General features: G+C 40.8%; 4 protein-coding genes across 4 annotated transcripts; all 4 read right to left on the minus strand.

Annotated features, from left to right (window-relative positions):
* Positions 1 to 48,029: 48,029 nt before the first annotated feature.
* SPTSSA (serine palmitoyltransferase small subunit A) lies at positions 48,030 to 53,516 on the minus strand. The gene is made up of 2 exons (XM_066188412.1): positions 53,354 to 53,516; positions 48,030 to 50,469 (listed from the first exon to the last, which is right to left on the minus strand). The coding sequence occupies exons 1-2, from the start codon at positions 53,454 to 53,456 to the stop codon at positions 50,366 to 50,368; spliced, it is 207 nt and encodes a 68-aa protein (XP_066044509.1). The 5' UTR covers positions 53,457 to 53,516; the 3' UTR covers positions 48,030 to 50,365.
* A 4,904-nt stretch (positions 53,517 to 58,420) lies between these two features.
* EAPP (E2F associated phosphoprotein) lies at positions 58,421 to 63,418 on the minus strand. The gene is made up of 6 exons (XM_066188413.1): positions 63,303 to 63,418; positions 62,642 to 62,823; positions 62,007 to 62,105; positions 61,553 to 61,676; positions 60,603 to 60,722; positions 58,421 to 59,042 (listed from the first exon to the last, which is right to left on the minus strand). Exons 1-6 carry the CDS (start codon positions 63,374 to 63,376, stop codon positions 58,778 to 58,780), a joined length of 864 nt encoding a protein of 287 aa, XP_066044510.1. The 5' UTR covers positions 63,377 to 63,418; the 3' UTR covers positions 58,421 to 58,777.
* A 965-nt stretch (positions 63,419 to 64,383) lies between these two features.
* Positions 64,384 to 92,842, minus strand: SNX6 (sorting nexin 6). Its single transcript, XM_066188414.1, has 14 exons — positions 92,798 to 92,842; positions 92,589 to 92,636; positions 87,650 to 87,754; positions 85,822 to 85,932; positions 84,152 to 84,273; positions 82,072 to 82,195; positions 80,751 to 80,846; positions 79,291 to 79,396; positions 76,778 to 76,853; positions 75,450 to 75,489; positions 74,221 to 74,307; positions 73,176 to 73,335; positions 72,046 to 72,131; positions 64,384 to 65,533 (listed from the first exon to the last, which is right to left on the minus strand). Exons 1-14 carry the CDS (start codon positions 92,801 to 92,803, stop codon positions 65,480 to 65,482), a joined length of 1,221 nt encoding a protein of 406 aa, XP_066044511.1. The 5' UTR covers positions 92,804 to 92,842; the 3' UTR covers positions 64,384 to 65,479.
* Positions 92,843 to 114,414: 21,572 nt separating this feature from the next.
* CFL2 (cofilin 2) lies at positions 114,415 to 120,121 on the minus strand. Its single transcript, XM_066188416.1, has 4 exons — positions 120,014 to 120,121; positions 118,274 to 118,581; positions 118,101 to 118,177; positions 114,415 to 118,009 (listed from the first exon to the last, which is right to left on the minus strand). The coding sequence occupies exons 1-4, from the start codon at positions 120,014 to 120,016 to the stop codon at positions 117,897 to 117,899; spliced, it is 501 nt and encodes a 166-aa protein (XP_066044513.1). The 5' UTR covers positions 120,017 to 120,121; the 3' UTR covers positions 114,415 to 117,896.
* Positions 120,122 to 126,878: the final 6,757 nt, after the last annotated feature.

Consider the following 126,878-nt stretch of genomic DNA (forward strand, 5'->3'; position numbering starts at 1 on the left):
TAAAAACACATTGCCCTTCTTTCTAGCCTTGTTAATTTCCAGATGCTAATTAAATTTAAACTCATAAGTGTATCTGTTTAGAATGCATGACTAGATCATCCCTCAATATCCATTATCCATTGTACATTCCAACATGTTTACCTACTGCTTTTGTTTTGGTTTGTTTTGTTTGGATCCATTTCCATCAGTTTAAAGGAGGGAGCTTATGAATTTAAGTTTCCTATTTTGATGCTGGGTGGCTGGATTCTCAGGCTCAGTGCCTTTGTAAACACCTTTGTCTCAACCTACTGTGAGGCAGAGGTATTTTCAGGTTATAGCACCAGAATATGGAAGAGCAGAATGGAAAAAGAAATCCCTCTGCAAAGCAGCATATGGAGCATTTCAGCAAGGACAGAAATTCTTTTTTTCCCCAATCCTGCCCCACCCAAAGTCTGGCTAAATACATATTCTGTATTCACTGCTCCTCTCAGTGCAAGCAGCAAAGCCCAAACTCATGAGGAAGGGACTGGGACTGTCACAACGGAAAACAGCACCTGAGTTCCAGCCTGACTCCTCTTGCAGGTTTGCAGGATCTGGTCAGGAGGATGACCTGGCAGAACAGTTGAGCACTTCCCTGGTGACCTGACAGGCAGGTAGGTGACTACCTTCAACTTCTCGACCTGACCAAGCACAGAGCCTCAGAGAGAAGTCTCAAATGGAGGCAACCTGAAAGGTCTCTAGAGCCCTGTCCCTGCTCTTGCCCCACACGCTGCTGCTGCATCTGCCCAGACTTGCAGCACTGGGCAGCAGCACCCTGGCCTTCACTGGCTGTCCCTGCAACTGGTTCACAGACTTCCCCAGCCACCATCTGGCTCTTAGGGGAGGGACAACAAAAGACAGCTATTTCTTCTTCTTTGTTTCCGAGCCTGCACCAACTCCCTGGTCTCAAAGCCACACTCTCCATTTTTTTATGTTTTGCACTTTTTTGGCATCAACTAATGCCATCAACTTTGGTCTGCAACTTAGTGACTGAGATTTGTTGTCATGAAGAACACTTGCTCTATAAAAAATCCAAAGATTTCAACAAAAGTTTCTATTTCAAAATAGGATTAAAAATCTGCTTTTTGAGGGCATTTTGGAAAAAAAATCTGCAAGTTTTGTTCTTCTCTCTCCCTTACTAATATTTCCTTACTGAAATCTGATTTTTTTATACTGCATTACATCAGCCAGGGAGGAGTTCAACCCAGTTTGACATTTCACAGTGCAGACTGCATATCAACATAGCATTCCCTGCCCTTCACTGAAATTAAACCTCAGATCTGCCTTAGACTCTAAACATCTCATTCCAAGCTGGTCCTTCTCCCTCACCATGCTCTGACTCCCACCATGACCACAAAAACCATGACTTCCATCATGGCTCCTTCAGTCAGAAAGTTCTGTATAGATGGAAAATGCACCTGTCCAGGAAGTCTAGGGTCAGAGCAGCAGTGGGGCTCAATGTCCACAAACTTCCACTAGCAGAGGCCATTGCAGTACTTTTTAGGACACAGATGAATGTTGATTCAATCCAAAAGCTACCCAGCTTGATTGAAATCAAGTACATGCTGAATTATACCAGCTCAAGCCAAAAGAGAACCTACCCTCCATTTTCTCTGTGAAAAACATGACTGTGCAAAGCCTACTTTTTTCTGTTAAGAAAATCTAAGTGAAACATTCCCAGTGCAGAACTGGTACATGTGAAACTTGTACATGTGATGCTTACTTAGGGAAAACTCAAAAACTTGCTTTTAGCATGCCCCTAATGCATGTCCTCAAAACTACCAAAAAACATCACTGCTCACCAATTTAATGGAAAGGATTCTTCAAAAAAATTGGAAAATATTCCAGGAAGGATGGTTTGACTGATGCATTTGGCTTTGAAGATTACAGAAATGGCCTAGTAGGAAGAGAAGAGAAAATACAGTTCTTGGCACGTGGGCTGGTTTTACTGCCGGTAAAGCGAGGAGATCCCGCTGTAAGGAACACCTGAGACTCAGTTTGCTGCAAAAGCAGAGGCAAACAATGGAGGCTACTGGTCCACTTACACGCCACCAATTCAGTGATTCGCTTCGGCACAGGATCTGCAGTGATATTTCATTCACTCTGACACAGACAATCATTATCTGCATGTGGGTGCTGAGAGGACAAGGCGCGAGCGTGGAAATCAAGGTCAAGGAAGCAAGAAGAACTCCCTAGTTTATCCCAGGGAACAGTTATTCCATTCTGCAATAACGCAGGTTAACAAATAATGTAATAAAGATTGGCGTGCTGCCAGGATGACTGAATTGATTCCTACACAGCACAGCACAAATCTTTTGATCTCCCCATAAAGAATGGGAAATTATAGCCACAGTGTGTACCTTGCAGGGAAAGCAAATAAAAATGAAATGAACATTTCTAGCAGTTTTGACCTTGCTTTGGGGAATACTGCTTTAAATTTGATTGCCCTGCCCACTTATTATTTCACAAGAAGACACAAGCAAGTCCCAAACACAGTTTTTAGTATTCCCTTTGATGAGGTAAAAAACTGGATTGTCTTCTCCCACCCACTTTTTTTTTTTTCCCCTTCATTCTTACACTCAACAGAAAAGATTTTATCCAGGCTTTGATTTGATTTTCAGGATTTCTAGTGGGAAATTCTTACAGCAGATATTTTGCTTCCATTGGGGTTTATGGTGCTATTCTGTCTAATTATTTCTGGCATTTTGCCCATCAAATTGTGAGTTTCTTCAAAGGAACGAAATGACAGGAGGCCTCCTTTAGAGCAATCATGGATTGGGTTTGAATTTTGTTGTCTTGGAAACAAGCTAGTTCTTGTCATTGAATATATTCATAAAATAATAGTTGAAACATCACTGATAATAATGGGCTCTTTCCTTGTCAAAATTCGTGTTCTGGGGACTTTGCTGCAAGAGGCTCTGTCAAAGAGTTTTTGCAGCTGTTGAAGATAATTTCAACACTTCCGTTTAAAATCTCCGGCTCAGGACTCCCATCTCTCTGCACCTGCAGCCAGCCCTGCTCATGGGAGGGGTCAGCAGAGGTTAGGAAATCCCCAGCATCCCTTCACAGCCCCAGGAGGACCAAGTAACTGCATCCCTACAGCTGAGACACCAAGGCATGCACCCTCCTGTCCCCATTTGTCAGCAACAGATCCAAATTGGGGAGTAAGCACCCAGCATGGATAACTCAGTCTGCATTGTGCTGATCAGGTAGAAAAACGGTTTTTTCCCTTGCTTGTTGATATAAGTCCCAAGGTTCAGGGTATTTCATGCTCTCTGCCAGGGGTCTTACCAGCTTTCCAGCAGGTTCTTCACTTTTCAAACAGATGGATATTGACTGATGAATAAAACCCAGAGACCCAGAGAGGTGTTGTTTTTCAGGAAGACTATTCAAATCCGGAACCCCCTGACTCTGAGCTTCTGTATCAGTTTATCTGCCTTTGGTTTCAGTTTTTCATATTTCCCTTGGTTTTAAAACCAAGGGAAAAAGAGCCCCTGCATCAAGATGCTGATGGTTTCTGAACAGTGTGAATTAAGTTGAGAACTGTGCAGGACATGACAAACCCCTGAGTGTTCTCTTTTGAGACTTCTTTTGTGTGTGTCTATGTGGATGTGCATGCATGCGTGCATGAGTGTGGCACACAAATATGGAGGAAGAGGGGGTGAAGCTTTAAAAGCCACCAGTGGGCACAGGTCATAAAGAGCTTCCATTTTGCCAACTTGTCCGTGAAGCATTTGGCTGGATATAGTAAACCTGTGGGACACTTGAGAAAATTAAAACTCTAAATTATTACGAGTGAGACTAGCTATAATAGATCTGCTGTGAGAATCTTACTAGCAGTTTTATGATTTTTTTTTCTGTCCTTCTCAAATCACTACATAATGACACTCAATACTCAAATGTCTAACAAGGCCATTTAATGCAGCCTGCAGAAGAGGATTCTCCTGTGAAATTTTACTACAGCCTCTTTAGCACAAAGCTTTCTCAGATTATTAGCAATTTGCATTAGGTCTATTTAATTTTGAGGAGTGCCAGTTCAGTGACCACATGCATATTAGAGCTTAGCAAGTGCATGTGTCTAAAAAGTTACCAAAAGGTCATAGGAATTCTACAAGGCATTTGGGATTTTCAAATTTTCTCTTCATTACAGCAAGGGAAACCAGCACGAATCTTTTCATGAGGCCAGAGCCTCTCATCTGAGACATGATGAGTTGCAATGCTATGCAATGCTCATGTCCCTGCAGTAGAACCCTTTTCCACTATATATAATGGTCTTTTAGAAAAATTTTCCCATTTCACTGTGGAAGATTAGCCTGATGATGGGGAAAATTCCTTCCAAGAACTCTGAAGGAAAAGCACAGCTTTCCTCGCAAGAACTGGTAAGAGTCCCCTCTTTCCAAGCAAGAACCACATGAGCTGCTGATGTGACACATATGCTGTCATGGAGCTAGGGGTCACTGGAGAAACTCCATTGCACTTGAAGACAGGGCTGACAGAACAACCAAATAACAAAGGATAACAGCAAATAAAAGCAATATAAAGAAAAGTCAGTTTTCTTTCACAAAGACATTCCTACTTTCACCTTTCAAAATATCCAACTTCATGCTTTAAGTTACTCGCAAAGCCTATGAGAAGTGCAACACTCAAATGAACAGGCATGATAAACCTCTTTTGAGAACCCAGTCGCTTGGTAGCTGTATTGCAGCAGGACGGCCACATCCTGCACCTAACTATAAGGTTACACCTCAGCGGATGTAACAATTGGTCTCAGAGCCATGTAGTCTCCTGACACAAACACCAGATGATATCTGCTTCTTCACCTTGGTGAGATGGAAAAAAGCCCTCAGAGTGCCTGCTGTCCTGTGCACCAAGGGCACATTAGCTGTACACAGCCTCACCCCTTTGTGAGGATATTTTTCTGTCTTGACTACTTTACACACATGCAATATTTCAGGCTCCTATCACAGCCACCAAACACCAGAAAAAATATGATTATACTGGCTCAAGAAAGCAGGAACTTGCCAACAAAATTAGCTTGTCCTTGTGAGTCAGACAGTCCAATCAAGATTATAGAGTCTCCTACAGTAGGTCTGAGAGAAACACAGCTTCACAAGGACAGAGCATTTCAGGCTGTCCCACATCAGGATTCAGGAGGGATTGGTGTTATGTGTTGTACCATCGCATTAGTCTGAATGCACACTGAAGCCCAGGAAGGTGAGGAGCAGACAGAAAGGAGAAAACTCTGCAATCTGTTCTTCGTAAGTCAATGATTATGAATCAGTTATCTAATGAAGCAGTAATAGGAATGATGACTAAGTAAAGTAGCTAATAAAGCTAATTTATGTGAAGTTGAAATTTTTAGTACTGTGCATTAAAATAAGCATGATGTCTCAGCATAGTAGGGACAATATTAGTGCTATATATACCAAGTCCTTGCAATGCGTCAAGATGGCAATACAACTACATTTGCTGAGCCTCTGCATTTCTGATTAAAAGCTTGGTTCTTCAGCACAGACCAACCTACTGGCCTTTCCATGCCACCCACATGCTTGCTGCGAAACACACCCCACTCAGAAGTCCTGGGTGCCAGCATATCTTCTCAGCCCCACTGGGAAAGAGAGTAAACAAATGAAGGGCCTGATAAGGCAGATTTTTTTTTCTTATTACCAGTGTCTCCATTTACTTTGATTTAAAAAAAAAAAAAAAAAAAAAAAAAAAAAAAAAAAAAAAAAAAAAAAAGCCTGAAACCAAACACCAGGACCTTACTAACCTTGACTAGAATGAACCTGATATTCTGCAACACATATAGTGGGCAATAAACTATGGCACACAGAGCATCCTAATACTGCATTTCCATTTTAACTGCTCAGCTATGAGAGTATTTCACTCATACAGTAACTCAAATGATTACAGATTACTTTAATACAATTTTCTCTGTTTTTTTGCTTTCATGGACTTTGGAAAATTAATAGACATAAGCAAGCTTGCCAGGAAGTTTGAAGGCAGAAACAAATTGAGGTCTTGGGAGCCCAAAACAGAAGCTACTTAGCTACTCAAACTATACCCTTCTGAGAGAGGAAATGTGTAGTGTGATATATTTGTTTGATGTCACCGGCAGGAAGGCCTGCCAGGATAGCCTCACTGTTCTGGCACATGGTCAATTCTCTTCCCACACACAAAGTCAGACCGAAGCCAGGGACACAAGGACACCCCCAGGGCTCTCGCTACCTTTTGCTGAGAAAACTTTTCCTCGAGAAAAGATAGCTGAGATGAGTCAAAAATTACTATTTGGGATAAGACTTCACAGTTCAAGTTCCCAAGCAAAGAATTTGAATGCACCCATCAAGCCATCAGTTCATCCCAGCACAGAGGTGAAAGGCTCAGCAGTGGGTGCACAGAGAGATTGCATTCCTGGGACCTCAAAGAGGTACAGCAGCTAGCAGATCCCAGCATCAAGACACGGAGGAGCATGTCCAAGAGCCCTGGCCAGACAAAATAGCCCATGTCATCACTAGAGCACACTTTGCATCTTCTGCCCCAGAGGGACCAGTGCTTGCCATATAGGATTGCCATGATGTGGGACATACCGAGGTGCTCATGCACAGCTGCCTGCAACCCAATGTCCTTGCCACCCTGAAATCACAGCAGGAACTTTAAAAGCTGATTTTTTGTACTGCTATCAAAAGACAGACGATACTTTATTAAGATATAATTTGGGGGCAAGAACGATCTACCAAAGGCAGTAGCCAAAGGGCCAATATTTCTGAACACAGGCGTTTTATTGCTTATCATTTCTCCTAACCATTCTCTCTCCCTCTCTGAGCCTCCGCCCATGAAATTGAAAGATTTCTAGGAGAAATGCCTTTGTTGTATCAGCTTTGGAAATATGGATTACACTATTCTGTGAAAAACATTTATTACTCTGAACTGTGACTTGGACATTGTTGCATTTCTAGGGTTATAGATTTTCTTTCAGCTAAACTAAGGCTGTAAGTCACAGTGACAGTTGTAATGTGTGTAATACCACAGTACCAGATTCTATTACATACATATTTTTGCTAGAGGTTTATGATGTTAAAAATATTTCTTTTTTTCCCCCAATACCTTTCCCTACCTGTTGTGTAAATATATTGGAACCTGTAACACTGAAGTCAATTTCCAGATGAAATGTGCATGGGAACAAGTAGTTTTTCCTTTTTCAAGAAAAAAAAAAACAAAACACAAGGATGGGGGAAGGCTACACTGCATAAAACCTAATTATATTCAAGCACAATATTGAATTGTAATAAAAGATGAATGAGAGAAAGTGCGTGTCATTGTGAGGAATAAGGAAGGTTACAGAAAACTGAGACTAGGGAAGGATTTATCATGTGTGATGCTTCAGGCATTGTGTTGAAAGATCTGCAGACTTATTTGCAAGAGTGTTTTACGGGAAAAATAGAGCAGTCTACATAGGAAAGGATTACTATAGATTTTCATCCTTTATAGAAGACAAAGATACAAAGATAAAACACTGTTTCTGTTAAAAAAAAGAGAGAATCTATGGAAGAAGTCCCAGTTGCAATACAGAGGGGGAAACCTTTCAAACTGAGTTCTGAGGCCATCAACTGCATAAATTCAGGGAACAGACAGTTGTTAAAATACAGCTGATCCATAATTTTTAACTTAAGCACAAAAGTGTGCTGGGTTTAAAAAAAAAAAAAAAACCAACACAACTGCAACAACTAGAAAGCTTTCCAGTTTTGCTTGCAAAATCTCAGTGCACATATATACGCAAACAAACCTTTTGGCTGGTTGTTAGAATTCAGCTCTAGTACAGTCATAACACAGCTGTGGAAGCTGGAAAAATAATGGCATTCGGGTTGTATTAGTATGCAAACGGGCATGCCAGCACTTCCACTTCGCTTCCAGAATTCATCCACTCTGCACATGTCATGTTTCAAACCAAATAGGGCTGGAAACCAGGAGGGTCAAGTACACCTGACACTCCTCTTCAGCCATTTCTCCTTAACCTAGCACCCAGCTGGGGCAGTGCAAGGCTGCTCCACTGCCTCTCCAAGCAGAGGTGGGATTAGGATGCTCCAACACCATTCCTAGCAAGCATGAACCTCCTGTTGGCATTATGTTAAATTGCTACAGAAAGGCTCTGGTTGGGCTGGCCTGTGCACCAGACCCACAGAGTGCATTGGGAGATTAAACTCCCTATGGAGAAGCATGTTCTGCTCTTCCATTGTGCTTCCAACCACAGAGTTCAAAGGCCTCTAAAACAGGCATATCTAAATTAAGCTTTGGGAGGTGTTTACCCAGGTCACAAGGGTATTCTGTTCTCTATTTTACAAATGGAAAAACTGGGTCACTGAGAGGTTAAGTAACTTGCCCAAGGTCATTGTGCTGAATCAATTTCAAAACTTGGATTAGACGGAAATTCATTCTGAGCATCTGATCACAGAAACACAGACAGCATGAACTTTTTTTTTTCCAAAAGAAGCTACTTATATGCTAAGCTATTTAGAGTTGAAAGGCAAAAGTAAAGAGCTTATTTGAGAAGTGAAGGGATATTTTTTTAAGGAGTTTAAATTTGGGGAAGAAAGAAACATGAAGACACTGTACAACATCCTCTTCAGAGCTGAAGCCTCCCCTTGGGTACCCACCAGCCAGCTAATGCAGTCCTTAACCCCAAGGGCTACACAGCCTGTCCACATGTCAAAGTCCAAACCATAGCACCCCAAAAAGAGACATTGTAGCAGGAAGGACAGGTTTCAACCCCCAGGGATCTGCATCCCCATATGTCCCAGTGAAGTGAAGAATGGGACCATAACCTCTAGCCTGCACTCCCAGCTCTCACACAGCAGCTTCCCTGATGGCACTGAGCAGCTTGGAGCAATGCCTGCAGCCTCCCAGCCCATGACAGCTAAGAGCCAGGATGGGGGATCTGCCCTCACTCCCTCTGCCCACCCCATCAAAGCTCTTTGAATGGCATGGGGGCATTGACATTTCAGTCCCCTTCTGTAAACTTCACTGCATTCTGATTTTTCTGTGTGGAATTAAAAATAACATTAGGAAAGAAGGCTTACCAACCACAGAAACTCAATTAATGGGGCTGTCAAAACTCTGGCAGACTTCAGTGTCACCAGGATTTCAGACGCAATCCCCATGACAACTTTAGCTTGACCCTTCTGTACATATGAGCTATGATAATGGCTACAAAGCTTTAAAAATACTTCCTTTTTTTAACCACAGGCAAGTGCATCTGGGCCGATTCCCACAATGGATCACATTAAAGGGGATATAGCACACCCTTCTGAGCTGCTACACAGCCTTTTATCTTGTCTGCAGTCTCAGAGAATCCAAAGCTTCAGCTGGAATAGAATGAGTTGCATGAGCTATTAGGGGAAGAGAAGACAAGGGTCACTAGAACAACAAATGCCCACTGTGTTCTGCTGCTAGTAAATTCATGTCTATTAATTGCAATGAAGTATCAGGTTATACGAGCAAAGTGACACACACGAAGTTTTCAGAAAAATAGGTAATGACAGGAAAAACAATCAGGCTACAGGTTTTGTTTGCCACTCCCCCGGAGACTATGTAAATTGAAGCATTTTTTCTTATGCAAAGAGTGGCACCATGAATTTTCAAAACTACTGAGAGTCATATGGAGTATGAATATGCATTACAATTACAGAACCAACCTCTAACTGCCAGCAACAGGAGTGACTCCAACAGCAACAGCAGCAAATGCAGTGATGCCTTGAGGCCTGGCTGGGACCAGTGTCCCATCATATCCATTCGTGTATGACCACAGAAAGACATTCTTTACCTAAACAACATCTCAGCCAAAGACACATTCAGAGATCTACCCTGTTTCTGCTGGAGGACTTTGAGAAATATTAGTGTTAGCAAACACCTAACAGACAAGAGCTGGCTTTATGTATTCTGGAAAACGTGGGAACTTTTTGAAAACTGCAGTCCCTAAAATGAAATTTCCCATGTATTTAATTTGTTCTTAGAAAAACTTTATGTTTTGCAAAACTCTTTAGGAACTACAGAAAAGCAAAGTACCTTACCATTTTTCTGTCCAAGTAGTGTTTCAGATACTGGCCTATGTGCAGTTCAAAAAGAGGCTGTGAGATTACAGGCTGAGCTCCACAGGTTAACTAACAGGTTTAATAGCCCAGCTGTAATGTTACATTAACATTGATTTTTGTACTTAACAGCCTACTGATGTCTGGAGCACTGGCACAAATTCATTCAATTTTCCTTTTGTCACAGAAAACCTCCCAGTTTCACCCCCTTCCACTGACTTTGCCTGTGTGGCCAACACCACCACTCTGCTTGTTCCAAAAGATCCATGCACATCATGTTTCAGCTGTGCTGCTTACCAGCACTGTCCAGGCTGGTACAATGGAGGTGTTTGCCCAGTGACAGCAGCACAAATGCTGCCTGAAAGCACAATTTAGAGTTGTGTTACATCCTTTGTGGAGCTCTTGACCATGGCACATAAGAACAGACCAAATGACTTGCTCAAAGTCACACTAGGAAACAGTGAGTGACCCTAATACAGAGCTTCAGGGGTTCCCCCAAAGCCTAGACCACCTGCATGCTGCCCTTCAAGGTACCCATATGGGCCAAGCTCCTCCTTCACCCATTCATTTGGGGAACAAATGCCAGTTCTAAACCAGTGCCTTGAAAAGAGCTTTCTTCTGGATCCTAAGAGCCAGCCCCAGGAGTCAATTCAGATCGATAAGCCTAACAAGCTTCTGGAAGCCTTTTCTTCCAACAAACAGCTTTCGGGGAAGGGAGGAGACAAGACACACACAGAAGTAATATGTGCTCAAGAGAAAAGAGCAGAAAGAAATTGCATAGCACTTAACAAGAGAGACCAACTGTTCAGAGATCAGAGTGTGCCATGGTGCTCCCCAGCAGTCATGGGTAGCAGGACTGGTTAAATTCACTTTCCGTAACGGTGTTATTTGTGAGAGCTTTCAGCAGGGAGTGATCTACAGACACCTTATTATAAATTTCTGCAGAGGTGAAGTCAGTGTTGAAAAGCACTTCTTGTTCTGTCTTCTTCCTGCCTGCCTTGTTCCTCACATATCATTTTCTTTTATCAAAATGGATGGCAGTATCAAAATTGAAAGGAAGTAGAAGCTGTGAAAATAACAGACCCAGGAAAAGAATTTTTAATTTTGCCTCAATTTCTTTGATGATGAAACCAGTGCTGAATATTAAACAAGTCCTGAGAGTTGAACATCAAGAATAGCTGAAAGTTTTGCTTCTGTCAGAAATGTGAGCAGAATTCCTCTATGGCCCACTTCAGCTTGTTATTCAGATACAGTAAAACTCTCCTCAACTTCCTTGGACAGATCCTGCTGTGCTGTGTCCACTCCATCCTTGGACTTCCCTGTGGCATCAGAGTTTGTCTGTGTTTTAACCAAAAAGGATAGAGGGGCTTTCCTCCATTTAAAACCAAGGTAGACTTTTATTCCAACATTTAAAAATAATATTGAGAAATTTATTCAGAAAATGAAAAAAAAAAACTTTTTAAAAATACTATAATAATGATTATTCTATCATTCTGTTTGGTTTATAAGAACTTAAATTACAGTTTAAGACCTAAGGGCAAAAGAAAACAAATAACATTTTTCTTTTTGACAAAACCCAAAACCACAGTGGAAGACGCTTTCCAAACTAGATTACAGTAATGGTCTCTTCTAGCCCTAAAAACCTCTGAGCCTCCCTTGATGTGATTAATAATAAAATTATATCTAGGGCAAACAAAAAAGAAAGCTACACTTTGCCAGCTCTGTGCAGGGACGGTAGCAATTTATAAAACCTGAAGCGGAAACACTACCAGAGGTAAAGTGACTGCTTCTCAGGAGGAGCACTGCAGAATCCTGCCAGAGGGAGGGCAAGCTGCTTCTCCCAGCATGGAGCAGGGGAGACAGGGACATCACTTGGTCCTGGGATGGGTACAGAGCCACTCACTGATGGTGGGTGAGGAGAGGACTTAGTTGGACAAGATGTCCCACATGCTTCCCAAAACAAGGGGTGTGAAGTTACAGAACCTTTCAAAAAGTCTTTTTTTTTTTTCTTTCTTTTTTCTTTTTTTTTTTATTATTATTAAGTTGGGAGGTTTAAAGTAATATCAATGTCTCATGTCTCATTACTGAATCTAACTTTGGTGATTTAATCCTTTCTCCTTTATAGGCACTTCCAAAGACTTGAGAAAAGTTTAGATGAGAACAGTGGGCTCCACATAGATTGTGTCTGTGCAGCCTGGCTTGCCTATGGATGATAGACTAGTTTATTCTAGTTCTAATGGTTCTTCTTTTTTTCTTTTATCTTTCCACACACAAGCAGCAGACAAAACTATTTTCTCCTATTTAAAAATACAATAGTGTTTCCTTGCTATTCAATAGACAAGCTCTTTGTCATAACAAAACTGCACAAATCTTTTCTGCATTGCTTGATTATTGCAAATAACCAGAGAAAAACCTACTGGCCTCCTATCACCTTGAACATTAGGTTTCATCTTTGCCAATACTTTGGGTTGCATAGCACAGTAAAGGTCTTTATAAAAACATCACTTATTCATTTTTAATCCAACTTCCTAAAGCGATGCAGTTGATATGACTGCACTGCCTGAATTTCCAAGTTCTACTTCTTTCCAGTAATGTCAAATCTGTTGCCCAGTTTTAAGCAAATCTGACAGGAGCGTAACACCTTTGCTAAAACAAATATCATATGATGCCAGAAAATGTACTCTGGAGATATTTTATACATGGTGTAACCACAGGACAAGTTTTGATCAATCTCTGCACTCTGTTGGGTAAGAGAGAGCCTCACCATGAGATGCAAATGAAGTGCAATAAATACACTCACTGACCTCACAGCACAAGGGCTACTTTGGGGAGTTCCCCTCTACTCCCCCCATGCAGGTGGGAAGTACCCAGGAGGCACCCAGTCCTCCTTTCACCATCCAACTTGTTCAGATTCAGAAGACCCTTCTTACCAACATTCTCTCCATTGGTCATCAGAAAGGCTCTTTAGTCTCATGCGAAGCTTTTCTCATGTCACTGTTAGGAAAAATGAAGACTGTACAGGACTTCCATGGACAATTCAGAACTGACCACTTTTGCTTGTGTCCACCAGCAGGAGTGATGGTGAGCTGTGTGCATTCAGCTTTCACCAGAAACACAAGCAGCACTCAGGAGCTGTAAGTGAAACAAATGACCCAAGGACCATGCTGCCAAGTTTCTTTCAGGAGAAAGTGCCTGCAGCCCCCATGCATACGCAGACACTGAACAAGGGAGAAGGCTCTCAACAAGCCTACACAGGGGAATTAGAGTAGGAGGATCTCAACAAGTCTCCTGCCCAATTACATTTCAGTCTCTGGAGATGGTGTCATGGTTTAACCCCAGCCAGCAACTAAGCCCTGTGCAGCCACTTGCTCACTCCCCGACCTGCAAGAACAGGGAGAGAATTGGAAGGGTAAAAGCTAGGAAACTTGTGGATTAAGAGAGTTTAACAGGAAGAGCAAAAGCCACACAGAAAAGCAAAGGAAAACAAGGAATTTATTCACTACTTCCCACAGGCGTGGGCAGGCAGATGTTCAGCCTTCTCCAGGACAGCAGGGCCCCATCACACATAACAGTGACTTGGGAAGCCAAATCGCATCACTGCAAATGTCTCTCCCTTCTATGCTGAGCATGATGTTTTATGCTTTGGAATATCCCTTTGGTCAGTTTGTGTCACCTGTCCCAGCCGTGTCTCCTCCCAGCCTGCCATGTACACCCAGCCCCTCACCAGCATGGCAGAAAAGGCCTTGGCTCTCTGAAGCCCAGCTCAGCAATAAAACAAACATCACAGTATTATCAATCCTTTGTTCAGCACAAATCCAAAACAGAGGCACTGTGAAGAAAGTTAACTCTGCCCCAGCTGAAAACAGCACAGATGGCTGCCCTGCCTTCAACAGAGCCACTTTGTCCCTGCACATTATTCAATCATCCCATTGCAAACCTGAGCAGGAGAAGACACTTCACTGTCTTGCATCAAGTGTGTTAGGGACTAACACAGAAAACCCAAATGCTGTCACAGCTGCACCCCCATTTTTCCTCACCAGCTCTCACACCTTCGCCCTTGCACCAGTGTCCCCTGTACCAATAGGCTTTGACCACTCTTTGGGACCCACCACAACCATTTCCAGAACTTGTGCCTACTAATATGTTCATTTGCCAAATACCTTCCATTTTGGCTGTGACTGGAGGAAACAAAACACCTGATGACCAAGACTCCTGATGACATGGCATGGGAGCACTGGCCAGGAGCACTGGCCAGGAGCCTGGCAGGACAGACAGTCTCTAAAGCAGCACTTCAGCACCAGCACAGGTTCTCTAGAAAATAACCAACTGCTGGCGACAAACCAGGCAACTCCAGTGCACCCCATGGACACACAGGAGCAGCTGATGAAGGGGGGTTTTGCACAATGCATAATCAGAGCACAAAGGAAACTGATCCTTGCGCTAGAACATAGCCTGACAGTCCCCAAACCGTGAGCACAATTTTGGCCTTTGTTGTCTGAGTGAGTTATTTAAAGCTGACAGAGCAGCTTGAGTTGTGCTGGATTGCCCCCTGCAGCCCACGGCTCGCATCGTCCCCCGCACAGGGCTGGCCTCACATCACGGCACGGCGCATAAAATCAATCCCCGAGAAAAGGCTCTGCGATCATTTTAATAACATCTTCCTTCCTGGCTGAAACCAGAGAAAGCTGGTTTGCTTGTTTGTTTCCAGATGGTTCTATCTGATTAAAGGGGAGCTTGGCAAAATAAATTACCTTTTAGGAAACACTGCAGCCTCATGTAGTCTTTTCTTTTGCTTGTGGACAGCAAACATCTTTTCCTAGGCATTTCCTCTCTTTTCACAGTATGAAAAGTTGAGGAAAGAGAGAGAGAAAGAGGAAGAGGACAGAGAACAGGTGATAAAATATTTTCTAATTCTCCCAAGTAAATGAATGCAGCAGCAAAGGAGATGTCAAAAGAATGTGCTTTTTTTGCCCTCTCCACGCACTTCAAAGATATTTATCCTTGTATAAAAGATACAGTACAGATAGCCAGAGAAAACTTTGAAGAGCGCACAGAGCACTGATGCAGAGAAAACCAGGGTAGGCCCTATTTTGTTTGGTAGCAAAAGCAGTACCAGATAATCAGTTATTTTACTCATGTACTTATATCTCTGCCTCACCACACTGCTGTGAAACTTTTGAAGTATCATGGTTTACTTGCTAGTAAATGCTGGACTTCAAAGGAATAGGAAATGGATGCTGAATGGCAAAGTGACCTTTTATTACTCCAGCTACAGTTTGTAACCTGGAATGTGACAGAACATTTTTCATTCTACTTTAACAAAAAAAATCCCACGAAGGATCACACCTTCAAAGCAGCTTCAGTCCAAACATTACAGAGCAGTTTTGACAAGATACTGAAGTATATTTTCTTGTTCTACACATGCAGCATGGACCAGGATGACAGGAGGTTAGAGCTCATTGCAAAAGTCTCTCTCTAGCTTCATCAGCTGTTATTGTAGGCTCCTTTCTGGCCTCAGATACTGCTCTCTCACCATCTCCAGACGTTTTCACTGCCAGAAGCAATCTTCAGTTTCTGTAGGTAAGCAGCTGCCACTGTGCAAGGTGGGTAACTGAGGTCCACCCAGCGAGCACTCTCTAATTTCAGTCTTCGCAACCCAGTGGTACAAATCAGAATTTGGTGGCCATTTTGGAAATGTATCTACTTGAATGATATTGTCTCTTAGGAATTGTGTCATCATGAGAATAGCCACCACATAACATCTTTTGTTCGTGTGTTTCATGAATTTAGCTAGTGCAAAGCAAAAGATTCTGGCAGAGATTGGAGATGAACTATTTTTTTGAGGCTTCACAGCCCCAGCAAATGAAAGCAAAAGAGTAGCTTTAGACTGCAAGACAGGGTTCATAAGATATAATACAATATAGTGTACAATACTAAAATATTTATATTACCTTGGACACTGATAAGCTTGTAAAGTAATATGGGTCTATTAGTGCATCAATGCAACCCAGGAAGGACAGCGACGATTTGTGCTACTACACTCAAATTGTGTTGTTTAAAAAGCACTAACAGTGAAGATCCCATCACTACTTAGACTTGGGTTCCTGGCTCTAAGTCTTGGCAGAATTTCTAGCCTGGGCAAGACAAAATGAGCAGATGTGATGCTTGTCACATCACCATCACTCACATGACATAAAAATACAGCACTCTTGCCCTGTTTTGGTATGCTTGGGTGTCCCTAGGCAGCAAAGGCTAAAGACAGGCAGGGAATTCAACTCCCCCTGTCACACTCAGCTCAGTAAATCCTGGCATCTCTCTGTGCAGGTCTCTGCTCACAGAGGCTGGCACTCCCCAAGACCTCCCCCAGGCTGAGATGAGATCTTTGATCCATCCTCACCTCCTACAACCACCCCCGCTCCGGCCTGTTTTCTTTATCTCTGAGGTAAAGGTTGCAGGGCCTGACCAAATCCTCTTATGCCAGGGGATGCAGAAGGGATGAAAATGTATTCAGCAGCAAAAAGTAAGTGTGGAAGGACTTTGGAGAACAGCAAGAGTGAACTGCAGCATCCATATGATAACAAGCAAGGTCAAGATGCTGTAACACGTTGGCAAAGAGTAGTCAGGACACAGGAAATAAAAAGAAGAGAAAGAGAAAAGCCCAAGAAGGAGAAGAGAAAAAATATTATACCTAAAAGGGAAAATATTCAGAAGTTTGAAAATGAAGAAGAACCTAACTGGAGAGAAACATATGCTAGGAATAGGTGAGAGAAATAGGGAAAATAAATAAAAGATCACAGTTAGAAATTCATACCAATTCCATAGCAAAGAATGAAATGCTCAACAAAGGTAAATATTAAAAGTACTGGCACCAAATCCTATAACCATTTCAGGTATATTATGATGTGACTGAATGAGGGCCTATTTCCTTCTCCTTTTCCAGAAATTGAGAACAATGTGTGATAGTGCATCCAGACCAGGCAGAAAAGAAAACCCACTGGTTAGGAGGATAAGTCAGGACTGGTGACTTACCATGTTATGTCCCTCATCTGTAACAAATGGATTTAGCACAGAAAAAGAAAAAAGAAAGAAAATATAACTGGATTAAAGGAAAGGCAGGGGGATCTAGAAAAAGAAAAGTATGGCTAAAAGAACAAGGCAAGAACTACTCAGGATAAATATTATGGATTTAAAACCCTATCAACATTTCAATATAGCACTTCAGAAAAAAAAAAAAAAAAACCACAAACAACACTGAGTTTAATAACGCCACCTGTGAATTTCATTTCCCTCAGCTTGAGAGGTTCTAAAGTTCCTCAGGCAAAGGTTGCTCTGATGATATCCTTGCCTGACCCTGAAACATCTCAGCTTCCTCCCAACTGGATTTAAGGGTCCCCACCATCCTTGAGAGGAAGGTGGGTATGTACCTAACGACAAAAAAACTTGCGTGGGTAGTTTTAAAAAAAAATTCCAGATGACCTACTCAAAGAGAAGAGCTGGAGAAACCCACGTCCCTAATGCAAAGAAATAAGAGAAGGCCACACTGCCTACACCACCCCAGCTGAAACCAAAGAGTGGAAACTCCAATCCCCACTTAGGCTGTGTTTTTTTAGAGAAATGATTTTTAAAGGGTTTCTCTCCACCTGGTGAGGAATAAAGCCAGCATTTTAGCTGAAAATCAGAAAATTTGTAAACACAAGCATGGATGCTCCATAATCAGCTTAAATCAAGGTTTTCTTCCAAGCATGCTGACACAGAGAGTGTGTGGAAGACGAATATAGACATCAAACAAGGGCCCGCACAGCAGAAATCCATCTGGCTACACTCAAAAATGGGCATTCACTGACTCAGACGTGCTTTTACATTATATACTAAGCCATTTGGAGGACAGTAAAACTGAGCCAGTCAGAAACATCATCATGTTTATATCTGCCAGTTCTGCCAGGATAAAGTTGGTTCATCATTTATGAGCATTCAGCATTCCACAAGGCTCACAATATGGGAAATTTATCTACGGCCTCCTGTACATAAATAAATATTGCATTATCTCCTACACTGGTACTACTGATATTGTATGGGAACAGATTTTGTCTTCCATCAGGAGACTGGTGAAATTTAATAACATTTGTGGTCATCCCATCCAACTGGAAAGACACATCACACCCATTACACTGAATGGCTCATCATCAGCTGAATATATAAATCTGAGAGAGCTGCAAACAGCAAGAGAGTGACAGAATCTTTTATTGAACATAGATACATTTTTGCCTGACAAATGGGAGTCTCCAGGGATTTATAATTTATCAGTTGTGCACCAATAGTGTGCTCAGTATTGCACATGACTCAATGAGAAGATGGGCCTGATGAGTTTGCAATCCAAGGTACTGAGTTCTGGAAATGCTCTGGACAAAATATTCACAGGTATAAAATTAATATGAGGTGCCTGGTGGATTGGGTGATGTCTAATGTCCATGGAGAAACAAAGCAAGTGGAACATAACATGAAATTCAGAAGAACTACCATCATAGTTTTGTAGTCTGAAGGTTTCTCCAATAGCAACCGATACCAGCAACAGGTAACAAGTTGTCACCAGATACGCAACAGCAGTCAGTGTCTCCGAGATTTCTTCAGTGTATGTGGTGACTTCTTTTCTCTCAGTAACTAAGTCCTTCCTCCACAGGATAAAATATATTGGGCAAAAGACTGCAAACCAGTTCATGGCCCTCTGCCTAGGACCACATAGCCATTAGATATTACCTAAAGGTTGTGGCAAGTTCCTGCATCCCATATGTAGGTTCAAACTGGATTTAGCCCTTGAGCTTCCCTCTAAGTAGTACCTCAGCTGTCCTGTTTCCCCACTACTTATACGTGGCATTTTAAGACATCTCAAATATTCCCATGATTGTAGATTCTAGTTTAGATGGCAGCTGCCTTCTTGGCTTAGGCTTACACAATTTTTCTTTGAATGTCTTCCCCAACACTCCTCAGAAGGGGATAGTACCTGCTGTGTTCCCACTTTCCCTCTGTCTCATCAGGGACTGAATTTGGTCCTAACCCAGATCTGGGATCCTTGGGAAGCCAGTGGGACACTTACTCTTCCAGGAGATCCCATTGAGATAATCACATGTTACTTTGGCCAGTGTCACCAAACTCCTCCCTTAATGTTTTCCTGGCTTTAGGTCCATTTTCAGCCATCCAAAGACTTGTCCTTTGCCTCCTGCTGCTTTGCTATAAGCCACTGCCTATAAGAGGAAACTGAGAAGCAGAGAATGGGGTAGAGGTTCTGCCACAGAGCCTGAGAGATTCATTCCTAGGGCAAGAAGAACAGTGCCATGGGAATAGCCAAAGTACAGCCAGCAGCTGCCTGGGCATGGGGAGCACAAACTAGAAAGAGGGAAGGAGACCAGAAGATGCAAAGGTGATGCAGAGCTTTAGGAAACACCTAGTCAAAAATCCCTGACCAGGGAGTTCAGAGGAAGTTCATGATTTCACTCCAGTTGCCACTCGGCACATGCAAAAGATACTGTGCTCCCTTCCTCTCCAGTGAGATCTCACCTATTCTAACGACTCTGAAGTGCTGCTCTATTAACCCTGCTCTGGATGCTGTGCCTTATTTTGATCTCTGTTCTTTGCATGAAGAATAGAGTACAGTACAGTAGAAATAAAATCTGTGTGAAGTCTAAGGCATTACAATAAAAGCAGAGCACATCTCAGGTGTAAGAACCTGTGCTTAGCTGATGCAAACTAGTAAGAGCCAGGTAAAATTCCAGCGGTTTCCCCACAATTCTCCAACTCTCTTTTTCTGTTATGTGAAGATATCAGAAAGGCTGCTGAAATTCAATAATGCAGTAAGTCTGTTTTTAAAAGAGGCTGAGTTCTGGGATCATCCCCATTTCCTTTGGAAATCCCATGTGTTATTTCTGAACCTGCAGACACCATTATGTTTTTTTTTAATTTAATTAACTTCCAATAAAGCTGCTTATACTGGAAACAATAAAACTCTTTCTACCATGTCACTCTTCCTTCTTTAACACACATACAAAACACAGAAGCCTCAAGAAAGCTCCAGGCTCTCTAAGAAAAGAAATAACCAAATACCACCAAATATTTAATTTTCTATGCCGGAAATGAGAAACAGGTGTAATTAAAATAACACTTTTTAAATTAAGTGACCTCTCTTGACCAACCATCTGTGAATAATTCCGATTTTTTTTCCTATTATTACTGCAAAATTAAAACTAGGGCATATAAATGACGAGATCCTCTTTAACTATCTTTAAGCACCAGCAATATATATTTTCCACCAGTTAAAATCCTTAATGATACCAAAAATCTGTCAAGCATAACTCCCCCAATTCATTTGCCTGAAACCATCAATATTTTATCATGCATTTGCAGTTGGCTTTAATTTAACAGTCCAGGTTACTAATCAAACAAAACACCCAAGTCATTAAAAGTTAGCGTGCCATTTAGAAAGTGCATTTCACGTTTATTAAAATATCTTTCATGGAGCCATTAGAAGGCTAAAGTTTTAATTACAATCAGATATTTAGTTCTACTTCAGTTATGCTTTTGGCACTCTCTTGCAACTGCCTTGATTAATCTTCCAGACAGAGCTCATCCATTACCTCCTGAAATTATTTTCCTCTTAACTTCTTCATAATTCATCTTTTTTCTTCCCCCCTCCAAACATGTAAAATGCATTAAAAAGGTGTGCACAATACCTGCCTGAAAGATAAGTCATTAGAAAGATTCCATTTCAAATGCAATTTATTCTCAAAAGTACCAAATAGCCATAATTCAAACAGATGTATTGAAATTGAAATGTAGGTTTTCTTGTCTTTGTTGTCATTTTAACTATTTTCCTACAAATGAAAGACTAATCTGTGCCGCTCTTTCTCCTGTCTCAGGTTTTGAAATACACAGTTCAGCTGAATTTTGCCTGGGTAATTCTGAGGGCATCTCAAGCTCACACACAGTCTCTGTCATATAAACTTTCCCATTTTTTTTCCTCCTCTTTCATATAATGGTCATATTGCAATACACTTTACCAAAAGTCTGTGCTGAGACCATTTTAATGGCTCTTTTCTATCCATTTTAACTAACGTCATGTGAAACCTCAGTCAGCAGTCATGAGAATATAATCTCATGTTGATTGATATTTTAAAGCTAAACAGACACCTACACAATGTTTTGTGAAGTTTCACCCTAAATGGATGTAAAATTTAAAGGACTGAGGAAACATATTTGGAGGAATGAATCTGACCCAGAGATCCCTCTTATTTCCAGCTGAGCTTTGACATTTCTCCTGGATCTGGCATAGAGACAGATTCAAATCCTCTAAACTCCACATTTCTCATTCTACATGCTTTTTTGCTGGAGGTATAGACAGATTCGGATTACACGCACAAAAGCAAAGCCTTGAAGAAACCCAAATGGACAGCTGAAGATCAGGCTTGTCACCCATAGGTTTAGATTCTGAGGTACATTTTATATTACAACCCCTTCTTCAAGGCTCAACCTCAGACTGAACGGGATCAGAGAATGGTCCTCTCAGACTCTGTTATGCATCATTACCCTTTAGTTTCTCCATAGCTGCAGTAAGTCTATTGAGAAACAGACTGCAGAGATCTTGCCAGACTCAGACAGCCCTCCCCTCCCCCACAGCTGCCCACTGCCAACTTCCAGGAGTCTCCTGGAGAGAACAGGCTGGCCTATGTCCCATACCCACAGCCAGACCAGGAGCCAGACATCAGGGAGATGTTTAGCCATGCTCCCAGCAGAAGGCTCACAACAGCACCACATAAGCCCTTAATCTGTCCCTCTTCCTTCATCAGCTGGATCCAGGGCCACATCCACCTGCATAAGGAAAACCTCTACGATCATGTTGGTCTGAACCAAACGCAAGTCAACATCTCTCCCACTACAACACTGAAACCTGGTACTTCACACCAGCAGAAATCATACGGTGGGAGGCAGAGAATAGAAAGAAATCAAATAAAGGCCTCTACCCTCATTCATGTGCTCATCAGAATTGGCTCCAGGAAGACTCAGGAAGAGAGCTGCAGAAGCATTTCAAGACAAATCTCAAGCACTTAGGCAGCAAAATGGGAGATGCTTGAAGAGTCTCTCTACATGGCCCCTTGTACAGCACTGTCTGTGTGGTACTGAAAAGCCTGCCTTTATTGTCTTCTGTGCTGGAGATTATTGATTTCTTTCTTTTGAACCTATCCAATCCATTTTTTTAATTGGAAAATCCAGCAAATTGCTTTAAGTAGATCTGTTTAAAGCAGGTTTAAAGGGGTTTTCCATTCTATTCTTAAACATCATTTGGAAATATAAGTTAAGAAATGGGAGCGGGGGAGATGGGGAATTATAGGAAGAGGTTAGAGATAAATGAGATACTGTGGTTACCAGTAACCTCAGGTTATGCCTGTCACATTTTCTACATGAACAAAGGAAATACAGAGGCAGCAGAGCTCTTTCTAAAAGAAAAGGAAACGTATAGATTGGACTGAACGATGTCCAGGTTTGGAACAGACTCTGCACTGACAAAAGCTCATGTTTAGAATTAGGAAATGGTCTTTTTACTGTCCGCAGGTTTCAGCGGGATGTGGATGCGCTGGAGAGCGCGGCAGGCTGACACAGCCGGAGCGTTCCGAAGCGAAGGCCGGTGCTGCAGCACCATCTAGTGCCAGCTGTGAAAGGCGGGGAGGATTCACAGCCATCTTCCAAACTGCCCCGACAGATCCTGTGCTCCCTAAAGCAGAGCCTGCTGAAGAATGAGCCTGTAGATCATCACAAACATGCAAGTTCCCGACAGCCAGGTGGGCCAAGGAAAGTTCTGGCTCAGGATGTGGAGCACCGGGCTGCGGCAAGAGAAACAGAAGAAAATGTCGGGGCTCTTTACAGATCCTTACAAAAGTGAATGGCAAAAGTTTTGGTTCTGACACTGATGACACTGTATTCAACTTGTCTCAGGAAAAGGATTTGTATCATTGAGCCTCCCAGACACTCGGTTTTTTGAAGGAAGGCTTTTCTTTCCTTTAAGAAGGACTATTTTTGAAAATAGTGCTCCGATCCTCTTCAGTGTTTGAGACTTTGTCATCATATAAATTGGCCAGATTTACTCCCCAGCAAAACACTGAGCAATAATAAACTGAAATTGTGTTTAAGATCCTCTCCACATGGGACATAAAAGACAATTTCTGCAAGTGGAACCATTTAAGAGAAGCCAGGGACATGCCCTTACCAATACACATCCTGAAATCCCATCCTCACTGGAGTACCGTGAGAGTTACTGCTGATTTCAATGGGACTATGATTTCTTTCAATCCTCCTACATCTCATCATGGCAAGTGCCAGATGCTGATATAACTTAACTGAAGCCTCCTGTCACATGTACTGCATTTCACTAAATTCACAGGTGTGCCAAATAATGCAATCTACTGGAGCTATAGGCAGCATGATATAGCTCCACATAGGAAGAAAATTGACTGCCTTTCATACAGGGCTTCAGTATTGACAGCTGATTGCTGTACTTCACTTAAGTGAAACAAAATCTTCAGAGAAGCATATTGACTACTCTATGCATAAAAATCATTCCATAGCTATAAAGCTGGAAAACACAGACTTTTCCTGACAGCAATATTGTGCTGTCCCTTAAGAGGGCTAGGGCTCAAGGAGATGATACTTTAATTATTGAATTTTTATTTTCCTCTAAAAAGTATCTTCATTTTCTTGTAAGTAGCAGAATAAGGGCAGCTAAACCAACTAGAGGTGGATTTATTCCTCTGCTTATAGAGCATCTTTCCAGTATGGCCCCTATCTCTGCAGACTTTGCACACCATAATAGCAAAAAGACCCCATTATGGATGGTAATATTTTTAATAATAATAAATGTTTTAAAAAATTTTAAAAACGTAACATAATAACCAGAGACCAACAAAAATGCCAGTTGCAGTTTTGCCATAGGTGAAATATATTAAAAGAAGTGGAAACATCAGTTTTTCTTTCTTTACCTCTTGTCTTTGGTGGTAAGAGTAAAGGAATATAACACAAAAACAAGGGAAAAATCTAATGTGGAACTAATGCAACATTTACCACTTATTATCTGATTATTGTTCCTGATGATATTTCCATTTCTCTAATCTTTAATCTTCTTGTATGTAGATTGAAAGACCTTCAGGGCAAGACTCTTTCCACATGTCTATGTAACATCTAACACAGTGAGATCCTGATCCTCCCTCTAGCCTCCAGAAATTTATGAAATTAAAATATACAAGTGATAAGAGTCTCCAAGCTTGACTCACTGAAGAATTTGGGAAATACAGTACTTAGTTTCTCAGCACTCCTAAGTACTTTGCCAGCTTGTAGAACTGGGAGTCCTTAATCAGGTGTCCAGGTTCCGCTGGCCTGGGCAGAAGCAATTGCAGCAGGGATGACTGACCAGTGCCAACATACAACCAAGAATATGCTAGTCAGGAACAAGATGATTTTGAAGGTCTCTTCCAGCCTTGATGATTCTATGAAGCATTAATGGGACCCTGCAGGTCTCCACATTTCCCTGGAAAATCTGCAGCTATTGTTGATGACAGGCTCAACAGAACCATGTGCATGCACATTACCCCAGAGCGCACACAGTCCTGGATTTGCCCTCTGTTTTATATTGGCTCAAACAGTTATGTCGCTAAATGTCCAACTGTGTCTAAAAAGGAGGTACTTAGCCCAGGTACTGCTCGAGCAGAGTAATGCTGTTCCACAGCCCCACAACTTCTGCCTTGTTCAGGGCACAGACATGTAAGTAGGAGTCATGAGGTAGGAGATAAAAAGAGAATTGCATGTGTTAAACCAGAGACCTGCTGTAAGGAGCATTGCCCCTGTCTGGTCTGGATGCACAACCTTCAGCTCTCTCCTGCATTAAGGAGATAACCCTTTATGATGGAACCATGGCAACAAGTTGTACCTACCATAGAGAGATTTTGGTACAACTTCCCTAGTGTCCCTTGTGAATTCAAACTCACGTCTCACATAATAGGTGTGCAGCATCCAGGGCCAGGATGGTGTCAAAACCACCAGACTGAAGCTGTTCTATTTTTTCAAGGAATACTTACATGTTCCTTGGGCAGCAAGAACAAAAGAAAGTCCAGCTACATCCTTAAAGCTTAAACTCAAGAGAAAAGAACAAATTCTTCTTCTAATGAAGACTTTGATGTTCGATTGTAGGGATTCATTAATATTAATGTTGTGTTTAAAGCCAACTATCTCAGAAGTCTTTCTGAATATCACTTCCCCCCAGAAGTAAAAAACTACTGTCATAAAAATTTTGGTACCCATCAAAAGGATAGATGAGCTGAGAAAATACAGATGCAAGATCTCCACAAAATAATTTGTCTTTTCAAACAGCTGTAGGAAAGTTTCAGAAACTTTGATTAGGAAATGATTAAATAGTCATTTACATGCAAGATGCATTGTACAATTGCAATGCAAGATGCATTGTAGAGAGTTTAAACCATGTTCAAACCAGACACAGGAGCATAACTTTCTTTTAAAGTTTCTAGAACATGCATTTCTTTGAGGGCAGGATATTGCCACTCCCATGTTTTATGAGTACAGCAGCATACCATTTTCATGCAGGAAATTTGCCTTCTTCACCCATTAGTATGTGGCTACAAGAAGATACCCGATAGAACAAATTAACAGCAAAAAAGTAATTTTTTTTTAAGAGACAATAAAATCAATAACAATGCAGGGAGGTGACATCTGCCAGTTGGTCAGCCACAAGAACTGTGGAAAGACAGAAAGCCAGAGGACTCCTCCCTGCTGGGCTCCCACCAGTGCTACAGTGAAAAATGAAACCCTGCAAGCCCACCGCAAGTGAGCTGCAGGAGACAGAGTGGACTTTAGATGAAGAAGTATCAGATAAAGAAATCTACACAAAGCTCCAGTGCCCCTGACTCAAGTCCTCTATGACAACTACACAAACTCATTCCAGGAGGGCTGGATGACTATGCTGATGCAGAGATAGTTCAATGCCCTTCCTAGATTTGCAACAAAAGGTTTGGATATTTTGAGTATTTTGAGTATTAGCAAGAATCGTTATAGCAAGAATCATTGCTTCTAAAACCCAGGTAACACACAGAAAAGACAGTGTCACTATGGGACAGAGAGCAAGGCAGCAGGTCACTGTGACCAGCCCTACTTCAGCTGCAGCATGAGGAATGGAAACACTCCTTCAGGCCTTTCCCACATCTGATTTTTTTGCTTCCAGCAATGATCTCTCAGAGCCAATTTGTGCCAAACAGCTACTCAAATACCTCAGGTGCATTTGCAGTATTCAGAGTAAACACAACAAAAATGCATGTTTGAAGAAGCAGAAAAACCACCAGCAGGTGGTCCAGAAAATAAAATAACTTACTCTCAGCAACCATCTACTTGAGACTGACAGCTCTCCTTCCTTGGTGCTTCTGAGCAGTGGGGAACACCAGCTGAAGGACTCTGTTACACTGAGATAATATAAGATGACTAAATGTCAAAGATTATGCTATTTTAGAGGTCACAGTCTACTACAGAAACACCCAAGGAAAATATACGAGCAAGGATAATGAAATTTTTTTAATAGGAAAAAACCAAAATCAAAACAAACCACTAAAACATTTTCCCTGAGGAGCAGCCAGCAAGAGGTTGTGCAGAAGAGTTCATGGCAGAAAGGAATTCACAGTGAAAGATGGTCAGAAATACTAAGGCTGGTAGGGAGCCAAATCGTAAGTAAACAGCACAGTAATATAAAATTAGTCTGGAAGCCATTTGGTTTAAAAAAAATAAATAAATATAAACTCAGGTATATGGACATGCCACCAATACTATTTTAACTGGCTTATAAATCATTACTCATGGTTTGCTAATGTCAAGAAACAAAGCTAGTAATAGTACTAGACTGGATAATCAAAGTTAACAGTCAGTTAAGACGATATTAATTGTATTTGACTGATGAGAAGGGGCAGGAGAGTGAATAGCTGGCAGAGGGAAAATGTAAAATTTGATGCCTGCTAAATGAGGCATGATGAATAATGGCTTTTCTTGTCATAACCACTGCTAGATTCCCCTCAAGCTGCGAGCGGGTATTCAGGAACACGTGTCTGGTTTTAACCAGGGGTCTGATCGTTCTCCTAATAAAGCCAACAAAAAATATGATAACTGATGCAAAAAAGAGCTGAAAGAGACCAAGATAATGTCCTACAGCCACAAGCTGAAATTCCATCTTATTTCACAAAATGTACATCCAAAGCAAGTTAAAAACAATGCAGGAAGGTACCTATTATCTTGCATGAACAGACAGCAGTTGTTGACAGGAGTTAATAGCATTTCTCAAGAAACTGGGCTTAATCTGCTTTTTGTTGAAATATATTTTTTCCATGTATTTATTAACAATAAGTAGAATTTCTGACAATATACTCTCTAAACAAAGCATTAAAAGTTGATCTCACCTAAATAAAATAATACAGCAGAAACATAAGTCGATCAGATCTTAGGATAAGGTTATTCAGAAAGTTAGTATCAGTGGTTTGTGTTTATCTTACTTGCTAAATCTTTCCAGAAATTGTTCAGCTGTTAGCCTGCTCTATTTGTATAAGCAGTTGTCCTGTTACAATGTGCATGAGGCTGAATTGCACATTTTTAGAGAGGAAAGCAGAAACAATTACATCTGTATTCTAAAACTGCTCTCAGTTCTTGTTTTAGAGAATCAGAACATTTCCTATCATTATTAAAAAAATGAAATTGTGGTTGGGCAACTAATAAATCATGACTCTCTTCAGTTTTCTTGTTATGCACAAGACAACTCAGTCCAATTATTGGGTCAAGAGCCCCAGGGATTATGCACATAAAAACTTACTCCACATAACAAACCAATAAAGATGCTGAAAGTCATATGCAGAACAGAGATGTGCAATAAAAGCAACAATGCCTGAGATTCATTCCCTCTATAAACCACCTTTCAGACATTTTTTCTCTAGTTGCTGAAGCAAACTGATGCTAGATGTTTAACAGCAGGCTGCAGAAATAATTTAGGCACAGAACAAGCAAAGCACGTCCTGGGGATGAACTGCTGAGCAAGCAGAGCCACAGACCCATCAAGGTCCCACTGATTCCAATAAAGAAAACACTGAGCAGCAAGAGCTATGTGGCTACGTAGTCTCCACATCCAAACTTTTAAATCAAAGGTCAAAAAGAGCCTTAGCCAACCATTCCATTACAGAGCTTCTCACATCTTGCACAAAGCATCTATTACTGACCACCTTGAATGACTGTGAAACAAACAGATTCAGTGATTGCCTGGCACACAAAGGAAATCAAAGTTTTGAGAGATACAGAATTAGGACTCCCAGCCCACTAGAGACCACATCACCAGAGTTCAGGCCAGAAATTCAAACTTTCCCCAAATTTAGAGGGAGTTTTAATTTAGATTAGTCCAAGTTCTAATTTAGATTATATTAATTCTTAAGCTCTAGGGTCTTCAAAGTCTGTTTGTGAATCACACTAATGGAATCTATGTTACAAGTGTACATTGCCACTGAGATCAGTGAGTAGGCCTGAAGACATTACAGAGCCCTTCCAACCCTTGCAGGCAACACGAGGCACAATTAGAGGCTGAAAAGCAGAAGGGACTTATCTGCAGAGCAGGACTTCAACCCAGCATCCATCTGCAATGTAAATTCAAAGGTGCCACCTTTGAATGTGTTAGTACTAATTAACTGATCCCAGGAACCTTACATCTGACAGCTTACTTTCACTATCTTTGCAGGTCTGAGGTTACCCAGTTTTTTCTAGTTCAAGAGCTCTGCTACACTGCTGGAATACTCAGGGTATTACCTCTGCCAAGTTCCTCTCACTGCAGAGGTGGCTGCAGGCTGTCCCTGCAATGATCCTGTAACCACAACTCCTTTCTCAGACACAAACATGTCTTCATGACTCACACACACCTACAGCCACAAGCACCATCGAAACACTGCACCTTCCCCCTCCTTCAGACACAGCCTCACAGAGCCTGCTGAGATGCTCCAGCATTTACCCCACCACCGGGAAACGCATCAACAGCACTTTGCAGATGATGTGGAAGCTTCTACCTCCTGACCACCTACACTGGGAGAGGCAGCAGATGAAGCTCTAGCCTGGGTGTGTGCCAGAGGAGGAGTCTGGCTTTGTGGGCAGTGTCTGAGAGACAGAACAGACAAAAGTGTGCATGGGCCCCATGCAGCTTGCACACTGCTGCTCAGACCACACTGTCATGCATCATTCAGAAAGAAGACACTGCATGCTATTACAGCCTTCCGTCGAACAAAGCCCATGATGAGGAAAGTACATACTACCCAGGTAGTAAATAATTCAAGGTTTTGATATTCCCTGTTTTGCAGAAGTTTTTGTGTCAGTCTTATTTTTTAAACTTATACTTTTTTTCTTTAATTGCACTGTTTGTGAAAGTAAAAATACTAGCACTGGAATGACATAAACAAATTGCACATAAACTTGTAAGCAGACTCTTACAAACACTTCTTCAGCCCAGTCTGAAATACCCCTGCTGATCCTATGCAAAACCTGCCAGTTTCACACAACTGCCTGCTGCTGATGTGACCTTTCAAAGATGTTGAGTTGAAGTGAATTACAGAAGAGTTCAGTATGCCTCAAAGAGGCACTGGGAAGAAAGCACAGTAGTATGTGCTGTTCAGGAGAGGGGAAAGCACTATTATGTATGTGCCTTGCTGGAAACCAGCCCTTCATTTCTTTCTAACAACAGGGTCTCCCATTCTGCACTCATTTCTGCACAGAGCACACATTGGTTGGTTTAATAACATCAAGGTAAGCAACACATAAAAAAGGGGAACTTTCACTCCTTTTTGATTTCACCCTCCTCCCCCAGCCCTGCGTGATTATGAGATCCCCCCCCTCCAATCACTTTATGTTGGTTTTAGCGATATGCCTCTTACACAAAGAGGTGCTGAGGTTGATTGGAACCCTTTGTGGGTCATCTAGCCCATCCCCTGCTTTGTTACAGACTTCTAATCTCTGTGTTACAAGCATGCAGAAGCAGAACATATGCAGGAGATATTCATCCACAATCTTTACAAAGGATTCAAAAGCCTTCTAGCCTATTAACTTATCCAGACATCATACTTTTATCATTTTCCATCAGAGAGAAAAACAGGTGTCTTCTTATGGCACCATGAGAAACAGGTTACAACAAATTCCCATAAACACACAGCGGGCATCGACAGTGAACATGCAGAGGCAGGCGCAAACGAAGGCTTTGTAAATTCACATACTTATTAGCACCGCCTATTGCCAATGGTAAAAATATTGAGAAGGTCTCACTGCCACTAGGTGTCATCTGCCAGAAACTGCAGCAGTTCAGGTCACTTTATCTATAAATGGAAATACACCATTTGCAGCTCCAGCTCCTTTCCCTGAGAGTACTTTGATAGAACCTGTAAAAACAGCCCCCACGTAAGAGCTGTCCTTTACATGTGCTCACACAAGCGTGGGCTGAGGGTCTCCTACCGGAGGTTCTTGGTGGGGTGAAGTAGGGACAAGGTTTATCTGTGAAATATTTGAGAGAATCGACAGATTTTTTTTATTATTATTATTTTCAAACCAAGAGAAAAATTTGTAGTGTTGAACTAATATGCAAACACAATATACCAGCCTGCAGTACAAAAAGAAAAGTACGTGGCAACATCCCTAAAAGCTGTGTCTGAAAATCGGGCTCATGCAGATGAGCTGAAGCCAGGCTGTGAGGCTTCCCACTCACTCACAGCAGAGGGCTGTGTTGGGCTGAGCAGAGCCGGCACTGACGGCCAGGACATTTAGACAGCTGCAGGGGAAAAAAGAGGTTTTAAGCAGAAACAAATCCTCAGGTCGCCCACGGTAGGACAGGGAAGAATCAGGAAGGACCAGTATGACCTCTCTCATCTTGCCCCCCACGGATCACTGAAGGTCTTGCCATCACTTCCACTTCATCCCAGTAATTCACAGTACATTGTGAATTCTGGGCCATGAAACCCATCCTCCCCTGAAACAATCTTACTTTTCCTGTGGTCTCACCCAATTTCAATTATAAACATTAATTTACTTTGTAACACATATTTGTTCCAGGAGAGAGTGGCTCCTTTGCTGCCACTGTATAAATCAATTGTCCGCTCTTTGCCATAGGCACACACGCATTTCTGCTTGCTCCACTACAAAAGGGATACATCAGCACTGACAGTGTTTCTGGGACAAATGTTATGGATGATTAGAAACCCAGGAAGTGTAGAGTAAGTGCAAGGAAATTGAGCTGTTATCTAAGAAAGGAGATGGGTGCTACAACATATCCTTTAAAACACCACCCCTTTCTATGTACCTGACAGAACACTAAATATTTCACTTCAGTGATACAAGGTGGGATATTCTGAGATACACAGTATGCACTGTTGCTATAACAACATGTCAGGAGTGCTACCATCAAAGCATTAAAACTGCAGATATTTGTGATGGAGCTTGATTCATAAGCAAAGAGACAAAAGCCTAGAAGGCTGTAATAAGCACAAGTCTGAGGTCACATAAAATACATTTAGGGGAGGAGGGGAAAATAGAACTAGAGGATTTGAACAAGGCAAAAACAGCATTAGATGGTTGCAATAACCACTCAGCCCAAATAAATGCCTAGCACCAACGCTGCTTCATCATAACAGATTCATTTTGCTGTAATGACAAGAAGTATCCCATGTCAACATGAGGAAGAGCTGTTTCACCTCTTGTATGACTTATGCACACAAGGCTGACCTTCAGTGTAAGAGGTGCTCATTTAAGGGTCAGCTCTTCTGTTCCTGGCATATCTTTGGAAAAAATAAGTTCTTATTTTGCGTACTGTGACATGTTGATACTCCGAACAAATGACAAGTCTTGTGATCTAGATAAATCTATTGGTGAGCAGCTGCCTCTCATGTATTTTTGAGAAGTAATGGTTCTGGTGTCTCCTGGAGTTTTATCAAGGGAGCTCTTTCCTGGCAATAACATGAGGCAGAACATCAGCAGAGAGATGTTCAGTATTTATGACACTTGCTGTTGAGAGGACTCTGTACCCCACTGCTATTTTCATTGTTGAGTCACCCAAGCACTGAGGCACTTCTCACAGGAACAGTTTGTATAGAAACCTATTTTGAGAAGGATAAGGTTCACTCTCAGAGGTACAGCAATTGCACATCAGGCAAGTCAGGCTATTCTCAAATGAGTCACAAGAATCTCCCTACAAGGGTAAATGTCAAGATACACCAGCCATGAGTCACAGGTGTCATCCTCCCTCCGTTTTGAAAGGTTTGAATCCTTATGAACTGTCGGTGAGACTGAGACAGAAGCATCATGCTGCTAAACTTGAAACATTGAAATTAAACATTTCCACCATCATTTAGATGGGTCTGTCCTCTAGCACTATTTCAGGTGACTGAATTAGCACCTGGACCAGAAAGGTGACAATTTACATAAACAGGAAAGAGCAAGAACTGTCAGGAACTCAGTATCCCACAGTAGCAGTGTATTTCAAGTCTCGAGTCTTAAATGAGATAAATCTCATTTAGAGGTTGTGGATTACTGTCTCCCTTTTTATTTTCCTATACATCCAGTACAACCTAGGAATGGGCATTAGTCTGAATATAAACAATCTAATCAAAGCAAAAATTAGGCAGTGTGAGAAATTGACAAGGAGGTGATACATATTTTTCAACCATCTTGAAAAAATGGTGGGTCTCATTCAAGAGGTACAAGTCAACAACCAAAGACAAATTTAGGAATGTGCTGTTTGTTTTTCAGACAAAACTAGTCTATTCGTACCAGCCTGATACACACAGTGATATACTAATGCAAACAAACTAATCCCATTATCACATAGTTTAGGGGTTTGAATAATTTGCAGCTAAATTCATTGACAGTTTACAACAAAGCTTAATTGGCTCTAGATTATTGCACTGTATTTTGTACACCTGGCTTTAATATCAATTAGCATTGCTGACATTGTAATCCCATTATTGCTACTATGCTGACAAGGAACAAGTGTTAGCACATGTTGTCTGTCTGCATTCATAACATAAGCTCCATGACAGGCTGCAAGGTTCATCATTACTGAGCTGACTGTCCCTCAATATTACATTCAGAAAGTAGTAAGCATCTAAAATCATGGGCCAGTGCAGATTCAACCTCCCCTTTTCAGTGCTGACAGCTGTGAGCACCATAGTCAGGCCACCTGCAGGCAGCATCAGCACCCATGCCTGGGGATTGCAGGGTGCACCTACAAGAGATAAGCACTGCCCAGACACAGCATCACCCACATCTGCTTACCTTCTCCATGTCCATCCCAAAATCCAAGAAGAGGTGACAGTGAAATCACTAACATTATTAATCAATAACTACTCATTAATTTATTAAATGCACATTCCCCTCTGCAGGGGAATAGATGGAGCAGGGATGTTACTGAATCACCAGCACTGGTGATGCCTCAGGTTAGACAGGCATCAGTCTAGTGCAACACAGCAGATGCTGCTGATCTGCACAACTGGTCCTGCACTTGGATGGGACATGAGCAAAGCCATGGCCAGCAAAATTTTTTCTGTGGAACTCAGATTTTGCTATCCTAACGTTGCCTTGCTCTTTTCCTTTTGTCTATTCATAAAACAAACCTCTTATTGACTTAAAAACCCACAAACATGCAGAGAAGTGAGAGTTGGCTCCCCCTTACATCAGACTAACTTTGACCCTTAGCAAGCCGATCATTACACTGTCTGAAGAAAGGTAATTAAAGGGGACTGCACCGGCCAGTCTGCTCAAGGTGACCTCAGCACCAAAGCACAGGCTGGAACAGCGTCACACACTGGTCCCATCTGCAATAAATAATGTGGGTGTATTGCTGCAGAGTAGCGGAAAGACTTCAGATCAAGCAGTCAGGTAAAATACCTTTCAGAGTAGACATAAGACCACACTGCAGTTAGAGGTGTGGTTAGGAGCATACCCAGGCCAGACCTGCACTGTTGGTGGCCAGCAAACACATCTGACACTATAAAAACCACCTATTTCTGCCACATTACATCATGCAGGCAAGAGTTATATGGACTTTTGGAAACTACAAAAGAAGGTATTTGTTCCTTCCCCACACCAAACACTTCTGAAAAAATTAGCCAGCAACCTGGTTGTACAAGCCTTCTCTGACAATTCCCAATTATTAATTAGAATTCCCCTCATAATTATTAATTATAATTAATAACATCAATTAATAATAATTAGACCTCTGTTAATATCCAGAAGCTGTGGCTGGGAGAAGGCACTAAGTAATAATCAGGAGTAATTTTATGGCAGACCAAGCCAAAACAACATATGGCTTGGCTCATAAGGGGAGCTCCTAAATAATCTGCAACTTCCAGTCCACAGCTCTTTCCTAACCAAAATATCTACAGCTACTCTTTGAAAATTACTTCAGCAAACAAACACAACACAAGTGTAAATTGAAATGTTGAGAAAGCTGAAAGTCCTGGGCTCTATTTCTTGCAGGGTATGCTAAAAATCAGACCAAATAAAACCAGAACAGTAGGGTAAGAAATATGGAGAGGATATCCCTAACTATTACTATCCTTGTCTCAATAGCCTTAAAACAAGGAAAAGTATAACCAACCAAAGACTTAGAAAATGGGATGAATTAGGAAACAGACTTTCAGTACAATCAGAAAGAGCATAAATTTAAAATAGCATGGAAACTGAAAGAGAAAACAGTGAGCAAAGAGGGGAGAGAGCCAACAGCAGAACAAAAGCAGAAGGACAACAGAAAAGAGCAGTCTTGTCAACTTTCATCTTCATAAAAATAGAAATTCTGTCTCCAAAACATCACTAAATTAAAAACAACAACAAAATTCAAACAAACAAAAAGCCTGCAGGATTTCAAGACTGAAAATACTTCCCCCGTCCTCCTTGTTTTTCTTCCTTTTTTTTTTTTTTTTAATAAAGAACAGGCTTAACCTCACTTTGTTTATTAAAGATTTTGCCTGAGCAGAGACTGCACTTGGGTGTGCCTCATTCAGCACTGAGTTGCAATACAAACAAACTCCAGCTGTGATGCATGAAAGGCTTAGGAGCAGCAGAGAGCTTAATGTCTCTAATTAATGTTTATTTGGACTTAAAATGAGGCATTGGAGACTCCAGATAAACTCTGGCATGTAACACATTTCAAAGAGGAATCAGGAACCAGATAATAGGAGATTGTCACTACCGTGCTCTGGATATATTTGCAAAATGGAGATGGTGATGAGATCAGAGTATTTTCTTCTGTGCTGTGCCTAGGTATAGTCATTCTTGTGTATCCCTTTTACTGCATGGCAGGTCAAGAAAAGGAGGAAGATGTGAAAGAATACCATATTTAACTTAGCTTCAGACCTATGCTTTAAGCACTGCAGCTATGTCCAGATTTGACTTGAAACAAAAACCACCTAAAAGTACGGGTTTGTTCCCCTGTAATAAGTTTTCAATGCAGATCTGCTTTTCAAACAAAAAGTTACTTCAAGTCAGCTTTAAGTGAGGACAAAAAAGACCAGGTTTATCAAAGCTTTCATTAAACCCACAAGCCATAAAATAATCATAACCTTTCTGGTCTCTGTGCATCACAAAGAAGAAAACACACGGAGTGCACTTCTGCCACTGCTGAAAAGCTGAGTGCATTTGTGGGCAGAGGCTATCCTCACCCAGGTCCACCATCCTCAGAGCACAGACCTTTACTGGGCTCCATATTCTCCTGCTGAGGTTTCATTGGCTGTGATAAAAGCACAATTAAAGGCAGTGTACAAATACCATCTGCCTGAACTCACAGTCCAGAAGCCAGGATATTTACTACTCATGTCAGTACCCCTCCTTACCAAGCAATGCTACACACTTGCACACTTTCATTTCATCACCTAGGTCCTTGTTACTGGCTACTTACTCAAGCTTGACCACAAACACATAGATCCATAATATAAAGAAATTTAAGTCACTGTCCTGTTATGTAACACATCTCTCACCCTTCACAGGTCTCAGGAACACATCACAACAGGTCTGGCTCTGAGACCCATCAGTTCTCACCTGCAGTGCTGGCACGGTCACCAACCCCATGCTTCCCAGTCTCCAAAGATCCTCTGAAGCCAATTCCAGAAAACAAAACAGGAGCTGAGGCTGGTCAAGGACAGCAAGGTGGTGCTGGCTAACTAAGAAGATCCTGTAGAAAAAGGGTTATTTCAGCATCTTGTGCATGAGACCCAAGAGAGCCAGCATGTGGCAGCAAATGTGTGTCTGATAGAATACAGCATAGAAACAGTATGCTAACAGAATGCAGAAATTAATTACCATAGTGAAAAATAAAATAGACACCAAGTCTGGAATAAGTCAATATAAAACTTTGTTAGTCTCTTCTGTTCCCAAAGCAAATCAGACCACTGTGAACAATTCACAAACCCTTCAGCAGAAACTGGCCAGCACAGGGCTGGTTCTAACTCAGCACACCCAGTTAACCAATTTCCTCAGCTGCCCATTGATCATGGCCTTCAGAATGGCTTCTATGAAAATGGAGTCAGTATTGCCTTCTGGAAAACTCCATCTCCCCTCAGAAACACTTTGGGAACAGGAACTGTTGACCTCAGACACAGATAGTTGTTGCAATTATCAATGGTATACGTATATATAGTGGCTCATAATAAAAAAAAAGTATTTCATGATGAAAATTTTGAACTTATTTCCAGGGTTACTGTCATAATTATGAGCTTCCATTCAGCAAGACAGAAACATTCAATACCAGGTAATCCCATCTTTCAGATTAACACCAGTTTTTCAATATCGCATCATATAAAACAGCCCAGACTTTAAATCAGGGTTGAATCATCCTATTACCTGACCAGAAGAAGGGAAAAAGGTATGGAATTAATTTTGATTACCCGATCATTGGCCCTTCATGTCAAAAGAGATTGTGTTTAGCACCATCATAGGTTTGCAGGAATTAAAAACCTGGTATTTTTTTCTTCTCAGTTAACCCTGATTACCTTCCACTTCCTCAGCTGCTGCCAAGCTGTTGTTAAAACTAGTGGAAATCAATGTGCAGAAGATGAGCAGTACTCTTTGTCCCCAGTTTTCCAGGGCACACCCCAGTCCCCACCCCTCACATTTGGGTTGTGCTGCAGGGTGCACATGGGGTAGCACCATCACCAGTGGTGCAGCGTGGAGGTGGCAGTGCAATAAATGCCCAAGTAAAGGTGAGGCACTAAGGATAAAGTGGAGTTTCATGACTGAGAGGTCTCAAACAGTATCATAAAGCTTATGGAAGTAAGAAACGTTTTCCACACAACTCCCTAAGCACAGCCTGAAGTGCAATCTAAACTGAGAGAAGCTTTTTAGGCAGTTTGCCAGAGACATACTCTTCATGAAATACAGAAAATGGGACTCTCCCAAGAAGCACATTTTAATTTTATTCTTCACTGAAGTTCAGTGTACCTAACTATAAGAAATAAGGTAAAAAAATCTCATGGAACTGCTCTGGGCTGCCACAGACTGAACTATTTGCTGTACTATGGTCAGCTCAGGCTACCTGAAGTTCTCAGCCCTGTGCAGAGCTGAACTGTTAAGCCAAGGACCTTGCATCAGAAGTTCCCAGTTGATTTGCCCTAAGGATAGAGATTTCCAGCTTTAAAGCCCTCAAATTGGCACCCTTCACCAGTGTTACTTTCACTTTACAGAAGCATTTACACTGAGTGCAAGGAAAATATAGCATTAATGCTTTGAGAATAAACTTTCACTTATTTCTCACAAATATTCAGCTTCACTACAACGGATTTAGTTGGCTAAAGGTTTGAGTACTAAGTAACCATTTACAAAGGGAGAATAAATAAGTGCTAAATACACTGCACTCAGCATCCAATACAGCAAGATAGCACGGTGTCTCCAAACACTCCAGGCTTACGGAGATTAAAACCTGGCACTTGGCACATCAGCGATACCAACCCCACGGACTTGAACAGGGCTGGGATTCCTAGGCATTTCGGCCGAGCTACTTGCTACCCTAACAGCAGTCACCTAAGCCCTGCTCTATCTGAACACACCTAGGAAACTGGGCGGAAAAGAGAAACGAGAGCACTGGCTCAAGACAACCAGAGGCCCCGTCTTCTCCTTGCAGGCTGTTGCTGTGCCACCCCTACTAAGGCACGGGGCTGGCAGAGGTCCAAAGCGGAGCACAGCGGAGCACAGCGGAGCACAGCGGAGCACAGCGGAGCCTGGGGCCAGGGCACCGCACCGGCCGCCCCGCGCCCGTGAGAGCGCAGACACAGCAGCCGAGGGCGGCAACAGCTCCACCCTCTTAGAAGTACCCAAAGTGACAGGCTCTACCCCGACTGGCCTCAGCAGAGTTTCAAAACAAGCTACGACGTGTTTTCCACAGATAGAATATAAATAAATCCTAAAGAAAGAGTCACTAAATTATTATCTGCTGGTATGGTCTGTATATCCTACTGTACCGTTTTCTCTGTCTCAGTTTCCTTTAAGTCACAAAAAGGGGGACTTTTGGCAGTGAGCATCAGAAAGCCACCCAGGGTTTCTGTGGAATTTGTTGGCCTTTCAAGTTTTGTTGACAATCTGATGATTTTCCCAGCCTCAGTACACAAAGCTGTGCTCTCCATTTCAGAGAATGGAGAACCAGCCACATCACCACGGGAGGGGAGCACAGCAGGACATAGCCCTGTGGATGGTCATAACAAAATTCCTCTCTGACACAGAAGGTGCAGGAACATGAGGAAGCCTTGACTCGGTGCTAACATGTAAGAAGGAATCACCTGGGAAAGCAAAAGTGACAGCAATCAAGGAATGACAGACTGACTGATCCTTCTGAAGACTGAGTAAAAGGGATTAAGAAAATTACCTTCAATACAAGGTAAATTTAAAGAAAGATGCCTGTTACAAACTTATTCTGTATTTAGGAAATAAAAAATCAATAAATAAAGGAGGAATTAGGGTGTCAGTTCCTCTCAGAAATTACATTAGAGCACTTTATTCACCTCAGATAAAAACAGGTAAGTATACAGAAAACAAGGTCTTACTATTAAAGATAACTGCAAAAGAATAGTAGGAGAGCCTAGAGACAAATTCAGGAATGGTAAGACAAAGGGAGATGCAACTAAGAAGGAACATTAACATATACACTTTGGCAACTAGAAGAATAGAAAATTGAGCTTAGGAATTCAAAAAAGAAAAATATTTAAAAATGGCACAAGTCCACAACACTTAATATCATCACAGAAAGGTGTTCACTAGAAACATCAGCAGTATGCAGATTAATAGAATTCGTATTTTAAATAAAAGGTAAAACATTAAACATGACACTGTTGTTTAAATATTTCCAATAAAAATACTTAAAAATAAAGTAATAAAATCAAAGAAGATTCACAGATTGCTTGAAATTTTAACACAAAACCCCAGTAAAAACAAAAGGTTATAATAACTTGGCCATCCTTTTTCATATTGGTAAAGCATGATGTATTCTGTTCTAGGATAATAATAATAAAAAAACCCATACACACAAACAAATAAACAGAAAACCACACACCAAAAAAACAAACACCAAAAAAAACAGAGGAAGTCAATAGTCATCCTGAAGAACCAATAGGCAGTTTCTAGAAGGCAGAAGATATGCAGCACGTCTCTAACAAGGGGAAAAAAAAAAAAAAAAAAAAAAAAAAAGAGGAGCTGGAAATTAAAAACCTGTCATGTTCAATTATCAGAAAACTACTAGAATAAATCACACCATCTGTAAACCAACCAAAGGTACTAAAGCAGATGAATGGTAGGGAACAAATCATATGAAACCAAACTAATTTCCTTCCACAACAGACCAACAGGCCTTGTGGATAGGGAAGAAGAAATCAATGTCAAAGCTCAATTTCAGTAAAGGCCTTTGACATTACCCAGTATGACAAACTTGTAAGTAAGCTGAAGAAACAAAAATAGATCAAACCACCATAGGATGCCTCCAAAAGTCATCGGACACTACTCCTAAGGTTCCCTTTCAAAAAAAGGAAAATTAATTGAGGTGGATATTTCATGGATAACTGCACTACTTAAACTTCATCCAGTGCTTTCACTAATAATTTGGACAATGGAATAAACAACTTTATTAAGTCTGCACATGAGAAAGTAGGAAGAGCCGCAAGTATACTGGATGACAAACAGAATTCAACATGAATTCAAAGTGAAAAGCAGTTGGGACAAAGAAAAAGGTCACAAACCAAGCAGGAACTTACATCAAGCACTGTATTTTCATAATAACCCCCAATTTAATGACTTTGGGACAGGAAATGGCTGTCAAGGTAGCAGTTCTTAGGAGAGGAAGGCAGTAGATACCAAGCAAAAGGCAAGACAATATAATGCTATCATGGAAAGAGAAACATTGCATGAACAGATTTATTTCATGTGGGTTTCAGGATGCAATTTGTCTATTTCAGTTGGCACTGATAAGGCCTAGGATGAGGTAACACCCAGTTTCAGAAAATACTTGAGGCAATTTATGGAAGATTATTAATTCCCTGCTTTATCCCTCCTGCCTTGAAGTATATAAAAACTTGTTGCAAAAGAACAATCACACATCTTTGCACACGGTAGACAGGACAGGGAAAAAGAAAAGCAGGATTATGGTTAGAACTAAGGAAAATCGTTATAACTAAGAAGGGTTGTAGCCCCACCCCACTAGAGATTACCTGGTTTGTTTCTTTATTTGTACAAGCATATGACACATACAAAGAGCATCCTAAAAAGACACACAGGGACAAGAACAAGCAGACCACTTTTGAGCTTCCAAAACTACAGAAGACCCCCCCAGTGATCATGAAAATAAACTCCCTTCTCTTCAAAACCATGCACTGCATGTTGCTGTGCTAGCAGTCCCCAAAATGAATCTCTAATTGGAACAGAGCTCTGCAAAAGCACACAGCTGGGAGCAGCTGGGGAATCAGCCACTTGCAGACAGGCAGGTGCCATTTCCTTTTCACCAGTGTAAACTCCACAGCTCACTTGACAGCATCCTTGCTAAACAGTAATTCTTGCAGGGTTGTCATTTACTGATGGCTTTGGGAGAAGGTTGTTTTGACTAGAAACCTCAGACTTACAGCTCATTTAGAAGCATAGCAGTTGTTTGATGGTTTTAATCTGCTTGACATCCTGGCTTGTTATACCAGTATATCAAGATGGTATGACAAACAGGCTAATTAAATGGAGAGCAGGGACTGTTTTCACAAGCTTCACTCCACACTATAGAGGTGAGCTCCAATTCCTTGAGTGCTGTCATTCAAAACAAGTCACTGAATTTAGAGTTGTTGTCAGGGGAATCCCAGGGATCAGGTGAAGGTGCCTGAAGTATATCAATTGAGTTGTCAATAGAAAATCTGTCCCATTCCCAGAGTGAAATTTTCAATCAAGGTGTAAAGAAAAACTGGAAGCTAATGTACTTGAGGCCAATTACACAGTGTGGTCAAGGGATATATAGACTGGACACATGCTAAGAAGGATGCTACAGTCTCCCTGATAACTCTCCTAAATTCATTTCCATGTGAAAGCAATGACTGGGTTTTCCACAGGTGAGTGACCATACTACTGCATTTTTAGCTACCTAAGTTAAAGCTGACATTAACTTCAGCTAGAAAGGGTAACCACATCCCATACTCATTAGACTGGACAGAAACAAGAGGAATTCAAGTTACAGGGATCCTCATATTTGCCAAGATCTCACAGACCTTATAGTCCAAAGAAGCTAAAAATTTGCTCTAGCCAGAAGAAAAATTTGCTCTAGCCAGAAGAAAAGCTCTCTCTCTTTTCAGCTACTGCAAAAGGCCAAAAAATAAAGGTCTACTCTCTGACAGATGACATCTAGGTGGCATTTTTTAAGTGTTCTGACCTCTACAATAAAAAAATTCTTCACAAGGTGCTTTTTTTCTTGCTAAGGAAGATCCAGGGTTGGGAGAGAACAGAGCATTCATTTTTAACAATTCTTAACCACATATCATTTGGGAATTCACAAAAGAACATTAACAGCAATTCTATAATAACCAAATGGAAAGAAAAAATTACTCCATAAATACTTACTCCAAAAACAAGCTTGTTTTCCCTGGTTTACAGTTTTGGGCCTTTCATGAGAAGAACAAGCTCCCAAACGCAAGCTATTTTCAAGTTCTACACAGAACAGCCTCAAACTGAATGAGTGGGAATTAGATTCTTCTTTTTGTTCTCTTCCAGAAACAATACTTTACAGAAAATGAGAGGAAATATTTTGATTTCTTAACAGCAGAGTCCTTCAAGACTAAGTCTCAAATATGAAAGTCCTCAAATGTAAGAATCAATCAATGTTTAAACCCAGAAGACCCACGACACATATTTCAAGGCAAAAATAACAAAGTACAGGGCAAGTCCATGAGACACCTGTTCTGAAAACAGAGCTCATGAGAAGGTAAATAACTGCTCAGCTTGCAAGCTGTTCAGTTTTACAGGAAACGTACTTGCACATTATTGCAGCAGATGCCTCTCTTTGATTTTTTTTTTCTCATTTCAAGCTCAGAAAACAGCAGAGCTTATTCTGTTGGTTTCAGTCTTATAATGTTTTATTGACTAAAAACAGCATTGAGGAAAGGAAATGCAGTGTTGCTGTAAAGATCATATTGGAATCATGTCACCACTGTCATCTCAGCACATTCCCTATACTTTCACTCTGCCATCCTATGAGTTTCTAACAGTTTGGATTCTGTATCATTCTCCTAATGCCTACTGCTTCAGTTGCTGTTATGACCCACGTAAATACTTCTCTCACACTCCTTCACCTGAATTCTGCCTTGGTCTTTAAAGAAGGTCTTTCTAAAGTGCTTCCTGGGATCACCTAGTTCAGCCTCCCACTGAAAGCAGGACTAATGCCAACACTAGTTCTAATCAGGTTAGTCATGCCTTTCTCCAGAGAAGTCTTGAAAACCTTCAAAGTGAAAGGTTTCACAACTGCCCTAGGAAACCTGTTCCTAACTCCTAACTATCTTTACAGTCTCTTCTGGATAGTTTCTTACCATCCTTCTGGAATCAAAGAGCCCAAAATCAGACACAGTATTGCAGCAGCTGCTTCAGCAGCATGATGAGGACAAAATTCTTCCTCAGTTTGGTGACCACATTCTCCTACCTAGGCTAGTATGCAGGCTGCCATAATTGTGTTGTGAATTCACTGCTGGCTCATGCTCAGCACACACCACTGATTCTGAGGATCTCTCTCAGCAAATCTGAGAATTTTGCGCTTCCTTGTCAAACAGCTTGAGGTTTCTGTCAGCCAAATTCTGAGCCCAGGCTCTATCTTGCAGCATATTAATTCTTTTCCCCATAGAGGACTACTGACTAATAATTAGGGTCAGCTATGAAGAAACCAAACATCAGCCCCAATATCACCTTACAGGGTAATCCACTTTTAGCCACTTTACATATTAAGATTGAGTAACTGATCTGAGTACAGTGATCCATCCAGTTCAAACCACCAAGCAGTCCATTCATGTTACTCATAGTTCCTCTGGTCTACATGCAGACACTGTGGAAGAGTGTGTTAAAAGCCATTCTAAAGTCAGTGTATGAGAATATCCACCACAGCCCTTGCTGACACAAGTCATTTAATCTTATAAGGCCATCTGGTTGCCTAAGCAATGCTTATACACATCTCCTTTATAGCCTGTCCCTACTTATTTCCACTTCTTTTTAGGTCTTCTAGTTCACTAATAAGCACCTTGCTTGTATAAGTAAGCCTTAAAAAGAAAAAAAAGAAAAGAAAAAAGAAAAGAAAAGAAAAAAGAAAAGAAAAGAAAAGAAAAGAAAAGAAAAGAAAAGAAAAGAAAAGAAAAGAAAAGAAAAGAAAAGAAAAGAAAAGAAAAGAAAAGAAAAGAAAAGAAAAGAAAAGAAAAGAAAAGAAAAGAAAAGAAAAGAAAAGAAAAGAAAAGAAAAGAAAAGAAAAGAAAAGAAAAGAAAAGAAAAGAAAAGAAAAGAAAAGAAAAGAAAAGAAAAGAAAAGAAAAGAAAAGAAAAGAAAAGAAAAGAAAAGAAAAGAAAAGAGAAAAGAAAAGGGAAAAAAAAAAAAAAAAAGAAAGAAAGAAAGAATTCACCCTCACAGGCCAGATGTCTAAGCAGACCCTCACCACAGTATCACAACTGATACTTTCCAGGTCTTGTTTTCCTTCGTGAACGTAATTCAGAGCTTTACCCTTGGTAACTCCAGTCTCCAACTGTCAAAACACACCTGGTAACTTGGCAGGTGAAATAAAATGGACATGGATGGATGCCTGTTTCTCATATCCTGTTTCCTCAACACGTCTACTGTCCTGTCTAGGCCTGAAACTATTTAAGAAAGCATACAGTGGTTAAAACCAGTCTAATGCACAATGCAAAGGATTTATCAGTAGTTTTATGGAGAGTTCCAATGCTGCTGAAATGTCAGACGAAAGAGGGTTTTCCAGCAAGACTGCTTCTTGCAGCAAGTAGAGATATCCGTATCACTGGTATATCATGGGATGTATATACATTGGCCTTGAAAGGAATGAGTCATTATCTATCAAATTAGAGACTACCAATCAGTGTAATTGCACCTGCTCCTCAGATCAGGATCAATTGTCACCAGGCAAAGAAGGAAGACTTGAACTACACTTGCCACTCTTCTGAACAAGCCTTAAGATTTTTCAAAAGGCACACAAGAGAGCATTTGTGCTCACATGTGCACATGACACTGAGGAGAGGCAGTATGGAAACCCAAGATATCATGCAGATACCTACACGCTGTCTACCTCACACTGCATAGCACAAAGCAGAGACCAGAGCTGCCATGTTTTACTTCAACTTCTTCATGATTCTTCACAAGCACTTGAAATTTCTTCAATGTAAGCACAGCTTAATATAACTCTCTTTCCAAGGAAATGCAGAGAAGTGGCTCAAGTCCTTCTGCTGGGTACTTCTGATCTCAGCATTAGGCACCATCAGATTGTGCAGGCAGCCCCTGCAGCTGTGTCCTGACCCAGAAAACTTCACATCCACAGAAGTTGTCACTTATTCTCTGGGTACAGATAGCCCCTTGATCCCTTTCCAGTGAAGTTCACCTTCCATTTGATTAGAAAATCAAGAGTTCAACGGTCCCTCTTTGTAGTCTAAGACAAATAGACTGCACATTTTATCCTCAGTCACAATGAGCTGAGCACCACTTTTTTGTCCAACCTACTGAAATATTCTTCAACACAGAAAGGGTTTTCAAGATTTTTTTTTTTTTAAAACAAGCCTAACAACAAAACATACTCCACTTCATATAACAATCATGCACTAATTCTATCCTGAGTTTGGGAACTATTTGCTAATTCTGATTAAAATTCAGGAAGTATTACTGAAGTACATAAACTTCTCAGATCCTGGGATGTGGCACAGGAGGCTTTCTCTCAAAAATGCTTACTTTGAGCTGGTAACATAACAGGAGCAAAATAGTAAGCTGTCAGTAGTCTAGCACCTAGATAGTAATTAGATATTCAGCATCAGAGTGCATCCCTCTGGATCACTCCCCAGATGAGCTAATAGGATAATCCTATTATTCCAGCAAGAGTATTATTCAAAGATATCTTCCAGAATTTACCTTACCAGTGTGTATTAAATAGCAACATAGAGCAGTGTGTTCTGAGACATTAATTTCTTTCTTTTTGAAGTGTGTGCCACAAGAACATCTTGAAGGAAGAGAGGACAACAGCCAATCATTACAAAGGCAAGAAAGGAACATAAACCTTGGCCAGAAGATTTTTGGTTTAAATTCCAATGTGATAGCTACTTGACTTTTCTGCCTCGGTAGACAAAAGCAAATTTCACAGAAAAAATAAAGAATATCAATCATTGTCATGACAGGTTTTTTTCCCAAAGTTTTTTTTTTTGCACTATGTAATATAGTGCATCTTCTTGTCATTGTAAAATCTGGGCCTGAGATATGCTATCCGTCTCAAATTACAGAGAACACAAAATGCAAGACATGCTGAGACAATTCCACCTGCAGATACAGGCATAAATAAAAGACATGTCAGAAATGATCAGCAAAGTGTTGATCACCTATTAGTTCCAACAATGTGATAAATCTTTTACTTTATAAACTGGATCACTGTTTGACTACGGTTTACATCAAGGCCTGTTCAACTCTTATCCAGTTAAAACTCTCAGAAAGAGTTCTTCATACCTTCATAGCTTCTTATCATTCCATCATGCAGTGGTAGTTAGGATGAATTGAGGATCTTGTGGTGATGCACTGAAGGTTATGAAAAGCAGAGGGATTTCTGCCCAAATCTTATGCTGGAATCTAGATCAGACCTAGATATTCACCTCTTCTCCATTACAAGGAGAGGGCAGATCCAGTTCTGGACTATGATGCCAGATTTTCTCCTTAAATCATCACTACACAAACAAAAGGCAGAAAAGACAGCAGCTATTGTGTTCAGTGATGACTACTGTTTAAGGCTGACCTAGCAGATCAAACAGAGGAACAATACATAAAGGTTTAGGTCTCCTTTTGTCTGGAAAAAAAAAAAAAAAAAGGACAAAAAAATGGACAAAAGCACCACACTGGTATCAGGAAAACATGTCAGCAAGTGTGGAAAAACTGTCTTCCTACAATAGCAGTTCTAGAAAACATGAGCAAATAAGCAGACGCAAGGAACTTCTGGCACTGATAACCTTTATTGGGGTGCCAATTCCAGAGTCCACAGCTCTGGTATTTTACAGGATGGCTGCTCTGTCCACACCTTTGTGCACAGCCCATGGTACCCAATCCCTTCAAGCTGTGTCTATTTACCTCAATATAACCTTTATTTGTTGTTAGTCAACAGCAAGTACCTCCTCTTCAGCATTTATAATGCACACTGCATTCCTTCACCTGAACGGAACAAGGCAATGCTTCACACGCCAGCTGCACCAGTCTGCAGTAACACAATGCCCATCTACCACCCAAGATTCCCCTTTACAGTGCTATGCTCCTTCCACACCTATTTCTTTTTAATATTGATGGATATACAAATATATTTCTTGCAAAATTTCATAAAGGAAGTCTCACTATAGGATTCTCTGGTGTTTTCCTTCATGGGAAAGAAACCAGAAAAGAAACCCCACAGCCTCTGTCTCCAAACTAATTGCTATGTAATAATTTTTAACAAGAAATAAACACTATTTCTATACATATATACACACATACTTAAAAAACAGGGTTTGTGTGTATTTATGTATATAAAAAGATATAACTGATTCAAGCCATACACACACTACACAGTTCCTGGATCTGTTCCTGGCTTCAGCCTGACGTCCTGCAATACAATGCCTGTTTTGGTTAGAGCAGCTCCTTCTGCAAAGGTTTCTAATAAATAATTCTACAGTACCCAGCCCTGGAGGCAGCCAAGGAGGTTCTGCAGAGCTGGCTCTGGGAGCCCCAGGGCCTCCAACACAGCGAGTCATCCCAGCTCAGTCTGCCTGCCTCACAAACTGGAATTATCAGTTCTGCTATATGACACACCTAATGCACTTTTAAATGCTTGTTTCTAATGATACAATCTAAACCCAAAGAGCTAGTACTATATTAAAAGATTAATATATAGCCACTTGCAGGTCTCTCAGGTAATTTTTTTTTCTCATTTCTCACAATTTTTTATTCCAATTTTATCTAAATTATTAATGCCTCAATTGTTAAGATGTTTGAACAATAGCATAATTGGCCAGCTGCCTCCAAGTGGTATTTGAACAGCCTTCGACCTCCAGCTTGCACAGAAAAAGTTTATGGTTCTGTCATAGAGGATATGATCCCCCCAACTGATACAACAGTAAGGCAGACTGCAGTGAGGAAACAACTTGGTAGCCTTCTGATTCATTTATTATTATTATTCAAATGTAATGATTAATTAAATCCCTACCAATGCCACTACTTTAAAAAAAGAAAGCTCTGCTTTGTAATTATCACCACTCGAACCATTTCTTCACTAGCTCAACCAAAACAAAATGACACACTGCAAAAACTTTCTTCTAGAAATTTAAACTTCAGTAAACACATCATATTTTATTAATGAAATTACTCCATTTAAGAAAGTATTCAGAATCTAAAAAGAACTGTCCAAGACTAATATATTCTTGATTTATACTAAAAGAAATACTGAAAAACACTGGACTCAAATTAGTAAATTGACTTCAAGTATGGTATCAATCATGACAACATAACACAAATAATTGGAAATAATTGGTTACTCTTTTTTTTTCCTCAACAAAAAGCAGACAGCTAATAAAAGTCAGTATATCAAAGGCCTTTTATAAAACATTTCATAATTAAAAATCACGCTTAACATTCCTAATGCCACCACACAGAAGGGATTTTCTCACCCTCATACAAATAACATATCTACTGCTGCAAAGGGGGTTATCAAACATGGCAGTAGTTTGCAAAGAAACATCACAATCAAGTATCGATTTAATCCACACAGAGACTGGATTTATGCTATGTTACTTCAAAAAGAGTACATTAACGTGTCATTACCTCCATCTATACACTTAAAATGCTCACATATACCTCTGGATACATTTAAATAAAACCACAATAAAACACCACCAAAAAAAACAAACAAAAAGCATAATCCCAGAAACCTACCCATGTTTTGTCGGCCAGTTATAAAGAAGAGAAAGCACTGAATTAGTGGGAGACTCCTACCAACTTCAGTAAAGCTCAGGTTCATCTAAGAAGTTTAAGGCTCACTGTTTTTAATTCCCAAAACAACAACAGGGGGGTTTAATCAAATACATATGAAGATTTAAATACAGGGAAAAACACTCTCTTCTCATGACTACAAGTTTGAGAAAATGAAATAAATCTGAAAGACAATATCTCTGTAGATACTGTACATCTATGATTTCTGATGTCAACAGACATTGCATAAAAGACGTAACAGTACTGATTATTATTGGGCCATTAACATCACAGTTCTTTGGTCAAGTATCACTTTTGGAAAGTTCTGAGAAAAGCAAGCAGCACTAGGAAATACATTAACTTCTCCAATAAAGTTTGCAGCAAAGCTCTTCTTTTTAACTTTTATTTTTTAAACAACAACAACAGAAAAATTGTCCACTTAGGAAAGTTAAGTTGTTACCATCTTACATTTCAGAATACAAAACTGAAAAAAATCCCTATTAAAAAAAAGACAGGACTTCAGCCAAGTATTCAGCTACTTATTGCTGTAGTTGTAACTCAAGTCCCTTGAAATCCCTATGTTTTGGTCAATTGTAGCGAAAACATGTTTGGAACACTAGCAGCAATAAAAAACCCCTTGAAAACCTAGACATAGTTACACTGTTGTGTGAAAATCAGCAGAAACCATAGCCATTGGAACATAATAAAGCATCCTGTAAAAGGGAATTGGTAGCTAGAAAAACAGGGTTGATTGAAAGTGCTATCCCAAAGCCAGTAAAGAAAAGTCCATTTCCCCCTCCACCCAGATAGAGCCCAGAACCACAGCACTACTTCAAACATAAAGAATGCAGTCTTCACTCTGCTTCAATGCCTCATTTCCCCCTCCCACCTCCAACAAGTAGAATACAGAAACTTGAGATAATTGCTAATTCCAAGTTTAGGCGATATGCACAAATATACTGTTGAACAAAGTCTGGACAGCAAACAGTACACCTGAGTTCAGTCATACAAACTAACTTCTGTAAATAGCATTAGACGAATATATCCATGTCTCTAATATGAATCTAGATGTATTTTCTTACAAAACGCATTAATAGAAATATCCAGGCAAATACATACCATACAATAGCAAAAGCTTTAAGCCCCATTTAATAAGATGACTTTCTGATTAAAAATAGAAGGCAATTAAGATTTACTCAAAATTACAATTAAGAAAAGCTTTCACAGTGCAATATTGAAACTGTCACAAAGTTAAGAAAATACTGATATCAAAGTACAATCACAATGTTAAAGTAGACAAAACTACTATACAAGGGCATATCTTGTAAAATTAAAAGGAATGAACACAACATAGGGGACCATCTCACGTCCCTGCTCTACATATCTCATTTCCTAGTCTTCAGAGTCATAATTGTGTCTTTCGGACATCAGTAGAAATCTTGGTAAAACTAAGAGGTTCATTCTTCTTTGCAGACCAGATTTCAAAGCCCAGTTACTTCTTGAAAATACGTTCTTCATCACTGCACAATTTCAAAGTAGTGCAATATTGCCATGATGTGCTGAGGCATGAACACATAGCCTGTGTACAGTGCCATTCCAACAATGGAAACTAGCATGGAATCTGAATTACGGTTGAGGAAAAAAGCATTTGAAAGAGAAACCGCACAAGACATCACAAACGATAGCATTAAAACTTTTGTGGTTACTGTCTTCTAACACCACGTTTCAGAAATGGACACGAGATCAGCTGTATTCAGCAATTATAAGCCACATAAGAACCTACTGAACACTGAAAACCAGAATGTCAGTAGAACAATCAGCTGAACTGTAAAGCATGCCTTGCAAGTTATCCACTGCCTTGTCAGTGACACAAGAGGACAGGCCAGAGTATGGGAAGTGTGATGGAAAACAGAAAATGGGCACTGAGAAAAGACACATTTTCACATTCATCTTCTCAGATGTTGAGCAAGTCTTGCAGAAGCCAGCCCCATTCAGCCAAGCAGAAAGAAGTCAACCACCCCAAAAATCCAAACTGAAACAAAACGACAGTAATTTTAGCAGCTTTACTGAATAACACTATTCTTATTTGTGGATGACCTCCATTTTTCAAGCAGACAGCATTAGATGTTCCCTAACTATTTCACTCGCAAAGCCTCAGAGCATCAGCTTAGCTTTGAGTCAAGGTGTGTACTAAAATAAACACACTCATTAGTACTTTACTGTAGGAGATTGCAGTGCAAAATAAACTTCATGTGAAGCTATCAGCTAAAAGATCTGCATATGACCACTTTATTAGCTGAGCTTCTAACAGGGAACTTTTGTAAAACTTATATAGAGAACTGAGACAATAGCTTATAACTGAAGCTATCAGCTAAAAGATCTGCATATGACCACTTTATTAGCTGAGCTTCTAACAGGGAACTTTTGTAAAACTTATATAGAGAATTGAGACAATAGCTTATAAAGTACATGCACAGTTGGACTTTTGTAAACTCTAGGGTTTTTGAAGCTTTATCTAAACAAATTCTGGCATCAGATTACTAAAAGACTATGGTTCCAGAAAGCTTCCAATTTCATAAATTCAAAAGTAGACAAAGGGAATAAAAAGCTCTTGATTTCATCCAACTACCTGCAGAGATTCAGTAAACATAGCCTGAAACACTATAAAACACACTGCAGATTAACAAGCATGATAAGGCCAGACAGCAGTACTCAGTTTCCACAGGTGAAACCAGAGGAGCTGTGCGTGCTCTGCGCTTTCCTGAAATCAAGTCTCCACAGCACAGACGTGACAAGCGCTGTCACCGACTCACCCACAGCATAGCAGAGGTATGAGGTGCACCGCTTAAAGGTGCCTGGTGTATTTATAGTCCCAGAGGATTGTACAGTAACAGATACTAAAATGAAGGTCAACTCATAAATCCACATTTCCTATCAGAGCTCACTTCTGATACTGGAGCACAGGCACACACCATTAGCTCCCAAGGCCATGGTGTCCGCACTGCATCCATTCAGCACCTGGCTGACATGACCCACCTACAGCCAAAGCATCCAGTTTGAGGACAAAAAAACATCCTTGCTGATCCAGGACCACAAACGATGCTTGTGCCACTCTTCACATTTGTACGTTATGTGGCATTTACAATATGAACATTTTATGAAAGTAAATGAACACGCTTTCATTTACTTACGTATTTTGCACAAGGTAAAAAGGAAAAAAATACTATGACTACTGACTAATATAATTGCAGGGAAAACAAAAATTAGGTTTCCTCAGTGATACAGGCGTGGCATAAAAGGAAGAAAGTATGTTAACAAGGAACACAACATAAGAACCCCTACCTGAACAACTGTGCACAGTCAGTAAGTCTATAAAAACCTACTACTTCTCTTTTCCAGTAATCTCCATTTCTACTGACTTGATACAGGAAAAAAAAATTATCAACCACTGTAACTTGGGCAACCGCTTTTACATAACAAATGTGAGTTTCTTTACCAAACTGAGCAGAATCTCAGTAAAAGCAGCTTCTCGCTACTGCTTATACCCTTCCTTATGTTAATGTTTTAATTAATTTTTCTCTCTACCTCTCAGCATTAACTGGAGATGGCTCAGGGTCACTTGTATTGAGACATCATTTAAAGTCAAGATCAAAACAGTCACACTTCAGAGAAAAATACTTGTGATGCCACAGCAATACTTAAGAAAATGCACTGCCTGTATGAAAGGGTCAGGTAAAGAAGCAAACCTATAAATAATCTTTATAGAGATGCCTTTACGTGAGCATCTCTCAAGTTCTTCCGCTCTGAAACAGCCAAGCAAACTTGCCAGCTCGAGGATTAAATACCCATGTAATAAAAGCCATGGGACAAAGCAGCGCTTGAAAGCCTAGGCGTGCAAGGTTTTGCAGTGTGCGCATTTACTTTCCTCTAGGCAAAAATACAAAAGAAATCATTAAAAACGCTTATCCTAAACAGAAAGCTCGGGATTTCAGTGTAAAAAGACAGAACTACCGTAACTCCAAAGATATAAACTTAAGCCGGAGGAGAAACGGACTAGGCTGCCAGACGCCCGGACACAGCGTGGGAAACAGCGGAGTGAAGATCACTCCCAGCCGGGGCAGGATGTGAGTTTGGAAGGGTGAGGAGCTGAGTCCCCGCCAGCGAGGAGGGGTCAAGCCTCGGTCCCAAGCGGAGACGGCCGCTCGTTCCTCTGGCCGCGCTCGGCGCCTCAGGCCGGCTGCCCCTGCCCCCGGCCCGGCCCCGCTCCCCTCCCGGCCCGACTCTCCTCCCCCCCCGGCCAGCCCCGCCGGCGGCAGCGCCCTCAGCACGACCACGGCCCGGGCGCTGCCCGAGCCCCGCGCAGGGCCGGCGGAGGCGCCACACCCGCCCGGCGGCCTCGGGATAGCGCCGGAGCCGCCGCCGGACACAGCGCGACAGGGACGGGGGCAGTCCCGGCCCCGCACAGACACCCCGCGCCCCGCCAGGCCCGAGCGGCAGAAGGATACTGAAGACGGTGCGCTCCCAGGGCTCCAGCATGTAGAGCGCGGTGACCAGCAGGTACTGGTAGTACAGCCACGACATCTGCTTCCACGCCGAGCCCAGCGCCATGGCGCTCCCACGCCCGCCAGCGGCCCCGCGCCGGGCCCAGGCCGAGCGGAGACGGGGGCGGTGCAGGCGGGACCGCCCTCCCCCGGCCCCGCCCTGTGCCGGGGCGGCCGCGGCTTCCCGCGGCCTGCGGGGCCCGTGGGGCGCTGCCGGCGCTCCCAGGGCCGGCGGGAGCGGCGCTGCACCCAGGGGATACGCGCCGCTTCCCCCGCCCTCCCCGCTGAACGCCGACATCGGGCCCGATCTGATTGAATTATACGGCAGACCCTGAACCTGGTAACCTCCCGGCCCCAGGCACACCGAGGAGATGGTGCTGCAACCTACTTTCTCTCATCCTGTTTAATCTGAATTGACGTTCTGGGAATCACGGAACAGCGAAAGCCTGTGCTTGGCAGGGCCTAAGAGAGACATGTTAAAATGATCTGCACGAGTCTGCAGCTTCGTTCAGTTGTCAGAGGGTAAAGCCCACCCAAAAACGTGGCTTAGATAAATGCGACCTTAAGATAGGCCAGCTCTGGCGAGATTAATCCATATGAATGGGAAAAACAATGAGGTGATGAATCAGCTGTTTACTGTGACTGTTCCTAACGTTGCACTACCCTAAGGCACTCGGAGGCAGAAACCAGAGGGTGTGGGACACCCCTGCCTTGCCCTGGCTGCCGTTTGGCCCAAGACAAATTCCCAGAACCTGATTAGGAAAGCCCTTGGCAGTTTATGCTGGCACTGTAGAAAGTACTTCTTGAAAGCCTGCTAGAAGGGGATGTACACAATCATCAGGCACTTTAAATGAGCAGAGCATGTGTTGCAACTTCCAGGCCACTAGTCCGGACCATACATTCTAAGTGTGCACAGCCTAGATTAGAAACTGGAATTGACCCACTACACTTACTCTGCTTAGTAAATCAATTTGCAGTTATGTCACTGAGCAATGTGATTCTGTCCTTGTAGCCATCCCACCCCTACGTTCACCTGTGCTATTTATACAATGAAAAAATAAGGAAATACAACCACAGGAGAATGTGCATTTGAGTTACTTATGCAGCTGCAAAATACAATCACAGGACCAGGAGATAAACTGAAAAACAGCTGGCAAAAAGACCTTAAGACTGTACTATTTTGTGTGGCAGGAATTTGAAATGGGATTTGATTCACCCTGAAGACATTTGGACACACCTTACCTATGCAGATTTATTTGAACACGAGAAATGAGAGCATTCACACAATTAATACCCCAACCTATCTGCCTATGGGAACTGTTGCCACTATCCAAGTCTGCTGATGCTTGTTGCAACTGCTGCTGGAGGAGTCCTGTGTTGGTGTTGCTGCTTGAGTAAACGGTGGTAATCATGAAAGGCGCCTTTCTGTATGAACATGTCCAAAGTTCAAGGACAAGTCAGGTATTCAGAACAACTAAAGCGTTACTCCCATTCAAAGCTGCAGGAACGGTATTATCAACACGGGACAAACGAGTCCCATCTTCTCTGTTCCTGTGATTCCTAACAAGACACTCTGCAATTCAAGTGGTAAGGCAAACAAAATCCAGCAGCAAGAAAGGACCTGGGATGAGAGGAAAGGTAATGCCTAGGGGCGTGCCAGCTTCAAAATCTCTTACATCTGCCCTAACCCCCCCCCAGGTAGGTGGCCCCTTACACTTTTTTGGTATGGTGCATACTCATGAGAGGTCTTTTGCTAGTTAGCCCCTTATGGAAATGGACATTATTCCTCTGTACAGTTTCCCCTCCTTCACCAGCTCCATTCTACCCCTGCTTAGGGACTGTCATCATGTAATGGTTTTTCCTGATACCACCTGCATTGACACTTGAGCTCTTGAACTGCATTCTCATCTGCTCATGTTTCCAACAGGTCAATGCAAACATCGTTAACCTGACACTACAGAGAGCCTTTGTGTTTCACCTAGAATATGAAGGGAGGTAAATCAAGGCCAGCATGCTCTAGGGCACAGACCATTATGCCTATTACATGTGTCCCTCTACACTTCTACCAAGAAACAGTTCTTCATACATTCAAAATTTCCTGTGTACACCTCTTGGCTCCTGGCACACAGTAAGGATTTATCCTACTTCACATGATCCCACAGCTATCTGATACTGCAAGTTAGATACTTCACTAATGAGTCTGAATGTAGGCAGCAAAGTTGAGATTGAAATCTTGTCTCACACATATCCCACGCCTCAGAACCAGTAGAGCTCCATGTTGTTTGTAGGTTTCATATGCAGAGGAAGGCACGTCATACTGACCAACCATGTGTTCAGCAGTTGCATCAACAGCTCTCTACTTCAAGCAGAGGTTAAGTTTCAGCTGATTTGAAAGCAGTAATTCAGTGTTTTTCTTATGTAATCCTGACAGAAGAACCAGCATGTTTATTTCTTCCTGATCTCACATAACAGCATAGAATGAGTGTGTGTAGATCAGTAAAATACCACACCAGGAACTACAAAAGGTAACCAAAGAGTTACAAGATTTTATTATAATCTAAGGCACAAACAATGTTATTCAGGTTTCTACCTCCTATGTTCAAATATTTCCGACAATTCCTTAAAGCACATATAACTAGTTGTTCCTAGAACTATTACGAGACAAAACACACAGATGAGCTACTTTTTTTTCAGACAGGCCCTTGTTCAAGGTACAGTTAAAAACTATCAGGCTATAAGAGATGTTAATTACTAATAAAAAGGAGGAGTTTGCCTCTTGGGCACACACCTGAATGAAGATGGAAGGATCCAGAACTACCAATACAGTGGCTTCACAGACATAAATACCAAGTAGCAGAAGCTCTTTGTGCTTCCATAAAGAAGCTGTAAATAGCTTATAATAAATAAGATGTAAATAAATGAATAAACAGAGAAAGCATACAAACTAGTTCTATGGTAATAGATGTGACTATAAATTTCTTCTTAAAATGTGTCATCATAAGGAAAAAGGACAATAAAGTCCAGTACTTTCTTCATTTACATATTTAGATGTACAACATTTAGCTGTATTACTAGGCATTACTAGACTTGTTGATTTACATGATCAGTGGCAGAACAGTCCATGCCAGAAAAATGAATATAAGCTCATCGTCCACTCTGTGTAAAGAAAAGTTTCAATTTTTTGAGATCTTAATGAACCAAAAATCCAAATATCATGACAATTCCTTCTTTATCAGAGTATCCTGGTTTTGGCTGGGATGAAGTTCATAGTAGCTTGGATTTAGTCTGAGAATAATGTTCTCACAAACACCATCATGTTTTGGTTGTTGCTAAGTAATAAGGCCCAAACAACAGGCCCTGACTGAGGCCTTAACAACAGGCCCTGAGCCAAAGATAACCTCTAAATGAACATTCCAACCAAATGTTATGTATAAATTCACTCATTAATGAGGTATTGTTATATGTATTCATTTATTGGCAAAACATATCTAGAAGCCTAGTAAGGCCTTATTAGGGGAGTATAGGATCAAAGACAACTCCCTTGGTTCCTCCTGGAGTCCTGGTGAGGCTTTAGGGAAAAGCCAATAGAAGAATGAAATTAGAAATTTTATCAGCTTGTTTGTTTAACAGTATAAACTCTGGGCTACTGTCACAGCAAAGTCAGGGGAGCTTCGTGGCCTACAAGGTGGACACATCACTGGAGTTCCATTACCAGACGTGGTTCTCCAGTCCTTTGCTGTGACAGCTTCCCCCCACAGTTGATGTTTTGAGGACTTGGATGATGGTCAAGAATTAGGGTAACTAGTGATGCATCTTTCTTAATCACTATAGGCATTCTTTCATAGCAACAATTAGGTGCATTGCTTATCTTACCCTTTTGTTCTTTGCTAAGGATTATGTGCATTGTATAGCCTATCCTTTTGTGATTCTTTGCAGTTTTGCGTTATAGTAAATTACACTGTTCCTTAAGTTGGTGTCTGTTTGTGTCCGTGTCTCTGACCCTGCTCACTGGCAAAACACTAAGTGGTACTTCAGGATAAGTCAGGGACTTTTCAGTGTCTCATGCTTTGCCAGTGAGGAGCTCCACTAAAAGCTGTGAGGGAGTATGGCCAGTACAAGTAACTGAATTGGCCAAAGGACTATTCCATACCCTAGAACATCATATCCAGTATATAAAGCGGGAGAGTTACCTGGAAGGCACATGATCCCCGTTCAATGACAAGCTGGCTCCCAGTCAGCAGGTGGTGAGCAGTTGTGTTGCTGTGGAGGGTTGACCCTGGCTGGACACCAGGCACCCACCAAAGCTGCTCCATCACTCTCCTCTGCAAATGGCAGGGGAAACACAGAAAAAGGTCCATGAGTTAAGTATTTGGAGATCTCACTCACCAAATACCATCATGGGTAAAACACACTGAACTTGGGGATATTAACTGAATTTATTACTAACAAAATCAGAGCAGAATAATGAGAAGTACAATAAATCTTAAAAACACTTTCCCCAAACTCTCCCTCCTTCTTGGGCTCTACTTCCTCCCCCACCAGAAGTGCAGGTAGACAGGGAATGGTCAGTTCATCACCCATTGTTGCTGCCACTGCTCCAGGAGTCCTTCCCCTGCTCCAGTGAGGGAGACAGGAGACAGTACTCCACTAACTTCTCTAACATGAGTCCATCCCACAGGCAAACAGTTCTTCCCAGTGTTCCTATGTGGGTCATTTTTCCAGAGTGCAGTCCTCCCGGCACAACCTGCTCCAACACAGGTCTGCCAACAGGGTCACAAGTTCTATCAGAACACCTGCTCTAGTGTGGGCTCCTCTTGCCATGAGTTTGCATGTCCAAATTTTCTTACCCACTGGGGGAGGGGTTGGGGGGAGTGAGCAAGCAGTTGTATGGCCTAGTTGTCTGCTGGGCTAAAACCATAACACAAACCACTTGTGCAAATCTACCAAAAAAACCAGCCTAATGACATCAAACATTCTGACTGCATGTTGTTTATCCCTTACCACAAATATAACCAGTGCAACTATAGAAAATCAGTTACTATAAAGTATTTATTCCAAGAAGCCATTCCAATACACAATGAGATAGTGAATGGATAGTATATATACAGGAAATGATTGTAATATACAGATCTTACATGGTATTTACAAAAGACTTCATCTCCAATGATACAACCGCCTGATGGTGGGAAAAAATATTGCTCTCATATACACACAGTTAATGGTATGCCTTTCATAAGCTTTGCAAAAAGTCCAACCATTATAAAGTTCTCAGATGAAAACGTACATTTATAAGACCACATTTTAAAAAAGGTGAGTGTGCCTTCATTTCTAACACTTCCCACACTCTTAAAAAAACAGCACAGGACTTTTTCCCCCTGCATCTGCACATTAGGAGTGGCTGGCCAGAACATTGAAGAAGTGAAAAACTTCATCTTTATCCATTACTGCTACTTCAGTTGAGCATTCCGTACATAATACTGGATGATATATTTCCTCTTCTTCTTGATTTGATTGTACAGAGCTGATTTCTTTGCTGTTCTTCATTTTCTTATTTCTTCTCTTTACCTTCTTTTTGTATTTCAGTATCTCTTCTTTGTTAACAGTGCAGTTCATCACAAACATTGCTCTGTATTGTGTTTTGTAAGATTCATGTCTATGGAGAGGGGAAGAAAACGCAAGTCATACCATTCATACAACTCTGCTTCCAAGAAATCTGATACTATCACTGAAAGTGGGATTAAAGATAGGAGGTAACATGCCAAAGGGCTGAAAGCCAAGTAAATAGGAATTTTATAAACAGAAGTCACAGCTACAAAAATAATAAAAACATAGAATTGCAGCCATCTGTTGTTTTTTTTTAAGGCATTTTTAAAAAGTACTGTCTGTCGCTGAAAGAAACACCCTGGAGTACAATGGTATTGGTACTGCAGCATTATGCACTGCCACATACAGCTCATAATAGGCAAAAGATCAGGAAGCTGTGAGTGTGAGTGACTCAACTAGTGGCACTGACATCCGAAAATGTTGTGCAAGTCTGAAATTCCTTATTGATAAATAACATCACTGACATATCACACTAGAAGCAGCATGTCTATAATAAAAGAAAATTTCACCTGTCATCAGTCTTAACAACTGTATATCTGGAGTATGCAGCAAAATTCAGTACTGTAGTTCAATTTAACACAATGTCCTTCAGGCTGCAATTTTACAGCAGCCTTAATGAACACAACAGTGGCTGCAGAAGTCCAATCTCGAATTCTGCTGGCTTATTGCTTGTATGACACTGTGCTGAGCTATTTCAGTAGATAAAACCCAAGAAAGACCAGTCTGACAATAAAAATAGGTTTTTTTGTCAGCGTAGCAAACTGAAATACTTAACTATAGAAAAAGGTCAAGGAGTACCAGAGCCAGCAAAGCAAAAACAGAGAAAAACAGGACCCAGTATTTAAGATGATTTTAGGCTGCTGTGGAATTTCATCCTCAATCACCAAAAATACTCAATAAATGACAGGTATTTTATTCCTCATTTCAAAAGATTTCTTTCTACTTTACTCCCAGTTTTAGAGCCCTTTCTGTGGCATGTGTTAGCAGCACTTACTAGGCCTGCAATGCAGTCAGATATTGAAGAATGGCGAAACACACTGTGGATTCTCACCTAAATACCTTCCTGGCACTTTTAAATGTAACTACACTCAAAACTGTAACTGCTAAGACTCAAACCAAGTAAGAATATACTACTATCTTTATTTTGCTTAATCCTCCTTTAACAAGAAAAATAACCTGGAATGGTTTTATGCCTCTAAACATCAAGCCAAAATATATATAGATAGGCATCTCTAAAATCCTGAATCTGCCTGAAATGCCTGTTGAGTCTCCACTATTACTATTACTATTATTACTATTACTATTATTATTACTATTATTATTATTATTATTATTACTATTACTATTATTATTATTTAATTCACCTTCTCCACTATGCTAATGTTCTACCCTATTCCACATCTCCACAATGCAGGTTAAACTGACTGTCATTCTTACAAACCAGCATCTAACCCTAAATCTGACTCACATCTACCTGCCTTCTCTTTATTAGGGCCACCTTACAAGACAGAGTTGATTAAAATCCCTAGATTAAACTGAATATACTAACAATACTAATGATCAAAAAAATGAAATTACAAAAAGACCCCTTATTGTTCACTGTTGTTACCTCTGACAGTCCAGGCATAATGTTGTCATGCAAGCAGGGCAGTTCAGAACAGCATCACTGTTTGGAACAGCTGCAGGTTTTGCTTGCCGCTGCTGTGGTGCTCTCCTCTGGTTACGGTACCTACCAATTCCAGTGAGGAGGAAGTGGAGACAAAAAGTGAAATTACATGCCCTTGCTCTTGGTCATATCAATTCAGTGTCAAACCTTTCTCTGCATTAAAATACACCAATTAATACTTAGCTCCTTCTGGACACCTTTTGCATTAACTCAACATAAATGAGAAGATGAGGGGAAAACACATACCAGTATCTTTTGATTTACAGAGTATTTTCATTTGGTGAGACAAATACATCTGGCATGACAATTTGTGCCTAATAATCCTCTCCTCTGACAAAATAGTATCTCAAGTGCGATCTCTGCAGGCACTGAGATTCATTATCTTATTCAACAGATTTAAGTGGAAAATTTTACTTCTGCTGCAACAACCATTTTTCTACTCCAACCTTCAAAAAACCCCCATTAAAGTAGCTTTGTATTGTTCCTGTTTTCTCTGAACATTTTATGGCTTGCTAAATTCAAAGTTTTCCAAAACTAGAAACACTAGTATTTATCAGGAGCAAATATTAATCAGCAGTTAAATTATCTTCAACATTTTAATTCACAGCATGGTTGTTTAGATGAGATCTACAGACAAAACTGGCTTACAGAATTTGGAAGTCTTGATTTTAAAAATTTTAAAGTTTTGTGTAGTTTTGAAGATTCAATTTCTATTACATACACCTAAAACATTTTACAGGCTTTTAAGTTTCTTATGCTTTAAGTTTATATTAAAAATAGTTTCATTGCATGGATTTGACAGCGTTTACTTTTTCTCTACATTTTCCATTTTTTATTTAAAACTTTCAGTTGATGTTAAGCATCCTACAATTCAAATATTTAGGGTTGCTTACCCTCTCCTCTGTGAATCTACCCACTCTTGGTCTCTATTGTCTTCTTCTGGGTCATACAGCAGCTCATCATTGGAGAGAATCCGACGCTGATGATGTTTTCTGGTTTTCCGGACATCCTGTGTATCTAGAAAAATTTGTGCAAGAACATGTTACGTCCGTCAGACACAAACTACCAAAATATACAATTTCCAATTTTCATTTTCCATCCTTCCAATAAATTTAAACTGAAACTTAAATACCTGGCTTATCTCTACTCCAAATGCATGACCCCAAAGCATTGCATTGGGATACATCATAAAATTTCAGGAACTACACTGAAATGATACAGGCTGGTAATTGCCCTCAAAAATACTGCCTTCAAAAATACCCTCTAGACCCCCCCCAGGAGGATTTTATAGGATCTGAGAGGTGAGTGGTACTATAAAGATGCCCTCCTCTTGCCTCTGTCATTTACCTTTTTTATCTTCATCCTCTGAATCAGAATCAAAGTAAATGTCATCATAGTATTTTGAAGTGCTGGAAGATCCAGTCAGCCCAGTACTTGAGGAAGTACCTACAGGTGACATTAAGTGTGTTAAGTAACAGCCCTCCCAGTTTATTCCCACACCCTTATCACTCACATTACTTGTGCTACTTCATTTACAGGCATTCTCAGAGCAAAGCTGCTCCCTCTCCTGGGAAGATGAACCTCATGTACCGTTTAAAGAAAAGTTTCTCCCAACACTCCCTTTAGGCACAGAGGGCACCACATCAAATATGCCTGCCTCTGCCCTACATAGTACACACAAGGCCTCTTCAGTCACGTGAAAGAAATACAGGTGTGCCACACTGTTTCACAAACTTTGATTACAGTAAAATTCACTGAAAGTCCCCCAAAATTTCAGGGCCACAGAAGTTCAAAAAAGACCTACATGAACTGCCAAGCAGTCACAGCCACTCTGCACCAAAATTCCTATTCTGTGCTTTACAGCTATGGTGATGTAAATATTGCTACATATTCTTAACTATACAACCAAAACCTAAAGGTGATTTGGCCACTATAATGTAATTCACGATTTCATATGCAAGCAGATGTTGAGCGTGATTTACCCATTTCGGGCGATGTCCATTTGCCTTCCATAGTCTTCATGGTGGTGTTCAGTTCTGCTTCCATCTCCTTTTGGAACTCATCATCGCTGGAAGACTCGCTCTCACCAGTCAGGCACTCCCGTATCAGCTTCCGCTTCTGGTCAGGAGTGCCATGCAGGAGCACGTCCACCTCATCCTCTGAGCTACAAACATTTAAGTGGTACAACACCGAATTATTACAAATAAGCTAAAACGTGGACACGGTCACTTGGAGAACGAGCGTCTGAATTGTGGGGGTGTACTGGAAAGCACTTATTCCTCTGTTTATGGGTAATGTGCATATTAAAACACTTTATTAGCTTAGGGGTATTAAAACTCTGGTTTCAACGTAAAGGAGCTTCAGCCGACTGCGTGCGGCCTGCCACAATGCCCCCGCAGCTCTCGCTGCGCGCAGGGAGCAACGCGGCCACAAATATAAACACGCCGGTTTCAAGGAAATCGCCGCGGCCGATGTGAGGCCGATCCTGCTGCGCTCGGCGGGCAGCCCGGGGCCGGCGCACAGCGCGGGGCGAGAGCCGCGGGGCTCACGGCTCGGCACCGCCCGGGCCAGCACACGCCAGGCGGGGAGCGGGGCCCGCCGCCGCCGGCCCGAGCCCACCCCCCGGCCGGCAGCTCCAGGCACCTGCTGAGCGCTCGCTCCTCGTCGCTGGGCTCCTCCACCACGTACGGATCATCCTCTTCCTGCAGGCGGCTCATGGCGCCACCGCCGCTCGCCCGCTGCCGCAGCCAGGCCCGGCCCGGCCCCTTCCGGGCGCCCCGGCGGCTTCCGGCGGCCGAGCCCCGCCCGGCCCGGCCCGGCCCGGCCCGGCCGCGCTGCCGTCCCGGCCCGCCGGGGAAAGCCGCCCCCGCCGCCAAGGCCCGGGCCAGAGCGGCGCCCCGGCGGCTCCGGGGCCGCCCCGCAGCGAGGATTGGGCAGGCGGGTCTTTTCCCTTTTCTCCTTGGCGTTGCAAGTCCTCGGGTCACGTTTTAAGCACTTTTTTCCAGAGTTACCGAGCCAGAATTAGAGCTTTAAGAGACACACCCAATACCAAGAGGCTTGGAAAAAATTTAATGAGCTAGTAACACTCAACAGCGAGGACTAACCTAAAAACTGTTCCCACATTCTACTTAAAATATTTACAATATTGTTAACTATATATACATTGTCACCGTTGTCCCTTGTAGTCTATTTATAGGTGAGTTCCTTAGGAATTATACCTGTTATATCTAGAAGATGAACAGCACAGTATTAGTGTAGTAGGCATTGCTGGGAATACTCTCCGTACTAGGTAAGTTGCCAAGACCCACCGGGCACTGGTCATCGAAGCCTGAGGTGATGGGTACATGAATCAAAGCACAATGCAGACTTCTCTGCCTTTGCAATGTTTTGATATGCAAGGCAGCAGGGTAAGTATACTACACTGTGTAATTCACCCTATGTGAGAAAAACAAAACAAACCACACTCCTCTGTGCGGCAGTACAGGGCATCTGTTATCTCAGAGACATTGACTGACACTGATCTGCATTTCCAGCCGTACCGTTCACCCAAACTTCACTGCTCCACGGAAGGCCTACAAACAGCATATATTGCTTATAAAGCACTGTGAAGAGCAGTTCATCAAGTAAAGCCTAATTTTATGACGTTGTGAAATTATACAACATAGCTGCACCTCTTGGGGAAGGGTCATAATTCAAGGAAGGGAGACCAATCAATACAACCAACAACAGTGGATTCAAAGCTTTAAGTCTTAAGTCCAGTTAGCAGAATGAGCTTCTTTTCACACATTCTTTTATAGGGGCCACCTTCACTGTTTTCCTGGAGCAAAACATTTTATCTGTATCACAGTGGGGCAGTATTACTTTTCACTGGTATTTTATGCACCTTCTGAACTCTGTTCTACTTTATTTCCCCTTTCTTGGAAGAAAGCCAGGACGTTCTCTCACACTTATTTCTGCCAAAGAAACTGCAGTGTCAGCCACCAAGCTCAAAACAATTTAAGTACACTGGATAGGAAAGTCACAGACAAATAGATAAAACCTGAGAATGCAAGTGAAAAAGTACTGGGCAAGTAGTGTCAGACCAATCCAATACTTAGTCAATGGTTTTTACACGATGAATAGAGAAAAAAACAAACTAATTTACTAGAAAATACTAAGCTTATAGATGATAGTGTCTGCATCATTTTAGAAAAATCACTGATTTCATGGTTTATTTTACAATAATTGGATTAGTCTACAAGTTAAGGCAAACATACTAATGCATCTGCTTTTCTTTTTAAATCATAGTTATAAAGGTTACACAAAGTTCTCCAAAATTTCTAAGAAATGTTCACAATTGAAAAAAAAAGATAAGATTTTTGATATAAGTACATGGAAAAAAAAAAACTAAGACAGTGTATACAATGCCATTATAGTAACAATATTCAAATATCTAATGGTAATATTTAGGCCATTTGAACAATGTGTTTCAAATGGTGATCTTCAGAAATTACTTACAAAGGAAAATAAGATTGCAGCCGTATCGTAGTATTCATAACATGAACATTATTATATTGGCTATTTTCACAAAACCCGAGCATTTGGTTTCTGAACAATGAAAGCGTATAATGATTAAATAAACATGAATATGTATGTATAACAAGTATGCGGCTCATATAGTCTGGAGCTACTTTCAGGTGTTTAATTCTTTTGAAAGAAGAAGCTTGCTTATGTGCACTTTGTCAAAAGTTTTCTCCAGGGAACTGTAAATGCCTATTTAAAGTCATGAAAACAAAATCCAGAGGAGGGCAGCCCTTGTTAGTGGGAGGACGGAACGTAGCTTATGTGTCACCATTTAACACTGCCAGGCAGCTCTGCAGAAGCTGTAAGTTACCCTGTAAAAATAAAGAAAAATATCACCACATTTGTCTTCTTTCTTTTAAGCTTGTGACAGAACAATGTTTTTTAAATAGCAATGACACCGTTAAAGAAGAATAGACAGGTTTTTAACTTATGGAAAAATATGTGTAACTTTTGTATTAGAAGCTTTTTTGAATGTAGGAATATAGTGTCATGGAAATAAAGCTGAGATTCAAAAATAAGCACTTAATACCCTTTCATGTTTCTTCTTAGAGATCTAGTCTGGCCACAAAAACTATTCACTGCAAAGCACTCTCTCAGCAATGAAATTCACAGTAGCAAAGTTTAAAGTATTTTATATAGCAGGACCATTGCTCTGTCTCTAGAATGAGATTCCCAAAGTCTAAGTATTCATGTGTTACACTGAATACTGTATTCATCAACAAATATTAAACAATTCATAGCACTCAGGATCTCCTTGCTTATAGCAGCCATTCAAGCTGACAGCTTTGTTCAAGGAGGAGAAAGAAAGACAGTGTGAGAAAGACAGCAGACTGATTTTAAATGCTTAGCCAGGTGATTTAGCCATCAAATTGAGTTTAGCCGTTACAGCTGGAGCTACAGAAGTGATTATCAGAACATTAACTCATCTTAACTCTAAGCCAAGCTCTGGCCTTCTTTCCAAACACAGTTTTTAATCTTATTTAAAGCATTCTGGATCTACCATAAAAATATACAGACTGATTTTCAGGTACCTGAATGAATTTATAGAGAACTGATACTCTTGTGAATTAAGCAAATGTGATTGACAAGCCAGAATTTACTTTACAGGAAAAAAACCCACCAAAACAACCCAGTATTCATATGTGCATTCATTTATGTTTAAATCACTTTAAACTACTAGCTATTTGCTGTCAAATACCTGTACTACATTTGTTCCCAAATCTGAAATCTCTATGAAAAAAAAATGTTGGGCTGTTGACAGTGTTAAGAGTAATTCCTATCAGGTTCAGATAAAATGCAGGAACAAAGCAGTTCCCAGTTATGAACATGGAAGAAACTGCTGACTTCTAAAAATTTTTTTGGATCAAAAAAGAAACATGTAAAGAAAACTTCAGACCACAAAAGCATGTAAGTATCTGTGATTTGCATGCCTTTTATAAACAGTACACAGAAGTCCTTAAGAATTTGTAATTACTTTTTCAGTTAAAAGCACTACAAATGACTTGTGATAGCTAAGCAAGACATTCTTCCTCAGACCCAAAAGGTAAATCATAATTTGATGCTCCCTTCACTCCCTTCAGGTTCTTATAATCCAGATTAAGCAATTAACTGATTTAAAGGCTTAAAAGCAGATTCCCAGTTATGCCTACTAAATCCTTCTCAGTCTTATCCAGAAGGCAGCAATTTCAGTTACAGCTTCAACAGCTTTTTTGTCTCTTTATGTCTGTACTGGCAGAGGACAGTCACAAGCTGTTTTTAAGAAGGCTTGTTATTTGGTGATACAAACAAGTTCTGTGTAAGCAAGATACATGGGGACTTGGTGGCGCACCTTTGTGGTGTACAGAATTCATAAATTTAAGGTCTCTCTTACTGAAAAGCTGATTACTGACTGTAATGAACTAATGAATTGAAAGAAATACTTCAGTCTGAAGTCTTCAGTCGTCAAATGGAATTCAATCTTAAGTAAACTTATGGACTGCACACATTACCTGTAACTAAAGTGTGACAATAATCTTTTGGCCATCTCATTACAGAAGAATGAAGTATATTTGTATATTTGTGTAGTACTCTTAAAAAAAAAAAAAAGTTACCAAGACATCTGTGCTGGTTGTGGCTGGAGTAGTTAATTTTCTTCTCAGTGGTTAATATGGGTGTGTGTTTTGGATTTGTGCTGAAAATGGTATTGATGACATCATTATTGCCAAGCAGCTCTTACTCTGCCTTTTCTGCTTCTTGTACTGGCAGGCTGGAGAAGTGGCTGGAGGTGCATGGGAGTTGGGAGGGGACACAGCTAGGACAGCTGACCCCAACTGACCAAAGGGATATTCCAGACCATATGACATCATGCTCAGTATATAAGGTGGGAGAAATAGGAAGAGGTGGGCATTCAGACTGTTGTCTTCTCAAGTCACTGTCACACATAATGGAGCCCTGCTCTCCCAGAAACAGCTGAACACCTGCCTGCCCATGGGAAGCAGTGAACAAAGTCCTTGTTTAGCTTTCCTTTGTGCACAGCTTTTGCTTTCCCTGTTAAACTGCCTCTAACTCCCAGGAGTTTTCTCACTTTTCTGAGTTGCCAGCTGAGGTTAAACCATCACAACATCATTTACACCTCAGTCATTTCCAGACTAAGCCAGCCAGATTACTAAAATTTTCCAAACAGGCACATAATTCATTTTCATTAGATCAAATTTACAAAGTTCACAAGAACCACCTTATTTAAATTATAAGAAATCAAGGACAGTAGAAGCTGTGAGCCATTACTCCTTGTGGCTGCAGTATCTGACATACTTGAATTACATCATCACAGCTAAATAAAGTCCAAAACATTCAGATTCAGAGAAGTGTTTCTTGCCAGCTCACACTCCTAAGCTGTAGGTATTAAAATTACTGTCAGAACCACAGTGATAGAAACATCCTTTTCAGGAAAGAAAGAATTACTGACAAAACATTTCAGCAAATCCCTTAGCACTGCATTTTGCTTACTTCCTTTTTCTGTCAGCTCCAAACAGACATCTGTTGCTAGTAACACAAGAAATTTTTTTTCCAAAAATCCCAGAGAGGCAAGAGTGTATATATTAATATTTGTGGAAAATATACATTTCTGTTTATTTACATAAAGGAAGCGGCTGTCTTACTCAGTTACAATTCACATGTCAAAAGACTCTAAATGTATAGCCAAGGCTATGAATGTTGTAAGTATATGATTATAACCTTGGCAGTTTCACCAGCTATCAAACCCCTCTTCCTGAACATGAAGTCCAACACCGGAATATCTCAAAATCCAACCATTTAAAATACTGAACAGTACACCAAATGCAGTTTTTACACCAAAATGGCCAAACACTTATTCAGGTCTTACATTAGCTACAGCTGCATTATGTCATGAAGAAACACAGAGCTAGCAAAACAAAAGCTAAGCACTGCCTAGGAGGATAATTAGCCAGAATGGCCACAGAAGAACAAACATCAATATGTTTAGAGTAGGTAACTCACCAATGATAATCTAAAGCTTCAGTTTGGCAGCTATTTTAAATAAATCTAGGGTACAAGCTGCTGCTAAGGCAGCAGCTCTCTTTTACTGTCAGACCCTCGCAGCCAAAACTGTGGGTTCTGGTACAAGGGATGTTGTGAAAACAAAACACAGTAAAGCTTAGGAAAACCCAGAGCAACCTTCAACACCTTCTTACTGTGCAGCTGTACACATAATTGTGCCAACATAAGGGAAAGGAAGAGTCTTGCATCATCATCCTTCCTGGCAGCAGTCTGCCCTTTCATCAGTGTAACACGAACTCAAACCCCAGTCTGATTTTTAGCTTTTTGAAAAGTCTTGAGTTGTAATTCAAAAGGATAAGAGAGTATTTACAATACTTCCAAGAAGTAGGTTAGAGGGAAGTAGTATGAACATAATTGGGCAGAGAGGGTTTACTTAGAATTTGTATACACAGTGTCCCTGGTTTACTGAGTTTATTTCCCTCTGGCCCTCAAGTCTTCTAGAGGTACAGGCAGGTATAGCTCACAAAATGCAAGCTGTGTCTCAGAACCTTCCCTCAATTCTTTGGTCACTCTGACGACTTCTGTGCAGCAACCTCTGTATTTTGGGATTTGTGTTTTTATTTCCACACAGAGGACGTAACTGTAAATAGCAAGTCAAGCAGCAGCCTTCATTGTGTCTGAATTCCTCCAAAAGAGCCTCTCAGGTGAGTTCAGCACCCACTGATACATCATATTTCACCTCCATGTTTTTTGTGAGAGGTAACTCCAAGTCCAGAAGACACATGGCTAGACTGATTCATGACCTAGTCTGGAGGCACTCACTACTGAGAAAGAAAACCCATAATAGAAGACTTGTAGCAAAAGGCTACAGCAGTGGGTATCCCTCATTCCCACGTCTCTTTCCTACTTAGCATTTTTGCTGGAAGCAAACAGACTTGGGTAACAGGTAATGTTGCAAAGTTTGTCAGCGCTGTGCTCCACACCCGATTGACCCAGAAATTACCATTTGCCTGCTACTAAAACTTCACATGCCTGCCTCCAGTAGGTGCAAAAACACAGAAACTGCCAGCATCAGGCAAGTATTTTTGCCAAGAACCTAGAAGCAGGTGGCTTTTGATCTGATGTAATTAATTGACTGCCTACATGAAAAATATAGCTTTCTTTTATGCTTCTACTAGTCCTCTTCTAGCTGTACTTCAAGAGGAATTAGGTGTCTAGAAACAACCCAGTGTAGCCCAGTCAAAACAGGGCTACCTAGTCCTTGAAATAGAAACATTGTTCATGATTTGCATTTTAGTCATACTCCTTTAGCATTGCTCTTCCCACATCAGGGCACAATATTGCATCAGAAAAACCCCCAACAAACAAGTCTTTTAATATCTTCTTTCTTCCTTTTATGGAACTAACCTAGAAAGCATCCACCAAACCAGTTCATCCTTCAATACTCCATACAAACCAATAAAAACCTATCCATAAGACTCTCTTCAAATAGAGAACCTTAGAGAAGGTTATTGCATTAGTAAGAACATTCCCCATTATATAAGGTTGAAAAATACAATCTACTGTACTTGTAAATTCTGTCATAATCAAACCCAGAATTCACAGAAAGTAAAACACAGCAACCAAACTGATCCATCTGTAGTAGCTTAGCTTGTTTTAAATATGAAACACTGGCATTGAAAAAGAGAACTTTCAAACCTAGTGAGAAATGAAACATCCTTTCATTCAACAGGTAACAGTATTTGCTAATGTTTCAAGATTTATCATTCTTAGTCAAAATGACTTTTTATTATTGTAAAGCTTTAAAGATTCAAAACTGTCTAGTGAATGTTGTGCTCCATTATGAAGTAGGTGAAAAGGGTCGGCAAAAAGAATTCATCTTCTAAAGCAGAACTACAATTCAAAGCATCTATTACAGCTTCATGGACTCCTTGTTAGTAAATTTACTAACACAAGGTAAGTCACAGACTGACTATTCAAAGAAATGCCTGTTAAACACAAGCTGTGGCAACAAACTAAAGCTAAAAATCTTCAAGCACTTCCAGGTATATACAGGAAGCACAAATCAAATTGAAAGCTGCAGAAATTAGGCATCTTGCCCTTGCATTCCACAGTTATTAGCTGTCAAATTTCAAGAGAATATTACTCCAACATTGTGACTTGCCTAGTTAAAAGAAGCGATTCTTTAAGGATTGTTTAAAAGACAGAGACATTGTCTAACCATTCCACTTCAAGGCATGTGGAGACTTCAGCAAGAGTCAGTTACAAGAGATGATGAAGAGCCAATGACTGAAGCAGGACCGAAGCATTCCCTTAGTAAAGCACAATACAGCAAATCAATAAAAACTGGTCCAAGTATGACTGTTAGGACTACTTAAAGTATGGACTGTTCATCTGAAAAAGGAATCGTGTTCCATACATTACTGATTGCTTTACCAGCAATACATAAATGTCTCATCAAGCTGAACTTACACCTACAAAGATATTTTTTAAAACGTCCCCCAAACAACCTTTTTTACAGTGCACTGGTTTTACAAGCAATGGGTTTAGCAGAATGAAGAATGACACTATCAACACTACTGAAAAGGGTTTAAAGCAGCAATATACCTCTTAATGAGTCCTTTCAACAGATATATTCTGAGTTAATTCACAGCTTCCTAACCAATGCAGTTTCAGACTTGAAGAGAAATACTAAAGAACTGATTTTTAAAAAGAGAGCTGCCTCCAGGTATAAGACTGTTCAAATAAGAGACTCTTGCCGTCGTCGACAATACGCTGCCAAATTTAAGGACAATCCAGGCCTCTTAAAGTCCTTTTCCCACAAAAAATTATTTTCCTGAAAAAGCTATCTGCAACCTGCCTCTTTTTTAATGGTTTAAAGGCAAAAAGGTTCAAAAAGCATACATATCATACCAGACAGGCCAGTGTGATCTCATGCTTCATATCCTATACATCAAGTCCTAGAATCTCACTAACAGCAGAAACTGCTTCCTAGCTCACAGTGAAATGGTGAGATGAAGTTTTAAAAATAGGTAGTGTTTTCAAATCCTGCAGCTGCAAATATCAAACAGCCAAATAAATATAAAACTGAAGGCAAAATTGTCTTCCAGGTTATGAGTTTTCCAAAGGCACCTCAAGCATACCAATCTCTCAGAGACACTTCACCTATACTTCATTTTCCCTGTTATTAAAGGAAGTTCATCTTTCTGGACAATGCTTAACTTAAAATTCACCTTCCTGAATGTGAAGTGTGTATCATCACTTTGGTTAACCAAGCATATAATATTCAAAACCAGTTGAAATATAGGCCAAAAAGGATCACAGTTACCTTAGCATGCTTTAATTCCAGTTCTGCTAGTTCCACCAGATTTTTTCTGAATGCTGCAACTCTTCTTGTCTTAAAGTCTATCAGTTCTATAGAAAATAAAAATGGACTCATTAACAGCATCCCTGTTAGTGACCTCAGCTGTTAACAGTCATTCCTTCAGGATGGAAGAGGTAAAGGGTGAGAGAAGGAAAAAAGAAAAACCTCACGTTTAATCTCAGCACATTCTGGGCTCAAAAATACTGCGACTCAGTAGTCGCAGTAGAAGAAAGCAAACCACCACTGCAGTTCCTCACCCCTAGGTAACCTTTTGTGGACACAAAGCTCTTTTGAAAAAAGACTGCCAAGTAGATGCTTTTATTTCTCTTTTTCCATCTGCACTGCTCTTTCAAGGCTGATACTTGAAAGTCTTCAGGGAATATACTAAACTAAAACTAGGATGAACAACAGTATGCTTTCTGCATACACCTTTGTGGCTAACAGAATCACTCATTCTCCATTGTCTCATTTATAGAAATCATTAACCAGATTTACAGACTCAAACAATTCTTCAGTGATAAAAACAGGAGAGCATGGTGTTTAAACCTTGAACAGATCTGCCGCAAAGTGATGAGTCAGATACCTACTAACTCACTGAAGTATTAACCTAAAAAAGTAAGTTTCCAGAAGAAAAAAACATGTAAATAAGGTTCCTTTTCTCTATTAACTCTGTAATTCCGTGAAATCTCATTTCATTATTTCTCCCTTCTCTAATGTAGTGTCATATCTGTGACAGACTGCTGCCTTCACAGAAGAAGGAATAAAACCAAAAGGGGAATTTTAACAACAATAAAATATTTGTTTGCTATTACTGCTAACAGTTATCATATTGTATCCTAGCTTATGTATGTGAAAAAAAAGCTTAACAAGTAATTCACACCTAGACTTTGCTCTACCTATCAGAGCTATGAGAAGCCAAAGAAAAATTTAATTTGAACTTTCTAAAATAAATAAATAACATTTTAAAGATCATATTCCTACTCAGGAAACAGTACATAAATCTATTCTCATTAAGTACATTAATTCTCAACAATAACATACTAAAATATGTTAATTTTCAAGTAGCAACATAGGATCAAGGACCAGCCAAATACCTTGTTTTGCCGACTCAGAAATTTTCTCAAATTTCTGACAGCATATTTGCTGAGTAGTTTCAGCTTGCAGCACATCTTTATTTTTTGCTCTTGCTTTATCCAATGCCTTATTAGCATTTTCATAATCCACTAGTGACCTAGATCTTCTATATAGGAGATCCTATTTAAAAAAAAAAAAAAAAAGGTTGTATGGAGTTTATAAGACTCTATCCAAGGATTTTATTACATTCCAAGTAATTTAAAAAATCAAATTAATTTTAGTCCTTCTTGCTGTATTTCAGTTCTTGCTAAATTATTGCATTCACTTTACTTCCTCCTGCAAGTCACAGGAATGTCCCTACTAGATCAGATCCACAACATAATACTATTTGGTCTCCATCTTGTCTGACAGAGCTAAGAACAGATGGCTTAGATCAAACTCCAAAAAGTCAAAGAAAGCAAACCATAGGAAATTTCACAGCTTCTTAAATTAAAAACAAACTACATTTAGATTATGTGTTTGAAATACATACAGAGCCCAAGAAACAGTAGTAGCATTTTTTGTGCAACAGTTAGTGATCTTTTAACTACAGACATTTTGAGTCAAATGCTTGCTCATTCTGTGATGTTATTTAATCATCTCACATCAAAAGTAAGAATGAAATTTTCTGTATGCACAGAATATCAAATTCAGCCCATGAGTTTTTGCAGCAGCACTAGTAGATTATATGGAATATCCAATTTTAACATTTAAAGAAAAGCAGAATTGCTTGCAATTACAAGCACCAAACACACAAACAGCCCTTCCACTGTTTCTAGTTACTGCATGATTTGGCCTTGACAAGTGGCTCACTCAGTTCCACACAGTCAGTCCCACATCAGCAACTGCTTTGTCACTCCTTATATTCAACAGAGACAGGTTTTACAGCTAAGAGAAAAACTGCAGGCTAGAGGTGGCAGCATTTTAATCTATCTATATTGTGAATTGGTAATCCCATGGGTCACTTTCTCTTTTTTTAATGTTAAAAAAAACATAATTTCACTGAACAAAACCCCATAAATTCACCTTAGCAGCTTGAGATTCCCTAAGGTAGTATTTCAGAAGATCAGAAAGTTTAAGATCTTCATCAGCAGATACCCGAGCCTCTATTTTCTGGAAGAACAAAACAAAACACCACCACCAAACAAAAAAACAGTAAGAAAAAGTATCAACTTAAAAACATCCAGACTTTGGGTATTCATTTGTATGATACAAATTCAATGTAAAATATACAGCACACAACAGATGGTCTTTTTCAAAAACTAAGATCAGGCACTAATGACAGGATACTTAAAAGATGCAAAATGAGAAGCAGTATTAGGATTTTGTATTAAAATGTAAGGAATAAGCTACTCTGTGAGCAGTAATTGACAACTGGCTTTCTATTTTAAAAACTGCTTTTTTTCCCCAATAGCAATTATATTTATCATGTGCTACAAAAATATAGAGAAACAAACTGAGTTGCACAAGCAGTTTTATGTTGTTGTTGAAATCAAAGAAAACAAAATTTTAAGGCAACTTTGCAGACTAATTGTGTAACTGCATGCACTAAATGGTCTAAAAAATCAATTAACTAATTTGCTTGCATTTTAAACAGATTAGAAATAGAGTCTGCAAGTACATTTTTAAAACCCTAATTAAAAAAATTATTTCTGAAATGCAGCATTTTGAGTCAAAGCAAGTAATTCTGTTAATTTTCTTTAAAGAAAAATCTGTTTATGCAGATACAATTGTCAGTTTAGGAAATGCACACATTTTTCATTTGGATGTTTTCCTGATACATGGCATACATCTTGTCTACCAAGCCAAACAAGTAAGGCCAAAGAGAAGATATTTGAAAAACTTACAAGTTACAACCATAAGCAACATTACTTTTGGGTCAAGTAACTGCAGAAACAGATCTTGGCTCCAGAAAAATTGCAGCATGACCACCATTTTTTTTTTTTTTTTAAATTAAGGATTCAATTTCTTCATTTCTTTCATCCACAGCAAGTTCTGTGATTCTCAGTAACAAGTATGGAAGATCTCTATACATTTTAGAGAAACAGCAGCTTTACAAGGGTATTACAGCAGACTGACTAGAAATGTTTAGTAGACAGAGGAGTCCTAAGGTTCATTTTACAAAACACATGACCGAAATCTTCCACTTTGACATTCCATACTACACATTGCTTAAACACTCCATCTAGAAGCACCCATATTAATCCACATATTAATGCCTTGTTGATACACGATGTCCGTTTCATTGTACATACCCTTGTTTTGTCAAATAACTCCGACACCTTCAGAAAAAACCTGTGCAGAGGAAACAGCTCATATTACAACATTGTTTTGAACAGTCTAATTACTTTCTAGAACTCACACAATAGTCTGTGTCTGGCAAATAAAGATTGCAAAGGCATTGCTTACAACTGTAATTTACAAAACTCAGATAACATACTGGTTTCAAACTTCAAATGTGTGGGAACTGTACAATGTAAGAAAGGCAAAGGACAAACAAAGCATAACAGATGGATATTTTTAAGAAAAGAATAATGGCTCAGCTCCTCAAGGATTCTTTATGCTTCTGTGAATTAAACCCCAAACAGCAGCACCCTGGTCAATGTCTTACACTGTTATCAAGTGTCCTTTACATAAATTTGGATGTTCTTTTCTTCACACAGTAAACATGACTTATGTCCTACTTGGAATTCAGAGATGCTGAGCAACAGTGTGACAACATCTCCACTGCAGGAGACCATACAAGGCTTCAGTCTTACAGCAGACTGAATTACATGAATTTGTAGTCGAATTATACTTCTGACAGAAGACAGATGTGATTTCTGACACACCCTAACAGACTACAACAAATACCAATACTATCATCAAAGTATCTGGTATATAAGCTATCACCACATCTGGAAGTATATCACTGCAATTCAGGTAAATTAGAAAGTTAGCTTTCATATTCGTGTCCTCCCTGTTGTCACACTGACACCAACATCACACTAACTAACTATGCCTGTATGTGGACAAGCACTGACATCTTTAAGCTAGTTAACTAAGTTTTATTGTCAGATACACCAGACATCGTCTTCAAGCAAATCACTGAAAGATTGAAGGACAAATGTTTGTACATAGAGACACCTTCTGAAGATTTGGGGATCTCTGTAGATTGCTTTGTTTTACCTAAGGGCAGTAAACTTGCCAGAACAGCAGAACTATTTTTCAAGATGTTGCTACACTTCAAAAAAACCCACAGACTGAGACCTGTGCTTGCTGCATATGTCAAAGCATTTGCAACGTTTTTTAAAGAACAGTGAAAGAATTGTGGGTTTTCCCTTATTTGATGAGGACTTTTCCATCTCAACTGTGCAATTTTCTACAGACTGTAGAAATTAGCATTTTTTGACAGACGAATATTAAAACAAAAGTGTTAAATGCAGCCTGCTGAAGAAATTAAATACTAGAGAAGAAAATGTCTTACTGTGATACAGCTGTAATACATTCTAGTTTTCTCCTCACAAAAGCTACCAATCTCAGCAGGTCACCATTAAGACTGCTACATAGCAAATTATCCCATAGGTTATTAACAACATCTTACTTGCATATATCTGTGGAGTCCTGCGTTCCTAATGCATATAATGAAGAACCAATTCTATTATAGTCATCCGCCACATCTAGAAAAACAAACAAGCACTTGTTTTACTACCTCATTCCTCTTCTTTCTGAAAATTTTGAAATTCCTTTCTTCAAAAATAGGTATTTTTCTAAAAGGATGTGTTTTAACACAAAAGTAGAGATAAAATTGCGATCACATCACTTAACAGGAAGGATAACTTCACACAATAAAAACAGTGCTTTCACCAAACTGTGCAGTCTGTAATTTACCTAGAGTATTCTAGCAAATCAGAACCTGCTAAGTGAATTTATTGTGCAATTTTTTTTAGGTTTTATTTTGGTGGAAGATGTACAAACTTAATGGTTCAAGTCTGAATTTAAATTTTATTTTAAAACTATTTGGAAAAAAGAGAATCACAGTTTAACAGTAACAAAAAGTCTGTGTGCTTGAGAGCAGTTAATTGACTACAAACCCCAGGCTACCAAAAATACAGCATTATATACACAACACCTTTTCTAGCACATCCCTATTTTTAGGAAACTCTTACCTCTTCAACAAGCAGTCACTGGTTAAAGTAGCATTAGTGTTAAATCACTTAAACAATGAAATTAGAAGCAGTATTTGTAAGAAGGCTGCATAATTTGACTAGTGAGGTATTGCTATATAATCAACATAAAAAATAAATCTTTGCACACAGAGCTTTTTTAAAAAACTTTAAGTAATAACTCAGTGAATGATGAAAACAAACAGGTCCAAGCAATGAACAAGAAAATACATTTGTTTCTTATTTCTGAAGTTTATATGCCTTTAAGCAGAATTATTTTTTCTTAATAACACAACTTTAACAGATTCAGTGGGTCAACTTCCACATAATTCATCATTCCATATGTCATCAATGCAGCTGGTTACAGTGAAGAATGATATTAGGAAGCAATCTCCCTTTCTACTCCTCCCATTTCAACATCAAAATGGATTTTCTGCTGGAAATAGCAAGTTGGTGTCTTTGCAAGCCCTACAGCTCTCTCTTGATCACGTTATAGATAAACTACAGATTGCCCATTTCCAACACAGGTTTCCCAGGTCACTGCTCTACTCTTCTAGCCAGAATTTCAAAAGGCACCATCTGTCCCAATTCATAGTTTGGCAGAAGTGGTCAATAAACATCGTATGTGATTTGAGCCTGGAAACCAATGAAGCTTTGTCATGAGTTTGATCAATCCTTTCCCACCAGATCCTCTACAACCTCATTTCAAAGGATTTTCCCGGTTCTACAACCATTGTAAAAGCCTTTCTCACTCTGTAAATAAATCTTGGCACTTCATTACCATGAATAAAGTTCGGTTCTTATTTTAAGCAAGCAACCAAAACCACCAGAAACCACTTCAGGTAGGAGCTGAATGCAGACACAGGGCCCCTTAGCTCACCGAGCCCTAAATGACTCTTTCCATCTCCTACCATAAATACTGAAACTACAAAAGACTCAGTGTTCATACAATGGCAAAAGAGGGATCTGAAGAACTCAGAAAATTCTCGGTTTAACATCTCATCCAGTATCCATTTAGAGGTCTTATCAATGGAGATTCATAAAAGGTTTGTGAGCTGGTTTTGTATGAACTATATTACTGTAGACAGCAAAGCCAGTATCTGTAAATCAGACCCAAACTTCAAGGAAGTAGACAGAATCTGGAAGATCCATTTTGATTTAACTAGGCAGAAAAACATAAAATCAAGGGCAACACAGGTCAATTTCTTCTGAGCTTCTCAAAACACAGTAATCCTAAATCAAACACAATAGTCCTAACCCCAAAATTTTTTGTTTTCTCAAATAAATGAATGGCACTTGAGAAGACCATTTAGAGCTTCCAGAAATCACATTAGCTAGCACTCAGCTCACAAAGACAAATCAATAGCCAAGTGGCAAATCCTGTGTCATCAAGAAAAGGGGTCCTGCAAACCAAGCTACTGAATGTACACATTCCAGTCCCAACTCTAAATAGCTAAAAAATGGAAACCTAGTCTACAACTAATGGGCCAAACACGAGTTTTCTACAGGAAAAGGTAACTTTGTCAGCAAAGTAATGTAATGCCCAGTTTGCCAAGAGACTGCACTTGGTGGAATCAACCACATCCAATTAAGAACAACTGCACTAGGAGTAAAATCACATGTACTGCCATAATACCCACCTCTACACCTAAATGACTAAGTCAGACTTCAAAAAAATATTAATACTTAAAGTATATTTCTTTTCAAGCAGACAGCATGAAGAATCAATGTAATCCTCAGTGTTGCACCAGGCTGTTCTTACTTCGTCTAGTCTACTGCAGCAAAGCCTAAACTTAGAAAGTCAGATGGAACTTCTTAAGACTATGAAGGCTACACTTGAAGAAATTAATTCACTTTTCACATGCAAAAAGAAAACTAAAAATTACTTCTCCTCATGAACAACTTCAGTACACTTTAACCAGTACTATTTTCACTCTGGAAGAAAACTCACTTTTATGTGATCTTGTCATTTTATCAGATTTGGCAGAGGCATCTTTGACTCGGTTGTGATATTCTACAAGGAATGTTCTCTCATGTTCAAAGAAGTCATCCACATCCTACAAAAAAGGAGAACAATTTAAAAAACAGGATTTCACCCAGTCTCTACAGAGCAAATGCAGAGTAAATTTGCACATTTCACTGTTGCTGTGACAGGAAGTGCATCTGTTTTTATTGTCTAAAACACCATTTATATGAACTGATTTCTTCTCCATTTACATCATGATATTAAGTTTTATAAAGAATTTAGTAAGAACTAAGAATTTGCAACAAGCATCCTAAAGTTCTATATAACTAAACATGAAATCATAGCAAAGGGTCACCAAGGGTGACAGAAAAATAGAATATGTGTAATCTACCTAGAAAAAGGGGAGAAGGGATGAAAGTCACCCAGTAGCATAAGACGCTGTCATCTCAGACAAGATGATTTGAACTCCTAGCTCAGAACACTGATCTTACTGACAGACTTCTTTCAATTTAGCAAACACAGGTAAATGTTAACACTGTCTGTGTTATAACTTGAGGTAATTGGTTCATATTTATTTTTAAAAACCCTCTAAGATAACACAGATGCTCAATGCCATGGAAGAGTCTACAACATGGGCTTTGAACAATGTTCTTATGAAACTGGAAGTTATTTGGACTTAATGTTTTTCTAAGTCATAATTAAACCATGGATATATCCACTTTCCAGCTGTTTCAAAAATCAAGATTTTAAACCTAGAAACTTTTAACTCTTGTAAAAGTTGCTACCAAATGGAAAGTTACCACTAGAAAGAAAAGAGATTAAAAATCATCCTCTGCAGAATTTCTGCTTGCTGTAAAAGCGATCCTGTAGCTTTTGGAAAAGTAAAAATTAAACTGAATTTTCATTACTATTTTTTTTCCTCAGTAACATTATTACATCTACTGGGAAAAATCATATAACCTCTAATGCTGCTCCTTGAAACAGTAGACAGATTCTACAAGACTGGGAAAATTCACTCTGTTAGTAACTTCTGAACAGAAGCAGTTGTCAGACCTAGTTCTCCTTTCCACTATATAAAATGACAGGCCTGAACAAAAAAACCCCAAACACACCCCCCCTGCCCCACCCCACCTCCCCCAAAAAACAAAACAAAAACAAACAAACAAACAAAAAAAACCCCAAACCAATGAACAAACACCACTAACCAGAATATCAATTATCTATGTATAAAAAAAGGTGTTTAATTTCATAGAGTACTGAAAGCCCACAAGGAAGCTTTTAGTTATTTTGCATCTAGGCCACAAGTTCTCACCCTTAGTCTGCCACTAATTCTTAAGTTAGATATCACTATAAAAATCCAATTTTTTTACCTATGTAAGATTCATTTAAAAAGGTGACAACAATGTTAATACATTTTAAATCTTGCTATGTTAAGCAGTAATCACCTTTACTCCTGAAACAATGACACCATCTGCTGATTTAACCATATTTTTGAAGAAGTCTTCAAGTTTCTCTTTCTTATTTTTCCCACGAACACTCAACTGAAAAACAAAATAATTTATCAAGTTCATTCATTTCCTGGAGGTAATACAAGCTTTAAAAAAAATTAAATAGAACTACATAGCCCTACATGCTACACCTAAAACAGTTTTCCTGTTCTCTCTTTATTCTTGTACTCTGCACTAATGGGGACAGGGCACCTTGCATCCAGAATGAAGACTACCTCATTTACTACATTGTTTATCACCTAAAATACCATTCCGGGGGGTGGGGGGAAATAAAAATCAGGAACATTCTAGCACCTGCAGATAGTACCAAATGTACAGGGTGTACATTTCAGTTATCAATAACTCAGTATTTATCATGCACAGTACAGCTGAGTTGATGTAACAATAGTTAATATAACCATGTTTCACTTTGGTGAAAGGCGGATCTTTGACTTCCAGAGGATAATGCTGGTTTAAGCCTCCTCACACTCTGCCTTGTCCATCTGACTTCACCTAGTTTAGGTAAACTGAGTGCCTGAACCTGTAAGCATTTCTACATAAAAGAACCTCTGTAACATATTTTGAATTAAGTATCTATGCAATTGAGCCAGTCTTTGTAGTAGTTTCTTCCACTCTATGTTGATTCCTGCAATTTGAAAAAGTAACTGAAACACTTTGCAGAGTAGGAGCAAGCACTGTCTCCAACACCGACGAGTTATGAATCCAAAAGTACTCCCTATCATCTCATTTATATTACATGTGGATAGCCACACTAGTTCAATACTCAGAAAAAAATCAACCACATTTTCACTCACATCATTTACAAAAAAGTTTTACTTATCAGAACATTTCATCAGAAATTCCCTCCAGTTTTGTTAGCAAGAGAATATACACTACAGTTCCAAATCCTAAAACTTAGTGCTCCATTTTGTTGCATCATTCTTCCCTGCAGCAAAAAAAAAGTAATTCAAAGAGTGGAAAAGTATACTGTCAAGTGAAGTCACCACCAAAATCATCTTTTAAATCCAAAATATACTGGATTTCCAGTAATATTTTTGATGTTGAGGTTAGAGCATATCGTGCATTTGGTTCCCCAGGTGGCAGAAAACAAACTCCTACAGACTAAATGAATTTCTAACTTTTACAATACAAATATGTCTGGCATGAAGGAGTTGATGTAATTTGCTCCAGGAGGTAATTCCCTCTTAATCAATTTTCCATCCTACCATAAAAGTACATCTTGATTTCTCTCACCAGCAATTCAGTTTTCAATACTCACATCCTGATTATATTCCAAGAATACATGGAAATTTAAGTCCTTTCTCAAAATAGGATGTGCTGCCACGCGACACAAAAACACTTCATGCATTGCAACTGTCTTCTTGAATATTGCCAAATATTCACTAAAAACAAGAAATAAGACAGACATAAGAATTTCATATGAAGCAATAAAGTTTGAGATTAACCTAGTGAGTAGCTTTAAGAAATCCTCAGTAAGGGTACAAAATTACAAGCCAATATATAATGGAGTTTATCACTCCAATGTTTGATATAGACATAAATAGTGCAATGTTAATACTAGGGAGAAATTTGAAGCTCGAACACATTACAGAGAGACCTTTAATGAAGAGTCAACAAATACACTAATTTTTATGGTTAGCTAACAGACACTGGTTTGCTGAAAGTGTAACCTCATTTCATTGTCCTTTTCCCAGCACCCCAAGAATCAAGAAACTGAGGTACAGACTACAGTCCCTTGGCACTGTGTATTGATGTGCAAATTCCTTCCTCCCCATCTCCATCCCCTTGCCCATTTGCACCCTCCTTACTTATTTATATGTTCATGTCGTTTTGTTAGCTCTTTAGACAGTGGTTTATTTCATGTTACAGCACCTAGCCTTTTTGAGCCAAAGCTTACATTGATGTCTCGCATCATAGTGGGTCTAAAAGCGAAATTAAGAGCAGCATTTGGTAGGTACAACAAAAAAACACATTTAACCATAACAATCACATAGTTGCCCAGTTCAGCCAACTCTACTTCAAAGCAATTACTCACTTGCAATTTAATTAAGAGGAAGGCACTCTTATCAATACAAGTTTGCTAGAATTCATTGTGCTTTGCAAATCCAATGAGTAAGATGCAACTCATCTGAAAATGAGGAAAGGGCTCTTTTTCCCATTCTGAGGTCAAACAGTGAAATTATAATCAATGCTTTTCCTTCCACTATGTGCAAGGAGGTTAAGATTTACATACCAGCAAACCAGCAGAGCCAGTGTTGGGAGATGTTTGATCTCAGTGAGAGTAGTAGTCATTCAGTGAAGACAAAAAAGGAGGATGCAGAGGATGGAGGTGGCAGTAGAAGAAACCCAAAGTTTTCTGTGTTATCCAACCCCTAACCAGACCACAAGAGAATCATGATCAGGGCCGCTGGAAAACCAGATTCTTTAAAATCTATAGTGTTCTGCTAATTTCCAGTTTTCTGCATATGAAGTGTATATCTACTCTGCTATAAATTATGTTGTACATTTCACTAACACAGAGCTTTTTAAGACATTTGCTCACAGCAGCTGAAGTTCGGAGAGACAGCAGCGGTTCTAAGAGTTCTATGTACTTTTCTTGCCAATTCAGAGCTCTTGATAGAAGCAGTCTAGAGGCAGTGTAAATATACACTTGAAAACTGAAACCAATGACAGGAAAAAGATCAAAGAAGCGAATGCATGATAAAGAATATGGACGAAGCAAGGAGAAACTTCACTGTGTAACTCATACGGAACAAGAAGCTTCAGAGCAGTTATTTCAATATCAATTAAATTCATAGTAAGGGAAAACAGTATTTTCAGGAAGTATATTCTCCTTGTGCAAAAATCAAAAAAAAAAAGTGTCAAAAAAGGAATTTTCTAGTAATCTTCGTATTACTTGGGGAACAGAAGGTTGGCATCTACAGTACCAGCCACATGCACAACTCCCTACTCCCAATCACTGCATGTATAACCTTAAAGTCTAATTATACTTATAAAATGTGGAACACCAGAACTAAAAAAGATAGAGGTTATCTCCTCCCTTTGCAGATGTTCTGTGAAGAACAGGACCTAAATACTTTCCTTCTTACAAAAGAATGCTCAAGAACATGCTGATTGATTTCCTGTTTCAGGAGATCTTCCATGAAATTATTTCTACAATTTTCCTAATGGCACTGATCATGATCACTAACATAAACCTTGGTTAAAAAGCAACTGGATTCTCAAGTCTGTGTTTCACAGAGAACCATTTCAGTGAAATCAGAAACATGGGACAGCAAACAGCATTAAAAGTTTTGGAACATAAATAAATTAATAAAGTAGTAATTAAATCTACATACGCTTCCAGCTCTTGTTTCATCTTTGTGAATTCTTCTTTAGTCATTGATCCTTCCCCTTCTCCAAGTTTCTGCAGTTTCTCCCTGGAGGCATCAAAGTCAGGCCTGGGTGGTGCTGGTGGAATCTGGAATTTAATCCCATTTTTTTTAAGTTCTCATTTTCTCAGTCAAACAACACCCATTCACAGAACAGGAACTGTAGATTGCCTGCAGCTTTGTAATACATATTTCTCTCTTTCATCATTCATTACAGCATTTCTGGATAAAGTCTCTCATTCATGAGTTATACGTGCTGCATTACTATACCAATTTCGGTCAAGAGTCCTTGAAGATTACTAAAGTATTAACTAATGGCTTCTGTTTAATTACAACAGAAACCAAATAATACTTCATTTCCCATGACAATGACTCAAAACTTGAAATAATTATTTTTTAATTAGTTTTGGTTTAGCTTATTTGGTAAGAATTATTTCTTGTTTAAAGAAAAAAAAAAAAAAAGAATTCCACAATTGTTTTCACACCACCCATTTCTAACTCCCCAAAACTTTAAACCAAGAAAACCACTCCCTATTGTTTGCAGGCACTAGCTCTTTCTTGCAGCATGCTGACATTAAAGATGTATGTGTTGAAACAAAGCCCTCAGTAAACAAGACTCTAGGTTAATTTTATAATACAGTATATCAACACTGAAAGAGAAAACACCAGTCAAACTAAATATGAATTGGTGCCAGGAAAGAAACACAGAACCAACTACATTTAAATTTTAGTTTACTGATATTGGCCCATTGCATCAACACATTACAAAAAAATGAAAAATCTAGCATCTTGACAGTCAACCATCTGAAACTAGTTATTACCACACTGAAGGTCTAGTCACTTCAAATAGCTTTTCTGACTAAGACAATCTCAAGAATGGTATGACCATCACAGATGATACTCATTATAATGTACCCACTAATCAATCAGAAATATCTGTTTACCCTCTGAATCAACAAACACCCCACCAACCACAAAACTAATACCTTTCACACCAAGATGACAAATATTCTTATTTGCAATTAATGTATGAAGAGCAGCACCATTTTTAATATGCAGCATCATACAGTGCCTGTTTTGAGACCTCTGTTCCTGGAAGGCCTGAAATTAACTTCAAACTGTAAGTTATTATATATTGAGGTTCCCTCTCGTTCTACATGGTATTTGAATAAGTTTTTCCTTTCCTCCTATTTATGGAAAAATTATTCTGATCTTTATAATAAGAACTCGAAAAGTCTACTTACTTCACTCTGCCATTCCAGCTAAAACAAAAGCAACATGAAACTTGTAACTAAGTTAAACATTAGCTTGCAAAAACAATACCACTGAGTTATACAGTTCAACTCTCTCCCACACTTTTAACATAGTGGCATAAAAATACACTTGGAGACAAATTAAACTACTCATTTCTTAGGAGTAAAGGGCAAGAAAATATGACAGCTGCTGTAGCTTTCTTCCAAGCTTGCTTCAACCATTAATTTTGTGTAATTGCATAAAATTAAGTGTTAGAGAAGCAGATCTGATTTTATAAGGAAAGAACACCTGCTGTTTCCACTGCATTTGAAAGCAGTCTCGAGTAGTTTTGATCCAACCCAGAGAAAAGAGCACATATAAACCAAAAGAATACCAGTACTTACAATATAGCCAGCATAGTCCTCATTCTCAACAAAAGAATCATGAAGCCAAATAAACTCTTCATGTTGCCGCACAACAGAAAATTCGTTTTGTTTGAAATTTGGTAAGGAACTCTAGAAGGGTAAAATGAGGTAGAATTATGGTGGGGAAGAAAGCAGTGAAGGTGAAAAGCTCAACAAAAAAACACACAGTTTTTCATTCCTACATGAGAAAAAACCTTGAGGGAACAACAAAAACATCCCCAAAAGTTCATACCGCAGTAATTACCCTCATCTTAATTAGTGCAGCAATCAATTGGCATGAGATGCCTTAAGAGCTTGTGAAGTTCTGCTCATAGACATGTCTAATATCTTTATCAATTTAATCCTGGAGTTATCTTTATGGATGATCTGGATGAGGGGACCAAGTGCCTCTTAGTCAGTTTGCAGATGACACCAAGTTGGGTGGAGGTGTTGATCTGCTGGAGGACAGGAAGGATCTGCAGAGGGATCTGGACCAGCTGGATCCATGGGCTGAGGCAAATTGTAGGAGATTCAACAAGGTCACGAGCCTAGACAGAGCTACATGCTGGGGGGGGGGGGGGGGGGGGGGCAGAGCAGCTGGAAAGCTGCCCAGTGGAAAAGAACCTGGTCAACTGTGGCTGGACATGATCCCGCGTGTGCCCAGGTGGCCAAGAAGACTAACGGCATCCTGACTTGTATCAGAAATAATGTGGCCAGCAGGACCAAGGAAGTGACTGTTCCTCTGTACTGGACACTGGTGAAGCCACACCTCGAGTCCAGTGTCCAGCTGTGGGCCTCTCATGACAGGAAAGACACTGAGGTGCTGGGGTCTGTCCAGAGAAGGGCAACAGAGCTGCTGACAGCTCTAAAGCAAAAGTCTGATGAGGAGCAGCTGAGGGAGCTGGTGATGTTTAGTCTGGGGAAAAACCAGGGGTTGACCTTATCACTCTACAAGTATCTGCTATGAGGCCAAAGCCAGGTGGGGGTCGGTCTCCTCTCTCAAGAAGAGGAAATGGCCTCAAGTTGCACCAGGGGAGGTTTAGATTGGATATTAAAAAATTCTTCACAAAAAGGATTGTCAAGCTTTAGAAGGGGATGCCCAAGGAAACGGTTGAGCAACCAACCCTGGAAGTATTTAAAACACATGTAGATATGGCACTTAGGGACTCGGTTTAATGGTGAACTCAGCAGTGCTGGAGTAATGGTTGGGCTCAGTCTTAGAGGTCTTTTCCAACCTAAGTGATTCTGTGAGTCTATAATCAAAACCCAAATGGACAAATCCTGAGCAATGTGCTCTTGTGCACTCTAATTTAATGGTAAGAGTGAGGGAGGAGATAGGATTAATGATGTCCAGATATTTTATTCGACTTTAATTATTCTGTCACTCTGCAATCAATAAACATTCAAATCTAAAAAAAAAAAGGGCATAAACAACAGTAATTAAAAATTATCTGTGAATGTAACATAATTACAAAATATGCTTTTAGAATCTGAAACTATAATAAGACCTAATCTAATTTAAAAAACTATACTGAAGTATATTCATGTATATTTAAGATTCTACCTGCAAATAGACTAATTAATAGGCATGGTAATGGTATGACAACACATCAATGCAAAAAAAATTAACATAACTTTCTTCTAAACAGTTTTTTAACTCTTAGTCATCTTTTCCTTATGCACTGCAGCTACACAGTCTCGTAAACATGAGATAATTCTACTTTCTCATTTCCTCTGGGCTGTGTTACATGTTGTTTCAACAAACAGTTTGAGCAAACTCTTTTGTATATAATTAAGAACTGTTGCATGTAAAAACCCAGGTTTTTACCTTTGTATGGACTGTGAATTTCACTTTATCCCTCTCACTTAGTGCATCTGAGATATCCACTTGCAGAGCAGCATCAGTCTGGAGATCTACATTTATTGCTCTAAGCTAAAGAAAGAAAAATATATTTAGCTCAAAAAAAGGTAAACTATATTTCCACTATTCTTCCTTTGAAATGAACCCTGATCCTGCAATGCTAAAGACAGACCACAAAACCCCCAACATTAAAAGATTATTTCTAACAGAAAAAGAAATTCCAGTAGTACTCCTTCTAGAGCCCAACTGGAAATTCAAGTCCCCTCACCCTTGTACCCTTGTTGTTTGAGAGGAATTTGTCCCATGACAATTTCATCATCATGACCAACAGACATTTGGAATGCTTTTACAAGCACTAAGGCTAACCCTGAAATCTTTTCCAATCACATTGTCAAAAAATATTTCAACATCATGCTCACAAGGCATACTTTTTACTGAGACATGGTATTTTCTCTGATTCTGCCTTTTTTTTTTCTACAATTATCCCATTCTATCCATTCTACAGTATTAAAAATACATTGCTATACAGAGATTTGGACTTTTTCTCCACACATTTTTTTTCAGGATTGCATTTCTACACCGATACTTAAGTAAAAAAATGCTTTAAGTATTCATAACACACAGTACAGGGGTTACACATGAGCAGATTTTGAAGATAATGCTATGAGGCACTGGAAAAGCTCTACGACAGAAGCATCAACTGCCACATCTCGTTTTCCATAAGTTACCTTTATCTTAAATCACAGTGGTCAGATCCCACTCTAGTCTTGCTGTTAACCTTGATGCCTGGACAACTGTTACCTTTGTAGCAACCAGACTCATGGATCTTAGAAGTAGTGCATTAAAGTAAACCAGAATCATGCAGTCTAGCATATTCTGCTAAGGCTAGCAAAATGTTAACTGTTCAATAGCTCTTACACAAGTAGTAATAGCTTTTCCTTACAGTGAAGTTGGAAATCATTAAAATGACTGCACAGTAACATATTCACACCATGTGATTCAGGCATTGCCTTTTGTTTTGTTTTCCCAAGGTTTCGAGGGTCACTGCCTCACACAAAGGCGTACTATCATGCAATGGTTCCTTGCAGATCACTTCTCAGAGGCAGAATCTCCTAGCTCCTACTGAGTTTCCAATGTGCTTATCATCTAATTTAGGAAAGAAAAATATAATGACATACCAATGTCTCCCCTATGTCATGAAACCACATTTTTCAGTGTGTAAAAAGGTTTTTGTGGTTACACTGTCTGGGGTACTGTTTGTTTTTCTCCAGTCCCCCCAGAATACATTAACAGACTGAGTAATCTCAGCAAATAATCTGGATTATCTAAATGGTATTTTTGTAGTCTTTCACAGGTCACAAATATTTCTACCAAAATACTTTTGCACCTCCTTTTTTTCTTTTTTTTCCGAAGTGGTACTATACAAAATTCTAGAATTCAGTGTAACGGCTGATCAAGTTTGTCATTAGAGCATATCCAGTGCAGTGCAGCCTGATAACATGCACTATTCACAACTTCAGATATGAAAGTCCTATCTGTGCTGAGAAAATTAAGAACTAAATATGACAACTGCACCCATGACATACAAGTGTAAAGGACTATTTGTTTGATTTATACTGAGTTAAGTTTGTAACAGTTTTGAAGAGTTTAATTATATGTTAAATTACGCCGTGTAGCCTGACTGCCAACAGGGAATGTTTTCATCTGCAATGGTAATGAAGCATTTATGAAAGGTGTCAAAGACAATCAGAAAGTTGAAGGACTTTAAATTTATTCATGTGACACAACGATTCACATTGCATTACTGGAAACTGAATTCACAAACAACATCATCACACCGCAAACTTAAACAAACTCCGCATCACTACTTCCAAAATAAAACTCCTACCAATGGATGGTTTTCCAGTCACAAAGGAAGTAGAAAATGATAAAATAAAAGAAGTCTGAAACAGATGAAAACTGAAATGAAAGTACCTTGAAGTATGGAAAAACAGAGATAGGATAGTCCCTTTTTATCTTGCCCTCCTCCAAGTCAAAAACATACAACATCACATAATTATTTTATGTTTACATATGTAATCTACAACCATGCTGAACAACTTGGAAAGCAAAACCTGATTTAATTACTTTAGTTTCCTATTCTTTACCAAGAAAGTCCTTGTTCTATTCAAAGGGTCTAGGAAACAGCAGAAGCCAAAACCCAGGCCAAGCAATGTAAGATGTTACAGTACTAAACGAGAACACAACAATAGGAGAGGACTTAACATCTAAGCTCTTGCTTAAGGATCAATTATACTTCAAATGATAATGGAAGGAATCTGGTACAGACAAGGGAAACAACCAAGTGTTACATTCCTAGGTAATGTCATCCATTAACAGTAACTTCCCTACTTGAAGGTCTTACAAAAATGTTAGAGTAAAGGGACACTTTTTTCAGCTGGTTTTTTACAGGCAGATAAATACACAGAGCAAGGGGACAAGGCTTTACAACAAAAGCTTTCGGAAGTGTTTTCACAGCATTAAGCTTCCAGTGGACCTGTTCTAAAGGATAGCTCATTTCCACTGAATGAGTGTTAGCCAAGTCAGCTAAAGATTATATAGATATAAAATACACAAAACAGTACTAATGGAGCAATACTATACCACTTTACAAAGCACGTATCGTTTATGTTAGAGAGAGCACGAAAATCCCAACAGCACCCAAGTTACACCAAGCAAACTCAATCCTATCCTATTTCCTAAGTGAAACTCAGAAAAGCAACTCCCACAAGTTCATTTCATGCAGACCATTTATAATAAGTTCCTTCTACAGACCACCCACTGCTACTTCCCCAAAGATGATTCTCAGTGCTCTGTTTTACAGTTCTCCAGAAAAGGCTCCATATGGTGTAACACCATTGTTTGAGAATTACTCTTCTGTGTGGCATCAGCATAAATTCCAGCCCTCTTTCATCCCATCACCCCAAGGTTAAACTTAACACAACTGCAGCCAACAAACATGTTCCCGCAGCATTGGAAGTACAGTCGTCACAGCAATTTCTGAATTCAACCGAGGAAAGAGTACTGATTTCAAAACTAAAAGCTCAATTACTCCAACCAGAAGTTGCCATCCATGCTTTCAAATAAAGGCTCGACCTACTCATTATTTAATTGCAGAGAAAGGCAACAAATCGGAACCAGGGAATCATTTCAGTAAAGATGTTTATTTTTACTACTTCTACTCAGAAAAAAAGGTATTAAAGTTTTGAAGATTAAAGCACAGCAAATCCATTCATGAACAGACTGCCATATTGTTTTTGATTAATTTCCTGTATCACAAACAAAATCACACAGATAACAACCTGTGTTTTAACCCCAGGCATTTACACAGAAGAGAAAAAATTAAACCCTCACAGTGATTAGTGATTGAAAATAAGAAACCCTAAAAAAATTAGGGAAATGAGAAGGCTACTGTTCTAATTTAATTCCTCAATGCCGGATGAAGATGCAGGAGAGAAAAAAAAAGACTGCCAACTGAGACGGTAAGTTGTACAACGGTACAAACAAGACTGCAAAGAGATTTCTTAAGGTTTTCAAATTACCTCGTGAACTCTTAACGACCTGTAGCCTTAGAGGGAACACTAATAACCAGCCAAACAGACAAGTTTCACAGTAGGTCAGATCCGCATTGTTATGTTCTACCTGCACCTTCAGATAAAGGCAACTTAACTTCGCGCATCAGCGCATCAAAGGCTGTTCCTAAGTACCAGGGACAACCTATGCAAAATACCTATGTAAATAAAATTCCACTGTAAGTAAGCTCTTCAGTCCTTGTTCTGAAGACACTTAAAGGACAACAACGACCACCTCCTCTCTCTTGTATCCGATATTCTTAGTAAAGTAGCTGTATACCTAAAGACAAAAGCTTTACAGTGGCCAGAATTGGCCTGACACAATATTAGAATGCCTTTTTAAATTTTTGGCCATAAACTGAAACATAAAATGCACTGAATTTAACATCTGACTATGGTGTGTATGATAAAACACGATATCAACACAGTGTTCCTCAGATTTTTGTATTTTTAGTAATATACTGTATTCAGACACCTTAATAACCACCAAGAGCAAAGGGAACCCAAGCGACCCTGAAGCTGCTCTCCTACCTTGCTCACAGTTGGTCTTTCTCAAGAGACTAAGTGACAGGGGTAATCAGCCTGACTAAATTATACTAGGTTAGCTGATTTGTTGTTTAAGCGAAGAAGGCAAGTAAAAGAAAGACGGATACAGAGGTCAGAAGAGAAACTAAGGCCAGAAACGGGAAGGCAGAGAAAAAGGTTTTCTCAGTAAGAAAAGTAACTGTGGCATCCTGTCCCAACAACAGAACTTCTTTTCAATAGTTTATTACACAGCATATGTCAGCAATGTAAATGACCCACTGTTATCTATGGGAGAACCCCTCGGGCCTGAACGGAGAAGGGAGGGCAGGACTGCCTGCATCACCCAGGCCCTAGATCGCGGCTAGCGCTCCCCAGGGCTGGGCAGGACCGGCCCCGCCAGGCGTGTGCAGCGGGAGGGGGCCGCAGGGAGAGGACATCCATCTCCGGCCACAGCCCCCTCCCCAGCTATTCCAACGACAGCATGAAAGAACCGTCCCTCCAAAACTTGGGTGACAGAACAATGAAGAGCACACGCAGAGAGAGGCCGATATCAGCGGGAGGCTGTGCCAGGAGCAGATCCCGGCGGGCGGACGGACGGACGGACAGTCAGCCAGCCCGGACGCTCGCCGCCCAGCATCCCGCCTCCCTCCGACACCCACGCGGCGGGCTCGGGCCGGCAGCGCCCGGAGGCCCCCGAAGAGGGGCCGACCCCGCTTCCCCCACGCCCAGCCCCAGGCGTCGGGGTCCCGACGCCTCCCCGCGGCACTTACACCTCGGTCCTCCTCCGAGAGGAAATCTGGGCCGTCGTCCGAGCCTTCCTGCTCGGGGGCGAGGCGGCGGCGCGGGCAGCGGGCACGGAGGGGCACGGCCAGCGGGCGGGGAGGGTGAGGGGAGACAAAGCGCACAGGTTAGCGAGTGCCCGGCCGCGCCGCCCGCCCCGCCCCGCCCCGGCCCGGCTCCGCGGCCGCCCCGGACCCACCATCATGGCTGCTCGCGGCGCTCTGCGCCCGCCGGAGCCGCGGCCGGGCGGGGCTGCGGCGCGCGGGGCGGGGCGGGGCGGGGCGGCGGCGGCGGCGCCTCTCGCGAGGGAGCGGCCGCTGAGGGGAGGGAGGGGAGGGCGGGGAGGGCGCCGGGCGGCGCTTCGGCGGCGGCTGCGGGAGAGGGCGGGGAGCGGGGCCGGCCCCGGCCTGGGCGTGGTTGCTCGGGTCGCAGCCGCGCGGTGTTCCCGTGCGGTGCTGGCGCTGCGGAGTACCGGGGCGCGGGGGTTGAGGGCGCTGGGCGTGCCCCGTGCGCGGGGGAGCGGCTTTGCTCGGTGGAACGCGGCGAGGGCAGCGCGCCGGGCCTCTGGTGGCGTGCGTAGCGGGCAGCGCCGAGCCCCGCAGCTCCGTCCGCAGGCCAGGGCCTCCGCGCTGCCCTGCCCTGCTCCCCGGCGTTCGTGCGGGGGGTGGGCTTCGCACGTTTGTACAAGCCTGGGTGTGAAACTGTGCAGTGGCAGCGCGGGAGATTAATAGGCTTGTAATACAGCTTTGATTTTTGGGCAGATACGTGATTTAAGATTGACAACTGCCTGTTTCGCACTAAGGAGCGGAGCCTTTAGATGCCCCGTTAGTCTAATGACAGTGGAGAAGGTCAGCATCCGCGGCACTAAAGCGGATGTAAGCACGGAGGGAGTCTACCCCTGAAACTGCATTTTTGTGTGAATCAGAGCTAGGACGGCCAAGAAACAGCCTCAGGGTGGGGCTTCGTGATCGGCAGAGTCCGGTCCCGAGGGATGCGGGCAGGTGTGGACAGCAGCACCCCCGTGGGCCTGCGCTCACACAGAGGAGGGCACCAGCCCACCTGCAAATTAAGACTGCAACGAATTCGTAGTTTCCATCCTAGCCGGCTCCCTAGCCAAGTCCATAGTTAGTTAAACAAGCGCTAGTGGGACAGGAGCACCGCTTGCCAGAGCAGTACCGTGTATTTACATGGAATTAAGCCCATCAGGAAACTGCACCTTGAGAAATGGTGTTCGTGTAGCCTCAAGATAAGTGAAGATAATGCTTTCTGAACTCTGCACTGCTTAGAAGGGTGCTTTAGGACTCAGACAAGGAAATTATCTCTTGAAAATTGTTCTTGGTGTGGAGAAAGGTATTTGAGTATGCATTTTGTAAATAATTTTAAAAGCTGTTCTTTAAACAATTTTCAAGTATGCAGCCTGTTTCTGTCTTGATACAGACATGTGCAACATCATCCAAAATACTGACTTACTACTGAGGTCGAGAGAAATAAAAATATTTTTTGAAGTATGGAGAAAGAGTATGTGACCTCTGATTAAACACTGGCTTTGTCCTTCTGAAGGGGTAAAGACAAAGTCACACAGGAAACTGATTTCTGGGGGTTCACCTGCATTAGTATCCTGTTCTGTGCATGGTCTGGGTTCTGTATCCTATACTGTTTCACTCAGCAAATATTATTTCTGTGGAAAAAAATAAATTTGGTGACAGATTGAGTTTTTTCTTTTAATATTTATTATTTACTGCTGATACGTTTTATTAGGACCAAAGAATCCAGGTAAAAAAGTTGAGGAAGTGCTTCACAAGGAATAATGGCACAATTTTTTTCCTACAGGGGACAGCTAAGTAGATCAGTTGACTAGTATGAATCTAGCAGCATGATCATGTCAATTGCATCTACAAAAAAAAATAAGGTTATATAGCTTTCCAGTGTGGCTCTGGGAGCAGTCTGGTCATGTTTTGGATGGCACAGAGACTCATAAGGGACCTGGTCTAGTGAAAAGTGTCCCTGTCCCCAGCAGATGCATTCAAACTAGGTGATCTTTAAGGTCCCTTCCAACCCGGCCCTTTCTACGATTCTCTGATTCTGTGGTATTCCAAATCAGCAGGAGTGCTATGGCTCTAAAAGTTGATACCAAAAGGATTAATCTTTCATCCTGCCCTGATTAACTTATCCCAGGTCCATGTCTTGCCCTACTTTTTCCCCATGCTCCTCCCCGCTGGCAGAGCCAATGCATGCTGCCTGCTGTTTTCTGCTTCAGCAGTCCAGACAGATCATATATGCCATGGGGACACCCTGGCTAGGAGGTGGGAGAAGAGCATTAACTCTTCTCACTCTTCTTCTGTCAAGACTCAATAAACCTGCTCTGCAGCTCCAGGAGCAGTTTCCTTTGAGGGCTGAGCTCACCCTAACAAGTTTTCATCTTGGCTGCTTGCACACTCTTTTCTATGTCTATGTAACAATACAAGTCAAGTCAATGAACTAAGTATATAACCCAGGAAGAATGAAATTACAAGTTGCAACTGAGACAATCTGACAGTCCTTTGGTATGACCGCATTCCTACCCTCCTCCACACACCTGGCTGTCTACACCAACTCTTCAAGTAGGCCCTAGCTCCTGTCAACCTACCTCACCGGTCAGAAAATTACTTGGAAGAAACAAAGGGCAAATTCTTTCAACACTGAGTTCCACTGACTGATAAACAGTATGCGTGGCCCAAAGGAGAATGCAGTTCAAAACCAAAAGAAAGGAAAGTCTTGGGGTTTTCAAAAGACATCTTGAGAACTTACTCCCTTTACTAGCAACATCCTCCTTTAGCTCCAGGACACACTTCGATTTACTCAGCTACTCATTTTTTGTCTCATTTTTTCCATTCAGCCACTATGTTTTCTTAGTCTCATTTTCAGCTGCTAAGCCCTTGAGGCAAGGATGGGCATTATCTTGAGTTTACAGAGCTGTAAATACAAAGAGGAACAGATCCCGTGCCAGTTAGGGGAATGCTGCTGCGCTGTTGTAACCAGTAGGTCTCCCGATTTTTAAAAAACATCCACCTGCAAAGACCCATAGTATCAGTAGATGGTGCTATTTCCGTATTTTCCGGAATTCTTTTCGGCTGAGGTTTATCCAACCACAACATTTCCTTTGTGTCTGAGCGTGTTCACCCTGGAAAATCAGAAGCCGTACAATTTAAGAAATATTTGACTTTTATCAGAGAATCTCTGGGGTGATCTTCCCACTCCATGGCATCATGTCATATAGCGCTATCTGCTCTGGATGACTCATTATGGAGTGATTCAACCGATGCAAGTGTTTGATATAGGCAGGAACTGTAGTTCTGGTATTTCATTAGCTGATATGTATTTTTTTTTTTAATTGCGAGGAAGTATTCTTCATGCACTTTTTTTCTTTGTGAGAAGTTTCTCCACTTCCCTTTCTAAACCTAATTACTCAAAAGTTTCCTTCAAGCTACTTCATGTGAAGTTCAAATACAGCATCTTGCAGTCCAACTGTGGTTTGGTAAGGACCAGCTTTTCTGTATCTCAGTAACAGACTGATTCCTCCTGGTGTTTTGTCTTTGAGATGAAATTTCCTTACATACTTCATTTAAATTTTCTCTACTGATGCTAACTGAAACTGTATCAAGGAACCATGTCATTAAAGCTTTATGGTGGTGCTCTTTTTTTTTGTTTGTTTTTTGGGTTTTTTTTGGCGACAGAGTAGATAATTACATTTTGTAAAAGATTAATCAATATTTAACACTTTTTATTTCTGTGAAAAACTAGGGCTTTAAGTGTAATGTTCTCAGAAGTTTAGGGCCAAATGAGAAAAAGGCTTAAAAACCTTATTATAAAACCTGTCTAAAAAGCTCAGTTAGCAATAGAGGCTTTTTACCTGCTATGGAGATAGATCACTTTACAGCAAAAAATTACTATCAAACTAATCATATTTCCTTAGAAACACAAAGAGGATGTGATATGTAGGATTAAAAGGACAGGGAAAATTGTATAGTATTATAGAGAAAAAAGAGAAACATAGCTTAGTACTGCACTGTAACTTCTAGACACTCTGAGGAACAGTAATTTCCATAAGAAAAGAAGAAAAAAAAATCTGTTTCTCAGTGTGGAATAGTCTTCTGTGAATTCCATAGCATAATGGGGACATATGCAAATAATAAGGATGTGTGGGTTTCTATTCAGACTGCAGGGACCCAGAAAAGGCTCACTCTGCAGTTTTAAAAATCCTGGCCTCCTTGCGCAAGATGCAGACTGTACGTATACAGGTAATGCAATTCATCACATTTCTTCTCTAGGAAAGAATCAAATTCTTTCTTTTTAAAATTCTTTTACATGCTATTATAGACACTGTCCTTATCTACCATGAATGACTTAATGTCCATATATAGCTACATTGATGCAGAAAGTTGAGCTATCTAAAGCTTCATTTTTCACCAGTGCCATGAACTAACACCAAGAAGTTGTAAGGGGAAGTGCACACAGGTAAAATTCACTTATTCTGAGCTCTGAACATATCGACAGTCTTTTTCTTCTTTGGATTGAATGCTGTTATTAACCTAACTGTCATATTTCTATTACAGATTGTAGGCCATCACTTATCTGCACAAATTCTTCATTACAAATGGATGCAAAAGGAGACGGCATCTCCCAGAGCTCCTGTAGGATTGTCTAGGAAGGAGTCTATAAAGAAGTTCTCTCCTCCTTGGTTCACAGGGATGCTTAGAAATGTTTATAAACAAGTCACAGACTGATCAGCATTTCAGCTACCTACTTGGGATTTAAAGCAATTGAACTCTGCTCTTTTCCTAAAGTCCAGTCCTTTCTTTATAAACCAGTTGAAACATGGAGTATTTCAGAGAACATTCTGAGAGAATCCTTTTTGATCATTCTTCATGATTCTTAATGTCTTCTTTTAAAGGGAAAGCCAAAATTTCATGCCTCACCTTTGCTCCAGACTAAGGGTTTTACCTGTACTAAGTACAGCACAAAATTCTTTAATTCTTTATTGTAACAAAACGTGTTATTATAACAGAAAAATAAATACCTTTTTGGTGACATGACAGCTGAAAACTGAGATTTTCTCATGTTGGTTATCAGGTTTTTAATTTTAGGGCTGCCTGGTTTAATCCATGTGCTGTAGAGAGCAATAAGAATGCTTTGGGATATCAACCTCACAGCAGTCTTAACTCTGTCAGTCGGTAACTGCAATGGTAAGAGCGTTATGGGAGACTTCTCTAAAGCAGTGTTATTACTCTTTTTGTGTCAGATGTTGAGATGAATCTGAGGTAAAAATACCAGAAGACCATTTACAGTAGTGCTTGTCACAGCTTGGGAATAGTAAAATAGAAAAAACTCTCAGTATAAATAAGGCCTTGTTGATGAAAGTGCGACCAAGAAGTATAAAAAGCAGATTTGCTAAGACTGACCTCATACACGCCATTCCTCAAAGGCCAGCTCTGCCCCAGCAGGGCAGCACCAGGCAGGGAAGACAAAGCAGCTCTTGTCATGTCTTGTCACTGCTACAATAGTGGGTATCAGGAAGGACTGCACAGTGCTGCTTATTTTGTCAGAACAGACTGAATGACGCTTTCTGCCTAATTCAGTATATATCAGTATTGTTGAGGAGTACTAGGGGTTTTTTGCTCCCTGTTATCTTATTTCCTTTTAACCTAATACTTTTTTGTTTTATTTTTTATTATTTTCCTCTCTTTTTTAATATTTAGCATTTTTCCTTCCTAATATCTTATTCTCCTTCCAATCTGTCTCTTCCTTTCTCTTTGTTGGACCACCCCATTCCATCCCCCGATTTCCTTTGGTCTTGACTGAGGGCAGCTGTCTGTTCTCTCCAGCTTATTGCATAATTACCGTTTCCCCCTCACTCCCAAACCTTTAGGTCCTCTGTGTAATCAGATTATTCCATTTTTGTCTTTTCTTAATCTTAGTCTTAGATTCAGTCTTCTGTTCTCCTATTCTGTTCCTCACTGACTTCTTGGTCACTGTTTTTTGCTGTTGCACTCTTGAACTGAGTTCTCCTCTGGAAACTTGGACGTCTCCCAGTACTTCCTCTGAATGCCAGTAGTAATAGGGCATCACTTGCAGTGTGAGAGGATGTGATGACCACTAACATGTTCTGCTTAAGGCAACATTCACAAGCCAGCCAAACACTAACTTCGTGTTCTTCATCTTCCTGCTCATATCAGGTGAGCCTTACCTGACCAGCATTCTAAAGATTTTCTGACCAAAGTAGTCTCATTCATAATGATCAGTCAAGGAAAAAAACCAAACATGTTACTTCTGACACGTTTACCAGAGGAAAAAAAAAACCAAACCCAACTTAGTTTGATAGATGGCATCAAGCAGCATTAAACCAACAGTCATCTGCGGCATTATTTAATGGCCAGGAACAGCTCTTCAAACGTGACAATATCTGACTCAAAAGCAAAGCTGCTTCCATCTCCAGGTAAATCCGTTGTGACATTCAAATTACAGCATAGTTGCATGGGAGTAGCCACCCTAAGACATATCCTATGTTTCATTTATGGTCTCAAACTCCTGCTTGCTCAGAGGTTCAGTAAAAATACAATTCTATGCTGCATCCAAATGCGTTCCTTTCTATCTGCAGAGCCAGAGGCATTAGGACTTGAGGGGTAGTCAGAAAAGAAAAAAATTGGGCCACACAGACACTGGCTGGCCAACCCATCACGTTCTTGGGTTTCTTTTTCTGACTTAACTATGGAGAAGCAGATGCTTGTTAATTTTAAATTGTGTTGGATAGCCAGTTGCAATAAGAGGTATGGGTTAAAGCACAGCCGCAGAAAGCACTCATTGTTTAGCTTCACTGCAATTTTACTTTCAGCTGTCTGCTTTTGAGTTAACATCTCCTGAGACAGCTTGACTCAACTGATGGCGATCACTGCAAGCAGGAAGATGTGCAGGTTGATCATAATAGCTGCACTAAATAACTGATTCCCATAGTGTGACCACCAGCACTTGAGCTGCAGCCCATGCTTCCAGACAGGCCAGTTCTCTCAATTTGGAGATGCTGAATGTAAAACAACCAAGGGTTCAGTTTGGATTAAGCTCACTGTCATCACTGAACTCCAGGTGGCAACTAAGTACCACACAGCTCCTCACTCATTCCCTGCCTCCCACCCCAGTAGGATCAGGAAGAGAATCAGAAAAAGGTAAAACCACAGGGTTGAGATAAGAGCAGTTTAACACTTGAAATAAAATAAAATATAATAATAAGTGCAATGAAAAGGTAGATAACAAAAAGAGAGAGATAAATAGAACTCAAGTTAAAAAAAAAAAAAGAACAGTGATGCACAATATAATTGCTCACTACCCGCTGGCCGATGCCCAACCCATCACCAAGGAGCACTCGGTGCCCTTCCACGTAACTCCTCCACTTTATATACTGGTCCTTCTGTGGTATGGAACATCTCTTTGGCCAGTTTGGTCAGTTGTCCTGACCATGCTCCCTCCCATCTTTTTGTGTACCTCCTCACTGGCAGAGCATGAGACAGTAAAGAGTCCTTGACTTGGGGCAAGCACCACTTAGCAACATTTAAAATATCAGCATGTAATCAACATTATTCTCATACCAAATCTGAAACACAGCATTGTACCAGCTACTAGGAAGAAAATTTACCCTATCTCATCTGAAACCAGAACACACATCAAAGGCCATGCTGCTGCTAAAAGGGAAGTCATGTCTCTCCATGTCATGCCCCTACTCTCTCTGCTGTCCCAGTGCTCCCTCAGTGCAGCCCTAGGGGCAGAGAGATGAGGGATCTGATCCAATTTACCTGTTTTTCTTGCAGGAGCAGTTTCACTTAAGCCAGCATAATGAGAACATAGGGAGAGTATTAAGGGTAGTGCAATGTTTTTTAGCAGCAGTGCAGTTTTCGATTGGCTCAAACTGATCAGGAAACCTCTTGTGGCATTGCTAATACATTGCTTCATCCTACACTTCAGGTATGTTACAGTAAAGCACCCAGTAAGCACACCAGGAAAAATCTGAACGGCTTCTGCTGTGGTGTTTTAGAATAGTACGGTGGTTTTCACTGATGGACAGGGCATGCCATCAGGCAAAAACTTTGCCCCCATCTAAGCACAAATTCAGCTGGGATAGCTTGTATGACAAGGGAGGTCTGCACAAAGCATGCACGGCTAAAGATAACAAAAGCACTTGTCCATCAGCCTCTAGCCAGCACAACTTTATTATGTTGTCCAGGCCAGTTAAAAGAAAGTTAATGAAATAACATTTGGGTTTCCATGAGCACTTTATTGATTTGCAATAGTCCCATGGCCAAGGCAAAGATAATATGATACTATGAGAGGTTATATGTAGAAATCAAAACGGTAATTGTGTATTTGAGCACAAACAAGCTTTGTGTTGCAATGTGGGGAACTGAAATGCTTGGTATTTAAGCCCCTGACCTGTGCTGCATGTGGTCAGACAAAGAGAAACTCGTAATGTTCATGAGCAGGTCCAGGATCAGCTCTCCAGTGAAGAGGAACTGAGCAGTATTACAGATGCTTTTTGTCCCAGCTGGACAATGTGTACTGAGGGAAGGAAGTGGTGCTTTGAGTTTCTTTTGTTCTTTTTTCCATATTAATGCCTTTTGACTTACAGATTTTTGCATCTGAGTGGGTGTATTTGATGGTGAACAGGTGAACCACTCTCACTGAGAATTTTACATGTGGCCAAAGCCAGGGATCAAGGAAGAAAAAGACAAATTCAGGGTCCCCTCTGGAATGTGTTCCTTGCACTTTGTGCGGCAGTACTGTTAGCTTTGTCAGTTTTGGCACTGAAAGTGTAAGGACCTGCAGAATGGAGCTACAAAAGAAATACAAACCCTTAATAATCTCTATTTTTGAGAATTATTTCAGGAATATCACCCACATTAACAAGACAATCAGTAATGCAACTCCTTCCACTCAGCTCTTCTGCTAGTGCAAATCAATGTTTTTCCATTAAAGTCAATGGAGCTTTGCTGATTACATGAAGTCAAAATCATTATGTACAGTTTATTGGCTCTAGTCATTTTATAATACTCTACAATAGGAAATCTTTCACTTCTGCCTCTTTTATAAGATACAAAGGACCCATGCAGTTTCAGGTCATTATATTTGTTCTAGTCCCACCTTCTCAAAAAAATATCCCTTTGTTATGCCTTGCTTGAGGGGGCAGCTATGACTAAGTGGCTGAACAAAACCTTCAGATTTACCAAACCTGCAATGCAGTTTATTTCCCAGAATTTAAGGCAATGCTATTTTTGGAATTCAAACTTTGAAATCTCCCCACCCAGAGAATCAGTGCTTAGGACAAAGGTAGGCCTTTATAAAACAGTGTAAAGTTCAATTGCAAATGCATCTAATAAAGGTTTTTGTCAAATCTTGCCTTTCACTTCTCACTAAAAAAATTTATTTGCTGTATTTCTTATTTTGAGCCTCAAATAATCACCCAGCTGTAGCAATGAAGACTGAGGAGTTACAGTAATATGTCCTGGCAAAGGATTCCCCCTCCTGTCTGGGCTGATTTTTGTTAGCTCTGGATTTCATGTAATCCTGCGTCCCAGGCATATAGTCACAAAATCAGCTCTGAGCCGCCAACAGCTAAGAATTTTACCTAATCATGATTACTTTATCTCAGTGTGTACAGTAATTTCTGATCCATAAAACACACCAGTGTTCTGTAGTGGTGCAATATTGTATTGAATCCTGCAGACAAACCAAAACTGTTACACCAAGTCAGTACCTGTGGGACAAGCTTATGGGAAAGAACACTAAAATGTGCCATACTGGTGATTCATGAGGTGACACTTCCCTCTGCAACGCCCCTGAACCAATGCCCTAAGGTACACAGCTCTCTGATTTCCACGTGGGTCATAAAATGGTTTGGCTGCTTTTGAGATATAATTGTGTGTGACCTGTAAACTTTGTGATGAACTAAATCAAATTACAAGAGCAAGTAAGGTTCAATCAGATTCAGTAAGGCTCTATGTTAAATCTACACATTTTCAGGTTTAGTCCCACCCTAATGTTTTACGAATTCTTCTAACCCCCTCCCCACTTCGGGTCACCTGCTGTTTACATCTGGTCCTGAATCTAAAACACATCAATGCTGAAATATATTTTAAGGATGTGCAATGTCACAGCTGAGTCTGACTGATTCAGATTGGGTGACAAGGCAGTCATGCAGAGCTCCACAGTGAGATAACAGCATGGTCCTTAATTGAAATTTAGCTATATGATGTTGACAGAATTTATGAATGCCATCCACAATAACATTTATAGTTGTTTCATTGTTTTCGTATTTCCCCTCTTTGTATATTTCTGAGACACTGTTTAATAATTATTATTAACAAAATATTAGAAAATAACTTAATTTGTTCTAATTTTAACATTTTAATTTTGAATGAAGTATCAAATATTTGGGGCTTAATTTATTAACAATAAAATTGAGATATAAATCTCTTAATATTCGTTTTTAGGTTTAACCAAGAAAGAGAATAAATGAACTAGGCAGCTGCCAAAGCATGTATCTCTGAGCTGAATAATGATCAGGATTTTATGACACATTTGGAAGGGAAACATAATAAAAGATAAAAAAGGATCAGAAGTAGGATAAAAGTACACCACTTATCATGGATAAGTTATTGTAGACTTGTTTGATATATTTATTTGATAAAATGATTTTGCATTCTTTACAGAGATTGATTCTAGACCTAATCTCCTGGATTCCTGAAGGTATTTTGTATAATATTAATTAAGATGAAAATCACGACTAACATATGAACTGTAAAGCATATAAGAAACTGACTGGAGAGGAGTCTTCTTTCAGGAGAAAGGGGAATTATTAATGGAGTTTCCTAGATTCACTTTGGGAACAACCTTATTTAATCTTCTCGTTAATGAACTCAGCATAAAAAATAGGAGGTAAATGAGCAAGTGAAGTCTGCTAAAACAAAAAACTGGAGGGTACCTGTGGTAGAGGACTGGAGTATCACACAGGAAGACCTTCACGACCTCAAGGACTGCAGTAACAGAAATGGGATGGAATTTTTGGCAAATAATGCAAAGTGATGATCTCAAGGGGCCAAAAGAAATTTCTGTAAGAGCAGAAGAGAAAAAAGAATTAGATATATTAGTCATGTGATATAATCAGTCTTCTATGGAAGAAGGCAGAGGATCCTGTGATGCAGAGAAAGCAATGCATTAATATCTTCATAATCTGTAGTGTTAAAGCCTGGTCAAATGTGTCCAGAAAAGATGGATTCAGGCTATACCAGGTACCAACAGGTGCTGCTAGATCAATGAAGGGGATGAAGAAGGCTATCTTACTGGAAATATCTTGGTGTGAACATGTAAAAGAAGGGGATATAACATCAGAGGATAAAAGGGGGGGGGGGGGTGGTGAAGGGAAGGCTATTCTAAATAAAGAACAATACAGGTACAAAATAAAATGCCCAAGAATATATTTAGGCTAGTATTAAAATAAGGCCTCAAGGCATCAATGCAGGATTCTGAAACATCATCTCCATCACAGTACTAGAAAAAAAAAAAGAAATTAAGTTACACTTGATACATTCGGGGGGGGAGGGAGAGGAAGAGGGGCAATATGGTTGGATTGCAGGCAATAACCAGTGATTGGAATGAAAGCTTCATTGGATGGGATCAGGTTGTCTATTCTCTGTCAGGCAGATTTGCGTAGAAAACCAATGTGCAAGCTTTCACATGTGCTGCATGGAGTCCTGACCTCTACCACATCTGCAGGAATGGGGCTCTGTGGCCAGACTTGCAGACATTTTAGGTGCTGTGGAATACCATACAGCTGGAATATGGGTACCTTTGTGACCCTGGGTACCTTTGGCTGTGGCAGCCCTATCCTTCAGCAGCGCACAAGACCAAGCAATTTGCCTGTGAGAAGTGAATCAAGCAGCTTTGACCTGTTCAGTGAGCCCACTCTGCAAGCCCTGGCAACATGTGCAGTGCTGAATTTACAGCAGGAACTGATTTTTATAGCAATAACTTACAGGGATGCCTATCTCACTTCCCAGATTGTGAGTGCATGGAAATATTTCTTGGCATCTCATCATTGGAGCTTAGGCTGAGAGAAACACATTTACCTCTGATCAAAGACATTGATAGGGAGATGATTCTGAAGAAATTAAATTTAACTCACTGTGATGTTAAGTCATTAAAATAAATAAAGAATTGTTCTAACAACTGAATCTGATTTTTCAAAAACACCCAACTTATTAAAGAGAAGTACAAAACAGACAAATAACATGACAGAGGCATGTGTTAGATGTGGAGATGTTCCTGTTATGATTTCTAAGAGCTGAATCAAAGAAGTGTGTACTGTACTGCAAAACCAGTGAGAGACTCCAAGCCAGAAATACAATTTAATAGGAGGGGGGGAAAGAGATTTAAAAAATAAAAAATAGTAATTAAAAAGCAATAGCACAAAAGACCCCTGACAGAGTCAGAATACAACCTGACACCCTGTTAGTTAGGGTGGTGGCAGCAGTCCAGATGAGGTGGTCTTCCTGAAGCAGTGATCCTGTAGAAAGGTCTGGTAGCTCTTGTCCTCTGGGAATCCAGCAGGTAAGGGCTCCCTGTACCATCCCAAATCCCAGATTATATCCAGGTGGGAATTCCTGGCTCCTCCCTCTGGGTGAGGTATCTCACAATGGGATGATATCTTTCTATGAGTCATGCAGTGGGTCCTTGGTGGCCCATTAAACAGAGAGAGCTCTTGGAGGGAGTTACCTGTGAGTCCTGCAGCAAGGCATTGATGGGCCATTAACAGAAGATAGCCCAGAGGGAGGGGGCAAGGGAAACACTGCCCCACCTGGTTTCAACAGCTCATGATGACGGTGATAGAATACATACTTTGGGCACATCTTACTTTGTAACCTAGGACAAGTGCAAACTGAGCTAGATATTGTGATATATCATCACCACGATGACATCACTGTGTCTGATTTCTAGATGTCTGCCCCCGATCACCAACAAACATAGAATATTTGTACATTTCTGGAGGCAGAAACCAGGCAAACAAGATCCTGACCAGTAACCAGTGTCCTTCAAGATGCAAAGTTATGCTGCATTCAGTGTGAGGGTGTGTTAAAGCACTAATTTGTACCTTGACAGTATCAAAGGGTATCAGACCAGGCTGTCACACAGGAACCCCTAACCTGCAGTGCAAACAGAGACTGGAATTCTCAGACCTAGTTAGGGCACTAACATGTGAATTAGAACCGTAACTAGTCAGAGGAGAGATTAATTCAGGTTTCTTCCATAACAGGTAGATTTTCTAATGTTTTTTCTTACAGTTTTGTATTAAAAATGGAAGGAACTCACCCATTTATTAATTAATATGACAATAGGACTGGGCTGTATGTTGTTTCTGTTGAATGTCAGTTTGTGCTAGTCACATTTTAAGTACCCTTACTACACTGGGCCACTGGGGAGACTGGGACAGGAGTGTCCAGATTCTGCCTTACAAATGTTAAGGCCCCTGATGTTAATACTGATTTCTGAACTTAAATTCGCAAAAATGAGGAGTGTTTCTGTAGGTACACAAAGAACACAAAGAGACAGTACATAGGTGGTGATCCAGAGAAGGCCATAACAGATATAAATGGCCACATGATAACAGCATTTATCATTCCTTTTGATACATTAAAAAAGTGAGTGCTATTAGGTTAAATTAATATTACATATTTAGAATAACTTTTTTATTAAAAGAATCATGCCTGCATTTCTTGTGTATGTTGAGACCCATCACTTTTCAGTCTGGACTCTTTGTTGCCTAAAACTGCAAATCTGTGTTGCATGCTCTGAAATATGCATAATGCTGGTAAAATATTTGGCTTCATCTATTGTACACCCTGTGTATTTCCCAGCTGCCATTAACATCATACCATATTGCTCTAATGATTCCAGACAGTAATGAACTTTTAATAAGTATTTCCAACTTCTGCTGATTTTAATGGAGCTACACCTAATGATGCTTGGATTACATCAATCCTGACAAAATCCCCTCTAACTTCATTTATTTTTAACATAAACATCCACTGGTTGAATTCCAAATACACATCAGGTGAGCTATTTTGCCTATTATTTTTGTTTTCCAACTAGTGTAAATTCCTAATTTACTTTCTCACTAGATACAATTTACCTGGAATGCTAACAAGAAAATGAAGCTGAAAAAACAAAGCTTTTCTCACTAATTAAGTGAACAAAGCAAAACCCAAACTCTGTAGAAGTGCTGGCCCTTAAATATTCAAAGCTCAGTGACTGTGCTGTACATGGAGCATGCTTGCCCACGCCCTTCAGAACACTATGGCATGGCAGGATTCCCAGTCTCTGAAAGCTTGTAGTCAGAACTTCAGAATCTGAGGAATTCAGTTAATTCATATCACGGATCTTCATGGGGGAAGGGTGGTCAGAACACTGCTAAAAGGAGTGAAGGGAGGAAGCAAGAGCTGGAGTCAGGCATGCACATGTCTGATGAAGTGTAACTCCGAATTTCATCTTAAATGAAACACAGAAATGCCTTTACATGCTTTGTTCTGCATGATCAGCAGCTGAGAGTTGATGGATTGATTTTCACCACTGCTCTACAGGAGTCAGAGTGCTGAAGAACACACAGTTTAAAGTATGTGCATAAGAAGCAGCTGAGATGCCAGTGATCATTGGGCTTTCCAGGTTTTTGCCCTAGGTTTGCCAGCTAAGACACACCATGATGATGTCAGAATCATTCATTACCTACCAGAGACCCAAACATCTGATGGTTCTGATCTTTGTTAAATGCATTGTGAGTATACACATCAGCTGTGTGAGATATGGACAGAGAATGTCCAATTCTTCCTGGAAGTGCTGGATTTACTGTACGAGATATATGTAACACAGGAGACTGGCATCACCTGGAAATACACTAAGCAACATGCAGGAGCATGGAGGCTGTCATGAATCATAAAATCATGTATAAAATCGCAGAATCATAAAATATGCTGAGTTGGAAGGGATTAAAATCTTTGATTCCAGCCGTTAACCCAGCAATGTCAAGTCCACCACTAAACCATTAAACCACATACCCAAGTACCAAATCTACACATCTTTCAAATACTTCCAGGGATGGTGACCCCACCACTTCCCTGGGCAGTGTGATCAAATGCTTGACAACCCTTTTGGTGAAGAAAGTTTTCATAATATCCAACCTAAACCTCCCCTGGTTCAACCTGAAGTCATTTCCTCTAGCCCTGTCACTTGGGAGAAGAGACTGACCCCCACCTGGCTACAAACTCCTCCTTCAGGGAGTTGTAGAGACTGATAAGCTCTCCCCTGCGCCTCCTTTCCTCCAGGCTGAACAACCCCAGCTCCCGCAGCAGCTCCTCATCTAACTTGTGCTCCAGGCCCTTGAGCAGCTCCATTGCCTTTCTCTGGCCACGCTCCAGCCCCTCAATGAACACTAAGTTTAGCTCCTCCACGGACACCCTGCATACCAGATGCTGACCAAGGCAATTCTCAGAAACATCTGAAACATTTCAAGCATCGTGCCTCCCCCTAAACAAGCGGGGAAAAAAAAAAAAAAAAACAAACCACAAAACTTTTCCAAAGCAACTGAGAAGTGTAGATTCCCAAATTCACTGCCTGATCGGGCAGATATAAGTACCAGAAGTGAGAGGAGGCATTCAGTCCAGCATCTGCAGGAATCCTCCTCTTATCCCACTCGTGTCATTGGAGTGCCTTCATTAGGTTGTCAAATAGCACCCTCAGATGGCTCTACTTCATATATCTCTTTATTGGATTTTTTTCCTTATCTTTTTAAGATCAGGAAAAGGAAATAAATCTTTACTGCAATGCTGTCTCAATTTCTAGTACTTCTGACTGCAGGGAACAGTCCAAGGAGATGAATAAGCCTAATAGAAGTTTCCAAAAAAGGAAGCAGATGAAAACTCTTAAAAGATATAGTGTTAATATAACTTCTGATTATATAAAAGGTTACTTCAAGATTTATTGAATCTTTTTTAACACGTAATATTGTAATATGGTCTCTAATTTATGTAGCAGTTTCCTACACATTTTATAATACTGAGATTTTCTTGATTTTACTAGGAACCAGTGCATTTGGCAATGAACCAGTGAGCCATGCAATTAACTTTGAGCTTCTGTGTTGATACACAGTTTATTTCACACTATTTCTACAGCTTCAGTTTTCAATATATCATAAATTCATGCATCCATAGCATTTCCTCACACTGTAAGTACTTAACCACTTTCATGGAAGTTAACAGCTGAAATCAGATGCTTTAATGATTGCAAAAAAAAAAAAAAAAAAAAGGAGAGTTCATGTTTCTGGCACTGAGGAGAGCATAAAATAACCCAATATGGCAATTTCCCATCTAAATGGTGGAGTCTGGATTTCTGAGTTAAATCCTGTGGACAGAATGGAACTGTTCAAACATCTCAAGAGATTATTTCAAATTGCTTGACACTTTGGTAAACTGTAGTCAGGTTTACTCTTTGAATAATTTCTTCCTAAGGATTCATATTTTTTAATAAAAGAAATGTATTAAATTTTATTAAAAATAAAATAGATCAGAAGTAGTTTGGTTTGTGGGGTTTTTTTTCTTGTTTGCTCTCTCTTTATGGTGAAGATCAAAGAACACTTCTAATATGAAGGAACAGGACCAGAGGAAAATCACAACTTGCAGGGAGCAAAAAAGTGATGAAAGGAAGTGAAACTGAGGTAAGTGAGGTAAATGAGAGGATTAGAGGAAGCAGGTGAGCAATATCTCAGGGATAATGCTTTGGAGGAAGGGGAAAATGCTTTGGAGGAAATAGGACACAGAGCAAATCAAAGGTAGGGAAAAGGCTTGGGCTTGTCATTTTCATCTTCAGGCAAACAAAGACATAGCAGGACACTTACACCTCTTCACAGGGAACTAAATGTTACTGTCTATGAAAATGACAAATTCTAATCTGAGAATGTTCTTTATTCCTTTTGCATACAGCATGACTTGTAACTTCACTACCATTAAAATAATTTAATGTCGGTGATAACAGATACTATGTTACCATAACAGCCTTTCTGTGCATTCTTTCATACTGCGCCCAACAGATGGAAAAGCAAGCCTGATAACATTATAGGAATTCCCCCAAAAAGATTAAAGGGAAGTGGCTGCTTCTATAACCTTCACTTTAATTTTTAGACCCATAAAAGATGATGCATTTCTTCAGAAAGACATTTCCACTTTCCATTTCTTTTAAAATACACAACAGATGTTTGTGAAAACATCAAAACATTGATCACAGGTAGAAATATTCTATAATTATCTGGAGAGCTCCAAGTTTATAATAATAGAAAATGATCTCGGACTAATATCACAAAGTAGCTAGAATATTTATGTCTCTCAGATGCTGATGCAACCTTGATGAGATGGTGTATGATTATTTCAGGATTAAGCACTACAACAATAATCTCATTCCCACTGAGTGCTCCTAAATACTCTCAGCAAACCCATTTGTCCCTCTTCCTTGACTGTGATCCCATCTCTGTAGAAAGAAATAGCTCCATAAAACTGGGTCAAGCAAACAGTTTACTCTTTCCTACAGAAACAGTGTGTGTTATATACATAATACCTTCTTCCTTTGGTAACTATTTAATACAGCCCATATTAGGCTGAAACCTGACGAAGTATGGGGGAAGTGAGAACACCCAAACAAAAAAAATAACAAAAAGGAAAAAACAGATCCTAATGGGTATCTTCAGGAATAAAAAGCAAAGTGCTAGCAGAGGGAAATATAAGCTTTAAAAATTTATTAATTTTTTCTCTCAAAATATGCCCTTTTGTAATTAAAAGTTTTTATTTCATAGCACAAAAAATATGTGCATGTTCACATTAATACTGTAAAATGGAACTTCCAAAAATCCTATATTCTTGTCTGTTAACCACTGAATGTGATCCAAACACTATTTTCAGAAGAAACTGAGAGGATCTGTATTTGCACATAATGTAAGATGTTGATGCAAAGAGAAATAACTCTTCTCACATTTCCACACTTTGCTATTTCAGCAGAAAAATGGGTTATTAACACCATTGCTAAAAAGTCCCAAACATACAAGGTAAAATCTTACCCTCATTATTTTCCATAGAAGACAGCTGTTAAATTAATGTAAGATCCCGAATTACTATTAGTGTTAAAACAGAGCCAGCCACATGCTTCTTGAATCTGGTGTGGACAAAGCAATTACTGCAAGTATCTCAACTTTGTATTTTCTCTTACCACAGTTTTTTTTCTGGAGTTTTCCAAGACTGTGCACAACTCATTTGACAAGGTCACATTTTGTACCTGCAGGAACAATAGCTGAAAACAGGTGCAATAGCTGAAAACAATTATGATGCAAGCATGTAATTGCAGTGCTGCATTTTGGCCTTATTCTACACAGTGAGATGAGACACATTCTTTTCTCTCTTCTGGTAATCAGGAAAAAAGTGAAATTCATCGCTGAGATCCTTGACTGTATTCCCCTCAGAAAAAGTTAAAATTGCAGTCTGTCCATTCTACTCAGAAATAGAAGGTGAAATACTTTAAATATTGATACCACAGTGACCTCAACACCTTCCAGGAGAGGAAATGCATCCAGCTACGCAAGAAAGCAAGGCAAACTGCTCTGATACGAATGCTCCAACACTTCTTTCATCTTATCACAAAGATCTACGGCAGGTGTTCAGTCAGGAACTCCTGGAACACCACCTAACTTTAAGAGACTTGTCATTGTCCTTGCAAAACTGAGACCAGCTCAGTAAAATAAATAAATAAATAAATAAATAGATTTATATTATTACTAATTTTGATGATGACTACTTTTAAATGTTGCTCAAGCCACGTTGTGAGATTACATTGGCAATGCCCACTAGGCAGTTAAAATTGTAATGGAGTTGAAGTGACTGAATTAAAATAATGGGATCAAAGCAACTGCCAGAATTATCAAAAGGTTATATATCTAAAAATAGCTTGTCCTGAAGATACTTATAACAATTGCACCTGTCAAACTAAATCGATAAAACTGGCTAGAATCAAAGCCAGGTGTTTTTGTCAGGACAGGTAAAAAGAAAAAATTAAAAAGCTGTTATCACACCCAGCTTGTAAAGTCTTTATCTGAGCAAAACTGAAACATTCTTTCCTGTTGCCACAAGTTTTCTGTGTTGGGCTATTCCACGCAAACCTGAATGAGCTGACCTTTCATCAGAATAACCCAACAGTCAGAGATGGCACGCAGGGCCAAACATGTTCAGTGGCCACGCAGGCTAATACCATGCATTTGTTTCCTATGGGTGTTCTACAAGATGCCTTTCTACTTTAGTCACACAGAATAAATATTGTTTAGGAATTCTGGTTACTTGGAAGAAGAGTTCTGGGAACTGAATTTGAAGTGTGGATGCAGAGAAATAATGCAGCACTACAAAAGGAATTTGTCAAGCAGACGACTAAAACCCCTCAGGTGACAAGACTCTGCATCAATATATTCAGTGAAGAACTAAAATTATGCTACTGCTGCTTAAAAGAATTTATGCAAGCAATAAATTTTGTAGACCGGGAAGTGTCTCATCTTTAAGTCATGCTTAAATAACAGAGCCAAGATTCAAAAATATGACCACGAATTATATTTGTCACTTGCAGTCACCTAATTAATAACTACGCCCTCAGTCCCCGTGTAATAGCTTAATTGTTGTATTTGGTGTAATCAAAACCCACACATTTTTACAGGATTGTTCAAATGCAGCTTAGGTGCATCTTTCCATATGACATGGCCGACCAAGAGCACTGTTGTAGCAGGGCTTCACTTTTGTAGGAGTAAACCACATTTCACTGATAAAGAGCTGTGTGTTCACATTTCATTGCATGAAAGCATTGAGAGAGTTGAGACTGTGGAATCAGTATGTTCAGGCAGAGCAAAAGATAACATAAGCCCAGTCATTACAGCTGCAAGCTCCTACTGAAATTAAAAGGAAACAAATCCTCTGCTGTAACCCTTTCCTGCCTACCAGATGTACAGGTCTCTATGAAAATCTGCTGCTTCTAAACCTTCTCTGCACCTTGTTTGCTACAAGTGCATTCCATTTTCTGTTGAAACAGCCAAAATGGAAGAAAAGCTTAGCTCTCACATCAGCTTTAACAGAAGGTCACAGATGAAAGCAGTGCTGCCACTAAGAGGAAGCAGACACAAATAAGGCTCTCTAAACTGGTTCTCAAAATCACATCTCTTTTTTCAAGCCAATGTACGCCCTGCAGCTGTGCTCACCACAGATTAACTGATGCTTTTAACTTTCTGCATAATAGAAAAGGTTTCGAGGAGCACAATATTACAGTGGTTAGTTTTTCTAAACCAAACTCCTACAATCACAAACAAGAAGGGGGAAAATAGATACTAAATGGTACAAGTGGAGATTGTCTGTAAACCTTTACAGAAGACGCTGCGCAGATGGTAGGGATTTGCAGTGACACAGCTGTTTTTAAAAATAAAGAGGTGGAAGAGGAGAGGCACGATTACACATACATTTCTAAGCCTGTACACACAAGAATAAAAACTAGGCTAGCAGTGGGAAATTGAAGTTTGTGTATTATTTTATAATCCAAATTGACGTTTAGAAAATAATCAGCAGCACCTTCAAGTTTCTTTTCCAATCATTAGTTTTCTAAGTAACTATGAAGCAAAGCTGACAACAGAAATATTAAACTACAATAAGTTATTAAAAAGACAATCACAGAATCTTAGGAATGTAAAGATTACTTTCAGTCCCTCCAATTAGCACATTTTTTCTCTAAGATTTACAGTGTAAAAAGACAATTCTATGAAATCATTAAATGAACATAAATTATGTCACCTGTTTGAACTTCCTATGAAAAGATTAATTTTTACTGTTGTATTTATTTTTCCAGAGGTCACTAGTAGAATGCATAGATAAGTACTGCAAGGAAGAGTAAGACCTGTGGGGATTAATGTAGATTTAACAGCACGGGAGGTGAGGCAGAGAAATGTCCAAATTCAATAGCGTCAACCACTGAATATGAATTTAGTAAAAATAGAACATTTTTAAACTAAACACTGATTTTTATTTAAAAACTTCAGAATGAGACCTTGCATTCCTTTTTAATGCATATTCTTATGTATGTTCCCCACAGCCATAGAGAAGGCTTATGTTAGGTAAACAGTAAAGGGTTTTTCAATGTACATTGTTAAAAGTCTGCCTCCTCCAGAGAATCCGATGAAGCTGTTTTTTGACAGCTTTGTTTACAAAATTAACTCTTCTAGATAACATATTCCTAGATCCAAGAAATCTTGTATTAACAAGAGAGATGCCACTGATACCAAAATGATATTTTGATCTTTCTTCATGGAGTCAATTTTTTCACACCACATCAGTTCACTTTCTTCCCTGTATCAGAAATGACTTGCCAGTGTAAACATACATTTTTTACATTTGCTATATAAAAAGCCATCTAGTTTCTAAACACATGAGCTGGGAGCCAACAAAAGAAAAAGTCTATCTAGAACCAAGCCACTAAGAATTTCTTTATATCCATGTCCAGAGCCACCGGTGCTGACTTTTGCTACAGCTGGATATTGAACTGAATGGGCAGCAGATGAAACCTGTTACAAAAATCCAGGTATTCCAAAACTTCTCCTTTCACAGTATCTGGGCTGCTCCCAGTCCAAAGACAACAACATAGTGATTAGTGTAGGTGCTGTCTAGCACACAAACAAAGTCAACAACTGAAGACATTTAAATTAATTTTATTTATACCAGGTTTTCAAAATCAGAAATATTTCAAAGAAATTCAATACTCATAGACAGGTGCTACATTGATGATTTTTGATCCATCATTAGTGCCGTGTTTTCACTCTAAAATCATTAACTTGCCACCACAAACTAAAGGGGACTTACAGAAGTTTATAAAAAATAGGCAGACATGAAAATTTGGTTTATACTGGAATTGGCATAAGAGAGTAAAGCTTACTATCAAATTGTGGCAATTGCAGTATTCCATCACTTGTTCTGAGGGAATGGTAGAGCAGGAAAACTCTTCCACTTAGCAAAACACTTTGGGTTTTAACTGAGCATACTCAAACTCCACTTCATGGTCTGACTAGGAGTGACTTTTACACTCCAGTCCATAAAAATTTAAGCTTTGCACTTCTAAAATTGCCACAAGCATAAACCTCACTCACACACTCTAGTCTTGGACTGATTTCTCTTTTCAGAGAAAATCAAACCCATGTATCTATACCTCTTCCAGGATTCACCAAATCAAACAAAACTGCTGGCTTTGAGATATTTTTTTAGAAGAAAAATGCCATTTCTGCACAAGCTACTCTCATGAAAAAATTATTTCATATTTCTTTATCAATAAAATAACTAAAGCCAAAATATCCAAAAGTCACGTCTACACAGAGATACACAGAAGATACTCAACTTGAGAGGATTTTCCTCCACTTCTCGATCACAATGAGGCCCTCACCATTTTGCATAATGACAGAAAACAACAGCTGACAAACCATTTTGGAACAGATGCCAGCTGTCTCTCATTTGTTTTATAATTTAAACAGTAACAGTTCTGTAGCACTTTATTGGGGATTTTTTGTTGTTTTGTTTTGTTGTTTTTTTTTAAAGCAAGCCATCTGAATTGGACCTCACATCAGTCAGTCAGTCATTCATTTCAAGAACAAACTGAAGGCAGGTTGATCCTTTTGGATCCAAAACTTTAATTTGGTAGGAATCTTACATAAAGACAGTTTGTGCTTCAATTTCATAGCTAGTTGGACTGAGTGAATATACATCTAAGCTAGTTAAAAAAAAAAAAGGAACCTGTAATATTCAACTAAAAAGCCACAGACATTTTTCCAGACTGCAGCAGAGAGAAACAATAAATTTAAACACGGTACTCCTTAAAAAAAGTTTACTGTCTAAAATGAAAATTCAAATGGTTTATTAAAATTTAATATTTTCCATTTTGGCTTTTTTCTAAAGAAACAATTTATTCCTTATGAAAAATCAGTTAAAAGATAATTTCATTTTACTGTACTGAACTCAAGTTAAACATAAAGCACAAAGATTTTTACATTAAACTGGGCTTCGCATACAACATGAATGATCAGAAATAGACTATTTTGAGGAATAAAAAGTTGTGTTTTTTTTTTTTTTAATCTAGACAACATGCATACCATCAGTTACTTCGCAATCTTAAAAGGTACCTGAAAGGAGAGTTTTGTAGAACAAAACCAAGACTCGTTAATACACTTAGTAAGTCAGTGGTCATCATGCCTTTTTACTTACTCAAATTCTAGTAAAGTTTAGTCTACATAGAACAGCTAACACAATGAGGTGTGCAAGTCATAGGGATAGCCAGAAGCCTGAAATAAAGTCTTAAAGTTCTACAGGACAAGAGAGCCTAAACACAGTACCACTAGGTTACTTTAACATTGGGGGGAGGGGGGGGGGGGGGGAAGAGAGAAAGTATTTGGATTATTATCTGCTTCCTTGTTGAAAAAGGGCTATGGACTGAACATAAAGAGCCCGCATTTAAAAGCTCCACAGTTCTACTCTACCAACTTTTTAAAATAAGGTAATGATAAAAGAGCATTCCTTCTAGCAGCATGTACAGTTCAGCTGCCAGTGGCTGCCTAACAGCGCTCCTTTATGCATACCAGGAGAATCATGTCCAGTTTTGCCATTTGTGGATAACGATGACAAGATACAAAAGCATGTGTTTGCCATAAATAGCTCTGGCTAACGGAGGATTGCTCACACAGAGCAGATCAAATTCTCTATAAGGAGAGCATTATTTGGCTCCCAGCCAAAACACGTCCCCTATGCAAGCCTCAGTAGTGGCACTTTCCAGTTCTATTTACATAGAAGCTAACAAGTAGAACAGTTCATTTAGGCTAAATTCTTGTACTGAGCCAGTCTAACTGCAACACTCAAGAAACAAAAATTATTTCCCCGCTTCATATCCTGCATGTAACTGTCACTACACATCATCTGACCAAGAAAAGATGGCAAGCTGAAAAAACTTGTGCAAGGTTTTACTCTGGCATGTAGAACTTTAAGAACATTCAGGTACAAAACACACTGCATGGGTAATTACTTCGTATTTTTAAGTTTCTGACACAACTGTTACATGGAAGTAATGGTCTCCAGTAGTGGTAGCTTCTTTAATTTACGGTAAAACTAGGAGCAGGTCCTTTATTGAATGGCCAGAACAGAGCCACAAAGTATTGTAAAGCAGTGCCTAAATCAGTATTAAAAACTTACATTATTCAAGATGAGATTAATGATTGTTTACCTTTACAATACTTTCCACAGAAGTTATTCGAAATATGCTTAAACACTGAAAAACTATATTTTCGAATGAAAACAAGGCAACGTTCTGTAATAAGCCACAAGTTTTATTGCAACGTGGCCAGTTTTTGATCTCAAAAAACAATGTTCCATTTAAGGCTCTTTTCAATACAGAAATTGCCACCATGACTGATGTTTTACAAAACTTTAGTGTTTCAAGACTCATATGGTAAACAGATAACTTCTACTCCTGTTCAGTAGTGTACATTCAATGGAAAACGAAAGGCATCATAACAGCTACTTCATTTATAAAGATATGCATGTAACAGGAATGAAACTGAGGTACTACAATAATTTGATGACACAGTTACAGCAACTTAATTGGCATTCCTTGGGGGCGGGGGCAGGTCAAACATATTACAAAAAAGTGCTTTAAATGCATAGTGTTGTGTGCTGCCATGTCACAAAAATAGGCTTGTCAAGGCAGGTGAGGTGTATGAATGCACAAGAGCCTCATGGAACTGCAATCAAGTGCAACTGTAAGTAATACTGTAGAGAGTCTACCATCCGACCAGTGGACAATACTTTCAAGGCATTCAATTAGCTTACCCTTTGCTGTCTGCTAGACTATTTACATTAACTATCACATTCATTGAACATGTTGCAAGGAATGCCTGCAACGTCAGTTTTGGCCAAGAGTATGACGTGAAAGCATTCCTTGAATCCTACATAAAACTACCAGGATTAAACAGTCTAATGGCAATCACTGGTAGACTGCTTAACAATGACATCTCCTTCAGGGCGGTGGGGATGGGACTTATTTTTTGAGGAGGGGAGGGGATGGGGAGACTAATACTATTCCAATTGAACGAGCTGCAGAAATGGAAGCTCCTTAGATCCAGATGGCACTTGTCTGTCTTTTTATAAGGGTTTTCCTTCAAGTGAAACTACCACGTTGCCTCCCAATTTCTCGCCAAGTGTTGAACGGTCCTTAATATCATCCAAACCATTTACTTGCCACTCATGTTTAATACCTGAAAGACAGATGGACAACAATGTACTTGTGAGAACCTCAACATCTAAATGGCACTGCAGTTAAAGAGAAAATCATTTTCAGGTCCATACCTGTAAATTTCTTTTTAATGGCATCTTTAGAGCTTGCGTAGATCATCTTGCTTTTTAAAGGTGCACTTTCAGGAGCCCTTTAAAGAAAAAAGCCAACAACAAAACAGTTATTAAGCCATCCAGTGGTAGCTCCAGAATATTCAATTTTAACAGCAAGCTTTGCTTTCACACACCAGAATATAAATACCAGGTCTTCTTTCTTAGATTCCTTTGTCTCATATGTGGCATCGTACAAAGCGTATCGGCAATCATTCAAAGGTAGCAACTTCACAAAGGCTGTATAGGGGTCCTCCACAGTATCACCAATGTCACCAACCAGTATCTGCTTTGACTCCTCTACGATTATTTGTTTTTTGTCATCACTTAAGCAGAAGAGAACAGCTTTCTTTCTTTTTTTAATCTCTTCTGGGGTTGAAGATTTCCTTACTTTCATGTCATTAAAAACCTTTATGACATCATCGTTCACTGTTACTCCAGAAGCCTGTAAAATGAGATCAAAGGAACAATTTAAAAGGTAAAAATTAACACTCACTAGAAAAAGATGATAGCCCACAGTGCTAGATAAAGAAGTCTGCCTGCCCCCGTAAGAATAAAAATACTATACTCAACCTGAACACACTATGAATTTAGTAATATTTGTAGGACTGGAGCGGAGGATATAAAGGAGGTGTGAATTCAGTAGTTTCTTGTAGATCTCAGCATTTTCAGCTGCAGTTCTGGATAGCAGTTTCATACAACTAGTCACACCACGGTACTACTCAGTTTTCCTTTACCTTATCATACATTTGGCTTATTTGGGGGGAGGGGAAGAGGGAGTGATGAGGGGGTAGGAACTGAACATAGGAGAGGAGTTTGTAATTTTCGGTTGGGATAGGAGGGGGTGGGGCTCTGGTGGGTTGATTTTTGTTGGCCTTTTTTTTGTTTAGTAGAGCAAACACTACAGCAGCAGCAGCTTACATCCAGCACTGTCATGACTCTCATTTTGTTGGGTGAGGTAAGGCTCTACAAGCAGCAGAAATGTTTTCTGCATTGTGTCAGCTTCAACACCGCGCCTTAAGAACTCCCGAATTTTACTTCATACTGCTGCGGGAGCATTGTTTGACTGTTCTTCGTCCATATAAAAATACCAATTACAAATGCACAGCTCCCCATAAGGGTCGCAAGCCGTTCAAAACAAGACCCTAAACCAGCAAGGAAACAAAACACCGGCAAAGCAAACGGGGAACTCAAGGCAAAATGAAAATAATTTAGCAGACCCCGCTGCGAGTGAGTAAGCGAGCTCAGCCCATCTGCAGCGCCCTTGCTCTCGGTCCAGCAATTACATCTGTCGAGGCAGGCGCTGCCAGCGCAGGCTGCCCGGGGAGGGAAGGCAGGTGCGCGGCTCGCAGGGAGCCGCCGGCTTTGTCCCCGGGGGCGCCGCCGGCCCCTCTCCCCGCTTTGTTCGCGGGCACGGAGGGAATCCCGGCGCCCCGAGCCCGCCGGGCCCGCGCTCCCACACCCGCCCCGGCCCCCGCGCTCCCACACGGCCGCTCCCGCCCGCCCCTCGGGCCTGGGCACCGGGCGGCGGCGGCGGCTCCTCCTCGGGCGGAGCGCGGGACCCCTCTCCCCGCGCCCCCGCCCCTCACCGCACCGCCGGCTACTCGCACGCCCGGGCGGTGCCGCAGGGAGCGCTGCGCCGCCCGCCCGGCCCAGGCCCCGACCCCGGCCCCGGCCCCGGCCCCGCCGCCCGCAGCTGCCCCGCGACCGCTCCCGCGGCCCCTTCCCCCCGCACCCGGCTAAAATTAGACTAAAATGGCCGCCGGAGGCCGCGCCGGGCCGGGCTGCTCTGCTCAGCCTCGCTCGGCTCCGCCGGGCCGCGCCAGCCGCCCGCACCGCCCTCCCCGCCCGTCCGCGCCGCGCCGCGCCGCCCTTACCATGGCGCCGGGTCCCGGGGCGGCGGCGGCTGCCTGCGGTACGGGGCTGCTGCACGCAGAGAGCGCTGCGCTGCGCTGGGGGCGAGGCGGGCGGGGACTCGGCCGGGCGGGGGATGAGCCGCAGCGGCCGGGGAGGGCCGGTCACATGGGCCGCGCCGCCACCACGTGCCGCCGCCGGGCCGCGCTGGGCCGGCCCCCGCGGCGTAGGGCCCGCGGGCGGCGGGGCCGGCGTCAGCGCCGGGCTGCCCGTGTCTGGCCTGGGCCCCGCAGCCCCGGCGGTGGCTGGCGAGCTGCTGAGGGGGCGGTGCGGCCCCTCCGTGGGCTCGGAGCACGAGCGTCAGGCCGGGGCACGATGGCGGCGCGGCTGCTCTGAGGCAGCCGCCGCTGCCCGCCCTGCCCTGCCCCGCACCGCCCGCCTGGCGCTGCTCCCCTGGCCGAGGCGCTTCTGCTGCTCGAAAGGGTTTGGCCCCTGGTCACGGTTCGTGGCCGGGCGCTGTCAGGCTGCCCGCTCACGCCCCACGAGCGGGCGGTGTGTCGCTCCCGTGTGCCACGCCGCTTTGTCCCCGCTCGAAGAGGATCTGTGCTGCTGCCGCGACTGCCCCGGGCTGTGCAGGGAAAGGCCCTGGGCACAAAGGGGCTTGGCACAAAGACTGCTCTTCCCGCGGTCTTGGCAGAGCTGCTCAGACAGTGGGGCGGGACACCGAACGTAGGGCGGAAGGTGCATTAAAAGATGAGAAAATGACTTACAGATGCACAAGGAAGGACAATTCTCCCGCCAGTGTTACTGTTCCGTACTGAGCTGGAAAGGCCTTCAGGCACAGGACAACAAACACAGAGCATTTTATCTCTAGCCTGTCCAAGTGGACAAGTGGATTCTCAATCCTGCGTGACTCTGCACCCTGAACTGATGTGTCTGAAAACCAAGAAATCCTAAACACTGAGGACCTCAAGGAGCTGTACCTGTATGTCTCTAGCCTGCGTTGAGACCAGCCAGCTGTCTCTCCCCAAAACCCTTGAATTGCTGCCAGTATGGTGGCGGGAGCCGGCAAGCCATTGTTTGTCAGCATGTGCGTGTATGTATCAGATTCCTCCAGGTGTTCTAGATACATATATATGTTGTGTGAGTGATGTGCTGACATTTCTCCCCGTTCTCCATTACTAAGCATTACCCTGTTGATCAGCTGAGACACTATGTTTCCAATATCCTTTTTGAGTTACATCCTGCCCTCTGGATACCTCCTGCCCTGTGGACGCAGAGTTCAAGACAGATTTGCATCATCAGTATTCAAAATTTGATCCATCAGCCTTGAAATCACTAATCCAGAGCTATATTTACCCCTCAGCTCCTTACAGCCACACATTCAGGACTTCCTGCTGCCACTGAGGCCTGTTCTACTCAAGTCTTTTTTTTTTTTCCAGATGATGGCCACTCAGTTGCTTCTACTGCCTGTTCTAGTGCCAGCAGTGTGGGTCTCAGGAAGGAGTGCCTTTATTGTATATTTGGCAAGCAGGCATAGCTGTGCCCGCGTGCAGTACATCTTCTGGTGCCACTGACCACAGTCACTGCTGTGGGCTCAGCAAACTTCTGACGTGCATAAGCCCATGAATCTGCTGTGTGACAGTGCCCTAATCTCATGCCCTTGCAGCGCACCCTCAGCCACCCACATGGGGCCTCTGCGCTGCATATCCCAGGCTCCTAAAATGAAGGTGGAGAGTTACCAGCTCCAGAGTTGCATGGCTGGATAGGTGCTCCAGGGATGACAACTGCAAAACTGTGCATGACTCACTCTCTGTTCTTAACACCATGGAAACTGAATAATGAATCAGAAGTGCTTGCTACTCCCGTCATCTCACAAGGTGCATACTTGAGGTACCTGGGCACTAAGGGCTGCTGCTGCTGCACATCACTGGCTGATACTTGGCAGCCAGCAGAGTAGAGAAGCAGCACAGGCTGAAGGAGGAGTATTCTCTGACTTTACAGAAATCTCTGGGACAGAAAGGAGTTTACCGGAATCTGAGAGCATTTCTCAGAGCTGAAAAACAGGTCTCAGGTAAACAGAAAAGGGCTTCTCATTTTCATGGAAATGAATCTTGAACTTCTGGTGGCTGCAGTGATCAGAAAAGGAACTTGTGATAGAGCCCAGTGGTGAACTTTGGAGGCCACAGAAATGGCCAGTATCCAGCCAAAAGCAGTAATGACCAAGCAAATCCTATTGCTGGAGCACACTCAGACAAAGCTGGTTCCTCACTTTGGCATCTCAGTGCACTCAGGAAGCATCGAGTTTCACTACCCCTATGCCACAAGACCTGCATCCCACTAGGCACCACGGAAATAGCCCAATGATTCAGAGAGTCCAGCAGCAACAGCACTAAAAGCTTTGTGAATGATACCCTCTTTGGAGCACATGCCTCTGAGGAAGCCCTCCAAGCCTCCCTTCACCCTCTGTGGATGGAAGCAATGACTCACCGTGAAGCAGGAGGCACTCTTTCTTTGGATTCAACTCCTGGATGCTCATTAGCGAGAAATTAATATAATGGACTAAGGTGCTTGATGCATTGAAGCTCTTTGGTATCATAGTCCTTTCCTTTAGTACACTGTGCATCCTATTTGCTTCTCTGTCATCCTCGCTGAACTCAGCGTTACCACTTCAGCCTCATTTCCCATGGAAGCTTGGCCTCCTCAGGCATCCCCTCTCTCACTAGGCTAGTCCTTGTGTCAGTGACTTTTTAACTTGTTAGCTTGTTAGAGTTAAACCTGACAGAAGAATAGAAGTTACAAAAGTAATTAAGATCCTTAATTAAGTAATTAATTTTATAAAATAATTCATTTGAGATAGAAGCAAGTGGGGCTACGTATCTACCTGTCCAGTTCAGGAACCTGTTGGCTTCTGCTAGAAGACATTGGAGCTCTTACGGTGTAGCCTGATTACCTTCAAGAGGACTAAGCACAGAGTGGGGAAAAGCAGAGAAACTTGCATAGATGCACACTGAAATAACAGAGTCTTCATACCATCCAGTTCAAAAAATCAACCTGTCAAGGCAGAGAAAACCATATGAAACTGCATTTGATGAGATCTGTTGCTCAGGGCACTTCTTTTACCCCTTTGCTGTCCTGCGTACCCCAGCAAAATACCAAGTTTCCCTTTAACAATTCTGTCTTTTCAATGGGAGTGCAAAGAATGCCAGGCAAAGTCTAACTTCTGGTAATGTAAGAGAGTATTAGAGAAAACCTGTGAAATGCTAACACTGAGTTTTTCTCTCTCCTTACACTGCACATAAATTCCTCCAAAAAATCAAAACCAAAAACAAACAAAAAACCCCACAAAACCCCAGTAAATATATTTGACTCGTAAGTTGTGGATCCTGGCACGATTTTGCTGCAAGTTAGAAGATTTGCAGTGCCTCCCTGTGAGGTCATGCCAGGAGCCTGAAGCGAGGGGCAGGATGCGTGTGCTGGTGTGAGGCACGGATCCCCAGCAAGCCCCATAATGGAACTCCAGACTCCACTGTCCCTTTTCCACGGGTCACTTCTGCTGGTTTAAGCAGCCTCGTCCACAGGTGCGATCCCAAAATCCCACTGCGGCTCCGAGAAGTCATTGCATTTGGCAGTGGCTTGGGAGGGCTGAGGGCGAGCGAGGCGCTGGCTCCCGAGGAGTCGGTCACGCCTGGTGGGCTCTGCCCGCGCCGGGGACGGGCGAGCCGAGCCCGTTGCGTCACCTTCACCGGGAGCCGCGACCGCCCGTGCCAGGACATTCCTCGGCTGAGTCACGGCCCGCCTGCTCCCGCTGCCGCCGCCTCGCAGCCCCGGCCTGCCAGCTGCTGCCCCAGGGCAGGGAGCGCTGCCTGCCTTCCCGCCGCCTTGCCCAGCCACCACCCGGGGCTCCGGGAGCCTTCCCCTCCGCCCCTGTGCTGCAGCGAGGGGATGCGCTGGGAGAGGCGGGTGCGCGGTCCCCGGGCGGCGATGCCGGCCCGAGTGCTGTGATGCTTCACTTGGGTTAAGCAGCCTCTTCCCCTGTCAAGTGGAGAAGGCCCTTTTCAGCCCGTGCAGGGATGCGGCTGAGGAAAAGCTCCTTTTCCAGGAAAACTCGTCAACCATCCGCGTTCCCTAGAGGAGTTGACCTGATGGCCGGATGGCAGAAGAGCAAGCAGAAGGAGGCAGCAGGGAGCGGCAGCAGCATAAGCCCAGCAGGGATGCCCGAGGAGCAGCAGCCACGTTTTTCGGGGCAGGGTGGAATTCCCCCTCTCCCGCCGTGCTGGTAACTCACACGTGTCACTGAATCACAACGCCGGGCAGCCACGGGCCTGTCAATGGACAGCGAAAGAGAGCTTTAATTAAAATGTTATGTCTTGTGATGACATCATGTTAGGGGTGGTATTTAAACACAGAAAAAAGAAAAAAAAAAAAAAAAGGAAAAAAAAATTCCTCCTGTGAGAGAAACATGAAAAATAATGGCGGAACAGAACAAAAAATTCCCCTAAAGTCTAAAATACAGAGAAACTTCACTCAGCCTTATTAATAAAAACAAAAGATAAAAATCGCCTTTACATAATTAGTACATATTCGACTTTTACAAAGGTTTACACATTTGTAGCACTAGAAAAAATAATTACTGTTTATCCTGCTGGCCTTTGTAATTCCTGTATGCCCTACAAAATGTGTCTCTAACTGCTGCAGTGTCCTTTTGCTATGCACATGCATCAACAACACTCAGCAATTTTTACACTTTCCCCATGTCTTACAAAATGAATGATAGTCCATATGCTACGAGTCTCCAAGTTTCTCTCCTCAAGCTTAGAAAGTCAAATTCTGCTGACTCTGATGCTAGGGTTTTAGTAGACTTACCACAGCACAGAAGGAGTTGAGTTTTTGTTTCTTTTCAAAATCAGAACAGAGATAAAAGTGTAGTTTCTTTCCTTACTCTCTGTTGTGGCTCAACAGTTGGTACTTTGCTTACACTATTATGTTCATTATATTATATATTTTATTTTATTTTATTTAGTATCTAAATATAATAGATCTTACAGAAAGAAGAAGGACATCAGTAGTGTTACTGAAGTGCACATCTACAATTCTCTTAGCAGTGAGTTCATCTTGTTTATGTTTCTGAAAACTTGGTGAGCCACAGAGCAGTGACTCCTCTCAGCAGATGAACACAACAGCTGGAAAGGGTCATTTCTTGAACAGCCTCAGCCTGGTTTGCAGGACAACTGCCAAAAGTTAGGTTACAGCCAGCCATCTCAGCAGATGGCACAGTTTAAACTGGTGCACCCCTGGGAAGAGGCGGCAATGGTTTCCAAAAGCTCTTTTCCTTTAGGATAGGTGCATGCTCGATAGACCTTCGAGTTGCTGGGGCTGGCTGACACATAACATGTATGATGATTCAACTTTGTTATGTTCTTTTTTACAGAACAGCCCCCCCCCCCCCCCCCCCCCGAGTCAGCCAGGGTTCCCAGTGGGACAAGGAATCCTTCTTTTTCTGTGCCTGGACAAGTGCAAAGCAGCACTATACACAGAGTGTACAGAGATTTCAGGCATTAATCCCAAGTCTTCCAGGCTTGACCTGATTCTGCTACTAACCTTCATCGCTGTGTGCTTCTTTTCCTGCTGGGGCTATGTCATCACCTTGGAATAAGGTCCTTGGAAAATGGACTGTTTCTAATCATGATCAGCCCTTCTATTACATTTCAGGTCTGATTTAAGGAGACATCTTTTAAATACAAAAAAAAATCACTAATAAAGAAACGAATACTCTTCAGGAGATAGAGGAAGCCATGACAAAAGTGCCAAGATGGCAGAGATTAATTCATATGGCCTATTTAGATTGGAAGTTGTAAAGGTGAGACAAAAGGGAGGACAGACACTTTTGGTCCTGGAGTTCTAATACTCTTAAAATTGCTCCAGACAGATCTCAGACTCAGTTTGCAGCATTGCATCTGAATGAAAGGAAATTCCGTTTGCTGAAGGTTGAACCCAAGGGTTGCTTCTAAGAAACCTCTTAAAAGCAACAAGTATGGAAACAAAAGATCCACCCTCTAAATCTATTCAAGCATTTCAAAGCCCCCTCGCAAGATAAAGTGCTTAAAAAGTTGATAGTGCCTTTTAAAACCACTAAGTTTTTCTTTTTCAGACAGCAATCTAAAAATAAAACATTAGCTAAGCCTAACATGCTAAATACATGAGTTGAGATCACTTTCTGGTGGTTGAGGATGGGCTTTAAGATGACTGAGGCCCAGGAATATTTATAACCATTGCTGGATTGTGGGGCCTGTCGGTCAGTGCAGAAGTGTCCTCTGGTGACAGCAGTGCTCACGAGCTGTGCCAGGACTGCAGAGCCCAGCATGTGACTGATGGTGGGATCTGCACAGGAATGCCCATGAAAAGCAACTATGAAGCCCCACGTTGCCCAGAGTCAAATGCAGAACTGCCATCCAGACCCCAAACATTTTAGCATCCTGGCTCCCATTTCTACTGTTTTGAACTCAGAATTCACAGCAGCTGAGCCACAGCACTGCCTGTCTCTTCAAAGTCCTTTCCTCCCCAAGCTAATTTCATCGGTAGAGTGCTCGAAGTAGAAAAATTGGAAAGCATGTAGATTATAATACACATTCTTATAGGACTGCTAACCTAGGAACTATCACTATAAATCCTAAATAAATTGGTAAGACATGACTAGAATTCACAAAGCTGAAGTTGGACTGTGTGTTATCCTAGCAGAACAAGGTAATCTTTATAGAGGATTCCTTTTAACTTTGTTACAGGGAAATTATGGGACAAGCATATGCCATTTTCAGTCCCTCCACATGGCATGGTTACACCAGGCAGCACAAGCACCAGAATAACTCTAGACCATGATGCTGTGACACA

This window comes from Chamaea fasciata, unplaced genomic scaffold, assembly GCF_029207755.1.
Source record: "Chamaea fasciata isolate MVZ Bird 193981 ecotype frontalis unplaced genomic scaffold, bChaFas1.0.hap1 SCAF_7, whole genome shotgun sequence".
Classification (NCBI taxonomy): Eukaryota; Metazoa; Chordata; class Aves; order Passeriformes; family Sylviidae; genus Chamaea; species Chamaea fasciata.

Coding starts and splice junctions, on each gene's coding strand:
- CFL2 (XM_066188416.1), bottom strand. Junction 118,178..118,273: donor GACCTGGTATTTATATTCTG/GTGTGTGAAAGC, acceptor TTTTCTTTAAAG/GGCTCCTGAAAGTGCACCTT. Junction 118,010..118,100: donor CATTAAAAAGAAATTTACAG/GTATGGACCTGA, acceptor TCTGTCTTTCAG/GTATTAAACATGAGTGGCAA.
- EAPP (XM_066188413.1), bottom strand. CDS start 63,376: ATGAGCCGCCTGCAGGAAGAGGATGATCCGTACGTGGTGGAGGAGCCC. Junction 62,824..63,302: donor GAGGAGCGAGCGCTCAGCAG/GTGCCTGGAGCT, acceptor AAATGTTTGTAG/CTCAGAGGATGAGGTGGACG. Junction 62,106..62,641: donor ATGGACATCGCCCGAAATGG/GTAAATCACGCT, acceptor TGTCACCTGTAG/GTACTTCCTCAAGTACTGGG.
- SNX6 (XM_066188414.1), bottom strand. Junction 82,196..84,151: donor ATGAAACAAGAGCTGGAAGC/GTATGTAGATTT, acceptor TCTTGTTTTTAG/TGAATATTTGGCAATATTCA. Junction 80,847..82,071: donor TCTTGGAATATAATCAGGAT/GTGAGTATTGAA, acceptor TTTGTTTTTCAG/TTGAGTGTTCGTGGGAAAAA.
- SPTSSA (XM_066188412.1), bottom strand. CDS start 53,456: ATGGCGCTGGGCTCGGCGTGGAAGCAGATGTCGTGGCTGTACTACCAG. Junction 50,470..53,353: donor CTGGGAGCGCACCGTCTTCA/GTATCCTTCTGC, acceptor ACCGTAATTCAG/ATTCCATGCTAGTTTCCATT.